The 140,776-nt window shown below is 44.4% G+C and overlaps 11 protein-coding genes and 1 long non-coding RNA gene across 22 annotated transcripts in view; 4 read left to right on the forward strand and 8 right to left on the reverse strand.

The window, feature by feature from the left end:
• The window catches only part of tafa1a (TAFA chemokine like family member 1a), a 27,422-nt gene extending 25,114 nt beyond the window's left edge, over nt 1-2,308 (reverse strand). The window contains exons 1-2 of one of the 2 annotated variants that reach the window (XM_076983733.1): nt 1,943-2,308; nt 367-496 (exon numbers count right to left, since the gene is read on the reverse strand). In XM_076983733.1, coding sequence (XP_076839848.1) covers nt 367-496 — 130 coding nt within the window. In that variant the 5' untranslated portion in view covers nt 1,943-2,308. The remainder of the gene's footprint in view (nt 1-366; nt 497-1,942) is intronic. The other variant, XM_076983732.1, reaches the window with a different exon arrangement.
• Nucleotides 2,309-19,227: 16,919 nt separating this feature from the next.
• Nucleotides 19,228-24,442, forward strand: LOC143485212 (protein kinase C delta type-like). 2 transcript variants are annotated; one of them, XM_076984555.1, is made up of 12 exons: nt 19,228-19,428; nt 20,727-20,822; nt 21,061-21,156; nt 21,479-21,556; nt 22,107-22,237; nt 22,505-22,678; nt 22,918-23,009; nt 23,127-23,189; nt 23,298-23,436; nt 23,554-23,742; nt 23,913-24,041; nt 24,211-24,442. In XM_076984555.1, exons 1-12 carry the CDS (start codon nt 19,266-19,268, stop codon nt 24,367-24,369), a joined length of 1,509 nt encoding a protein of 502 aa, XP_076840670.1. In that variant the 5' UTR covers nt 19,228-19,265; the 3' UTR covers nt 24,370-24,442. The 2 variants fall into 2 exon arrangements, with proteins under 2 accessions (XP_076840670.1, XP_076840671.1); XM_076984556.1 differs by lacking the exon at nt 19,228-19,428 and adding an exon at nt 19,820-20,218 and having other exon boundaries at nt 21,061-21,556; nt 23,127-23,436.
• A 6,411-nt stretch (nt 24,443-30,853) lies between these two features.
• Nucleotides 30,854-33,140, reverse strand: hsd17b10 (hydroxysteroid (17-beta) dehydrogenase 10). The gene is made up of 6 exons (XM_076984182.1): nt 32,982-33,140; nt 32,521-32,685; nt 32,156-32,320; nt 31,814-31,942; nt 31,605-31,713; nt 30,854-31,465 (listed from the first exon to the last, which is right to left on the reverse strand). Exons 1-6 carry the CDS (start codon nt 33,003-33,005, stop codon nt 31,275-31,277), a joined length of 783 nt encoding a protein of 260 aa, XP_076840297.1. The 5' UTR covers nt 33,006-33,140; the 3' UTR covers nt 30,854-31,274.
• Nucleotides 33,141-39,468: 6,328 nt separating this feature from the next.
• fam120c (family with sequence similarity 120 member C) lies at nt 39,469-57,594 on the reverse strand. Its single transcript, XM_076984177.1, has 16 exons — nt 56,232-57,594; nt 55,648-55,894; nt 55,477-55,559; nt 55,225-55,353; nt 55,022-55,124; nt 54,752-54,825; nt 54,342-54,628; nt 53,112-53,358; nt 51,342-51,513; nt 50,402-50,651; nt 48,668-48,782; nt 48,061-48,270; nt 47,735-47,951; nt 46,875-47,007; nt 46,656-46,719; nt 39,469-45,468 (listed from the first exon to the last, which is right to left on the reverse strand). The coding sequence occupies exons 1-16, from the start codon at nt 56,736-56,738 to the stop codon at nt 45,181-45,183; spliced, it is 3,126 nt and encodes a 1,041-aa protein (XP_076840292.1). The 5' UTR covers nt 56,739-57,594; the 3' UTR covers nt 39,469-45,180.
• Nucleotides 57,595-57,748: 154 nt separating this feature from the next.
• On the forward strand, nt 57,749-64,862 carry LOC143485038 (isocitrate dehydrogenase [NAD] subunit gamma, mitochondrial-like). 2 transcript variants are annotated; one of them, XM_076984179.1, is made up of 13 exons: nt 57,749-58,695; nt 59,066-59,113; nt 60,007-60,104; nt 60,185-60,300; nt 60,381-60,441; nt 61,099-61,231; nt 61,828-61,961; nt 62,197-62,299; nt 62,427-62,573; nt 62,668-62,762; nt 63,193-63,253; nt 63,803-63,938; nt 64,614-64,862. In XM_076984179.1, the coding sequence occupies exons 1-12, from the start codon at nt 58,621-58,623 to the stop codon at nt 63,905-63,907; spliced, it is 1,176 nt and encodes a 391-aa protein (XP_076840294.1). In that variant the 5' UTR covers nt 57,749-58,620; the 3' UTR covers nt 63,908-63,938; nt 64,614-64,862. The 2 variants fall into 2 exon arrangements, with proteins under 2 accessions (XP_076840294.1, XP_076840293.1); XM_076984178.1 differs by having other exon boundaries at nt 63,803-64,862.
• Nucleotides 64,863-75,575: 10,713 nt separating this feature from the next.
• LOC143484750 (uncharacterized) lies at nt 75,576-76,739 on the forward strand. The gene is made up of 3 exons (XR_013122704.1): nt 75,576-75,890; nt 75,968-76,154; nt 76,404-76,739. It is a non-coding gene; the product is annotated as an uncharacterized LOC143484750 (long non-coding RNA).
• A 2,578-nt stretch (nt 76,740-79,317) lies between these two features.
• On the forward strand, nt 79,318-92,089 carry avpr2ab (arginine vasopressin receptor 2a, duplicate b). Of its 4 annotated transcripts, none has more exons than XM_076984716.1 (7): nt 79,318-79,743; nt 86,576-86,697; nt 87,220-87,612; nt 87,903-88,148; nt 88,288-88,434; nt 89,129-89,822; nt 90,943-92,089. In XM_076984716.1, the coding sequence occupies exons 2-7, from the start codon at nt 86,644-86,646 to the stop codon at nt 91,146-91,148; spliced, it is 1,740 nt and encodes a 579-aa protein (XP_076840831.1). In that variant the 5' UTR covers nt 79,318-79,743; nt 86,576-86,643; the 3' UTR covers nt 91,149-92,089. The 4 variants fall into 4 exon arrangements, with proteins under 4 accessions (XP_076840831.1, XP_076840834.1, XP_076840832.1 ...); XM_076984717.1 differs by having other exon boundaries at nt 79,328-79,420; XM_076984719.1 differs by lacking the exon at nt 86,576-86,697.
• Nucleotides 92,090-100,028: 7,939 nt separating this feature from the next.
• Nucleotides 100,029-103,044, reverse strand: sephs3 (selenophosphate synthetase 3). The gene is made up of 8 exons (XM_076984720.1): nt 102,593-103,044; nt 102,100-102,203; nt 101,859-101,966; nt 101,373-101,527; nt 101,152-101,242; nt 100,956-101,055; nt 100,525-100,737; nt 100,029-100,340 (listed from the first exon to the last, which is right to left on the reverse strand). Exons 1-8 carry the CDS (start codon nt 102,888-102,890, stop codon nt 100,051-100,053), a joined length of 1,359 nt encoding a protein of 452 aa, XP_076840835.1. The 5' UTR covers nt 102,891-103,044; the 3' UTR covers nt 100,029-100,050.
• A 960-nt stretch (nt 103,045-104,004) lies between these two features.
• ssr4 (signal sequence receptor, delta) lies at nt 104,005-106,546 on the reverse strand. The gene is made up of 6 exons (XM_076984721.1): nt 106,387-106,546; nt 106,022-106,140; nt 104,907-104,981; nt 104,713-104,802; nt 104,555-104,620; nt 104,005-104,366 (listed from the first exon to the last, which is right to left on the reverse strand). The coding sequence occupies exons 1-6, from the start codon at nt 106,436-106,438 to the stop codon at nt 104,262-104,264; spliced, it is 507 nt and encodes a 168-aa protein (XP_076840836.1). The 5' UTR covers nt 106,439-106,546; the 3' UTR covers nt 104,005-104,261.
• Nucleotides 106,547-106,659: 113 nt separating this feature from the next.
• Nucleotides 106,660-117,282, reverse strand: ikbkg (inhibitor of nuclear factor kappa B kinase regulatory subunit gamma). 3 transcript variants are annotated; one of them, XM_076983922.1, is made up of 15 exons: nt 116,962-117,282; nt 114,547-114,733; nt 114,166-114,449; nt 113,973-114,041; nt 113,665-113,754; nt 112,899-113,066; nt 112,692-112,750; nt 112,422-112,469; nt 112,116-112,218; nt 111,149-111,264; nt 110,886-111,038; nt 110,670-110,760; nt 110,349-110,492; nt 107,437-107,617; nt 106,660-107,351 (listed from the first exon to the last, which is right to left on the reverse strand). In XM_076983922.1, exons 2-15 carry the CDS (start codon nt 114,728-114,730, stop codon nt 107,212-107,214), a joined length of 1,830 nt encoding a protein of 609 aa, XP_076840037.1. In that variant the 5' UTR covers nt 114,731-114,733; nt 116,962-117,282; the 3' UTR covers nt 106,660-107,211. The 3 variants fall into 3 exon arrangements, with proteins under 3 accessions (XP_076840037.1, XP_076840039.1, XP_076840038.1); XM_076983924.1 differs by lacking the exon at nt 113,665-113,754 and having other exon boundaries at nt 116,962-117,281; XM_076983923.1 differs by lacking the exon at nt 112,422-112,469 and having other exon boundaries at nt 116,962-117,281.
• Nucleotides 117,283-122,337: 5,055 nt separating this feature from the next.
• On the reverse strand, nt 122,338-123,168 carry cav4b (caveolin 4b). Its single transcript, XM_076983711.1, has 3 exons — nt 122,992-123,168; nt 122,602-122,789; nt 122,338-122,488 (listed from the first exon to the last, which is right to left on the reverse strand). The coding sequence occupies exons 1-3, from the start codon at nt 123,166-123,168 to the stop codon at nt 122,338-122,340; spliced, it is 516 nt and encodes a 171-aa protein (XP_076839826.1).
• A 2,365-nt stretch (nt 123,169-125,533) lies between these two features.
• The window catches only part of arhgap4b (Rho GTPase activating protein 4b), a 22,370-nt gene continuing 7,127 nt past the window's right edge, over nt 125,534-140,776 (reverse strand). The window contains exons 2-24 of one of the 3 annotated variants that reach the window (XM_076983662.1): nt 140,389-140,776; nt 139,852-140,023; nt 139,477-139,639; nt 139,241-139,303; nt 138,639-138,812; nt 138,299-138,427; nt 137,245-137,466; nt 136,467-136,568; nt 136,048-136,230; nt 135,802-135,886; nt 135,571-135,598; nt 132,549-132,576; nt 132,127-132,187; nt 131,928-132,005; nt 131,680-131,808; nt 131,378-131,483; nt 130,575-130,802; nt 130,438-130,493; nt 129,988-130,159; nt 129,751-129,849; nt 127,477-127,725; nt 127,309-127,390; nt 125,534-127,172 (exon numbers count right to left, since the gene is read on the reverse strand). The exon at nt 140,389-140,776 is cut by the window's right edge and continues 232 nt beyond it. In XM_076983662.1, coding sequence (XP_076839777.1) covers nt 126,966-127,172; nt 127,309-127,390; nt 127,477-127,725; nt 129,751-129,849; nt 129,988-130,159; nt 130,438-130,493; nt 130,575-130,802; nt 131,378-131,483; nt 131,680-131,808; nt 131,928-132,005; nt 132,127-132,187; nt 132,549-132,576; nt 135,571-135,598; nt 135,802-135,886; nt 136,048-136,230; nt 136,467-136,568; nt 137,245-137,466; nt 138,299-138,427; nt 138,639-138,812; nt 139,241-139,303; nt 139,477-139,639; nt 139,852-140,023; nt 140,389-140,455 — 2,883 coding nt within the window. In that variant the 5' untranslated portion in view covers nt 140,456-140,776 and the 3' untranslated portion in view covers nt 125,534-126,965. Of the gene's footprint in view, nt 127,173-127,308; nt 127,391-127,476; nt 127,726-129,750; nt 129,850-129,987; nt 130,160-130,437; nt 130,494-130,574; nt 130,803-131,377; nt 131,484-131,679; nt 131,809-131,927; nt 132,006-132,126; nt 132,188-132,548; nt 132,577-135,023; nt 135,121-135,570; nt 135,599-135,801; nt 135,887-136,047; nt 136,231-136,466; nt 136,569-137,244; nt 137,467-138,298; nt 138,428-138,638; nt 138,813-139,240; nt 139,304-139,476; nt 139,640-139,851; nt 140,024-140,388 lie in introns of all 3 variants that reach the window. The other 2 variants (XM_076983661.1, XM_076983660.1) reach the window with 2 other exon arrangements.

Consider the following 140,776-nt stretch of genomic DNA (forward strand, 5'->3'; position numbering starts at 1 on the left):
TGTGTGTGAGAGAGAGAGAGAGAGAGAGAGAGAGAGAGAGAGAGAGAGAGAGAGAGAGAGAGAGAGAGAGAGAGAGAGAGAGAAAGAATCTTTATGTTGAGACAAACACATAATGGAATGAAATGAATAATGAATAAATAGTTCAGTAACACTATGTGTAATTAATGGTAATGTTAATTTGTAAGCGTAGTGTTACTGCATATTCTAATGTCACTCTGATATTCATTGGCCATGGAAAGTGAACGTAGAGGAAATAATTGGACGTTGAGCTGAAGCAGAGGACTGAGAGACTTCAGCAAACTTCAGCTGCTCCATCAACTCCAGTCTGCAGAGCGAGGGGTGGAGAGAAGACAGAAGCAGACTCACCCAGGATCTGAATGCTGGTTCCGGGTGGTGCCAGGTGCTGCTGTATAGTCTCGTAGAACGTGGCTTCACACACCAGCATCACTGTCACACTGATCCACAGCCACAGCAGCCAAGACATCCCCACACTCATCTGCCGAGACACACACACACACACACACACACACACACACACACACACACACACACACACACACACACACACATACACACATGTACACACACACACACACACACACACACACACACACACACACACACACACGTACACACACAAGTACACACACACACACACACACGTACACGTACACACACACACGCACATGTACACACACACAAGTACACACACGTACACACACACACACACACACACACACGTACACACACACACACGCACGCACGTACACACACACGTACACACACACACGTACACACACACACGCACACACACGCACACACACACGCACACACACACACACACACACACACACACACACACACACACATGTACACACACACACACACACACACACACATGTACACACACACACACACACACACACATGTACACACACACACACACACATGTACACACACACACACACACACACACACATGTACACACACACACACACACACACACACACACACACACACACACACACACACACACACACACACACACAATGTACACACACACACACACACACACACATATACATCGTTACAGTGTTCCTTTGGTGCTTCTGTAAGTACCATGTTCAGAAACTCCATCTCTTTATTTTCTCCCCTGTCTACACATCCAGGACTTCACCATTACATACTGTACATCACCGTCTGCCCACCTGCACACGCACACACCATGTGTACTGTACCAAATGTACTGTGGAAAGTACTTCACCTATCAACTTACTTCACCAACTAAATCAGCTACATTTATAAACCTATACAGCTGCAAAAATCTGTTCTGTCCCATTGGTGATGTCATTCTGGGTTGATGAAACGAAAATAGATAGATAGATAGATAGATAGATAGATAGATAGATAGATAGATAGATAGATAGATAGATAGATAGATACGTTCTCTCCCTATTCTATCTTTAAGCCTCTTTCTCTAATAATCTTAGAGTTAATTACATTGAAGTGACAATGAACTGGTCTAATTTCTTCTTCAAAACATCTAGCAACTACGTGCGTCTGACTACGTGCGTCTGATATAAAGTTTATATGATGTGAGAAAAGCTAGATAAATATATACAACCATTTTATATGTCATAATACGATTTTTTGCGAAGGTAGGAGAAGAAATTGTACTTAATGGAACTTATTTGCAAACCGGATATTTGGGACACAAGGGGAATAGCTTGGTCGAGAAACGCATTTATCGCAATCTTCTTTCTCCTGCTATATGTAAACCTCCAAATTCACGCTTCATCTGCGCTCCGACACAACGGTCCTGTAAAAACTACACGATATGCTGAACATCGCTCTCAGGTTTGTACTTCACACACCTTGTACACCTTCAGCGGTACAGTAAGGGAAACCTGGGCACAAATCAATCACCAAATGCATTTCTTACCTGTGTAATCTAGAAGTCGAAGAGACTTAACGCGCTGTTAATCCATTCTTTGTGAAGTTTTAAAATTTCCTCTTTCCTGGTTCTGTTTTCCTACATCAACTCTCGCAGCTGCCTGGTGCGTCGCCTACTCAGCTGTCTGTTCCTTCAAGTACACGATGAGTGAAATCTCTAATGAGAGGGGAAACGCTATTGAACATTTAAACTCGAGTGGTTGAAAGGTGTCGGTGTAATTTAGAGGAGTGCAATCCGGCTCAGTTCACCCTCCAAACGCTCTTTCACTAGCACACCTCGCAAGCGTTATTTTCCACTCCACATTTAAAGCAGAAGTGAAGAAAGAGCAGGTCTGTGGACTCTCTCTCTCTCTCTCTCTCTCTCTCTCTCTCTCTCTCTCTCTCTCTCTCTCTCTCTCTCTCTCTCTCTCTCTCTCTCTCACACACACACACACACACACACAAACTGTCTCTCCCTCTCCCTCGTCTTCAGCGTGAACGAAAGGAATGTCTGATCCAGGGTTTTTTGTAAGAAAGAGAAAACGATTTGTTTTCATTCACTATGACACAACGTGACTTTCAAAACCTGACATTACATTGTCAAGGAAGGCAAAATGATTTAGGATTTGTATGTACCGTACAAACCACTTCATACCTAACCTTGTAACTTATTTCATTCGTTCTTTAAATTGTTGCCCTTAATATACATACATTTGCACTGTATTTGCAAAATATGTATCAAATTTTGCCAGAATTCACTTCATTGCTGCTTCACACTCAGATCGCATGGTATACCTTTATATGTATAGAGAGTTATAATCTAAATGTCAGATCCTAGCCTGAGGGAGAGACATTTTTAAGTGCTTCTGTCCTTATGTGCTTCTTCATGTTTTGCCACATATTAACTTACCTGTCCATCATATGTCCAATCTGGAATACACCAGCATTAGCGCGGGGCTTTATAGGCGAAGCATTACTGAGGTTGCCAGGTATGACCTCTAAAAACAAACATATATTTATATTTTAATAAATATTAAATATTTATACAATTAAATCACATTAGAGCTAATTTCTTCTTCAGAAGGATGGAGGACCAACACATCAACGTGGCGTCGGAGCTCTCTCGCCCGATAGCCCCTGCAGAAGTACACTAAGGACAGGACTGTCATGGATAAATGCCATTAGGTAAATTGCTGCATGGATTACAATGTTAGCCGTCCCCCTCAGCAGCTGCCGAACAGCCCATCCTACATTAATGTTCATCATATCTGACGCTACACGTTTTAATTCACGATTTTTGTGTTTACCACAAGAAACATTTCCGTATAGCTTGACATCCGAGAGGGTAAATATGAAGCGAGGAAGAGGAGAGACGATGACTGCAACACATCATCCTCCAGGCCTTTCTAAGGTGCAGGATAGCAGTGACATGCCCTAACCTGGGCATCAGGAGTCAAGCTACTGTTCCTGGGGTCAGATTGCAGTGGAGACACACTAGACCATGTAAGACAAATCCCCGTCTCGGAGTTCAGTCAATGAGAAGCTCACCGTCCCTCAGGACTAGTGGAGGGGGAAGAAAAGGAGTGTGTTCAGCTCCTGGACTCCCTCTAATGATGTTGTAGAAATTTCCTCCAACACATTATGCCTCAAACTTGCACAGACATACACAAGCGTGCACGCAGGTATGATACTTAAATGGCTTCAGTGCCACAGTGATTTCTTCAATTCCTGAATCATCAGTCAGCAAACTAAGTCAGCACTGGACTTTTTCTTTATTATGACATGAATGTCAGGATCACGATGCAACATTTAAACAGAACGATGCATGACCTTACGTCATTATCAAACTAAGTGAAGCACCTCACCTCCGCTCCATTCTTCCGCCTGAAGATCTGTGCCATATACTCTAACACAGTTATAACTCAGCCTGCCAGCCAGACAGGCTGTTCCTCCCATGAGAACCTCCCTCTGCCTGTCCTAAAGAGATTACTAATGACAGCGAGAATCAGAGAGGACTCTTCCTCCTTCCCCTCTGGATGGCCCTGACATCCTTGCTCTGCACCATAACATAATTAGCATGCATATATTTGGCTTCTGAGGCAAAGCTTTGAGGTGTCTGTACTTTTGTGTTCTGTGGAAACCTTCAAGTCACATTAGACAGGCCTCCATCCCACTTTGCAGCCATTAAAGAAGTTAGCGGACTGAGAGGGAATTTAAATGTGCACATTGCGAGCTTGTGAGAGGAGGCTGAGAGGACGTTCATGGCGAGCTGTCTGGTATGATGAGAACCCTGATTAAACATTTAACTGATATAAGACTCGCTCACACAGAGCACGTGTAGGTCAAGAGGATGTGATTAATGTAAGCCCTTGATTATAGCTTATCTTAGAACTGCATGGCCTGCAGTGTTTTCGATACGATGAGGATTCAGAGTCCTGCTTCAGCAGTGGGGTGGCGTGCAGGATGTGGGGGTGTGTCCGGAATGACTTAGGCAGCAGTGTGTGGGCCGCACAGGGGCCCGAGGTGAGCAAAACCCATGATGTTTCTTCCTCGTGTGTTCCGGGCGTCAAGAACTTGGACTGATATCTCACACACCTGCTGCACACACACGTGCATGCATGCACACACACATATACGCAACCACACACACACACACACACACATACACACACACACACAGAGACGCTCTCACAGATACACACATCATGCTACCCCAGAATTCATCTCACTGTCAACTGACAAGTGCTGTCTGAGGTAGGATGGATAAAGGGAAATTTCAGGGGGTGGAGATAGAGAGAGGGGGAGAGAGAGAGAGAGACAGGGGGAAGAGAGAAAGAAGCTGACAGACAAGATGAAATGATTTAAGGAGGGAAAACATATGAAATATATAATATACGAAGATAGATAGAAAGATTTTGAGACTTTAGGCTTGAGTGTCAGTGATCATTCAATGGTTGGCATTTCTGCCAGCACCAGAAGGCATATCCCAAAGGTCCACAGCAGGGTTCCAGCACCACAGACAACAACAGGCTGTTACTGTTATTTCAGCACCACAACTCAGTGGACAGCGCATATATATATATATATATATATATATATATATATATATATATATATATATATATATATATATATATATATATATATATATATATATATATATATATATATATATATATATACTCACACACACAAACGCGCACACACACACACACACCTGTGAAGAGTCATGGCTATAGCCAATTAACCCTAATTGGTGGTGGCACAAAGGAGGGACATGTAGAGGACAAGGTGAGTGAGAGGACACGCACTCATCTTATAAACAAGTGCTCCCTGCACATCCCCGAGGAAACCAACAGAAAAAATACTTGCAAATAAAGGCTTCCCGGAACCAGCACTAAAGCGAAGACAGAATTACACCAGTTCACATACCTGTGTGACTTTGACCTATCTGTTCAGTCTGCAGTTTGCCGTATATATGACTCCCCACACACACACATAAGCACCTTCCAACCATTCTTAATGATTCTAATCGAGCTCCTTTATATCCATCGGTGTTGATTACCCTTATTCCTGTATTGGGCTTTCACAGCTGGCCAACAACGAGTCTCCTCATTTTGGAACGTTTGCATGCACACAACAGCAATTTGGAAATTAATGAGCGAAGGTGCCGCGATTGGTGGCGAAAATGAAACATGGGCAGATGGAACTGGATGTGAGTGTGGAAGTGCACGCTCTGGAATGCTGATGAAGATCTCCAGAGAGAGCATATGTTCCTGCTCCTGGCTGGGGCCCGCGTTCCTCACTAATGAACCCAATGACAGAACTGCTAAGCAACAATTTCCTTCAGCCCATTCCCTGTTTCTCCGACACCGGAACGGAGCGGCGACCGCGTGCAGGTGGAGGCTGTCCGGGGCTTCACAGGGACGGCGTGTGGCAGTGGCATCTGGATGGCTGTAGAGCGTGGGGTATCTCTCTGAAACGCTCAAGCATGGACGTGTGTTGAGTGTGCGGGTATGGATCTCACCATGCAACGCCCTCTACCATTATGTTAGACATGCCCTTATGACCTTGCACTCATGCCAACACAAGGATATCGTAGACAGCTAAAACTGTGCTGGTGCAAGAAGGAGACATGCCAAGACTAGATGTATTAGTGGCACTGTGAGATTTTGCACATTGGATAAATTAAGCCAAAAACTGTCCACTCCTTTAGAAAGTGTTATTAGCTTGTCTAATCACTCATCACTATAATTCATGCAGTTTTTTTGCAACAGACCAGCCAAATTTGACAACTGAATTGTTCCACTACGTAAGCCTATGCTATTAAAATTCTAGGGTGATCTTGGAAATGGAGTTTGTCTTCTTGACCATGATATCAGGTGGTCTACAATAAAGGTTGGAGCATAATTATTGAGTGTTTAAATTAAATGTCAGAGATTGGATGGTTGGTGATACTGATGTTTGTGGGAAGTTAAACAGGCAGAGTGCTCACTCCTGTGAGAACGGTGTCTGCAGGTCTTTGCTTCAGCTCAGCACATTCCCACATGTCTTCACTAATGAACTTGTCTCCTTATAGAAAACACACCCTAATTAGTAAAATCCTGTGACTAGAACAAATACCTGTAGGCAATAAGCCTCATAGGATCCAGCTAAGAATCACTGCTTTCATTTCACAAACCCAGAAGTCTGGCGAGTCCCTCGTGTGAAGCTTTAACAAAAGAACCCTGATTCACATGTTTTATCACATTTCTACACAATGTCAGCTTGCTCTGATCATGTCTAAAGATTCATCCAGTGGCACCTTGTATAGCATTTTAGACTCGGCTTCGTTCAAAGCAACTCATCAACCTTTTCTGTGCACCGGGGAGATAAGATGGACAAGACAGAGACTCAGACGGTGACTATTGCAGGTGCTTACATCATCCCTCTGATTGGCCAGACAACAAACATCTTTGATGACATCATGGAATGACGATGTTCCGTGCAAATGTGTATTTGAAAATTTATTTTTAAAAAAGGAAAATAATGTAACTTAACCTAAGTCAGTATTAATGAACTACCAACACATCTATAAGATAGGAGTCTGTATGTTATGAGCTTCAAGTTACCTGATTCATTGAAATGGATCCCCTCCAGTGGAAGCAGCACACGTGGAGTTTAGCACAAAATGTCAGGGTCACTTTTCTACGGATTAAAGCTTAGACGGGCTTTCAGGAAAGGCTTGTCGGTGTGGCTCTCTATTGGATTCTTTTGACTGCTGTCTGAAGCTTTTATTCATGTTAGAAAAGACCAGACCAGCACAGACAGCATGCTTATTTCTTACATCTCTGAAATTCCCCCAAATATTAACATCTAAGACCCAAAATGGCGAAGGCATTTGTGCCTGTTTAGGGTCTTGTTTTTTGCGGGAAATGGAAGAATTTCTTCAACATACCCATAAGACAGTCCTGGTCCAATCACTGAGCTCAGCTATCCGTTTTCTTACCCTTTTCTTCTAAACAGATGGATCTGTCTGTCATGTCTATTTGTGTGTGTGTGTGTGTGTGTGTGTGTGTGTGTGTGTGTGTGTGTGTGTGTGTGTGTGTGTGTGTGTGTGTGTGTGTGTGTAAGAGAGAGAGAAGGAGTATGTGAGATATGTGTTTGTGGTGAGCAGCAAAGGACATGTTATATATCAGTGGGCTGGGGAGATTGCCGGGCTGATGGGCAGAGCCCATGCTGGGCCTTCCAGACTAACATGTCTGCCTGAATGCACTGACACAAAAGTGGCCTGCCTCTCCTTACCACTCCAATTTACAAGTCCATTTTTGTGAATGAAATCATTTTCCCAACATGGACAGGGTGAAGAAAACCCAAAGATTAAAAAGAGATGTTCTTGAGACTTTCTTGGGATGCATATTGCATAAATTAAGATCCATGGGCTCATAAATTCCTCAGAAATATACAAAACCAACTGAAATGTTCTGCCTCTTGGATCTGAGAGCATCTGTCAGTCCTGGGCAGTAATGTGAGGCTGAGACTGGTGGATGGATGTCCGTCCTGTTAAGCACTCTGGAACTTGGTGTTCAACTCCCTGGAGAATGAGCAGCAGGAAAAACAACATCTATATCTCAATGTGTTCTTGCCATTGAATATATTAGAAATGTCCAATAGCACAGGGAAGCGTTTTTGCATGTGCGACCTTACTCTCCGCCACAGGCACAGTGATGAAATTCATGGTGCAGGCGGGATGGTGGGTAACGCCTGTTTCCTGCATTCATTCCACAGGCACAGGTGACTTAACAACACCTCCCCTGCCATAATGCGTAATCGTTAGATTAGGACAGTAGCTGGTGTTGTGCCTTTTGTAAAAATAAATGAACCCAAATGATTAGAATTAATAGATTTTGCAGCTCTATAATCTACTACCATGACCCACTAACAGGACTTGTTCTCAAATCACTCATCCTGTCTCTCGTCCCATTAAACACAATCAGATGCCCTTGCTGCAAATTACTTACTTAGATGGCCACATTCACTAAATAAAAACTAAACACCTCTGTCTATGTAAGGGTGGCACTCAGTCAAAATGAGCAAACATAAAAAAAACTGTTTAATTATAGATAAAGGCATAACAGGACAGTCTTTAACTTAAATGTTATTGGGGTCAGTTTATGGGGTTTAGTTCTGTTAACAATCAAATGACATAATTAAATGCATGACATCTAAGAACCATTAAGATAAGTCGCTTTTTCATGTTTTGTAAATTTTAATCTTCTTTCTATCTGTGATGGGGCAGATCAAAGCACTTTCAGTAGAAGGTAATTGGAAAAAGGTTTTTACCACTGAAAAACATGTACCACATTCAAGGACCACTGAGCCTTGTAGATCCGACTGCTCTGCTGTGCGCATTGATTAGCCAGACTGACTCCGTCTTGTCTGTTCACTCCAAACGTGACGATACACCAAAGGACGTTTACAACTGGAGTTGGTTAGGGTTTTTTTTTTTTTTACTTCTTGGCTAAGCATATGTTTCGCAGTCCCCCTTTGCAAGCAGAAGACCAAAATGGTGAGTATGAATCCTGAAATTGCATTCTATCCCTGCCATGAAAAGAGATTGCCTGGCAAGCAAGCACCCACCTTGCACTACAACTGCGGTTGCCAGGGGAACATTTCTCATCCCCAACGAGGAGCTCGTGAGTCAAGTTTATTACTTTTGGGAAACGGGGTCCTGCCTTTATCTTGCTGAAAAGACTCATAATTATTGCCCTGTAAATTTATGGTACGTTTCTGGAAGAGGAAAAGTGCTGTGAGGCTGCCCCCCCACACCCCCCCATGTCCCTGTAATGCATTATTGATAGATATGTGCCCTCATCATTCAATGGGTGTGCTTGCAATATTTCAGAGGAACCATACAGCAGAGGTCTTTTGAGAGACATTTCTCTCCTTTGTACTCTGTGTGTGTATGTGTGTGTGTGTGTGTGTGTGTGTGTGTTTGAGAGAGAGAGAGAGAGAGAGAGTGTATGTGTGTGTGTGTGAGAGAGAGAGAGAGAGAGAGTGTGTGTGTGTGTGTGTGTGTGTGTGTGTGTGTGTGTGTGTGTGTGTTTTGTATGCATCAGGAATGATTTAGAGAAGAGAGATAGAAAGAGTGCTCTCATTCAGCCTTCAAGACCATTATGAAAGTACAGTGGTGTTCTCACAGAGGCCTTTACTACAGCAAAACTCTGACATCCCATTCGAAACTGTGGGGGACCCTCACAGAAGGAGCGCGTCTGGTCTTTTTGAATCTATCAACACCAAGACAACCTAACCATGAAAACCACTGTTCATGATGCAGCATCATCCTTTCTATAAGTTGTGTGTATTATTTAATTCTCTAAAAAATCACCAACAATTGCCATTCTCAGTCATTCTCTACCATTCTCAGTCATTCTCCACCATTCTCCACCATTCTCCACCATTCTCAGTCATTTTCCACCATTCTCCACCATTCTCCACCATTCTCCACCATTCTTCATCATTCTCTAACTATGAAGAAATCCCTTTCATTATTCCCTGGCATTTGCAGCTGTCTGTGCTGGGTGAAGGTCTGGCAGGGAGCCGTTAAACCACAGGGAATGTTTTCAGTGAGCAGTAACTACAGGGGGCAAATGAAGCCCGAGCCAGCCTGTGCTGCGCTTAATCATCACTATTACATGGGCTTTGAACAGAAGGACGTAGGCCCTCTGTTTCTAATTGGCCCATTGGCTAAGTCACCGATTAAATGGCCAGCTTGTTTAGAGCACAGTTTGGTGCATAGCCAAGAGATTAGCGGTCAGAAATGAACCTGGCTCACCCCCCCGACCTTGGTTCATTATCTGATTGCTGTATTCGAGTTCCCTCTGGATAGAGAAGCGATGTGGATCGGGCCAAGGGCGTGTTATTCATTCACGGTGCCGCATATCCACCTCTGCTAAGCTTACACAGAAAGCACCAATCAAGAGCCTTCATTTCATCTCATTCGTCCTCCTCCGTAGTTACTTCTTTCTGTGCTGTTTTTTCCCCCTGACCTTGGCCCACACTCAGACTGCATTATGTATTCTGTGTGGTCTCAGCAGACAGTGTAACGGTCTGCCTGCAGTCAGGAGCACATAATCAGGCTGTCTCATAATCTCACGGCCCTGTCAAAATGCAAATATAACACCTTTTAAACGTCATCTGTCCCTCATCTTTAAGGTTTCATGTGCTGCTTGGCTAAGCGCTAACAGATGCCAACTTCCGGACTGCCTGACTGTCCCGAGCTGAAGATCTTTCTCTGGGAAAGGACTACGCGGGAAGTCAAGACAATTACTGACAAACACTAAGAAAGGCTTTGTCAAACTGCAACCAAACAGCGACATTCACATAAGTGACGAGAAACTCTTGCATACATATTACATATCGCTCTAGTCTGTGATACAAATAAAGAGAAGACAGAAGATAAATATGGCACCACTACATGTGTATAACTTCCTGAAGGAGAGCCAGTTTAAAGATGTAGGCATTCAACTAATTTTCTGCAATAGAGGGAAAAAAATTTGCTGGTTCCCTTCAGAATGATTCAGACTCTGAAGAACACTTGAAATGTGCAACAGTCACCCTGTTCACACAGTTCGACAGCAGCGTTTTGTGTAATTGGGTGAGCAGGGTACTGCTCACAAAAGAACCTGCTCTCTGGTACTAACCATGCAAATCCTGCATGTGAATACACAAATAGCGTCTTGCTGAGAAAATGTCTACATGCCAATGTGTGAATGTTCACATGTGAAAAGTCTGAAAAAGGTGTGTGGCTAATTAGCTGAGAATGCTTTAAATGTGAAAAATATGACTGAAAACCATTGCATTTTAACACATATCTGAAAACCATTGTATTTTAACATTATTCTTTTAACATTTATCTTTCACCTCCTTATTGGCGATAACATTTTTCGTTCATGTTTTATGACAAATGTTTGCTATTTAATTTAATATATTATTGTAACCTGTTATCGTGCAATCATATTGTAATCATGCAAACAACTTGTATGACGTTGCTATCTGGTTTCCATTACAATAGATGCACCAGACTAATAATTTGTGAAGATAATATCTAGTTCACCCTCTTTATTTCCTTCTCTTGTGATCTGCAGTCTGTTTCAAAGCCAGTGGTGCGAGTCATGTTGTGTTATTTTTGCTACTGCAGAGTTCTCTGGGTTACTCTCGACCCAAAGAGGAGAAATGACACCGATCCCACTCACCGTGAGCAGAATCAGAGGTCTCTGCAAACGAAGGTGTCTGAAGGCCAATCGTACAGCCACGATGATCTTTGATCCGTCCCGACGCATCACCTTTGATCTGGGGCACAAAGAAAAGCCCCATTGAGTGATGGCGTAATGTCTGAAAATAGCTTAACCTGCGAGCACCTTTTGAGCAGCCACTCTAACAATGAAAGCTATTGCATAACAACAGTAGTGGTGTACTGTTAAGCACAACATGAAGTCTTTTCCCTGTTGTCTGTCAGCAAAGTCAGAGTGAAGCTTGCTTCTGCTTCTTCTCATGGACAATAATAGCAACATATTTTTGGTCATAACAAAGCATAATGCCTAATATACAGACATGGGTTTGAGGGCTATAGTAGACTACAGAGATCTTTCACTTATGCCTTTGATCACTTTCCAAAGTTCCTTTTCATGAAACGTATGTGAACGTATGCTGACAAAAGCTGCCACAAACAGCACAAACAGGCCTCCAGTCATTTTGATCAGCCGGTTCGCTTTGGTGGAACTTACATTTGCAATCTGCATCATGCCATTGTCACCTGTATCACTCACCATAGCATTACGTTGTCGTGTGTAATGTGTTGTGAATACAGAATGTACCATGTAGAGTTGTGCACAAATAGTCAGTGGTAACAAATGTTAACCATGACATAAAAATATTCTGATTCTAATAGAGTGAGATGACCTGTGTGTTACAGTCGCAGTGAAACTGCCAGTCCCACAGGCACCGTGCTGTGTGTCTTACAATGTCATATTGCACCTGTGATTCTTAGTGGACAGGAAGCTTGTGTGTGTGTGTACCCACGTCAGTAGACCTGTGTGTGTAGTGGCTTGTTTAAGGCTCACTAGTGACCTGTATCAGGTTCACCCTGCCTGGATCATTTGCATAATTGACCTGCTGTTTGAATACATTTCAATATATTAAATCTGATTGGCCATGCTCTGGCATAAACGCCGCAAAAGTGCTTTTTATGCAGCAGCAGGTTTTTGTGCCTGGTCTCCAAGGTGATTATCGATGCCATCCCATATTATCATGAGTTTTGCCTCATTTGACATGAGAGCTGAGAGGAAGCAGAGACGACTGTGGAATGAAAAGCAAATCAAACAATCAGCAGGGCCGTTTCTTTTTTATTCACACCTTTAAAAAAAAAGATGTCAAGTGAAATTATTTTGCATAGGAACATCGTCGTATGTTTTTATAGCTGCAAGGCTTATAGTGCCGTTATCCTGCACTAGTAAAGGCCTGGAGCATGTGTGATAAGTGAGCACTACAGCAGGCAACGGCGTTTGGCCAGACCGGCCCTGAAGCCTTTAATCGCAGCTCTTTCAGCTAAAGCACTGAGCTCTTGTGGGGACGCGTGGACGAGTGTCACGGAGCCGTGTGAGGGGGGAGGCGGGCCAAGACCGAGGCCGTCCTCTGGGCGCGCGCTTCAGAAGACGCTCTCCCACTAATGAACTCTCGCTGACCGAGACTCGCGCCCGCCCCGCGCATTTGCACGAGGGAGAAAAGGAGGCAAATGCTTTTATACAGAGGTTGATGAGCAAAGCCTGGGTACATGGTTGACTGAGGTTAAATACAGCTCATGAATAAAATAGAACGCATAGTCAACTTATTGCTTTGTATGCATATTTATATATAAACTACTTTGTTTCTATCCGTGAGAAAGTTAAATCAAGTGATTGGTGATCAAATTAATAGATAGAATGAAATCACAGAGCTTTTGTAAAAGCACACATGTATCAGTATGTCAGGGACGTCAGCTGCGTGTGAACTCGTACCCATGGGTTGACGCAATGCATTTCTCCGTTCTCCGTTTGGGCTCAAGCAGGCGGACACGCTTCAGTGGGCTTGATAATTATGTCTCGTCTCCTCTCCCGCCCCTCTTTCTCTCTGCGAAAAACTCAGCTTTCATTTGTAGCTGGACTCATCCGCCCTTTCCCCAGTGGACTTGTCAGTAGAATACCGGCCGGGCACTTAACGTGGACTTGGGCCTACCTTAGATTAGATCAAATTCTCCAAACGAGAAAAGAAGGAATTAAATGGAATTTTACTCCCTTATCACTCCGTTTGAATTGCCTGCTTGATTGTGGTCCACTTCAAAACTTGATGGCTTCCTCCTTGGGTCCGTCATGCGGTGATATCTGGAAGCATGTTTGAAAAAGGTCGCCAGCAATCGGAAGCTCCCAGTTTGGCTCTGTCTGTACAGAATGTTTGTTCTTGGAACGGGTGCTCTGAATGTAAAGCGTTATTTGCAGCGCTCACGTTGGTGTGACTCAAAACTGACATCACGCAAAACACGTCCCATTTATTGAATCTGATTAAATCTGTTGCCCTTCATCAGCTCTGTGGCCATGGCACACATCAAGCGGGAAAGGTCACAGGTCAACAGTAGTTTAGTGTGTTTGGACTGATGGACGGACGCGAGGGGGGGGGGGGGTGTAGGTGACGACGACGACGACAATTGCGACATCTCACTCAAGCGAACCGAAACACTCAAACGCCTAACGTTAGTTAGTCTGACTAACTTAATATACTACTAATCAACTGCATCAATTGTGTTAAATATTGAAATTACATCTGGTGACTTGACTAGGACTTGAAGTTTAAGACTTGGGACTTGACTCGAGACTTGATTGTGAAGACTTGAGACTTACTTGTTACTTGCAACTTAGTGACTTGTTCACATGTGTGCAGCATAGGTCTGTGGTTCCCATGCAACCCAAAGAAGTGTTGTAACGGGTATTAACGTTTGGGATGGGACATGGATATTATTACAGACATACTCTTACTTCTATATTTCACTTTGAGGTCAAATATCATGAAAGACAAGCATGTGAGGGATATCACACACCAACACTGGGAATGAGAAGAACGACACCACCACCACTCTGACGGATGTGTGATCAGTGTTACTCCACCAGTCACACTGAGGGATGTTTGATCAGTGTTACTCCACCAGCCACTCTGATGGATGTGTGATCAGTGTTACTCCATCAGCTGCTCTGACGGATGTGTGATCAGTGTTACTCCACCACCACTCTAACGGATGTCGATCAGTATCACGACACCACGACGCATGTTGACCAGTACCATGCAATGATTCCAAATCATTAAAAACCTCGTCTTGTTTGTTGAACTCTTGAACTCATGAATCCTTCTCCGCACCTTTACAACTGATGAAAATGTTATACTGGTCCTGCTGAGATAGAACTGCTTAGGGCTAGAATCGAACTGGTTTGTTAGCTATGGAAGAGAGTAAAGTGTATTAAACATTTGAAACTGGTGCAGTGACCTAGCAGCATAAAATAGGAACATCTGCAGTAAAAATAAAGTGTAAGCCATGTCTGATGCTTCATGAAACTAAAAGGCTAGATAATCATGCACCACCAAATTATTTGGCCAATCATTTGAGGATGCTGTGTAGAAAGATCCATTATGCCACTTGTGCTCAATATCCATTGTCCTGTATGTTGTGGTTGATCAAAAGCCTTATATGTCTATATTCTTTATTCAATGCTATTTCTCATGCATTTGTGCCCAACCTACCTTGATCCGAATGTTACAAGTAGGCGGGGAAGTCCAGGAAGTAAACAGAAGCACATGGAATAAGAAAACAAAGACTTGACAGACCGCAGGAAGGTGGAGCCAGACGTGACTCCTCCAGTGTTGATGAAACTAGCTCCTCCCTGGACCTCACTATTTTTCAAACCATGGCTACGTCCCTTCACCTGTCTTGTTCTAACTTTAGTATTAATTTGTTTAACATATTACATAACTAACATTGTATAAGTAAGGAAATCTTAACATTTGCCTCAGTCAACGTATAACAGCAATTGTTACAAGCAGTTTGACAAATGCAAATGTCATTCTCTCTGCGTTGCACTGGCTTCCTGTTAAATATGGACAGTGTTGGGAACGTTACTTAAAAAAAGTAATTAGTTATAGTTAATCACTACTTGTTCAAAAAAGTAACTGAGTTAGTAACTGAATTACTCTATAATAAAAGTAACTCGTTACCAGGGAAAGTAACTATTTGCATTACAGTTTTTAAAAAAAGTTAATTGCCAATTAATAAGTTTTTTTGAAAAAGCAGTTTTCACAGTCAGTTGAAATGAGTAGATCAGAAAGGTGTTTAACTTTTGATATTTATTGCACGTCCACAGACCAGTGCAGGATAAAATCCTTTAAAATCCCAAATCTTTGTAAAAAAAAAAAGCAAAAGTAAACAGTGACACTATATAAAGTGCCTTTACATCTATCAAATTAAATTAAATTCTCTCAACCTGACACAACTGGTTTGTTCACAACAGAAGTAAACTTAACAATAAAACCTCTATTCTTAATTAAATATACATTCAGGAACTTCAAGTATTTTCTTAAATAATGTTTATATCACCACCTTGAAAATGTTAATTTTTCTTCGGCTTGCTCCTGACTCGCCAATTCTGCCTCTTCTCCGTTTGTGTTGTGTGTCACTGGTGTGCTTCGGCACATGTGTAAAAACACTGGCTCTGATTGGCTACCATTACGCTGCCTTAGCCAATCGCTTACTGACTTGTTAAGTTAAACAGGTGTTACACCGAGAACTGTGACCTATCGAGATCTGTTACTCCTCACTAGCCTGGGCAGGGGTCCGCTTGGATTACTGTTAGCATATCAATATATAGCAACGCACCACTTTTAATGACCAGTAATGTCAACGGTAGTAGTCGCCGCCGGGCGTCACTGCTCATTTGCATAAAGTTGAGCCGAGCTCAACTTGTTCGCGTCGCTGGGTGTCACTCACTCTCATTGAAAATGAATGACTTCCGGTCGCCGTGTCGCTCTCGTCGCTTTCGGTGTGAACGCACAGTTAGAGGGGAACCGGCTCGGTCTTAGAGGGGAACCAGCTCTCGTCATTCACTTAAAAGAGCTGGCTCTTTGAACCGGTTCATTCGCGACCGACACATCACTAGTATTCCGTGTAATAAAACAGCGAATTGACCTTCGCGGTAGAATAGATTCACGGGTTGTATCTTTTGAACCGCTTCTTGAAGCTGTGTGAAAAGTTCTATAAAGATTATTATATGCAATCTTCATGTTTGATATTTATATTGTCATTTTTAAAACATTTACCAATCCTTTCTCACATTTCATAAAGAACTCACTTTTTAGCATCTGTGAAGTTGATGGATAATAAACAGGCAATAGAACCGTATCATAATATTAACAAACTAAAACTTTCAGATGACCCCTGTCACGGTGAGGGGGCCGGGTCGCCACCAGAGGGCGCGCATCCCGGCCAGCAGCCGATCCCAGCACACACCCCCGTGCACGCAACCACTCCCACAGTCGCAATCACCATCATACTGAGCACCTGTTTCTTGTTTACTTTGCTCTTCTTAAGCCCGCAGGTCGCCTGGTCCAGTGCTGCACATTGCTGCTACATGAGCGTCTCTGGGTTTAGCATGTCGTCACTGCGTTCCCTACCTGCGTGCGCGCTACGAGCTTTACCTTGCATCACTTGCAGTGCGTGCTTTAGGAGCCTTACTAGTGTGCACTACGAGCTTTACCTTGCATCACTTGCAGTGTGTGCGCTAAGAGCTTTACTGGTTTGGTTGCCATGGACAATAAACATCCTTCTGTTCAACCCCCGTCTCCGGCTGCCTCTGTCCCGACGCCTCCGGCGTCACACCCCTCGTCCACGAGTGATATCTCTTGTGGTTTTTTTTCCTTCCGTCATTGATGTTTATTATATATATATATATATATATATATATATATATATATATATATATATATATATATATATATATATATATATATATATATATATATACAGTGGGTTGCAAAAGTATTCATACCCCTTGAACTTTTCCACATTTTGTCACATTACAACCACAAACATAAATATATTTCACTGGAATTTAATGTGAAAGACCAACACAAAGTGGTATACAATTGTGAAGTGGAAGGAAAATTATACATGAATCAACATTTTTTTTACAAATAAAAAACTGAAAAGTGCGATGTGCAAAATTATTCAGCCCCCCTGAGTCAATACTTTGTGGAGCCACCTTTTGCTGCAATTACAGCTGCAAGTCTTTTAGGGTATGTCTCCACCAGCTTTGCACATCTAGTGACTGAAATTCTTGCCCATTCCTCCTTGCAAAACAGCTCAAGCTCAGTCAGATTGGATGGAGAGCGTTTGTGAACAGCAGTTTTGAGATCTTGCCACAAATTCTCAATTGGGTTTAGGTCTGGACTTTGACTGGGCCATTCTAACACATGAATATTCTTTTTTTTAAACCACTCTATTGTAGCTCTGGCTTTATGTTTAGGGTCGTTGTCCTGCTGGATAAGGTGAACCTCCGCCCCAGTCTGAAATCTTTTGCTGACTCCAACAGGTTTTCTTCCAAGATTGCACTGTATTTGGCTCCATCCATCTTCCCATCAACTTTGACCAACTTCCCGGTCCCTGCTGAAGAGAAGCACCCCCAGAGCATGATGCTGCCACCACCATATTTGACAGTGGGGATGGTGTTTGCAGAGTGATGTGCAGTGTTATTTCTCCGCCACACATAGCGTTTTGCATTGTGGCCAAAAAGTTCAATTTTGGTCTCGTCTGACCAAAGCACCTTCTTCCACATGTTTGCTGTGTCCTCAACATGGCTTCTGGCAAACTGCAAACGGGACTTCTTATGGTTTTCTTTTAACAATGGCTTTCTCCTTGCCACTCTTCGATAAAGACCACATTTTTGTAGTGCATGACTAATTGTTGTCCTGTGGACAGTTTCCCCCACCTGAGCTGTGGCTCTCTGCATTTCATCCAGAGTCACCATGGGCCTCTTGGCTGCCTCTCTGATCAGTGATCTCCTTGTTCGGCCTGTAAGTTTAGGTGGACGGCCTTGTCTTGGCAGGTTTACTGTGGTGCCATACTCTTTCCATTTCCGGATGATGGATTGAACAGTGCTCCGTGAGATGTTCAAAGCTTGGGAAATCTTTTTATAACCTAAGCCTGCTTTAAACTTCACCAAAACCATATTCCTAACCTGTCTGGTGTGTTCTTTGGACTTCATGATGCTGTTTGCTCCCCAATATTCTCTTAACCAACATCTGAGGCCATCACGGAGCAGCTGTATTTGTACTGTACGTCGCACTTATTAGTTTTTTATTTGTAAAAAATGTTTTGATTCATGTATAATTTTCCTTCCACTTCACAATTGTATACCACTTTGTGTTGGTCTTTCACATTAAATTCCAGTGAAATATATTTATGTTTGTGGTTGTAATGTGACAAAATATGGAAAAGTTCAAGGGGTATGAATACTTTTGCAACCCACTGTATATATATGTTTTATATTCTATATTTTAATATATTGTAATAACCTGTTATGGTCTACGTTCAAACTGGCAAAAAGCACTTTATCTTGATGCCATGTTTGTTGTAATTGTTTTTTTTTTTTTTTACTTCAATAAAAAAAATTATTCACATAATTCCACATGACGTCATAATACCTGCTCTGTCGCCATGACAGCGTCATAACAAATGGGGGTCATTGCATGTACAGTATAATTCCATATCAGTCTGTATATCGATGATGAAGTGGAAGGATATTAAAAGGAGTTGTCTCTGGTGTTGGTGCTGTGGAGGCACCCAAGATGAATCTGACACAGAGGAGGAGCCCAGAAGAGACAAAATTAAAAAGAAAAAAAGAAAAAACAAAGGACAACCAAAACAGGAGACCGACAACACCCCGAGTGAGTAAATGAGTACAACGGCAACGACTTATTTGGGGGCATGCAGGGCTTAATTTGAGCCGGAACAGGATCCGGGAAGTCTTTCATTTTGAAGAAATTTTGTCTGCGTTGAACCAATTAATTGAACAAATAATTATATAAAAGACATTTTTTAAACACAAGATCCACATTCAGGCTTCCTAAATCACATAAGAGCTCTCCCTTTTAGCGATGCCTTTCCGCGTCTCCCCCATAAACCAGTTATACTTTCGCGCGTGATCGTAGCGCGCGACTCCGCCCACCTCGCGCGAACCTCCGCGAACGGCGGACGCGTTTATGAGCGTTTATCCTCTGACCACATGACTTCGCACTATTACAGAGGTATTATGTCTAAATATCTAGTTAGGACAAAACTAGAGTGCTCAATGTACTAAGTTATAATCACTGTAACTCCCGAATATCATCTGTAGCGTCTTTAAACGTGTGCAAACGAGGGGACTCGGATTTGGCACAACACATGATGGTTTGAAAAAAATTCTCCATCGTGCCTGCTGGTTGCATGTGCTAAATGAAAATGAGCACTTTCTTCTTTGATTTACAACTTTAACTACCACCTGATTAACTTTCTGCTCCACTTTCTGCTGAAGAAACATCTACAGAAAAGCCACACCTCAGTATAAGTCGCATGGTTCAAAGCGTGAGGGAATAAGTAACGGCTTATAGTCCGGAAAATACGTGTAGCAATCGCGGGGGCTCCGCTGTGGCGTGTCGAGGTCGTTCCGCTCTTCAGCGCTGTGTTTTGCGCTGTTATGTTTGTAGGGTTCATCAGTTTTCAAATTCAAGCACTTGTACAGCAATTTCAAGGTCCATTTTCAATATTTTCCAGCACCTTCAGCTTAATTAAGTTACATATTTATACAAATACACATATGGTCGAAATGATTAGAAATAATTCGTTTTTTGTCACAATAAAAGAGATTAAAAAATAAAATAAAAGGTTTTACATTTTTACTGCAACTGTCATGCTATATGATTCATTCACTACTTTAGTGCTACCATTTGAAAATCGATCATGTGAGGTCATACAAATCTGTATTACATGTAATACTTCGGTGGAGACATTTTTCCAGGATTTTGCTCAGGCTTCCTGGATTGTGTTGATTCTACTAATTTTACCTGGATTGCTAATTAGAAAATCTAGCAAGCTTGAGCAAAATCCTGGTGAGGACTTTTAATCTCTGAACCTGGAATTGACACCACTAGTTATTATCATATAGTACTTAATTAATGTATGTTGAAAAAAACTTTTGTTTTTCCAGAAGAACTTGTGAGTAAAAGTGCTCTGGATGAGGCCTGTGAGGAACTCCTCCACGTTCTCCTGAACGAGACTGAGGACTCTGACAACCCATCTCTAGGTGACTAAGACACATACATACAGAATCTCAAGCTGCTAACATGTTGGGTTTTAAGACTTGTTTTAAAAATGGGCAGTGAAGGGGCTTGTCTAACATGCAGTGGTAGGTTGTTCCATAATCTAGGAGCAGCGATGGAAAAAGCTCTATCCCCACTGAGCTTAATTAATTAATTAATTAATTCATACATTAATTAATTAACTTAATTAATGTATGTTGAAAAAAACTTTTGTTTTTCCAGAAGAACTTGTGAGTAAAAGTGCTCTGGATGAGGCCTGTGAGGAACTCCTCCACGTTCTCCTGGACGAGACTGAGGACTCTGACAACCCATCTCTAGGTGACTAAGACACATTCATACAGAATCTCAAGCTGCTAACATGTTGGGTTTTAAGACTTGTTTTAAAAATGGGCAGTGAAGGGGCTTGTCTAACATGCAGTGGTAGGTTGTTCCATAATCTAGGAGCAGCGATGGAAAAAGCTCTATCCCCACTGAGCTTACGCTTTGACCTCGGGACCTCCAGCGACAGCTGACCTGAGGCACCGAGCGGTGGTGTGGGGATGGAGCAGCTTGGCGTAATATAAGCTTATATTAACACAATTAAGATGAAAAACTATTTGTATGGTGAACAAATGTATGATGAAAAAATATTTGAAAAAAGGTTCTCAGGGTGATGCCTTCAAGGACCTTGACGACATTCAACTGGACTTCCCTGTGGTGTCTTGCAACCCACCTCTAGGTGAGCAAGAGACATTCTATTGATATCAATGCCTCATAATCCTACATTAACATAGGTTTGATAGAAGTATCTGCCAACAGACTATTGAAAACTCCACCTCCTGCAGCCAAATGTCTTTGGCCGTAAGCATGTCCACCAAGTTCTGCCACTTAACTTCTGGCGTCTCCTGCCACAGGGCATATGGTGTCACATGCATCCCTGTAGGGAAGAGCAGGGCTGGCTTTGTAATTCACTGAATGATGGAAAATATTTATTACAAAAAAAAACTATATGCACTTGAACTTACAACTATTAATATATTTTGATTTAAGCTTCACTTCAAATGTTTCTTCTTGGGGATTGAAGTGTGAGGGTGAGTGAAAGATTACGTGCATGGGTTGGGTTAGAATATGCGTATGTCTTTGTGCTTCTGATTTGTCAAAATGTCCTCAGACTGTGGCATGAATGTTCATCACATGTGCCAAACTAAAGTGGCTAATCTTTGTGGCATCAACCAGAATGTCAGCCAGGTGAGTCTGGATGTGTAAAAATGTACTGTACATCTCTGTAGACGCGTCTCCATGTGGCCATCTGTGTGAGGGTTTGAGTTCTCGCCCCCCGTCCCGGATCAGCCACCAGACACGCATGACTGCCGAGCACTTCACGTTCCACAAAGTACTGGGCCAGGGAGGCTATGGCAAGGTAGAGTCTTCCCCTTCACGCGGCTCCCGCGTCCTCCACACACGCACTGACTCTGTGTCTCTCTTCGCTTCTCCTGACTATTCACTTATCATTTTTACACGTCTGTCCTTTTGCCCTTCTATTGTTAAATACTATCTCCACAGGAATAGACTAAATAAGCACTATTCCATCAAATCTTCATATTTCATGGGTGTGTGTGTGTGTGTGTGTGTGTTTTTCTTTCACTCTGGTCTGTTTGTCTATTTCTCTCCCTTGGTCCCTGCTCAGGTTTTTCTGGCTGAACTCAAGTGCAGTGGGGATTGGTTTGCCGTGAAATCCTTGAAGAAAGACAAGGTGCTGAAGGATGATGATGTAGAGGACACCATGGTGGAGAAGCGGGTGCTAGCACTGGCGTGGGACAACCCCTTCCTTACTCACCTTTACTCCACCTTTCAGACCAAGGTAGCAAAAAACAAATGAAAGATTATATTATACAGTTCCTCCACCTCTCAGTCAACAGTAATGGGATGTCCAGCAGGACTCTTTTGTATAGGCAGTAATAAACCACACCAGGCATTGTCACAACTTTTTTTTACTGTAACTTATACTTCATGGAATCACTGTAGTATTTAAATGATTGTTGAGTCAGTAATTCCGCTTGTACTCATACCAAAGTGTTTATGGCATTGTCTGCGTGTTAGGAACACTTGTTCTTTGTGATGGAATATTTGAATGGAGGTGACCTGAACTTCCACATAGAGGAGAAAGGACGCTTTGACCTCTACAGAGCCACGTGAGGCAACACACACACACACAATGATGTTTTTTTGTATATCTTATATAAATATAAACGTAGGTGTGTGTAATTATAGTCCGGTCTGATGGCTCCTGGTTTGTTTCTTCCTTCCAGATTCTATGCAGCCGAAATCGTGTGTGGACTGCAGTTCCTTCATGGAAAAAGCATCATCCACAGGTTACACACACAAACAAAGCTAAATGGACATTCTGTACTTTCACCTTTACTGTTCTTGTCTACTAAACCACATTTTTGCCACATTTTTGTATTTCTCTTCTGCATTAGGGATCTCAAGTCAGATAATGTTATGCTAGACAGAGATGGTCATATAAAGATAGCTGATTTTGGCTTGTGTAAAGAAAATGTTTTTGGTGACAATCTTGCCACAACCATCTGTGGGACACCACAGTACATGGCCCCTGAGGTATGAGATCATCAAATGAATTTGACATTGAATGTTCTCACCTGTAGCAATGTCAATGTAATTCAGTATGCCCTCTTGGAGACCAAAGAATGTGTGTGTGTGTGTGTGTGTGTGTAGATCATTCTGGGTGAGGAGTATTCATTTTCCGTGGACTGGTGGTCATTTGGTGTGCTCGTATATGAGATGCTGATTGGTGATCTTCCATTCGATGGAGATGATGAATATGAACTTGATGAGTCCATCCTTAACGACACACCTCACTTCCCTCACTGGATCACTGTGGATACCAGAGACATGCTAAAACGAGTAAGTATGCACAAGACCACACCTGATGACACATTAATAATAGTAATAATAATAATACTTCACAACCAAGACGAACAGAGCTTTGCTATTATGCATTTAGAAAGGAGACACACTGAGATATTTCTATTGTGAATAATATTCTTGCTTTTGGTTTTCTTCCATGAACAAAGCTATTTGAGCGAGACCCTTCTCGTAGACTGGGTGTTATGGGTAACATCAGAGGTCAGTCGTTCTTCAAGTCCATTGACTGGTCTGCTCTGGAGAGGAGAAAACTCGAACCCCCTTACAAGCCAAAAGTGGTATGAGCTTTTCATCTCTTACAGTCCTCTCTCACAGTCCTCTCTCATTCCTGTTTTTTAATTTTTTTACTTTTCATACTGTATGCTCATAGAGCAAATTGCAAAAATACAGATACTGAAATGCAGCCTGTTCATCATGTGATTTGCTTCCATTCTCCTCCACCCACAGACATCACCCAATGACTGCAGCAACTTCGACCAGGAGATTTTAAGTGAGGAGCCCCACCTGTCCCAGTGTGAGGAAGGTTCGGTTGACGCAATGGACCAGAGTGCCTTTGCTGGCTTTTCCTTCATGAACCAGAGCATGGAGCATCTCCTGCAGAAGTGATGGTCAACCTGCTCCACGTCCACATTTGTACTGCATCTTTTTCTGCCATGTTATGATTAAATGATACAGCCAGTGTTTTTGTGTGTCACTGACATGTGTCCACTAGCTCCCTCCCTTCTCAAAACAAAACCTGTATTATGGGCATGGATTTTAGAATACACCCAAGATCAGGGGTGATTCACAGAGGTGTCAACTGGCCATAACTGCTCCTCCAGGTTATATATTCCATTTTAGGCAATATTTGATACACCCTTGCCAAATCCATGTAGATTTTTTGTTCCAGTAACCATTCATTATTGTAATTCAAAAACATTAGATAATCTCTCATTGTGTCCATGAACACCACTGATAACACCTTTAGAGTATGGGTAACGGCAGAGTAAGTTTGTAAAAGACGTTACTGAAAGTATAGATAAAAATATACAGATTATGTACAGTTGAAGTCAACATGCATGTTATACTCTCTTGCTTTGTATTGTGAGTTTGCATGGGTATATTTAATTTAAGCATATGTGCATATGGTGTAAACAATTTCATTTTTGTGTGCATAAAGCTTAGAAAGGAAATAAATACAATGCATTTTAAAATCTATTGTAACGAAATGCTGAGGCGAGCAGGGTTTAATAGCTGGAGTGTTAACATAGAGGGTACGAGGGTAATGAGGCATACTAATTAAAATACAACTAACACAAATCAAGAACTAACAACCAGACAGGATAACTCGGATAATAAAAGACAACTTACAAGGCAGGAATACACACACAACCAGGATTACTACCACAATGACTTCCAAAGAGGGACTGAAACACAGGGAGTACAAGTACCAAACACATCAAGACAAACTAGAAACACTTTAAATCTCGACTTAAGACTCACCTATTTAATCAAGACTTCAGTTAATGTACTACATGTGAAGGTGTGGAGCTCAGGGGCCCCCAGTCATTGAGTCTTCTGGTAATCTGAGATGTTGACGCTGTCATCCAGTCATGTCATGCGTTCACTATAGTTGTGATAATGATTTGGGTGTAAAGCAAAGACTCAGTGAGCCCATCACGACTGTGGTCATCTCCAGGCCCTTCCTGCCGGATCACTGGCACATGTGCGATATATATGGTTGTTTAAATTGATGTTCACATATTTAACCTGAATTTGTATCCTGGTTACATGCTTCTACCAAGACAATTCCATACAAGCACCCAGGAGATGGTCTGGTTTGCCAGTGGATGTGCCAACGCAGTAGATGGATGTGCCAATGATACCAGTGGACACGCTGATGCCAACTGAGGCTCCACATACATTGGAGGAACTGTAGAAATAGAACTATAAATATGGACTTCTTGCTGGGCCACTCAATGGAGGATGGGTTCCCTTATGAGTCTTGGTCCTCCCAAGGTTTCTTCCTAATCCCCACCTAGGGAGTTTCTTCTCGCCACTGTCGCCCCTGGCTTGCTCATTAGGGATCTGGACATATGCGCTTGTAAAGCTGCTTTGTGACAACATGTATTGTAAAACGCTCTATATAAATAAATTTGACTTTGACTTTGACAAATGTCCGCAAGAGCAGGGATGTGCCCCAGGCCCCAGTGAGCAAAGCCAGAGGAGACAGTGGTGAGGGGAAGAGCTCCCAGAGGCTCCTTGAGAAGAACCAAGACTCATAAGGGAGGAATCCATCTTCCTCTGGTCGACACCAACAGCATAATGATATGAACACAACAAAAAAAAAACCCAACAAAAGTTAGTAGAATGTCGAGAATGGGAGGAATGGCTTGATCTGAGTTCCAGCTGTGGGGGAGGAACAGCTCAGAGACAAGGGGGTGAGAGAGAAAAAAAGAAGAGAAAGGTGCATTAGAAAATGAAAAAAAAAAAACATGATGCAGTTGTTTTTTTGCAACAATAATAACATTGCAAGCAATATAATTTGTGATTATAAGTCGATGAATGTTAGTCAAAAGGTAATTTCACCTCAGAGCCCAATCCAAAGTTGAGGCCATCAGGGCAGGAACAGCTCAGAACAAGAATAGAGACAGAATAAAACAAGAGAGTGTGGGGAAGAGTAAACATTACAGAGTGAGAGCATTTTTCGAATTTGAGGAAGTGTCGACAGGCCAGAGCCCTGTAAACAGAGAGGGCTACAGAGTTCAAATAGGGTCACCAAGAGGGGGCAAACCATTTAATGATTTCTACATCACATGGTGTTTTATAGTCAATACAGATTTGAACTGGTAGCGAGCGCAGAGAACAGGAATGATATGATCTAATTTTTTGGTTCTAGTGAGAACTCTGCACTGTAAACCAACTGGAGCTTATTTAGTGATTTACTAGAGCAGCCTGCTACAGAGCTCTACAGGGTCCAGCCTAGAGGTCATGAGGGCAGCATGAGCATCTCAGTATCATCTTTCGCATTTTCCCACCTACGCACCTACATCGTGTAGGTGGGAAAAAGCAGTTCTGACTACATTACATATGTGTATGAGGCATCAAATGCCTTCTGCACCGATATGAATTTGTTGCATTACACCGCCGGAATCGTTTCTGAGTTCCCAGAGCCTAGATCAAAATGACAGGAGATTCTCTACACCGCAGTGTGCTTCTGTATGTGTAAAGGAATGTAAATGCAGATGACAGTCGGTAAGAAGCTCTTCTCCATCGTCCCGCCGCCAAACGTTTTTTCAAACAGCCACGGTAAAAAAAGAAAATACATGCACGGGCCTGCCGCTTTTCTGAGGATGTTGGGAGAGCTTGTGTTCTTAAAAATGTAGAATAACTTTACTTGACTGACAGATGATTCATATTGAAATAAGGGCCTCAAATGAACCTAGAGATGGCGTGTTTCATTTGGGCAGAAACAGTGCATGTGTGTGCGGGACGAATGTGTTTATTTTGATCGGCCAGTTTAAATGTAGGACTGGATTCTCCTCTCATTTATTATTACACACTCTCAAATACATGCACACACACTTGTGCGCACACACACACACACAGATACACACACACAGGATTACTCTCTCTCAGCACAAGCTACTGTAGCCTGCACTCCACAGATAAAAACCTCCACAATGCCTCTAATAGGCTCCCGTAAGACGCCGTATCCAATGTTTCAGACAAATGTATTTGTTTCCGTAAATGCTTAGAAGTAGATTAGCAGTGTCGGACTGGGTTACAGTATTGTTGCTTCTGAAAGGCATCATAAATGTGGATTTGGGTGATAATTCGTACATTCATGTGACTCTGTGGGGACGAATCTCTGAGATCACCAACAGTCGCATAATTTGACGGCTGGGGAAGAGTCATTATCATCTCGTCTCATTGTTTAGCATGGTCAGCCATGTTTATTCAGTCAGAGAGTTGCTTCTGAGTTTCAGTTCTTTCAGTCCTCGAGGGAGAGCACTACTGTCCCAGCATGCCCCACTGCTACCCCCAGCTCCCTGCAGCCGTCTAAGTATCAAATGCAAACTGGTGAGCTGCCAAAGCGTAGTGTTTAGGCTAAAATACTGCTGACAACGCAACACGCACAATGTCCAGCTCTTAGCTTTCTAGGCAATGTCTCTACAGTACACCATATCAAGAGCAGTATTATTTGTGAGCTAAAAGACTGGGTTGATTTTTTTTTCTGGCTGATATCTGTGTCCCTGGTGTACAGTATGTGTGTGTGTGTGTGTGTGTGTGTGTGTGTGTGTGTGTGTGTGTGTGTGTGTGTGTGTGTGTGTGTGTGTGTGTGTGTGTGTGTGCGTGCAAGTTTGTGTTTCTGAGCATTTCTGAGATGGATCGTGGCATGTTAGAACAACTATGGCTGACCCAGATAGATGACACTTTCCAGCTTTCTTACATTCTCCTCCTCTCCTCTCCTCTCCTCCCATGGGTCCATACTCTCGCTACTCTCTTCCTCTCTGGACCACTCTGTGGAAGAAACAGTGGCAGAGGCTGAATAATATATTTAAAAAGCAGTAGACAGCACAAGTGTGTACTCTAGCGAGCTTGTTCTTTAGTGCTCGCCATGCTTTTGTTAGGAAATATATTGTCCCTTAATCCCACAAACAGGTGCAGCTAATTACAGTCACTAAAAGAAATAATAGTGTCTGCTAAGTTTGATCTTGTAGCTCACTGGCACAGACTGCCCTCTGGAGTAGGGATTTTGCTTTGCACTCTGTCCAGTTACATGCAAAAGTAACTAAATGCAATGAAATATTTAAATTGCATTAAATTAAACCAAATAAAATGTAATGTTATAAATAAACGCAGCTACTCTTTCATCAGCCAGCCCATGGTTGGTGCTCCAGAGACCTTGGTTGAGGAGCAGGCCTTTTGTGTGTTCTCCCCGCCACCCCCCCTCTCTCTCCCCCACGTCTAACCTTGCTGGGATCTGGCTACTGTGATGTTCAACCTCTCTCCGAGCTGCAGGGCAACTCTCCTACTCAGCGTGCGGTTTGTCTAGCACGGCTCCAATCTCTTAGATGACCGTGAATGCCCATATTACCTCTCCAGACATGCAACCCGTTCAACCTTGGGAAAGCACATTACGAAGACGGTCTCTGTTGCAGTACAGTACTTGGTGTATAACACTTACTTCTCTAGCTAGATGCTTAGCATGCAAGAGGCCACACACGAGTGGTGTGGGATATGAAGCAGCACTACTGGGTATGCACATTTCTCCTTTCTTACATTTACAGCCCACCACCTGGGGCAGCTCCATACAATGCAGCAGTCTATCCAGTAAAAACTGTAGACGTCCCATATCATCATATCATCATTCGCAGCATCACTTCTTGATGCGCATAATGGGATGTTCATTTCTCAAAGGTTACATTTTTCTTCTAACAGCTTCTTTTACAGTTTCTGTTTCACCAGGACCTGCAGTAGCCATGTATGTTTCTAGAAGGCTCTTTTCCCTTGAGCAAGACTGCCCTAGAAACCCATTCATCCTAAAATAAACATGAGACAGAAGCCAGAAGTTAGCACCTTTTGTCTTCTGTGTATTCCAAGTAGTCAATCACAGAAGTAATCAACCAAAAATTACATATCCCGATGATGCATTTAATTAATTCTTCCTAAACCTAGTACCCAAGCATACATACCAAACTGAATGAACAACAAGCAATCTGTTGTTTTTTGTTTGTTTTTGCTCTCTGTTCAGAACCTTGACGTTTCACAAAAACAAATGCTTGTCACCGTCTTTCTTGTAGCGTTTAACTTGTCTCAGGCAAAACGACATGTGCGAATTATGATGAACGAGTGCTGCCCCCTAATGGCGAGACTGTTGTTTGACGCCTCATTCGAGGATTTGTCAGCAAAACGGCTAAATTCGTCTTTTGTGCACTAGAGTAAATAAAGTTAAATAAATAATGCATAAAAATATGACAGATATGCTGGAGTCAGTTGAAGATAAATAGAGTGACAGTGTGTCATCCACCTGCAACCTGCATTGTAAATATCTGCACCTGCATCAGTTCTTAAAAGCTACAGCGGTGAAAAACGTGGCGTGTGTCTAGATGATTTGGATTTTAGTATTAATATCTGATAAAATGTGACCTGATCAAACTGAAAGTAATAATAAATGGAGCCGGTCTTATTTTAACAATCATGTTTTATTGCCATATTCTAACATACTTTAAATAACTGTCACTAATGGAAAATGAAGGTATTCCTCTACAATAAAGATCAGAAAGAATCTTGGCTCGCACTCAGGCCATCTCAGGGGCCTGTGAGTTTGAGCACAGTGTTTTCGTTGTTAACAGGGTCGCACTCTCCTGGACTGAGATTGATGATATCATTCCAGGAATCTGTAATAGTCACTCCTTCAGCATAAGGGTCACAACCCCAAGCACTACGATCACAACTGAGATGACCTCAGGATTAACCTTCAATATTCTCTTAATTTCCTGTTTCAATCCCTGCTATTTCTCCAACTTTTCATACTGCTGCCTTTTTTGTAACTTTTCATTATCGTTGCTGTTTTCTGCATACTGTTGGGTATCTCATCAGAGGCTCATCGTAGTCTCCATCTTTGCTCATCTGGTGAGATATACCCCTGCTTCAAATTACTTAATGCTGCTTTCCTAACAATAGATGGAAAAGGCAGGATGTACCGTTTTTATAGACATTTCAGAAATTCCACCAGAGGAAGAATGACCTGTGGCAGGTGAGGAAAGAAATTTACAAAACTTTGCATAAAAACACATGAGGCATCGCAGGCTGAAGAATGGAAAAGGTGAAATGCGCTTTAATGCCTCAGGACTAGGGTAGCTTGGTATGACTGAGAAAATAAAAATGTATTCCAATTTTCTTCATTCTACAGCATAATGTCAGTCTCAGTCACCCAATAACCCAAAAGTAATAAGGACACTTAAAATGGCTAAGTCTGACTGCTAACCTCAGTCACTTAGCTGAATAAAGGTTTCACTGGTTACTAAATGCATGTTTTATAGCAAAATCCTTTAGTTGATTAAACTATTTGTTTAGTTTTAATTTATAACAGCTGATTATCAGATCATATTTTAAGCCTTTAATGCAAAAACCAAGATAATTCCACAGGTTTCACAAACATTTCTCATAAAAGGAGGTTACGAAAAAGTGGCAGTCAGTCAAATGTTTTACACCCAAGTGTGCCATTTCCACTGCAGAGGTTTTCTGAATAACTCACAGCTTTGCACCCAGGTGTGCAAACAGGAGCACTGTTGAACAGTGACGCTGACTAGGACGAGGATCTCACTTCTGCTCTTCAAGCAGTTCCCGGGACAGGACAGAAGCCGTCACCAACGTCCCACTGCCTTACAGTACAACAATACACTCACTCAGTACTAAAACACTGCATACAAACCATAAAACCCTGGTTCTATTCCATTGGCTCACTTTATTTCAACACAGACACACACAAAAGTCCTTCATCCTCCCGTACAGGCTCCGCCCACTCAGGGCTGCATCCGGATGGCTCCGTCCAAGCGAATGACCTCGCCGTTCAGCATGGGGTTTTCAGCAATGGAGGTCACAAGGTGGGCGAACTCAGCAGGGTCTCCCAGACGCGAGGGGAAGGGAACCTGTCGGGCCAGGAAGCTGCGCACCTTCTCGGGGAGCCCAGCCAATAGCGGCGTGGAGAACAAACCTGCGCCATGGCAACAATAAGTTACAGTGAGTAGGTTTCACCGCTAGTCACAAGAATTATCTTAAGGACTAAATGGCACATGAACACACACACACACACACACACACACACACACACACACTAATAAATAAGGACCAACCTGGGGCAATGGTCATGACACGGATGCCCATGGGTGCAAGGTCTCGGGCAATGGGAAGAGTCATTCCCACAATGCCACCTTTAGATGCAGAATATGCCGCCTGGCCCACCTGACAGACAAGAGGTCACAGTTTAGGTTGAACACCTGCCACTAGGTGATTCATGTGGTGAAGTGCAGGAAGGCGAGAAGATTCCCCTGGTTCGTCTCACCTGCCCATCGAACGCTGCCACGCTGGCCGTGTTGATGATGCAGCCACGGTGTCCGTCGGCATCCGGCTCGTTCTTCCCCATCTCTCCTGCGGCTAGCCTGATCACGTTAAACGTACCAGCAATGTTCACCTGGAGCACACGTGAAAAAGTCACAAAAGACTACAATACAACAAAGGGGAACACATTCTGATACCTCAGGTCTGTACCTGTACTAATCTAAAGACAACTTCCTACATTTTTCCCCCCCATTGTCACCTGGTAGTGAGACAGAAGTCATTACAGCAGTTATGATGCACCCAGACATTCAGCACTACCGTGGTGGTAAAGTAGGTCATGACTCACGGTGATGACCCGGCTGAAGTCCTCCAGGCTGTGAGGGAGGTCCTTTTTAAAGTTGTACGTTTTCACCGCCACAGCAATGCCAGCGCAATTCACTGCCAAGTCCAGTCTGCCAAATTTCTCTCTGGCCAAAGCAACAGCTGACTTCACCTCTGACTCTGACGATACCTGCACAAAGACATGTCCATCTGAAGCAGTTATTAATTCTTGCCCTAAATGTACGAGAAGTTACCACATAATCGATTGCCTCAGCACCTACAAGAATGGTTTGTGTGGAGATGCCCAGATGTTGAAAAAAAGAGAAAATGGATCAATCAAAGACTTCAACGTAATGTACTTAGTTACACACAGACTATGTTTCTACTTACATCTGCTGGAGCAAACGCACAGCGGTCCCCGAGGTCTGCAGCGACACTAAGCCCGTCCGAGCTGGGCAGGTCCAGAATCACAGCGCTCGCTCCGTGCTTGATCAGCCGCTCCACGGTGGCCCTCCCCAGGCCCGAGGCGCCCCCCGTCACCAGGCCCACCATGCCCTGCCAGTAAACGCAGGACGTGCAGGACTCACTCCCTCCAGGTTCAGGAGGCATTTAACATAGACATGCGGATGCACCATCGCTATTTTACATTTAGTGCCCTGCATGCGTGGCGGCTTCTACTGCGTATGCTCAAGTGGCACAACTAAACAACAAAAGTCAGATAAACTCTAACCATTAAGATCGCTAATAGCTAATATAACGTGAGGTATCCTAAAAACATAGAATAGAATAGAATAGAACATAGAATAGATTAACTAATGAGCTATTCATATTTCATTGAATTATCTCCTCACCTTGACACTTCTAATGTTCGCCATGTTCGCACGCTGCTTCGCGGAGACGTAATTACGTCACAGCATACGGCTGCAGATAACGCCGCGGGACCGTCCTTACAGCCAATCGAAAACGTCGACGTAATCACGCCCCTTATCCTATTGGCCAACAACATTTGATTGACAAGATCGTTAAACCTCTTAAAACGATCTATCCTTTATTTATGGTGGGAATAATGGCTCGTGCCACCATATTTCTTATGTTGAGTGTGCAAGTATTTAATGGAAAAGGACAACAAGGGGTAAGAAAGGACAAGAACAATATGCAGTGTCATTACATAAACTGTACTCTGTTTATTGAGATAAAGAGCAAGGTAATATACAGATAATCAACATTTTTAATCAGGTACTAGCAGAACTCCACTTGTGGTTACCATTAAATGAATTACAGAATTAATTAATATTCATAGTAGGTATAAAATGTCGCCCAAATACAAAGCTAGAGGTAGGGAGACTCTTGTGTGGAAGGCAGTAAGATGTATAGTTACCTCCAACAAGGGACAAATCACACCAAGTCCCCACAACAACACAACTTACTACCTCAGCACAACAAAGCCACACTCCAACACACTCCACAAACACATACAAACACACAGTACATTAATTGCAGCTTGCTGCTTCTCAGTCCACGAATGAAGCATGAGGTAATGGAGTAGCTGTGAGAAAGACAGTAGACTGTATAGTTATCTCCCAGATCTGGTGTGATCCCAAACTATACAAACTACTACCTCAGCCCACAAACCCCCAGCTCTGGAAGTCCAGGGCTCACAGTCCTGAGGGCAGAGAAATGGGACACATAAAGTGATTGTGTGCAACCTGCATAACACCTAATTTATTCAAGACCAAAGTAATAGTTGTGGTAACTCAGCATGATTGGATAGTTGATATTGCACATAAAAACTTAGCAAGGTGAGCATTAGAAATTAGAACTATTATTTCTTTGTTAACTAGCAGCATAAGCAATCCAACTGTGGTTCCTCATCAGATTCGCATAACATGCTTTAAAGGTGAAATTAATAATTGCAAGATTACAATTAATAGTTCAACCTGATAATGCAGCGAGTTACGTTGTGACAATTTGAAGTGAGGAGTGATGAAGTGAGGACAGTCGTTTCATCTTTGACATGTTCTCATTTCCTTCACCTAGATCCAATTCAGAGTCTACAGTTAAATGCAAAGAGCCACAAACTACTTGCCCAATATGATGAGAATATAATCAGCATGACTGTAATGATGTGCAAATACAGCCCATGAGCACCAGGCATTTCAGGTCAGGAGATACAGTTCTGTTACCAAAGCTCAGCCATTATGGTTATTGGTGTCCACAGATCTTCTTCATTGTCTTCATAAGCCTATATGATGAAAGAAAAATACTACTTTAAAAACTGGAATTTCTTAACAAGTTTTCTAATTCCAATCAGCCATTTCAAGTTTTTAAGGATAACCTTAAAAAAAAAAAGTTTTTGATTTTGGATACGGGTGCTAAACGTATGGCCCATGATTATCACAGACATGCATAACACAAAGTACAGAACAGATTAACAAAATAACAATTATTAATACTACACTGTACAATATTTCAATTTAATAAATGGAAATCAGTAAAATCGAGTCTTAATAGTGCTCAGGATTCCCAGAGCTCATGGTCATCACATATGACTGCCTTACATGAGTGATCTCTATAATAAGACAATATTTATTTATTTACACACCATTAGCATTCTGAACAACCTGAAATGTTTGATTAGTGTGCAGTGAATGCTTTTTGATGAGGAGTCATTCTCATGTAGCAACATTTGAGCAAAATAATACAGCCTTGTGTTTAACTGTCACATTATTTTTAATACATTTGTTAGACATACTGCAATTACAATATGTACCAGTGCAACTGTAAACTAATGCTGCATCAGTAACATCTCCAGCCTAGTGGGTGACCCCTCCCAACCCACTAACCCCAATCACCCACTCCACTTCAACAGGGTTTACTTTCTTCCCCCAAGCACCAGCCACTTCATGAGACCCAACAACCTCCTTCTCTGGACTGTGCATGTTTACCACTCAAGCAGTTTATCATTTTATAAGTACTCCCTATTATTATGTTGCTACATGGGATGATCTATACATCACACGCATTATGCTACACTGCTGAAATTGCTTACATGTATTTACTGTGTACAGTTCCACACAATTGTGTACTACTCACATTCTTAAACAGCTTTGTCACAAGCAGTCCTGCTCTGTGTATTTATTAGACTATAATTTAGTGTATTGCGCAGTGCTTCAATTAGCCTATTGCATCATGTGAGTCCTTGGGAATAATTCCTTTCTTCTGTACTATGACTGCATATCTAAAGAGGGCAGCATCTTAACTGTGACCCCCAACAACCACCCACACTAGATCACTGGCCTAATGAATAAACAAACAAACACAGACCCTCTATGGGACCTGGAGGCTTTAATGTCTATGCCTCAAACATTTTTACCTATTAGGCCCCAGGATTTAATGCATGTTCAAACTACACAGAAATAGTGTGTCTTCCTAGGTGATAGCACCCCCTCCTAGGTGAAAACCATTCTATACCTTTCAAAGGTGTCAACCATTCACAGGAAGAATGAAAGCCAGGGAAGAAGCCATTCTATACTTTGCTAGTCTAGGAAAAGGTACCATGCGTGAAACACAAATGCTGTTTCTTCTCAGGAGCTCCTCTACAACCATGCACATTTAAATCACTAAAAGGAAATAATTAAAAATCACTGGGTTGTAACAATTTCAGACATACACCATCTGTAGACTGCTTATTAGGAAACACTACCTGCATAATTTCTAGCCTGCCCACTTACTATTTTCCCTGAGGAAAACCCTCGCATAGGAGGAGTTTTAGTTCAGGTTTATGTCAAATCAAAGCAATGTCAAATGCCCACACCCTTGATTTCTTGTCCTGCAATAGAGCCGCAGACTCCAGCCATCTTCCCAGGGGTTTGTGCACACTTCTGGGCCAGCTTAAGGTGAGGTTACCTTTACTAATGCCCCACACATCACGGCCACTTATTTTGCTGAACTTCCTATTAAACACAAATATTTGATAATAATAGAGGTGAGACTGCCAGTCAGTCCACTAACCACCCATTCATTTTCCTTTTAGTTATTAATTTTTACTGGATAGCTTTCCAAGTCTGAGGTAAACCATTTCGTATAGCTCCAGAGTATTGGAAACGTTACTACTCAGAAAAAAATAGTCGAGTTTAACTGGCCCATCCTAATTATCCTCAAGTAGTTTGCAAGGTACCTTTATTTATTCTTAGGCCAGATGCTGACAGACATCCTGCTAGCATAACTAGCAAAGTTCCTTATATAAATGAATAAGCTAGGTGGCTAAGTTTAATATATCTTATCTAACATTAGACCGCCCTCTAAAAGAACAATAAGCTAAACATATTTCATATCTGGTCCGTAGTTGCCTAGATAACGTTACTAGCTAGCTAACTAGCTATAACAGCTAAGCTAGCTCCATGAGTAACGTTACATGCGCGTTACAGCTAGCTCGCCCTCGACTGAAACGGTGAGAGCAGTTTTGACCATGTATAAGCAACATTAAGTATTTGTTCACAACGCAGACACGCCGCAGCTAACGTTTGTGCTATTATATTATAGCTAACGGTTTCATTCTGGCTGGGCACATATTGGGGTATCCGTGGCCCCTAAACCGGGTAGCAGCACTACTGTTAAATGAGTTATGCTAATTCTAAATATGAAAAATGGCGGTTCATGATTCGTTCAATGCTTGGTATGGTCTTCGGAAAACTGCATGTTTTTAAATTATTTGCCCTTCAGATATCCCCCATTATTGTTTCCCCCCCTCAAATAATTACACCAGAAATGTAGAAACATATGTGCAGCTGAAGGTCTCCCTCGGGATATTAAAAGAAATTGTATAATTTTGCTCACCTGAGACAGCGACTGTACATGCCTTCGCCATCTTACAGCAGCAGCAAGGCAGGCTGAAGTGTCGCGAGACTCGACACGTCTGACGAGACTGTCCTGGGCTTCAGCTACAAACTCAAACTCAAGGTCTTTATTCCAGTCCTGGGTTCCCATCCGTGCAGTCCTTACACACTCTTACCACCACCACCACCACCACCTCCGTGCATTCGTAAATGCCCTTTAAATGCAGAGTTGCAGTTGCATGTCTTGAGACACAGCAACGCTGATATGAACTGCACAATGTGGTTTTAAGGACTCCTCTCCTTACCATATTTTTCAAAACTGTAACATGGTAACATTACAAAGAGGCATTTTAAGATACGCGTTCCACATGATATACATCTATATTTTGCCAAAATATAGTAAGATATTAGACTTATCAGAAGATGATTTACAAACTTATTTTTGAACCATATACCCCCAAAGGGATTCTGGACACAAGACTGAAAAGTATTACCTCAAAGAATTCGTATCATGTTCACGTTTAGACAACGGCAGGAATGGAAAGATAGAGATAAACCAAGTTGCAACCCCTGGCAAAAAGTATGGAATCACCAGTCTGTGATGAGCACACTCATTTTATTCTGTAGAACAAACTCGGATCAAAAACATGATACAATAATAAGGTCTTTCCAAAGTGCAACATGCTGGCTTTCAGAAACACTAAAATAAAAATTGTGGAAACAAAGTAAATGTTACTTTTATTGAGCAAGCGCAGGGGGAAAATATAGAATCATGAAACCGATAAACAAAACATTCAAAATACATCACTGGTATTTAGTTGCACCACCTTTGGTTTTTATAACAGCTTGCAGAGTCTCTGAGGCATGGACTTGAGTGACAAACAGTATTCATCAATTTGGTGCCAACTCCGATAGCAGTTGCCAGATCAGCTTTGCAGGTCGGAGCCTTCTTGTGGACACCCCCCCCCCCATTTCCACCACAGGTATTCAATTGGGTTGAGATCTGGACTATTTGCAGGCCATGACATCGACTGAATGTGTCTTTCTCCAAGGAATGCCTTCACCGTTTTTGCCCCATGATGCATTGTCATCTTGGAAAATTATTTTGTTATCTCCAAACATCTGTTCAATTGAAGGGATGAGAAAACAAATTGATAGAAGAATTAACCAGTCATCTCCCCAGTGCCTTTGCCTGACATGCAGCCCCATATCAAGGACTGTAGAAATTTGGTTGTTTTCTTCAGGCAGTCTACTTTATAAATCTCACTGGAACGGCACCAAAGTTCCAACATCACCTTGTCCAATACAGATTCTCGACTCATCACTGAAGATAACTTTCATCCAGCCATCCACAGTCCATGATTGCCTCTCCTTAGCCCATTGCAGTCTTGTTCTTTTCTGTTTAGGGGTCAATGATGGTTTTCTTTTAGCTTTCCCATTTCCCATTTATGCTTGATCTGTTTAGTTGTACTTTTTAGGTTTTCAAGACAAATGGCTTTAAGTTCTTTGTCCTGACACTTTGAGGTCTTTCTTGGTCTACCAGTATGCTTGGCTTTAACAACCATTCAATGCTGTTTGTATTTAGTCTATATCTTGGATACAGCTGACTGTGAACAGCCCACATCTTTAGCAACCATGCATCAAGAGTTACCTTCAAGAAGTTTCATAATCCTCTCTTGTTTCAAGAGAAATGGTTCTTGCCACTCCACTGCAGCAGCCCTCCAAGGTGTCATGACTGCAGGTGTCTTTAACTGCAGACTAACGCCAGATCTAATCTGAGGCAGGTGTCCATTTAGGGAAAGGAAATTGACTGGGCGTGTCCTTATTTTCTACCTCCAATTTGAGTGATTCCATACTTTTTTCCTCAGAATTGAGTGATTCCATACTTTTTTCCCTGTGCTTGCTCAATAAAACTATAATTTACTTTGTTTCCACGTTTTTAAAAATGTCTTTTCGTGTTTCTCAAAGCCAACAAGTTGCACTTTGGAATGACCTTATTATTGCATCATGTTTTTGATCCGAGTTTGTTCTACAGAGTAAAATGTCTGAATGAGTGCTCATCACAGACTGGTGATTCCATACTGTTTGCCAGGGGTTGTAGTAAGATGAATGGTCCTGCAGTGAACATTGAAACATTTACTTTTTTTTCTACAACTCTGTTCAGCTTACAATTTTAAACTGGGATTATTATTATTAATCCCATTATCTGGTAATGGTAGTAACAAATCACATCTTAAGGAAATTTTGGTGCCTAACATAGTTAGAATGATTATATTGATAAAACAACGCAGCAGGCAACTCAATGCACTCAGATTCGAGTGGACCTTTGCCCTTCTTACAACTCAACTCATTTATATTTATATATATATATATATATATATATATATATATATATATATATATATATATATGTATGTTCTGGTGGACCCAGAAGAAACAGGAACAAGTACATAGACTGATTGACATTTACTTAGGTAGTACGACAATGACCAGAGACAAAAAATACTAAAAGAATAAATTTTATTTCAGCACTGTAAGTCATTTCCCAACCATACAAACATGACTGCCAACTTCATCACTCTCTCTCTCAGCCTTTTGGCCTTCTTCTCAATGCATTGTGAAATCAGACCACAACTGCAAGACAAATAAAAAAAAGGTTTCTTTCCAAAACGATCTGGTGCTTTCTTTATACTAAAAATGAGAAACTGTTAATAACGATCATAACCATAACAGCGATAATAATAATAATGAAGTTTTACCCTTCACTACACAAGTTGTTTTGGAGACCGTGATGCATGCATCAACGTGTTTGTCCTGATGAATGGATCAGTTTTCCAAGAACAGATGACAGAATGTGTTGCCTACCAACAAGGCTTGGAGTTTACTTGAAAATTTTGGAAACCTGGCAGGTAACATGCTGTTAAAGCAATAGGGATCTAATGTAGAGGCCACTTATCCAGGAAAAGTAGGATGGATGTCAGTTGGACATTGTACACAACACATTGCTGTTATCATAATGGGATTGAACCCTTACAGCACCTGTCCAAAGAGCACAGGTGGGCCTGTGAAGTGAAGGGCTATAGAGCTAGGATACTGGGGGAACAGTTTTAAAGCAAGAGTCAAATCTAAGCTCCTGACACAAATCTACAGGAATGCACAGGCAATAACTCAGCACATCTGTTTGTGTGTGTGTGTGTGAGCGCCTGTTTACAGTTGTTTACATTTAGCCTATCCTTGACTACTGATGAGGATACATTTTCAGAAGGACGATACAAGGGCACAAGAAACTGTAAAAGGTGGTAAGATAACTGTTTTAAAACCATCTTTCAAGGCTCAACGTCAATAAAAGATTAAAAAAAATTATTAGCAGTGAAACCAGATGACACAACTCAGACACTTTTCACCAGAAAGATGTAAGGACCACATTTTCTTCATATGCTAATGAACCAACAATATGTTCCTATAATCTGAAATGCCACTGAAATGTAAAAGTATGGGTTCCAGAAACTAAACAAAGAACCATAATTTTGGGCTAACAAATAATAAGGTAATATGCACTTTGGTTTTTAGTAGCAGAGACAATGTTCTCCATTTTGTGCAAGAATGCAATGATCAGGATTGAATTTTCCAGCTTTTCAATTATCTCGACATATTTAAAATGCATTTGTAAATGTCTGACAAAGCTGCAGTTTAGTCTGATGACAATTACATCATCATGGTGAAGTGGTCTGAAACAATACCATAAAGGTAAGGAAATCTCCAATTATTACAGTTGAAAAAATATCTAGAACTGCTAGGCGTATTTTAATACTAACTGTAGCGACGGTCAAAGGAGTAGCAATTGTAATAACATTTAAAAATAGTTAGAAAAACACAATTTTCACAATTTCAAACCAAAGATAGGTTAGATTTTTTTGTGGGTTTTTTTGTGTGTTTTTTGTTCATTGCTGAAAACATTTGTTTCCAAGTTCTGGCTACGATTACATACACTGATTATAAGACTGGTTATTATTGTTAATATTACCTTTACTGTTAGTATGATGGGGTAACAAGATAGCACTGGAGTAGGATTAGATGTCCACAACAGAGCCATGATAGGAGAAATGACGAAAGAGGCCAGAAATGGTGCAACAAGACAGAGGTGGCAAATGGTTTTCAAAAAGTGGAGAAGAAAGAAGGGCTTGTTATCATCAAACTACAGGAAGCAAGCATCTAAACTGGGAGTGCATGTCTGTAGCTTATTCAATAGCAAAGTAGGGGTTTTTTAAATCAACATTACATCTTCAATACAGTATCTATTGCCATGTGAGTAAATCAGTGTTTTCTATATTACCATTATCAACTGGATGAAATTAGGAAAAGGGGGGGAGAAAGGCATACAATCATGAAAATGATCATTCTAATTAAAAAACCAAGACATACATCCCTTAAACAAGACTTAATACTGTAAAATATTGAACATTTGGATCTCTACATTTTGTGTATATTCAAATCTCCACAAATGTCAGATTAACTAGCAAATAGGAAAGAGGTTAGAACAGTCAAAAATAGAATACATAAAAGCCAGAAAAGAAGCTTTGCAGAGGGTAACTTGGGAACCGCATCTGAAATCACTAATTAAGCATTACAAGTAATCAACTATAACAAAAACAAAAAAAATATTCTGAGTAATGCACCACACATATGTGAATTTGCATTACATTTTCTCTTGTACTAAATGGTGTCTGTCTAAAAGAAAACATTTATATGTGTGTGTCCATTTCTGGGTCTTTTTTACTGTATATATTTTTTAAACTAAAATGAAACTAATAACTCCAATAATTCAAATCCTATGACAAACAGCACTTATAACCTACTGAAAATGTTGTCTAAGTTATATGGAAAGAAACTGAAAATTGTAGAGTAAGTGTAAAGGAAGTATTGGTGTATGTGTGTGTATGTATGTGTGTGCGTGTGTAGGTGATAGCATGCGCTTGGGATGATGGAAGATCCGTCTGTTGCAAGCACTGCTAAACATTTTTTTCATTATCAAATGCAACAACATAGGTTTGAACTTCAAAATAAGGCATACTGCACTAATTGAAGTACACAGCTGGTAACATGATGGTCTAGATTAGTTCTGACTTATAGTTCTGTGAAGTCCAGTACGACCGCATAGTTTTTCTTCTTCTAAGAAACAAAAGTGAATAGCTGCTAATCAAAAACCCTTGATTAAATGGTTGCTACTTCTCATTTTGAAATTTCTGATGGGGTGTTGAAATTCACAATTTAAAGTTGTATTTAACTTGTATAGGGGTTTCCACAACTGGAACATTTTAGAACATACAAACATAAATATGGGTGTCATTCTTTGATTTATAGAGCTTTTGATATACATTTCGCAGCACAAGACTAGACTATAATTTTTCTATATTGTAACAAAATAAGGTGCATCATACTGACATGCCTACTCAGACACCGATACGAAATTTAGACGCTCAATCCTAAAGATTTGATTAAACCAACTGAAGCATTAGAAAAGCCTCTCTCTAGTGTATTATGTCCTTCAATACAAATTTACGTTTATTCACATCCTCCATGATCACTGCAGTGAAAATGTGTTCTCAAAGGAGAAGCATTTCCCTGTTCTGTCAAATCGTGGTGGCAAGTAGGAGGATATGAGATTTTCATTATATTGAAATTTGTCAAAGCTCATTTGCCTCAACAAAAGTGCTCTCTAAAAAGTGTACAAGTTCCACGAGCATTCACAAAAACGAGACAATACACAAGCCGTAATGTCATAAAAACAAGTCTACGTACAGTGGTGGTGAAAGGTCTAAAGAGGCTTATCCCCTTTCATTTGTCACTTTTTTTTTACGTGACCATCTCATAATAAAAAGGTTCTCTAGTTTAGAAATTAATTTTGACCATCTCTATTTTAGAAAATAAAATAATTTTAGCTATGGTGGGTGAATGCATTTGCACAAAGGTAATTCCATCTACATGGTAGGCACACAGGGAAGCAGTAAGGGAATAAGGAGGGACTGGATCGTGTAGCTACAATTCGGACCTGAAGAATCTGTAGCCCAAACAAATCTTCAGAAAAAGTGACAAAAGTAGCAGTGGAATAATGTTTAGGGCTGGGAAAGGGGAGAAGTGCATTCCCAACCATCGATAAAATCACTGCATCATGGCTGACTCGGGTCACGCGTGTTTTACAGGTCACAAACGCCCAAGACAGCCAACGGTGTTAAGGTTCTCTCTCAACACAGCATTTTCTTTTCTTTCTAGTTCTAGCAGAGGCCTCGTCTTTCGCTCCGTCCCGTTTCCAGGACGATCCAGTGCGTTTTTTGTGGTTTTAAAACAAAGTGCGGTTTCCTGTGCACTCTGTTCTCACATTCACGCCATGACAACTATCTGTGTCATACTGGTTTGCAAGACACAAGATAAATGCATGTAAAGAGTTATAGTTTGGCAAGAAGTGAAACTACTAAATGCTGGAGATATTTTGACATGAGTTACAGAGTACTAGTCTATAATCATAGACTAAAGTAAGTGCTTTACGTTGGAATACAATCAATGTATAAGGGTACTTCTTTTAATGTTTGTTTGGTTTGGGGGCTTGCATATCTATAATTTGGGGCATAAGGTGCTTAAGAATTTTAATATATACATTAACTTAGAACAATATTAGCAGCTACATCAACAATGGGATTCACAATCACAATATCTGAACTCAGGAGAGAAAAGGAAACTTACAGGGAAAAAAATTAATAGAGATAAAGATTGTCACAAGACTTCATGAGAGGGAAAAGAGCAAATAAGTGTGGAGCTAGCAAAGCAGTACCTTCCCTGACTGACCGTCATCATTCCTGACAGACACCATCCCCAATTCACCTTCATTTATAATCACTCCTCACTGTAATTCAGGCTATACCCGTCAGTACTGTCCTCTCTGTCCCTCCCTCACTCACAGCTTGGACTTCATTAGACACTAGGAGAACTGATATGAACCTGTGCTTTAATCATTGGCAGGATGGTCACATGGCCAAAACTAATTTATAGGACTGAAATTAGTGAACTACCATGTGTTAGCAGTTCACATCTTGACATAACATGAAACAATTAAATGTTTTTTTTAATTGACACATTTTGGTATGGATTCAATACTAATTTTGAGATTCTTAGATTCAATGTCAAAAACTGTTGAACAAGACAGTGCTGTATAATTTAAAGGCATATTTCCAACAAGCTTCGCCAATAAGGTTCAGTGCGTAAAAGCTGATGATGTGGTCAATAGGAACAGCAGTTTTCAATCACCCAAATCCCTCCTGTTTATACATCTCTCCTCTATTTTGTCAAGGGCGATTAGAAATTTTACTAGCACCTGGGCTTGTTCTTTGTGAGGAAAAAGGACATTTCGATTAATTTTGAAATCTTTAACTACATCACTGGACTTGAAAAGGCGTATGAAAAAGACATGAAACATAGATCTAAACTGCTACTACTGTAAAATAAAAAATGAGAAACACAGATACCTTGTCAACAATTCATCATTACAGCCCTGATTACATGCCAGGCGTGCAGGACGGAGCACCACACGTACATGCGGCCTTGTGGATTCATCGATGGCTGTGTGATGTACAACCGACAGTCAGTGTTCACAGGGTGGGTTGTCTAAGCATTTCTTTTTGGGACAGATTTACAAATGAAACTTAAAAAAATTAGGAGTAGAGTATGGTAAGCGTACTGCTTTTAAAATGTCTCAGCTGAGTGCGACTGTGGGTTAAATTCAAATAAATTTTTGGGCAGTATGGGCCTATGGTAGCCATTTCAGGCAATCATACAAATATAAACATGGATGTTCTAAGGTGTTTCAAAATAAAGCAAATGTTAGAAAGGTGAAAAGACTGAGAGCTTGTCACAACGCTTCAACCCTGATGGGGCAGTGGAAAGGCTGACATCCAGAATCAAACGGTTCAGTGCAATGTGCAATCAGAGGTTATGACTTTAACTGTGCTCAGTTTCAAATCACAACCTGCTGTTAAGTTGACATAGGCTGCACTCCTCACCCTGTCCATCTATAGTTTTCAGCATCTGCAACACCATTAAATTATTCTTATGACAACACAAAGTGGCTACTGTGCCCTAATTATCGGATTTTGCAAGGAAAAGGCAGTCGAACTTGAATCATTCCCTCTTAACACAATCATTCTTATTACACTATGGGATGTAATTACTCTTCTTTTTGTAGTGCACCATCCGATGGGCAGTCGTCAAGGCAACAAGAGGCCTCTACCTCCACCCCATCTCCTGATTGGTTGTCTTTGCTGGCTAAGGCACACTGGATTGGCTGGGCCAGTGGTGGCAGGTCAATAGGTTGACCAGTGGCGCTTCCTGAAGAGCTGCCGTTCAGTTGCTGGGACACACCCCCAGGTCTCTCACCAGTTCCAGAGGGCCGCCCCACTGTCTTGGGTTCCTCCGTCAATTTTGGGGGGCTGCTTGAAGGGGGTGATGAGGGATTCTAAAAAAGAAGAAATATTTCTTAAATGGAAGATACAAGTTGTTGTCAACATTTTCAGCATCCGAACCCCCAAGAACATCATTAACTTAAAATATACTATGATCAGATTAAGCGACGAATACATGCAATATATTTTCAAGCACATAACACATTTCTAAAATGGTCTGATAAGCACAAAACTGAATAAATTAATTATATTTTGCTAAAAATAAAAAAGTAAACTGAAAGCTTATTAATTGGTGCATTCTTGAAAATTATTGTGAAATATGATTAGCAGTAATAACGTTTTTCATTGTGAATTAAATTAGCTTTATGTCCACCTCCAACCTCCCAAATGTTGTAATACTATATCAATATTACATTTCCCAATAATCTGATGCATATTACAGGTGCCTGTCACAGACCGAGAATATGAAAGCATCACTAGCTACAGCCAAACAGTGTTTATTGTTAAATGTGTGAAGGCTGTGAGGGAATGCCTGATGCAGACATCACCCTTATTTCTCCAAGCAAACGAACTAGCAACATACGATACAAGAGTATGTCATGACAGTTGAATGCAGTTTTTATGAGGCACTACTGTTCATAATACATGAACCTCTCTTCTCAAAACACGTGAATCGTGTTTTTTTATGGTTGCCTCCATTAAAAATAATTTATCTCCAGGTAATACTACAATAGGTAAATCTAAACACAACAACATCTGGTTCAAGCAATTTGTGGCTTCATAAAGGATTTTTATTATTATTTTTCCCTGAACATATTATTCATTTAGAAATTAGTTACTCTGTTAGGCAACACAAACTACAGATTTCACACAAACGAGAACATCATTCAGTTGTGTACTGGGGTAGACTGGGGTACTGGGGTAGTTGTGTACAACATCATTCAGTTGTGTCCTGGGGTATACTGGGGTAGTTGTGTACAACATCATTCAGTTGTGTACTGGGGTAGACTGGGGTAGTTGTGTACAACATCATTCAGTTGTGTACTGGGGTAGACTGGGGTGGTTGTGTACAACATCTTTCTGTTGTGTACTGGGGTAGACTGGGGTAGTTGTGTACAACATCATTCAGTTGTGTACTGGGGTAGACTGGGGTAGTTGTGTACAACATCATTCAGTTGTGTACTGGGGTAGACTGGGGTAGTTGTGTACAACATCTTTCTGTTGTGTACTGGGTTGTTACCTGTGTTCTGTTGGTGGTGATCTTTTTCCCTCCCCTTCCTCTTGCCATCACTTCTTTACCCCTTCTGTGACAGAGGAACAAGTGAGGGAGGCTTCAGGAACAAACGTCACACATCCGCACTCTCCCAATATGGCAACTTCAATTCAACGCCCAGGGTGATAATGAAGCCTTGAGACGTGTGCTCGCTTTAGTGGCAGACGACAGCAGGCCAACACTCACCCTTTGCCTCCCACTGATACCACCTGCATGTTGAAGCCTCCTCTGCCACGCACGGGCTTGTTCCCTGCCCACTGGCCCACCACCATACCAGCAATCTCCAGCTTCCCACCTTGTGGAGGTATAGACTGGATACCTAAAAGACGACCAAAACCGCACGTTAGAAATTTGTGTGAAGGTACGAAGTACTTTATAATGCTAAAAATATAAACAGTCCATTTACATCATCAAAGCTGTAAAGGCAGATAAAGGCCGTAGTTTTTTACAAGAAAAGAAAACCTCCGTGTTCAGCAAATATTATGAATCATCAGAATAATGAATATGATCTAGCACAAATAATGATCTTGTGCTTTAGTGTAATAATGAAACAAACACACACACACACACACACACACACACAAGGCACTCCAAGCACTGCTAGGTCCATCAAAGCAGGGATACCATAGAAGGTAATACAGACTATTCAAGTTCCAGCAAGATGCAATATTCTAGCAGGAAAAGCACTAACACAACCAAGGGGCAGAAGAAACACACAAGACTTATGAGCCCGACACCCTCATATGGGAGGAACTGTAGAGTGGTAGAGAACAACAAGGTAAGACCCTGTAGGACAATCTGCAGAAACACAGAGCCATACCCTCAATCTCCCAGGCCTCTGATAGAAGACCCATTCTAGACTTGTTTTAAGTCTATTAAATAAACATATGATACTCAAAATGTTCCAATGTCTTTACACGGATCTTGAAAACTTTGGGGGGGAAAAAAGTCCACAATACCAAAGTCATGGTCTCCACTGACATAATACCTCCTAACTCCACCAAGCAGTAAAGCGACAGCAATAGGGACGGTGGGTGGTGTCTGACCTGGGAAGGCTCTTGGCCGGTGCTGGTGGTGCGGTGGGGGCATGGAGCCCAGGGGCCGCGGGGGGTAAAGAGGGTGCATAGGGTAGAATGGTGGCACCATGGCAGGAGGGAGGAACGCAGGAGGGGGGAGAGGCGGGGGCGGTGGAGGGGGACGCGATAGATTAATGCCTTCAAGAATGGCCTGCCGCATCTTCTCCACACGAGACACCAACTCTTCCTGTGGAGAGGAGCAGGGAAGCGTTTCTGAATCACGTCACCGCACTCAAAAGCACAAATGGGCGAGTGCACAGAATAAGCGAGCGGAGGGGCGTCTACGAGCGGCGTACCTGCCCTTCACACATATCCAGCAGGGCGGCCCTGTCTCTGGTGGCCTTGGCTAGTTTGCTCTGAAACAGCTTCCCATCAAAGAAGCCCCACGGGCAGCAGTGGTCCCACGGCAGCGGCTGCCCGCACACGTCGTTCACGAAAAGGGCAGTGTCCACACCGCTCATGAAGAGAGAGGCCAGCTGCACCCCACGGTTGTCCACCTTCTCCACCTAAAGTCCCCATCCCAGGGGGTGTGAAAGGAGAGAATCTGAACTATAGGTACTATAGAAGGGCAAAATGGATTTTACTCTGTGTTGTTAACATTTTTAATCTGAAATGTGATCACGAATCGATTTTAAAACACCTTAATGATTAAAGCTCTGCTCCAGTATCATTTTGTACACATTTTATAACAATAACAAAGAAATACATTTTTATACCCATGTTCTGAATCCAACTATTTTCACATCGATTAAAAAAAATTGTATACTGAGTCAGTACATTCAATATATGGACCAGCCCTAACTGGCACTATTCTCATCCCTTCACAGATCATCAGTGCAAGTAATACTACACACTGGATACAAGGAAAGGACGTGTAGTGTAAACCAGTTTCTGGTCACTGACCTTCAGTTCTTGGAGTTGATCGGGCTCATAGAGCTGGTTGGACACAGCTTGGGCCAGAAAGGCGTCAAGCTCGTGGCGTTGAAGAATGCGGCCCCCGGGCCACTGCATCAAATACCTGCGTGCCAACACACAAAAGGTCAGTACCGCTAGTGCCACGCGCACCGCACGAAGAACACCTTCAATTATTGATGTAGTTATTAATGTACACGACATCACTGTCCACTTTATTAGGAATATCCTCCCAGTTCTGGGTAAGACTAATGTTTGCTCTCTGAGTAGACTCAGATGTGTGCATCATGCGGTCTACTGGGCACAGGGCTGGTGGAGTGCTGTGTTCAGAGGCCTTTGAGGTACAGCTAAGTTCACTCTCACCGTCAGGGAATGAGTTAGGGATGGAGTGGCAGACATTAGCAGACAGCTAAATTGTGTCCACGATAAGATGCACGTGGTCAGCAACAAAAAGACGGGCTATTCAAATGATGCTTGATTGAGGACCGGACTGCAATGGGGGCCACACCATTACTCAACAAACACCGAACTGAACCTGAACTGTGGACACAGGCTGCGTGTGTGGATTAATGTTGTTTATGCCATAATCTGAACCTAGATCTGTAGGTTGCAGCACTAAAGAGATTCCTTTAGCAAGCAACCTTTTAAAACTGCTGCTGGTTTGCGTGTCCATGTCCACTGTAGCCTCAGTTTCCTGTGCTTGGCTAGGAGTGAACTTGGTGTGGACGTGTGCGTGAAGTTCATCTGCCTCATCTGAAGTTTGTTGTGCTATGTTGAGGTGCTTTCCCGCTCACCACAGTTGTAAACAGTGGTTATTCAGACATTGTAGTCTTCCACTCAGTCTGGACCAGTATATCCATTCTTCTCTGAACACAAGCGTGACACCACCTGCAGGCCTGCTGCACCTGCACCCCCACCTTCTGTTATTCGGTGTGAACATTAACTGAAGCTCCTGACCCACGTTTGCATGATTTTATGCATTCTATTGCTGCCACATGATTGGCTGATTGCAAAGTTACACCAATGAGCATATGTACATTTCTTATAAACTGGCAGCACATTATTCTTCAGTGATATCATATCCAATTTCTTATGCTGAGTGCAACTCATTTAATTATTATATGATTCTAATGGGGGAAGGGGTGTGCCTGATCTGAATATGTGGTAGTACACATGCAGCAGATGAATTTGAGTTGTGCCAGGTCTTTAGCAGCACAGCTGTCCTGTGCAGATATATTTGAGTTGTGCCAGGCTTTTAGCAGCACTGCTGTCCTGTGCAGATATATTTGAGTTGCGCCAGGCCTTTAGCAGCACAGCTGTCCTGTGCAGATATATTTGAGTTGTGCCAGGTCTTTAGCAGCACTGCTGTCCTGTGCAGATATATTTGAGTTGTGCCAGGTCTATAGCAGCACTGCTGTCCTGTGCAGATATATTTGAGTTGTGCCAGGCCTTTAGCAGCACTGCTGTCCTGTGCAGATATATTTGAGTTGTGCCAGGCCTATAGCAGCACTGCTGTCCTGTGCAGATATATTTGAGTTGTGCCAGGCCTTTAGCAGCACAGCTGTCCTGTGCAGATATATTTGAGTTGTGCCAGGCCTTTAGCAGCACAGCTGTCCTGTGCAGATATATTTGAGTTGTGCCAGGCCTTTAGCAGCACAGCCGTCCTGTGCAGATATATTTGAGTTGTGCCAGGCCTTTAGCAGCACTGCTGTCCTGTGCCTCTACCTGAGGACGCAGCACATAAGCAGTAGGTGCGATGGCACGCAGGCAGGGTTGAGCAGGGCGGGGCAGTCGGATCGCATGCAGGCCAGGAATGCTCGGGTGCGCCGGCTGCGGTCCTCTGAGGCGCGGCCCAGCCACAGACGCCTCAGGTTGGGACAGGTCCACTCCCGGAAACACAGCGCCGGGACCAGCTCCGGGGTCAAGGCCGATTTGGCTTTGCTGGCGCACCACTCCTTGACGATCACCGGGGGCACTGTGGAGTGACGAGAAGACAACAGCCAGGACTAACTTGACTTCATTTTATAACTAACAGTCAAGTTAACATACACATTGCACACAAGGAGTGTAAAATACACACTCAGGTTCAATATAGCTTTTAAATCCGAGGTCAGGAACTGGTTCACCTTCCAATATTTTTATGTGGGGGAAAGAAAAAAAAAAGCTAAGCACTACTTCTCTCTCATTTCAGTGTGCAGACTGGTTTGGCCAGAAACTAACTTCAAAACCAAAGTCTACAAAGACCTTTATATAAACAATGCAGCTATAAAAAAAAAACGAAGTTTGGATCTGCATCATAAAACCTTACACAGAATACACAAGACTAAGGGCAGCACATATATATATATATATATATATATATAAAAATACAATCATTTTAATATTTGATATTTCATATTTGGGTTTTCCCTCCATGTGCACTAAGAGATTGTCACAAATAAAACATAATGAGAGTAGTGGTAGCTCAGTAATTCTAATCCTCAGCAAATATTATGAAGGTTGCCAGTTCAAGATTGGTTGGGTCCCTGAGCAAGGCCCTTAACTCTCAATTACTCAAGTCGTTTTCAGTCATAACTAAGTCACTTTGGCTAAGTGTTGGCTTAATGGCATACAAAAACGAAAAGTGATGAATGGCAACATAAAGCACTTGGGCCCACCCACTCACCCTCCAGCGGAGTACGCTTGCGCATGGCAACCCTCTCCAGCCTGCGCTGGGTCTCGGCCAGGCTGAACAGCACGCCGTAGGCATACTGGCGGGCCGAGCGGAACAGCAGCGAGGCGGGGGGCAGGTCAGGGTTACACTCGTCCTCGATGCACACCGGCATCTTCATCTCACCCTGAGAAGCAGCAGAGAGGGGAGGGGAGCAACCAGAGGGGGGGAGAAGAACGTGAGAGCGTGCAACCTTCAAAACTACCACACGCATATTGGTGAGAGATCTCGTTCCTGGGGCTGAGAGTCTGCGTCGTTCAGCGTTCTGAGTTTTCAGATTTTAAAGTTGTTCTGACATTGGATTCTGTTGGATCCTGATAACATTATTGGGATCATGAAATGACCCTAGAATATTTCATAGCTTTATACTTTTTTTTAAAGAATGTGGCCATATTGACTGCAACCAAAGACTTCCTGCTACTTCTGATCAATCTCCAACACCCAATATTAGACTGTAACTGTGACAGATGCCATCTCTGAATATGAACCAGCTACTGGAAGAAGTGTTTTTGATCACTGGCACCTTCCACGCTGTACCACACACACAATGCTCAATACTCCATCCAAAAAGTCATTGATATACTAAATAGAATTCAAGATTTCTCCATGATGAACATTTTCACGACTTTTCAACCACCTGACGAGACTTTTTATATGAGGATCTTGCTCTTGAAACTCTTCCTCTTCTTTATTCCCCCCAAATCCACCCCAAACGTGACTTTACCCGTATTAGCACAAGCTCCACTTTCAAGTACCTACAATGCTCATGTACAGCTGTGTTTGACAGCTCTCAGCCATTTCCCCCATGGAGCATGCAAAGGAAGACTTGCATGTCATACAATTTCCACCAATTTCTCCCATTCAATATCACAATACGACACCACCGTGAAATCCCAGTGTCCAGGAAAGGCCTTTCAATTGGGTCAAGATGACTAAATGAGGCAATTACAGCTTTTTTGTGTTTAAGGTAATGACCATGTTTATACTGTAATCAAATGCCAGCATCCAACACCGAGAGCCCTTCAACACTAAGGCTGTTCAAAGGGACCAATCAAATTCAGCGCTAAAAAGATGAATAATACACAATAACAGGAAAAACTTTGGCATCGCGTGCAATGAAAATACATCTGAAAGACGTTATTGCATTATTGAGACTTGAGTAAAGTGTGGACGTCTCAATTACAAACTAACACTTTGTTCCCCAACCTGATAAATGTCTGTGATCTCTGAATAATGGAGATGACTCAACATAACAGAGTTGCAATCATTGACTCCTTTATTCACAAACCATTCACTACACCGCTTACTGGAACCAGTATGAAAAACAGCTTCAGTCAAAAATGTAATTTGAACTCTGAAACCCAAAAGCCTTGTATTTTTTTTTTTAAGAATGTAAAGACCCCTCAAGAATGTGGACATGCCCAAAATGACAAATAGCGTTTTCAGGCAGGGGGTCGTCCTTTGCTGGACGACACAACTGGCCACTCTGGCCAAACTCTTCTGCTATAAAGCTCTTTCTAAACACTCCATTTCTACCAACGTTCTTCGTAGAGAACAGAACGGTGAGGCGAAATTCCAGTCTGACCACACCTTTATATTTCCATTCATCGTGTAAAGCTTTAAGAGAAGGAGGGGAAGTGGCGACGACCGATTCCTACGACTGGAGGAGGAGTGTTAGCAATGCGGCTCATGATGGGAACACGGAGCGGAGGTGAAGGCCAGTACCTTGGTGAGGATGTGGTAGATCTGTGGGTACATCAGTCCTCTTCTGTGTCTGTGCTCTGCGACTCGCAGCACCTCTGCGCTGACCTGAGGCAGGGGCGGGGTCGTGATGTCCATGTGACTCCGTGTTGCCATGGACAGCAGCGATGGAATAGACGGCCCACTCCCGTTGCCTTGGTGACCGTCCCCGGAGGCACCGCCTCCACGGCCACTGGGATCTTCCCATCTAGAGGGCTTATCAGCCAAATGACTGGAGAGGGGAAAAAGTATTTAAGCAAACTCATGAACGTGTGTCTAAATAAAAACTTATAATAGGGCAGCAGTTATTATATATTAATGGTACAATATTGATGACATTACACTATACACTAATTTTTATAGCTAAGCAAGAAATAACATTACAAGGAAGCGCTGACGCTACAGAACATGAGTGTTACAATAAAACAATCCAATAGATCCTGATGTTACTATGGTCTATTACAAAGATGAAAAGCTGAGGAAAAAGAATCAAACCAATCTGCAGGGGGCCACATACTGGCCTACTGTGCCTTGGCCAATACCAGCCTGCTAGTTTTATCATTCTCGTAATGGTCTCTGGAAGCCTCTTTCAAAGTGAAAGCACCAACAGACCAATTTGTTCCATTACACTAATGTTCAAACCATTCTTAACCTCCTTTTTAAAGCAGGACCTAATGAGTTTACAGGGTCAGTTTAGCTGGTGATGGTCTTTTAGAGGAAGCCAAAATCAAAGGAGAATCCACCACAACGGATTTGACGCCCCAATATCACAGCAAATGTGAAGGAAGGAATATATAAATAAACAAATCATCCATATCTACCCTGAAGGGTCTCCTCAATAGAGAAGGTGTTTTTGGCTCTTCTCCAACCATTTTTGGCAAGAGTTTAATTTTCCAACTTCCTCACTGATGCCCCATATGCACGAGTGTTGAACATTAGCAAAGTGCCAGACTGAATACATGGGATGGTATTAAAGCGAAAGTGGACATTTTCTTTTAAATGGACATCATTTCCACATAACCTTGCAATTTTAAAGACAGCACAAAGATGATGCCTTCTGTAAATATGCAAAATAAGAAAATATTAAGCCAATATTTTTTAAATTCTCTCAAATTGCTGTTACCCTTTAAGACATTTTTAGAACGCCTCTGCCAAGAATAGCGTAGAAGAGAGAGACGCCATGAGAGCAACAGAAAATTACAGGAGCCAACTCACTTGGTGCTGGTGTCATTTTGTTCCTCTCCATCAGAGGAAGATGAAGGAGAGGGGGAAGGGCCTGAGGGAGGTGCTGTGTGGTGATTGGGCAGTCGGTTGCCACCTTGAGTAGAATCGTAAGGAGCAGACCAATCAGCAAAGCCCATTTTCCCAACAAGAGAATCACCGCAGTCTTGCAGTGGTGGAGGAGGGTTCTGGAATATAAGGGCGGGACCAGAGGCTGGGCCGGGTCCATAGGGCCCACCGGGATAAGGCACCTTAACACCTGATACCTGGGGTGGACCAAACTAATGGAAAGCAGAGCAGAAACCACAAAAGGAAACCAGTTTTACTTGGGGGGAAAAAAATATCAAAAATATTTGTGCAACTAACAATACTACAGAAATAATGAAGAGTATGCTAAAATTTACCTGGGCTTTACCAGACTGTACTGCCCCCATGTGGCCTGCAGGTCCGCCAAACTGACCAGGCCCAAAACCTGGAACTGTGAACAAAGCCAAGAGATTATGTGATCCTGAAAGCAATGAAGTATTTGCAGCAAGTCATTCATTTTAATGAATAAATGAACATTGTGTCAGAACATTAATTATCACTTTTAGGAAGCACAACTGACCACAAACTAAACATTCAGTTTTAAAACCAATTAATCCAAAAACCGAGCCATACATATAATAACTTACAGAGGTAAGGAGAAGGTCCCATTGAAAGAGGTCTTGGTTTACTGGCCGCTGAAAAATACTCCACTGCCTTCTTAAACCTCTCAATTTTATCTTCAGTCCGAGACTGAGCAAAAGAAAGATATCAGAGCATTTAAATTTGAGCATGCTTATGTTAATTAGATGCCTTATTCACTTTAGGTAAAATAATAATAAAGGTAATTTACCTGAGATTGTTTAAATACATCCTTGGCCACAGCATCCAGGTTTCCGAGGTCTTTGATGGATGCAACATACTCTGATACAGCCTTAATCACAACCTCACAAGGAGGGAGGACTAACTGATGAGCCCTTACCTGAAATTAGCCAATAAGGAGGTCAGAAAGAAGAACCGATTACTCAGCACTTATCAGAAAGTGTCTGAAGGTACAGCTAGTTTTATCAGCAAAAGTACTGGCACACACCACACAGACATGTACCTTGAGGGAGGCAAGAGGGTGTTCTGGACCCAAGAGACTCCAATGAAAGGCGGCCAGGTCTTCATCTGGCAGAATGTGATTCCCTTTGAGAAACAACAAAAAGGAAAATTTACTATGAGCCATGCATCCACGAGGAGCTAACCGTGTACAGCCATGCTGATTTACTAGTACCGAGCAGGGCAGCAAAGATGGGCAGGTGCTGGGTTTTGAGGCCCAGTTGGCGTGCAGCCTCGGACAGCAGGTACTGATGGGTAGTGAGATTCTTGCCGTTCCAGGAGAGCTTGAGAGCGTGGGAGCTGAAATAGGCCGGGACATTGCATAGAGCGAACTCCGAGTCCTGTGCAATCAGGCCCTGAAAACCGTAATCTCTGTACAGGGATAGCACCTCCTGGTGGTGGTCCTCAAGCGTTTGTACCACCTACACCGAGAGAGGGAGGTGGACTTCACCCAGGGCTTTCAGAACATGCTCCCTGCAACCTTACAGTCCTGATTCAACAGTATTGTACCTCATCTAAAATATAGAAATGTAAAAATCTTAAGTACATCTACTTTTTTTCTGCACCATTAAAACATCCATCAATAATCTGAGTTGTTTAAATTGTTCAAAACGTTAATCAGCGGGAAAAAAAAGTAAACAAAAACGTTAGTTTACATAACACCACCAAATTTATTGTAACCAAACTACTGTTCCGTTACAACAACACTAACAAAACAGGATAAATATATACACGAACGTTTATTTGAACTCCACTCACCCGCACACGGAAGCGGAACATGGCGAGGCGAACACAGTGGCTAAGGCAAGCCGGAGGCAGGAACCAGGCCCGCGGGGGCGGCGTGGCCTTGCTGCCGACGTGGTTGACGATGAGCTGCGCGGTCTGCCTCTGCCCCTGAGCCCGCCGCGCCCACTCGGGCCAGCGGTCCTTCCCGAGCGTGCCGTTAAAAACCACCACGAGCTCCAGGCCGCCCTGGTACAAGCAGGCCTGAGACAGGGCCGCCAGGTAGCCCAGCATCGCGTTCCACTCGCCCCCGCACACCCAGTCGGTCTGGTAGCCGCCGTACAGCCGCTGGAGCCCGGAGTCCGCGTCCACGAGGATCCGCGCGGGCGGCGGGGGCGGCGGCAGCGAGCTCGGGTGATGGGGGTGGTGGTGGTGGTGTGGAGGCTGTCGGCCTGCTGTTCGGGCCAGTTTGAGGAGGTCCACCGGGACCGCCGCGCCGGGGCAACGTTTCTCCACGTACTCCTGAAAACCCTGCACTCCCATTTCGCACTTCTGCTCCGTCTAAGTCTCACACTAAGTCCAACAGCTGTATATGAACCACTTATAGTTATTAACGTGTCCGGTCCGTGAGTATGGACCACAGTAGGGTAAAGTTAACTAATAAACAGATTTTCTCCTTAATATGTAGCTAAAATTTGAAATTGTACTTGTGGGTGAGGCTATATTTTATATTTGGTGACGTACGTGCGATGTGTATCCATTCCTCACTCTGCGTGTTGGTGTGACGCCAACAATACTACCCCGAACTACGGACCGTCCGTGATAATGTCAGTGTTGTATGACGGTACGAACATGACGGAGCGACACAGCGCGAGACGGCGGCGTGCACGAGGCACCGACGATGTCGACGACGCTGGAAAAAAACGTCTAAAATGTAATCCTACATGCTAGCACACTAGCTTCACGCTAAAACTGCGAATAAATTGCTAGTTAAATTAGCATAGTGCACGGATGGGGTTTTTTTCTCCTCGGTTATAATTTGATTTCGATCGTTTGATTTATTAAAAGTCTAAAGAAAAAATTTAGTTTGGAATCAACAAGCTAGGCAACTTGATTTAACCTAAACCTGCAGTTTGCGGCTAACGAACCAGCTAGCTAGCTAACTTAGCTTGTTAGCCAAGATCCCGGTGTGACTGTCGACTCAACTACGCTAGAGCGATCCGAGACAGGTGCGATTCGGAATGAAATGGACGATTAAACGTAAAAATAAAGTAAAATAACTTAAAATAAAACAAAAACAAACCCCCAACGTAGGCTCCCTCGCTCTCTATCTCGCTCACGACTTCATATTGAGGAGAGGAACATACTTTCAAGCGACGTCGGCCATCTTGCGACTTCCCCGCGGACCAGCAAATAGTGGGAGGGGATGCAAGAAGAGGAAAGTGGGAGGAGTCGTTGGTTCGGTTGTGGGTAACGTAGTTTTAGTTTGGTTCGCAGCTACACGGAGGCTCAATATAAAACTACAACTACCAGCATCTAGGCCAGTGACCCTGACGACAAGGCAAATCCAAATGGAACACTTCATTCAAAAAAATTATTGGGAAATAGTTTTATGCTTAGATTGTTAAATTACGTAATTAGCTCAACAGTATGTGTAGTTTTGTCTCAATTTTTGTGAAGCCGCCCTGCAAATGTACCAAAATAAGGCGTTTTAGCGATATAACGTACGTTCCTCGTTTTGTTTATGCTCTTGGATCACGGCAACAAGTGCACCGTTTACACACAAGACTTATGAGCAACAGAATGAATTGACCATGTCGATGATACGCTTCTGCGTCTTATACAGAAAATATACACAAAAAAATACACAAAATTCAATAGTTGACATTCCTTAATCTACTTTGTTACAGCAAACATTTTTTATCATTTCACTGCGACTGAGTTTTAAACACAATATGTAGTCTTTGGGAAATGCTAGGCACAATAATTAATCTCTAGTAGTACGAGTGAAGCTACTGCAGCTCCAGGCAGGGCTGAATGTCTCAGTTCTAAAAGTAGTGAAATTTCATCTGGATATTCCAACTAGTGCTTAAGCTACAGAGTGTAACCGTATATTAAACAACGGCTATCTACGTTTAACGATTAACGACCACGTCTTCCTTCTCCGTTCCGTTGTGAAGAGGAAGACTAAAATCATCTGAGATTATGAACATGTAATCAATATCAAAACGGAACAGCAGGTGGCACTAATGTATAGCAAAAGACAAAAAAATAAAACCAAAATCCATAAGGATTTTTGCCCAACGGACTGTGACAATAGCGCTTCCAATGTCCTTTTCATTTTTGATGTTCACTAGGCCTGGTGAAGAAAGCAAGTCTCTCAGTCGTCCCCACTCGCACTTATTTCGATATATTTGGACGCATAATGTCCACTAAGTCTGTGCTCGGGTTCTCCAGGGTGTTACTGCCATGGGCCGGACTAAAGGGCAACACGGTCAACGTAAGGCTCTTCTCATGATTCATTCGCAAGCGCAAAGAGACATTTTACACAGTATTAATGTTATTAATAGTATATTTAGTAGTAGACATAGTCGAAATGGGTATTGTTGCTGGGCCTTATCTGAACGACATCGGGTATTCCTTATGAGAGCTTTGAACAAGGTCAATGGGATTTAGCTAGCTAGCCGTTTACTCTTGAAGAGATTCTCTTACATTACTGGTAAACTATTGCTTTGTGTTTTAGTATTTACTACTGTACATAGAGCCGAGAAGAACAGTACACGAAATGCACTGGTGGCAATTATTCATAGGATATTCCTTTCTGACTGGAGTCAGCATGACGCGGTTACTTTGTTATATCCTACTGACAGGTGACACGACCGGTCCTGTGCAGTCAAAGGGAGAAGTCCTCTTACACTGTAAGTGTGCCACATTGCCCCAGATACAATTGTTCATCTTTTTCATCTCTTTTAATCTGTATCGTCGAGCCTCCATTCTGTAAACCTGGTACTTCAATGAAGAAAAAACATTGCACGATTCTACGTGAACATCTGTCTTGAAAACTAGTCCATTACTCCAGTGAGATTTTACTTCGCTGTTGGCACCTTGATGGCATTATTGTAGGCTACACCTCACTATCAACCCTATAACATCATTCCACTTATGAGGAATAACTATATAATGACATCTCCACCATTAAACCACCCAACCACCATTAAAACCTCTCTCAGTATGAGAACTAAACTCTTCTTTTGATTACTGACTGGCCTTGTCCTTTATGCATGTAAGAATAAAGTCTTAAGTGCAAATCATCAACTTTTATAGAGGAAAGCAGCTTTGATTTGATCATTATCCCTGACTAACCAAGCATGGTGTCTCCTATTTTACAACTTACCAAAATCACACAATCATCAATGCCTGACCTGATTATTGTGAGTACTATGTTTTGACGCAATGCATTAAGTAATTTAAAAGTCCACATAGTGGTCCTTCATATAATGGCTTTTTTCTTCAAGAGCCCACAACAGTGTGGATTAAACAAGGTAATATTTTTACCTGTGTTTTTTTTGAGTGGGTTTGTTGTTCGTTGCCATGTGGTAAGTGCATCCATGAAAATAAAGTCATAAAACTTGTAAATGATGCACCTTTAAGGAATGCATCAGCGGACAGGAGACATACACCACAGAGACTCGGGAATGTAGGTCACAAAGACACATCACAGATGTAGTGCATGCAGCACTGGGTCTGCAGTGTCTCATACCGGGTTGCATTATGTCAGTGTGCAAATGATCCTCATGTTTCCACCCACCAGCCCCCACCTGCCAAATATGGAGGCCGGCACACCGTGACCCTGATTCCTGGGGATGGCATCGGCCCCGAACTCCTGAACCACGCCCGAGAGCTCTTCAGGTCTTCAAATAGGCTGTGTAAAAGGGGTCGGTGTGGGCCAGGGTCAGTCTGAGCTTTTTAATAGATTGGGATCTTCACAGGTTCTGCTGTGTCCCTGTGGACTTTGAGGTCGTGAACGTGGACTCGTCTGTTACTTCAGAGGATGACATTAATAATGCGGTGACAGCTATCAAACGAAATGGAGTTGCACTGAAGGGTAGGTGTGAGGTTTTATGGGTTTGTGCAAAGCCTAACAAATGTCTTTTTATTACTTATTCTACTCTTATATTTTTACAGGTAACATTGAAACCAATCACAACCTTCCTGCTTCTCACAAGTCAAGGAACAAACTGCTACGGTAATACTGCGTGTTTACTTGATTCCCTTTCTACTCAGTTACTTCACTGACATGGTAGTGTGACGCTGGGTGCAGGGAGAAGAACAAGGCGCAGAGTCCAATCTTCCAAACACTGACGTTATGTTTATTATAACAAAAGCGCAGACAGCTCACAAAGAACATTCACACTTACAGACGTAAATGACTCACACAAAGACGAGCACGGGACACTGCGCGAACGCACATTCAGTAGACAAACCACATATCAAATCAAATCAAATCAAAGTTTATTTGTATAGCGCTTTTCACAACACATGTTGTCACATAAGCCTGGAGTGATCACGAGACGAGCCACAGGTGAGACTAATGAATATGCTCACACACAACCACACCCACGGAGATACATAGACGGGCGTAACTCGACGTAGACAACATGAACACACGCCCAAAAGGGAGGGGTCGGGGGGCTGTAGCGTGACAGGTAGTGGCATGGAAACATACAAAAAAGTGGGTAGTGAGTGTAGACAAGTTTACTTTTTCCTTCAAGGTCATCTTAAACCATATAGTTTTTCATAACAATATTTTTTAAAAGGTTAAATGACATTTTAAATAATTAATTTCAGTTTGTATGACAAATGAGATGCCATGATTGCTCCTGGAAACACTCTCTTACTTCAGCACTTCCCTGGACCTGTATGCCAACGTGATGCACTGCCAGACTCTCCCTGGTGTGCAGACCCGCCACAAAGACATAGACATCATCATCATCAGGGAGAACACCGAGGGAGAATACAGCAGCCTGGAGCACGAGGTGTGTAGGTACACGTCCTCTTTCCTCTCTCTCTTTCTTTCTCTCTCTCAACACACATTCCCTTTTACATTACCCAGGTCAGTTCAGTTAGGTTCATAGTTGATTCGCTGACATACAATTAGCGAACCATTTCAAAGTAAATAGTTAATGAAAATAATAGAAGTAAATGGCTAATGTATGTGTTTATATATATTTTATATATGTCCCATTTGTCTACTGTACTACAATTTTCTACAGTGTACTGTACAACAATCTCTATGTAATATAATATATCTGTAATATCTTTTTAGTATCTTACATAAATACACTGCAGTTACTTACCTGGAATCTTCTTCATATTTATATGAATACTTTGAATTGTCTGAACTAGATCAAATGCATGATTTTTTAAAATGAACTCGATGTGCTTGTTAGTGAATCAACTCTAAATCTAACTGAACTAACTACACACACACACACACACACACACACACACACACACACACACAAACATATATATTTTTTATTACATAATAGCTATATAATAATATATTATTATCTAGTTATAATATAATACAAGTTTGTGTGCTATGCTCACTCTGTCTGGCCTTGCTCAGAATGTCCCCGGGGTGGTGGAGTGTCTGAAGATCATCACCCGGATGAACTCGATGCGGATTGCTGAGTTTGCATTCAGACTGGCCAGGGAGAAAGGCCGGCACAGGGTCACGGCTGTCCACAAGGCCAACATCATGTCAGTATCCGTCTGTGGTAATTACTGTTACCTTGTCAACTCCATTCCTGTTACCCCAGATCGCCATACATGAACAAAAGAGCTGACTTATGGCAGCGCTTGTATGCCGTGCAGCTGTCACATAAGAACAAACGACAGTAGTCAGTGTACTGGGGATCGGGGCCGACCTTGCGATAGCAGCTTGTTATGTAGACTGGAGTCTGGAGTGAGTAAGTCTTGGCTGTGATCCACACAGGAAGTTGGGTGATGGTCTCTTCCTGAAATGTTGCAAGGAGGTGGCGGCGGGATATCCTGATATCGCATTTGACGACATGATTGTAGATAACACCACCATGCAGGTATCACCTGTTACATTATATTGGCTTGAAAATAACCTCCACACTCACTGGGTACTCCAAGAGGTTCATCACATTTAGAACCACTGCAGTTGAAGAATACACGTGGTGTTTTTCTTCTGTGGCACAGCTGGTGTCTAAGCCCCAACAGTTTGACGTGATGGTAATGCCCAACCTCTATGGAAATGTGGTGAGCAACGTGTGCGCGGGGCTCGTCGGGGGGCCAGGGCTGGTGCCAGGAGCCAACTACGGCAAGGACTACGCTGTCTTCGAAACCGTAAGCGACATTAATCGCACCACAAGCAGCCGGTTACGACGTCTTCTGCAGAGTTGACAGATAAGCGCCCAGTCTCTGTGCTTCATGCTCCCAGGCCACAAGGAACACTGGGAAAAGCATCGCCAACAAGAACATCGCAAACCCCACTGCCACCCTGTTGGCTAGCTGCCTGATGCTGGATCACTTAAGGTGTGTCACTGGATCACTTAAGGTGTGTCACTGGATCACTTAAGGTGTGTCACTGGATCATTTAAGGTGTGTCACTGGATCACTTAAGGTGTGTCACTGGATCATTTAAGGTGTGTCACTGGATCACTTAAGGTGTGTCACTGGATCATTTAAGGTGTGTCACTGGATCACTTAAGGTGTGTCACTGGATCACTTAAGGTGTGTCACTGGATCACTTAAGGTGTGTCACTGGATCATTTAACGTGTGTGGGGAATAAAAGAGATCATCGTTCCTAAACTGCACATTGAACACGTTTTTTTCACACTTTTCGTTGGTTCTAACCCTCCAGCTCTGCTAGATGGGCCTACGGCAGATTAATTTTCTGAAGCGCATATCAACACAGTTTGGTGTGACCTAAAGAGCACGTGTCTGTCTTCTTGTCTTTCTTAGGCTTCATGACTACGCCAGTGTCATTCGAAAAGCAGTGTTGAAAACTCTGTCTGAGACTCAGGTATGGAGCAGTCACATTACTCTGATTAACCTCTTAAGAGTTCTGGGGTGATTTTTACATTTGAGGGGTTTTTTTGTGTGTTCTCTATTACTGTCATGCATTGTTGACAAACTAATCCTTGAGACATGGGTGTAGTCTTGTCTTTATCCAAGCATGCATTCACAAAGAAAAACAAATTAACTGTCACTGAGCATTTTTTATAAATCATATCATTAGGCTTATGCCCTGAATGGGTCCAGCTCTCAGTCTCAAGCCACCCAAATCAGTCAAATATCAACTTCTCGAGGTATTAGTATTTCTAATAAAACACATATAATAACTAAATGTATGCAGATCAGATTTTTTATCGTTTCTATGCTCATAGTGATTATTACACCCAGATTACACCCACAACCCCACAGTCCCACTATTTATAGTAATACCATTGAAGCTTCGTCCCTCAAATGGCTCTGAAACTCTGAATGCTGTGCTGAGATGACCCTCAACCCATCAGTTTCCGGGTCACTTTTATATTCCGTAACATCCCGTCCCTGCTTCCTGTCCCTGCAGTTGCACACTGCTGATCTGGGAGGTCAGGGCACGACATCAGAGGTGGTGCAGACCATCATGCAGGAGGTTCAAAGGAACGGACTGCTTAACTCCAAACACATCTGAACAGCCAAATCATCTCACCGCCAGACAGGAAGTATCCACCCATAGTCTGACTCTGAACAAGCTTTATATATAGACACATAGGATGGAATCACATTAGCTGTAGTTAACTAAGCTGCTAATGACAACCTGCCTGGCCCAAGTATCTAATCTAATAGAAGTAACGGTACATTTTATGTTACATCAGAATCATTTGTTGTTTTTATGCTTTCTAGGTGGAAGTCTTCAGTCAATAGACTGTTTGAAGTATAAAACACAAACACAAGTGTGTGTGTGTGTGTGTGTGTGAGAGAGAGAGAGAGAGAGAGAGAGAGATTTGCATGTGGTCTGGGAACAATTTTACAACTTGGAAAAAAGTACTGTGAAAAACAATTGTCAAAAAAAATGATCAAATATGCTGTACATGTGTATTTGAAAACATTTACTGGTCACTGTAGTAACTATTTGGACTATACTGGTCACTGGAGTAACTATTTCGACTGTACTGGTCAATAGAGTAACTATGTTGAAATGTTTTATTACTGTTTAATTACTTTAAAAACCTCCAAAGATATCAATGTTACTGACATGCTCATCTGTCTAGTTTCTTTAAAGCATCTCAATGTTGTCTGAAAGTGGTTGTTTGTTAGTCCTGTTTTTGTTTTTTGTTTTGTTTTTTTAATAACTTTTTATTACTATAGCTAAAATGGTTCTTTAAACGTTGCACCAGATATCCCTGGCAGGGCAGGACCGTCCAGATGGTCAATGGTACAAACCACCTCCTTGTACTTGGTCATTGGGTGCTGCAGTTATGGGTACTGATCCTGCTTACTGTACCAGATGAAGCCTAAACTTAGTTTAGTTCAGTCCCTGTTGTAAAAACCAGCCCTGTACTTTGTTGTCAGTATCCATCATGATTCGCAGTCTTCAAAGTGTACAGGATAAAATTTTAAGCAATAAATTATTTCACTTCACAGAATTGCCTTTTCTTCTTTAAAGTGATTTTTAAGCATGATTGGATGTAGGCCATTCCTGTTTCCCACTGTTATTTTGTTGCCAATAGATGGCGCCGAAATCCTGAGATCAAAACTGAAGGCAACCTGGAGTCCTTGGTGAGATAATGTGTCAAAACCTGTAAAAACAGTTCACGTCCTTATGAATATATACGCGAATATCTTCAGACTAAGAGCTGTACACACCGGATTATATTCTCACGTTTGTCTATGGAAAAATGCATTTTACTAAACCTCAAAAAACAAACTGAGACTCCATAAAACTACAATAAAAGGGGCAATTCCAGCTGTTTAACTGGAATTTAAAGTCTAAAGGTCGAACATGATCTCACATTAACGGCACGCTTGTAAGTATTTAAAATATACATCAGACTCACAGTACTGCTATTAATTTTACAGCACCAGTGTTTAATTGTCCTCCTGGCTATCACGAAGATGCTTATAAAACTGACTGTGGGTAATAGTTACGTGCTTGCCACAGCTGAAAAAAGACAAACAAGCCTTAAAATTTTGACCTTAAAAATCGCTTTGTATAAACCGTCAAGCTTTTAACCTGATAACTAAATATTTTACGTAACTTTGTTATTATTATTACTAATCTCTTCAAAAGCTGCACCTTGACTGCATGCCGTCCGAGTGTTTCCATGTGAGCTTATGCCCCACAGTGAGAAATTACTATATCACTATGCCATGTGATGTGGGAGACATGGAGGAGACAAAGTTAACCATCTACTTGCGAATCACTTTCTAGAGGCCCCGTTTGACCTCGACAGAAGTTCTCTGACAGCCAGTGCCAGGAAGGGTGGGTCTCTGGGAAGACCTTAAAGCACCTATCAGCTTGTCTGACCCACTTGTACAGCACATACGTACATAGACATATAATCCATTGCACAAACACAAATGCCCGAGGAAGGTTTTAGGAGCGTATATAGTGAGTCACAGACAATATCTGTGCAGCCAGGTAGGTTTTCCTGTCTCTAGTATTGCACCATTTCATGCCATGAAAGAACAGGAGTCACACATGGAGTTTGAGATTGTGAGGTATAACGGTACAGTTATTATGGACTGAGGCTTAAACTCCATTGCAGAAGACGCACAGTAAAACCTGGAGTGATACAGGCGTTGGGGTGGCCACAAAGGAGGGACACGGAGATGTCCAAACAAATAAGCGTCAAGCTGTTTAGTTCATCAAACTAATTTAGGCGCGTTCCCCTAATGAGGAAGCAATTGAGTGGAAAAGGGAAGACACATTGTGTTTGCCGCGGGGGGACAGGTGAAGAACAAATGACGGAATGTCAGAGAAAAGGGTGGAGAGGAAGGGAAAGAGGGGCAGGATGAGGGCCACCGTGCGTGAAGAGAACGGACCTGTGGCGTCCGCTCTTTTTGTAAGCATTCTTCGGTCTGCCTCTCGCATGCACTCCGTGGGCCGACGAGCTCTTTTGGCATCGGTTTAGACGTCTTTTCCCCAGCTAGTTGCACTCTGTGGACTTTTGCTGAGGTGGAGAGAGGGGGGGGGAGGGCGGACCGGTCCGACTGCTCAGGCAACGCCGCGCACCGCGGTGCCAAAAACATCCACTTTGAAGTGATGAGAAAAACGAGAATGGGAAAAACAGCAACAAGCAACAGAAAAGCCACGAGGGACCAGAGAGGGAAAGTGAGGGCCCTGGAATGCTGCGTTCATGCCTAATAGATGCCAAAAGCCGTTCTGCAGTCTCCAGCCTATCCTATTGCAGCACACCGGGTATTTGCATCAGGAACGGACCCTCCAGAGCCGCGGGGCATCCGACGGTGCCGCGCATGCGCCGGGCGGCCGGTGAAACACGATGATGGTGGAGGCTCGGTTACATTCCATGGGCCAAATGTCATCGGAGTCCTTGGCTCCTAGGCAACCCCTACTGTCCACTGGCAACGAGCCGCATTCCTTCTCTTCGACTGCGGCCCACGGCGGGTCCTTGTCTTCAGCGCCAGCCGGCCCCGGCTGTTCTAGGGTTTACTCCCCTCATGCCATGCTCCCTTTGAAAATTTAAACAAGAGAACGTTTTTGGAGGGAGGCATGTAGACCTCTCAGTCTCTCTCATTTGGTGCTTTCTTTCAGCGTAAGGTTCGTGCAACCTATCTCCTTCTTTCTCTCTCTCTCTCTCTCTCTCTGTTTTAATATCACACTTTTAGAAGACAAAGGAATGAAGCGTACATGCAAAGGAATGAAGCTGTCAAAGGCACCGATGTTTATCTCAGACCTCCCAGTCCAGTTTGAGTTGTCGACTATTATCTGTGTCCTGATGCCCTCCATTGATTTGGTCAACCTGTTTACAGACATTTCAAAATGTTCACGTCAAATGTTAAAATGTCAACTCTACATTTCTGCAAAATTTAGAAGCAGGGCAAATTATTTATAATTGTATAATAATCTCATGAAATTAGATACGCTGCCAGTTTGAAATATCATTTTTATAGTTTGATATCCTTCCCCTTCCTCTGGTTTACACAGCTGCTGTATCTAATAAAAAATGTCCTCTCATAAAATAAAAAAATCATCCCATAAAAAACTCATGTCCTACATGCTGTCAGAAGCAGGACAGCTTCAAATCATGAAGGCATAACGTTTGATGTGCTCCACGCCGGTGTTACAGATCTATTCCAGATCTATATGTCACACAACCGCTCCTCCCAGCATAACCTAACACATCACACCACCTCACAATATACTGTATTTAAATTTAAATAAAGGGGAATTCACTGTCTTTCTTCAGCCTTTTTCCATTCCCAGTTCTCTGCCTCTGCCTCTCTTGCTCTTTCCCTCCTCCCCACTCGCTGTCTGTCATGTTGCCTGGCTCAGGAACTTACCGCTGATTAGACTCGACTCCCGCTGCCCTCCTTAACACCTGGTGCCAGGTCTCATCAGCCTCAACGGCAGCCTGAAGGCCCGGCGGGGGCCCCGGGGGAGTCCTGTCTGGGGCAGGAGCCAGCAGGAGCCCTGCTCACTCCTCCAGCACCACGCAGGTTCCATGTACCCACCGGGGGCTCAGGAGCCAGGCCAAGAAACACGGAGGAGGGCCCCGTACCTCCTGCTCCCCTCTCCTCCTTCATCTCCTCCTCACTCCCCATCCGAAAGCCCGCTGCCATCTGCATGGACTTACAGAGCTATCTATAATCCAGAACATTAATTGCAATTCTAGCGAAACACAATCTATCACGGTAATAACCTTACGTTTTTCGCTTCGTCAGTAGTTTTGTGTTTGTGGTGTTTTGAGTGATTTGTTGAGTCTGTGTGTTATGTAGTGCTGTAGAATGCTGTAGCTATGTGTTGTCAGTAGAAATCAGACACCTGTCTCTTTGTGAAACCACAACTGAAAGAGAGGCTCAGCTCCAACTGTAGTTCCAGTTAAACACTTAAGTGTTACTTTTGTTCTGCGCTGCAGCGAATGTTTTTCTAAATTGCGTGCAAGTGTCTGTGAATGCACGCATATGTCAGCTGTTTGCACTCAGTCCTAATACACAGTACAAGCAGGAAAACGTGTGGACATGGTGTTCCTGCTTCTGCGGGATCCAGGCAGTGCATCCACTCAAACACTCAATTCTCGTGTTTCTAGACTATTAGCTACCGTTCGTTCTTCGTTCTTCGCCATCCGTTTGTCTTCCCAGGTCCAAGGCCTCACTCACCTTTGATGCTCCATCTGTTTTCCGTATTATTATGGTAGAATATTCCCTTCCTCCGTCACCACTGTTGCCAACCAGTTGCTGCAGACTGAAAAGCCCACAGATATCATCATGGCACTCCACTGTGCATTTTATTATTCACCCTCTTTTCCGGTTACTCATGCACTGTCCATCCCTTGTTTGATTGCCCCTTCCTGCCCCTTGACCTCAGTTTCATGCAAACACAGCTCATCCCTGCATGGGTCATTCCTCACTAGTCTCTGGATGGTCGCTAGGAAGCACTGATTCCTCTTTCACAGCAGGTGGGCAGAGAAACAACCGCCTGATTGGAACTGTTTACTACTGGCAGCTGACCAGACGCAGATGGACGGACAAGTTTCTAGGTTTTTGGTATGTAATGTTCTGCCACACACAGGAATAAACAATCTATTCATAATCTTTGTAGATGATGAAAGTCAGATTTCAGGAAAAGAACATTTGGAAATGATTGTAACTGATTTAACAGCGCCTGCTCATAATGGGCCAGATGAAGTGGTGATGGTGCCAAAGTACAGGATGAACATAGCATGCAGACATGCCATTCTACACTTCCTCTGCAGACATGTCAGTCTACACTTCCTCTGCAGATTTGCTAGTCTACACTTCCTCTACAGACATGCCAGTCTAAATTTCCTCTGCAGACATGCCAGTCTACACTTCCTCTGCAGACATGCCAGTCCACACTTCCTCTGCAGACATGTCAGTCTACACTTCCTCTGCAGATTTGCTAGTCTACACTTCCTCTACAGACATGCCAGTCTACATTTCCTCTGCAGACATGCCAGTCTACACTTCCTCTGCAGATTTACCAGTCTACACTTCCTCTGCAGACATGCCAGTCTACACTTCCTCTGCAAGCTTGAGAAGCTCTCCTAGGGGAGATGTTATCCACTGAGTAAGCCTGGTGTCTTCATTTGAGCAAACACTCAAATTCAGACTGTACACATACACAGGTGTAAGCATGTTTGGACACATGCATTTGTAAAGCTGCTTTGTGACAACATAGGTTGTTAAAACACGCTATATACATAAAATTAACATTGTCTCTGTTCTATGCCAGTAGAGCTCCGTCAGAGCTGAACATAAGGACTTGTTTATTCCAACCAGCAGAACGCCGCGAGCTCCTCTCAGGGGTCAATCGTTTGTTTGTTTTCTGGACCTTCATTTAAAGCACTCAGTATTTTAAAGAACAAGTTTGAATTTTTATATAAGAGTATTATCCTATGGGTCCAACCAGTAAAAGCTTAGTTGGGTAAAGATGAGCACTACAACCGGAATTCAGGTTCAATCTGTATTCCAGTACTACAGTTAGTACCATTTTGGTTGGGTTTTGTTGGTATGCATAAAAGAATCTGGGAGTATGGTTGGTTTACATTTTAGTGCTGTTTCAAAAACATGGATTCTCCTGTGAATCACCACACATATCCCAGCATGCACTCTGGGACTTCCGCTACCAGTGGATGAATGGAGAAAGGTTTCTAAGAGCACACCACAAGACCAGACCACTTGACCTAAAGCTGGGTTTTGTTTGTTGATCAGTGCTGATGTTATATGGTGGGATGTCACTTTAAGAAACCATATTGAAGAAAATCAATAAAGAGAAACTATTTTTGTTGTTTCTTTCATTTGTTTGTTAACTTTTTTTCATTACTGATTTCTTTGTCTTTTGGCACCTCCAAAGTTGTCACAGGTACCAAACTATGAAATATGATTTATGACATCACCATGACACCACTTTCCTCTGGCTTTGAAGCTCAGCAGTTAAATGAAAATGCCACAAATGCCTGACAGACATTCAGAAGAGTGTAATGAGTCAATTCCATATACTCCATACAGTTCCTGACAAAGCACTTGCTATGGTTGTGACAATTGTTAATTATATATATTGCTCGCCTTTGCATGACAAGCATGCAATATGCAAATAAGCCCCCTAACAAACCACTATTTTTTTTTATTGGAAGCTTCCTGTGTGTAACAAGCCTAGGCCCAGATGTGTGCTGGTGTTTTTGTAAATCACGGCACTGGCACGATGCAACAAACATAAACAATTCTGGACAAAACAGAGCAGGCCGATCTCGACCATGTGACTTCAAGAGTTCACCGGCGTGTGTGAAAATGTTGCAAACGCATGTCGCAATCACCGCAAACCTGCATGTGTCTGCTGCAGCCACCCGCATTGACAGCTGACCAGCGTTAGAGCCTCCAGGCCCCAAGCTGTGAATTTGTGAATATAAAATGTGAACAAATCGTGTTCATACACTGTTCCATAAAATGTCTGGATGAAATTGTATAATTAAAGCGATTGTTAAAGGGCACTGCAACAACCCTTGTTATTCTCCACCCATCACATGGTGCTTGATGCAGTTGTTTGATGTTTGATGCAGTTGTTTGATGTTTAGTGTTTGATGCAGTTGTTTGATGTTTGATGCAGTTGTATGGTGTTTGGTGTTTGATGCAGTTGTTTGATGTTTAGTGTTTGATGCAATTGTTTGATGTTTGATGCAGTTGTATGGTGTTTGGTGTTTGATGCAGTTGTATGGTGTTTGGTGTTTGATGCAGTTGTTTGATGTTTAGTGTTTGATGCAGTTGTTTGATGTTTAGTGTTTGATGCAATTGTTTGATGTTTGATGCAGTTGTATGGTGTTTGGTGTTTGATGCAGTTGTATGTTTGGTGTTTGATTCAGTCCTCCTGCATGGGTCTGAAGCGTGAACGTGCTTGAAGTGATCACGAATAGCAGAAATTACCCACAACAATACAATGCCTGCAGAATTATCTAATCATAAGCCAGACCACTTACACTGGCACTGCATTCATTCAACAATAGATTCAATGACTAGTTTAATGGCAGTCTATAAATACCCCATGAAGTGTGGTTGTCAGGCAATCCTCAACTGCGAAGCACACCATAATGTTCTTTCTGAAATTGGAGAAATTGTGTTACTTGATAATACAGTGGCTCAACATCAGCGAACAACAACAGCAACAATTTCTAGTCCCATAAGGAAAACCATGATGGGATTCCTAATAGCTGGTATTTAGCCGAGGGACATTCCAGAAGTTAATACACTTAAGCTTGTGCTGCCTACCATAGTCATCCCTGTTTTGATAATCTTATAACAATAGAGGCCAGACAGTGAATTGAAACACACACTTAACAAAGCTACTCTAAAATGAAACAAGTCTGCAAAAATATCTAGTGGTTAAAGGCGGTAACTCCCTGCCTTCTTAGCAGTGTTTATACTTCAGTCCAATTATTTGCTACACTAAAACCCTTTCTCTCAAACATTTAACATGCTAACAACACAGACATTAAAGCCCTTTAAAGCCTCTAATCAGTTCAGCTGTACTTTCCTTCTAGCAGAAAGAAAGATGATGTGGTGATGTTATGCAGGCTTCTAATGACATACAGCATTATCTGATCTGAACTTCAGAAGACCAGGAAACCACTCTTTGATCCAGACAGAGACGCAAATCCCCTCAGCAGCAAAACTAATGCCTGCTCACCAGGTTCCCACTTCACATGTATTCGCTTCTATCCCAGCTTGCATTTCACGTTGCCAAGACAACAGGACGGAACATAGCGTGTGACTGATTAATTGACGGAGCCTTTGCGGCCCGGTTGGACAAAAGGTTATACCAGAGCGTGTCCCTTGTTCTGATGTAAATGTCCACATCGGTCCGTGAACTACCAAGACCAGAGCAGGGATGCCGCAGACAGTAATCGGGACGTGGGCAGATAGAGACGAAGCAAATGTAATGAACGAAATCATCATCCACACTTCTCAATGAATGTCACAGATGCGAACAGCCGACTTTCCTAATGAAGCGTTTCCGATGCCTCGGCCAGCTCAATCACAGAGAACAGCCAGCCTTGTGTGGAAACAACAGTGCACACAGGGCGAGTCATTTGGTGAAATCTCTAAAGACCAGCAGAGAACTGTATGATTAGAATGTATCTCCAGCCATGTGGATGCTAATGATGCTAACTGCAAGCTCATTAATTACCACTATCAGCTGATATTAGCGTCGCACTGAACTCGGAGGGCTCGAGGGATAAGTGTCTTTATCGCCCCCCTCTACAAAAGTGGCTTTTCAGCAGCCCAAAATGCAGCTCTGCAGATGTTATCCCTCAAGAGATGATGGTCTCGAGGCACGAAGCTTATCTGTCTCTCCTGGGTCAGAGGTCCCTCCCGTGGAGGTTATTCGTTATTCTGCCATGGCTCCATGGTGGTCTCCATTCATCTCTGCTGTTCTCCACACTGCAGTCTTTATGTGCCTCTAGACCCACACACCTGCAGAGTGAGCCATCTGTCTCCTTTAGCACACTACCAATTAACAGCTTCTTTAGAGCAGAATCATATGCAAGCTGACCACTGACCTAGTTAAAGGTGCTGTAAATAATATTCCAACATGGAGCCTATAAGTGACGCAGTACTGAACCTACGCCTGCCATCACACAGTTATGAGAGGAGCTACAGCAACATCCTGCCTCATCACACTGTCTCACCATGACTAATCTAATCCCTTTGTCACTATTTCTCTGTCCTTGAAAACAATGCTGGTTTCACACTCATCATTCACTTATCCTGTGTGGTTGTGTTTCCTGTTGCATGAGGCATTAAAGGAGTGTTATTACATTCCACTACATACTTCACAGTAAAAGTCACCTTGACGTCTACTTACTGTAACTTTAAGCTTTATGTACACTAAAGTGTGTACAAATCAAATATTGCTCTACCGTGACATTTGATACATATTTCTTCAGTAAGTGGATATGTAATATGAAAACATCAAGACCACATTTACTTGCGCATCCTGTAATAAGAAACAAAGTCAGCATTGCTGATTGCATTTCAGCTCAGCACTGCTGTTACTGCACTTTGCTTAGGATTATTCTTGCCTTTCTGTTACTGCATAGCCTACAGCTGTAGAAGAAAGCAGATGTCAGGCTTTCAAAGACCATATGCGTCCGCCTGGATCATAGCAGTTCTTTCTCCAGCTGGACCCATTGATCCAGGCCTGTGTAGATGGAGTACCTGCTACTATTCCCAGCCGAGCAATTATGCAGCTACGTTACTGTGCATCCCACTTAGCTCACATGCATTAGAGCAACCGCTCTCCACCTTTATCTCGGATACGCTTACTGGGTCATGCACTCCCACACCCACCTCCCCACTTTTAACCCCTGTGCCATTTGTTCAGTTACAGGACCTGTGGCCTGCAGAGACACGGTGAGGGTCTCTGGGCAAGTGCTCCATGCCAGGACCTGCTGAGCCCTGTCGGGGCCCCAGGAAAAGCGAGTTGAGCCTGGGTTTATCAAAGACACAGCCAGTCCTGTATTGCCTAATTAGAGTGAACATTGAACAAACAGACATCAGCATCACAGGGCTCCAGTGAGCACGGAGGGGGACACTGAGAGCAGAGTGCTTTTGGTTATAGCTCACTCTCTCACAGTTTACCCAATCAAAGTGTCGAGCGCACCAAGAATCTTTCACCGCAGCTCTTTTGATCATGAATTACACAGCGTGTAGAGCTGGTGTGTGTGTATAGTAGCAGATAATGAGAAAAGGGATATGGAGTTTAAATTAAAGCTATCCTATTGTGTCACAGTCGTTTTGACAAGGGATTAATGTGTGTAAAGCCCTATCCGGACGGGATTAGTTTTTCAGGGGGACGTCTGTGAAAAATATTTCACCCTTGTACTCAGTGATAAAACTCTTGCATCCGGACAGCAATTGAAAAAACAGGAGGACCCGTGAGTTTTTGGCTTTCTCGGTCACATGACATCGCCTTGTCACGTGATAGCATGTTTAATAATGTCACACTGCCAACTCTGATGATTCATTTTTAACTTTTAACTTTACTACTGTTCAGTTCAGCATTTAAGATCTCCGTTTAAGTTAAGCTATTTTGTTAAACCAATACAGAAAACACATTATAAAAAATCGCTAATGAATGTAAATAGCTAAATAAATCCGTTAAATAAAATAAAATAAATCCATTTAAAAATCCAGTAAATCCATTTTCGCTCGCCGCTGTCTTTACGTGGATCTCCGTGAAAACGCGCGCCCAACGTGTAACTACGGTGCGTGGCAGTGGACATGTAGCTGTTTTATTAAACGCGAGGTGATGTCTGCATGTATAAACTCAGACATGTGGATCCGGACGGGACTAAAATTACCAGACGACCACGGAGTACAGCGAAAAACAGTAGGTAATTCCGCCTGTAATTTTCTCTGAGGACGTCTGAGAAAAACACGGACATGCTCGTTCCGGACGGGATTAAAATCACAGAGGACCCCCCGTAAAAGTGAAAATTACCCCAGGACCCCCTGAGAAACTAATCCCGTCCGGATGATTGAAGGAGTCATGGAGAAGTCAGGTTTTGTGTTCGTGTGGGTCTTTGAGTTTATACATTAGGCAAGACACCATTCTGGCCAAACAATGGTAAATTTACAAACATTTCTACAATAAACTACAGCTGTCCTTTTATATTTCAAGGCTTGTGCTTTGACTTTCTTCTTATAGCCTCCGTTTAACTCTCTTAATACCTCAATGACATTATGTTCATGATCTATTATTTGCTTAAATGAGATTTCGAATAACATGTCGGTATAAGAGTGACCTAAGGGAGGATTTGAGAGGGCCGTTTCATTTGTCCCACAAGCTAGCAGCCTTGTTTCCAGAACATCTTATTCTATAATGGCCATTAAGGCTCTGTTCCTTAAGACTGTCCAGTCCCTGTGCTTACGCCTTCTCTTCAAATGCTCAAACAAACCTATTCATTATAGAAATGTTTGTTATAGAAACTATATGTTTATTTTAACGATTGTGGAGGGTATAGTTATTAGGTTAATTTTTGTCATCGTAATTCGTAAGATAAACATATATTGATCATCCTTACCATTTAATCACTAGTTTTAGGATCACTGAAACTGGTGGTTTTATCTCAGCAGAAAGGCAAAAGGAAGCGCTGAAAACATTGTTTTTAGTTTACCCAGAGCCATGTCCAGACCTGTTAGTGCACTCGTCCACAGCTGCACGAGCTCAAGTTAATAAAAAAAAAAAGAATGACAAAATATGGCCACTGAGAGGAATTCTTTGGTGGCAGCGTGAAGATGGAGAAGTGAGAAAGAGAGAGAGAATGAGACAGGAATAATTCCCAGTGTCCTGCGTCTGTTCTCCCCATGTCCGCCCGCCTGCATGTGAGGGTCTCACGCAGAGGACCCGGTGGAGTGCAGGGCTAATGACTCAATCTCGCTATCCCGCTTCTGAGATCTGCTCAAGACAAAGGAAGGTATTATCTCATAATTTGCCATGGTGGTTTCTTATGTATTGCTAGTATAAATCCTCATATTGAGTGTCCTTGTGTAGCTGTAAACAGAAACATTAGCAGGCAGCCAAAGCACGAGTCCGGAGCACACTCCCACAGGACGCTGGGATGGTCAGGGAAAAGCACTGGAAGCGGCCCACGGTGAGAGCAGCTTTTTGGGAGCAGCCCATTCTGAAGACGTACATGGCCCCCTTCTAGAACATTCTCACTGCCAACACCATGAGCAAGGTCAGGAAAAACACTTATTTGTCAACTGCTTTACATAATTTCTTACCATGTGTGCACTAAACGTATGTGCGAGGTGAATGAAGAATACAGCCCTTTTGTACAATACAGAATATCACGTTTTTGGGAGACAGGACAACGGGGTAACTGATTAGAACAATAGCGATAGTAATTGCCAAGCAGGAGATATTAAAAATGCGCAAAATGTTCTGTCTTATTCTCTCATTTTCTCACTCTCTTTCTTTGTGCCAGTCAGCAGAGCAGGTCGCTGAAGTTGTGGACAGTAGTTCTGGTGTGTCTGCCGGTGTGTGAACAGATGTCTCACTGGCAGCATTCTCCAACCTAACTCTGCCACAGAGGGTCTTCACGAGCCACAAGTGTTGAGGCTGAACTCTCCCTCTTTTGTCCGAACAAATTAATCGAATATAATTTAAACATCCAAAACAATAACACTCCCTCTCCACAGGTTTAATTTAGCCGTTGAGCTCTTCTTTGGCCAGCTACATTATGAGGAACTGGTAGGGGCGGAGAGGAGGCTGGAACTGAGTGGAAATGGCCGTGTTTTTGTTGGCTGACCAGACGTCAGGAGGGCCCAAAGAGTACGTTTCATGTTCATTTAAGCATAGGGAACAAATACAAGAAATATGAGAATGAGTAGAGAGTGGAGGGCGGGTTTGTTTTTACTCTTCTGTGTCACTCCCATCCATCAGAAAAACAGGTGTTTAAACATGTACACAAAAAGAACATGGCTTGTGTTTGTATTGTTTCACATTTAAGTACTGACATACTTTCACCATTATAGGATGAGTGCTATTGCCTTATGAAGCTGTCAAAACCAATTTATTTATCTTTCAGTTTAAAAAATGTTTCCAGATGCTATTCTCAAACTATCATAAAGGCAGAGCTGGCTGTAACACACTTTGGCTCTATTTGGCAGTCTAATCTCTGCAGACATGCAGAGGTAATGAGGTAGGCTAATCTTTCTCAGGCCTTAAGTCTTTCCTCAGAGACTAATTGTACTACAGAGGGTAGCAGCTGCCAACCTAGAAAATGCCTTGCCACCCTAGTTTTAACCATTATTCAAGATCTAGAATTAATGTAAATAAATATAATTAAACAATTACATGCATCAAACATTTGCAGTTACATTTTAATTTAGACGTTTCAACTAAACAGAATGAAAGATTCTGCGCTTTAAACTAGTGTAATCGGGACTTCACAGTGTTATTGGCTGTCAAACCTTCGATGACAGCCGCTGACCGCATTTTTTAAGTGTCGTAGCATACTCCACCTCCCCATCCTGCACGACCTCTAGCTTTTTATTAGTGTAAATCTAGGTTTACACTAGATGCGCTCTCACTGGCGCGAGGATGTGCGCGCCAAAAAAATGACGCATTTATGGCGCTTCCGGTGGTGCGCGTGGGCCCAGGGGTGTCGCGTTGCGTGGCCGTGCACCGCTCTAATTTTGTAAGTCGGTGATAACCGGGCGTCGCGCTTCATGAACATGGATGAACTTGAAAGAAGTCGTCGTCGTCGTCCCCCCCACACACACACATAGGGTCATGCGTAACAGTGTGCAAGCAGGGAGTCCAAACGCTCGAATAACTGAGTGTTAATGAAGTAAGCGCCTAAGTAGACGCTGGACAGTGTATCGCATAGATAATAAACACAATTTCTTGCAGGACATCTTCATGTTCTGCTTAACGCGCCCGTGTTGTAAAGCTATATCACCATGTTTCACCATGTTGTATTTGTTACGAAAAAAAAACAAAAATTTTGGAAAATGAGTAATGCGTAGGGAATGTTGCGACAGTTAAATATTATTTACGGTACAGCTTCGGCATACCTGAGATGGCTTGTTCAAGTTTAACCCGGCGCCTTGTGGGAGTGGGAGTGGGAGTGGCTTCAATTCCAGAATTGGATTTCAGGGCGGTTTGCGTCACGATGACGTTATAATCTCGTGAGAGCGAGACAGCTGCAGGTTTCAAGAGCCTGCGCGAGCATCCTGAAGATTCTAACCACGTGCATTTACACTGGGTAGTCAAAGGCGTTTCCAGTTTATAGTCACTTTTAATTTTTAGTCGGTTTGTTGTGTGGTACATACTATGCGAATCAACTCAAAAACAACAAGTAACTGGCCTAATGCATTTCTTAAAAGAATGCACCAGCACCATTGTCGATGTTAACACGAAATTGACTGGTTATGCAAATGAATACAGCAAGTAACCAGTCATCTAGATCAATGTTGGTGCTAGAATGGCTAATAAGCATTTGGTTTCGACCTGGAAACATAAGTGTGGGTCCTCCGTAATAAGACTCCATTGTGGCGTAATGTGTTGGACAGGTTTTGGTAGTTCAATGTGGCTTGGACTCAGACCCCATTTACAACTGTTCGTTTGTATATGGACTACATATTGAGAAGAGCTTCGCCACATGCATTTACACGTGGTAGCCAAAGGCGTCGCCTGTTAATCACATTGTTACGTGGCGCGTAATATGCAAATCAGATCATATTCTACAGCCAACGTCATTTTTCTTTTACTGTAAACAATTATGGCGCGAGACCGGCCCTCTAATAAACATTTAATTCAGTCCTGGACGTCCTTGCAGTCATGGATCAAGTGCATTGTGATGTACTGTACTGGGCGGGGTTATGGTTGTTTACATTACCATAACATCTGGCTAAAATGTGTCTCAGACCACCTCCTTGGTTTGAGTGAATCTGACTCAAATGCATTCTTTGATGCATTTAAACCTGTACTTTTACGTGAATAATCTCTATTCTGATACAATGCTGATATTCAGGACGCATGAAACGACCATGTGTACATGGTTTCTAATAAATGCGCATTTGTCGTTCTCGCGGCCAAATTGATCTGTGGACCAGAGTGGCATTTGTTTCAGCTGTGGTCAAGGTCACTGCTGTATTAATGAGCCTAACCAGTAATGTTCTCCGTGACAGTGACAGCCGGAGCAGATGCATTGCATTTAATTGTACAGAAATACACAACGACACGCGAAACCTGGATTTCCAGCGGTAACAGCCACCTTAAGCACAGCAGGTCTTGAACTCAGCTTGGTGACGGAGCCTGCAGAGAGAAAGGGAAAGAGCGCGCGTGCGGTGGGGGAGGAGAGATAGAGGGAGGGAGCACGCGGAGAGGGGAGACCTTAGCCAAGCACATTTATTGTGCTCCTTTGACTTAAATGCGCTTAGGTACAGTACACATAAAGATGGGATGGGTGATGATCAACAGCTTTTGGCAGATATGGTATTGCTTTTCTTTCCCTTAAATTCAAATTATACACAATAATTAAGTTTAGAAATTTGAAACTATAAATCTATTAATAATTGTAGGGCAGTCATGCGAACTGGGACAGTAAGGTTCAACTAGTATAATGAAACTGGCAACCTGCACTTTTAAAACACCTAGCCAAGATTCTCGGTGAAATCTCATCAGTTAAACAATTGATCTAAACTACAGAAGCAGGACAGAAGAGCGAGACATAGTATGGACGGAACGCCATTTGTGTTGGTTGAGAAAATAAACGGGATTAGCCTAAATCACTGAGTGCTTGGAGAGACCTCTGTCCGGTAAGTAGGCTAGAGCGTTTAACGTTACAATGCCAATTCGTAACTTTTACATCGCAATATCACATAAAGGGCACAAAGGAGAACTACTTTGCGGAACAATGAAATCTGTTTTTTACACTTAAGGCTGCTATTTCAATCTCAACAGTTGTGTAATGTGGTCCTGACTCGTCCACGGCGTTCAGAGCGCACTCGCTAGAATGAATAAATATTCCCACGCTCTCAGTTTTCAGTCTTGAGGTGTAGAAACTAGCGTACTAACTGAACAACAACACTGTCTTATTGATAACAAACGGCTATTATTATTTTAGACTGTCACGTTGTGTTAATATTACTTATTACAATAATGAATGGATGAGTAGCAGTAGTTATTGTAGTATTACTAGTACAAAATTAAATAAAATGAAATAAATAAATAAAATAAATTGGTCTTTGTAGTACTAGTAGTAGAATAAATAATAATAATTATTGATGTTGTCGTTGTTACTACATACTGTACATCTTCTAATTCGGGCTCTAAACTGGCTGGTAATACTCTATAATAAACTTTTGGATTACTGGACAGTGCATTGAAGTCTCAATGAAGTCATGGTTTAATGATTTATATAATACTTGTTTGGGGTTTATTTTCAATGGTCTTAGTTTCCACTATGTCTGGTAAAACCTTTTTATAGAACTGATAGACAATACAATTTACAGTAGGCTCCACAAGTCTCAGTCCAGTGGAACTGCGCTGCAGTTAGATGAAAGAATAGCTTTTCAGTACTCAGGAGAACAGTTAGGTGAAGGAATAGCTTTTCAGTACTCAAGAGAACAGTTTGGCTTCAAATTGCTTCACTAAGCTCCTTCAGCCACATCGCAAACAGCTGGAAAATATTTTTCAACAGCAGTTCTTTATTAGAACAAAGACACTAGTAGCGTCAGTAACCCACTGAGAACCACACTACTTGAGTCAATGTCAGGTGTTAGTCATTAAGAGAACCAACTACTAAAAAGGACATGTCAGTAGCACACACTGTGTTATCATTTTTTATTAAATATATTGTGTCACATCAGCTTTCAGAAAATAGTGCAATGATGCTTTTAAAAATAAGTAATAAGTAAATAACAGTAATCCTGAACAACACGTAGCCAGTCAAATGCACAAAAAATGCTGTAGGTTTTTAATAAGCAATGAAATAAAAATAGTTCTTGGGGGTGTTTTCACACTTTTGGCCCAAGCTGTGGAAATACATAGAGAAGCAGCTGGAGAGCATTTTAAAGACCGTCGGTGTGACATAATGCTGCTGGACGTCGGTGTGGTGTGACATAGTGCTGCTGGACGTCAGTGTGGTGTGACGTAGTGCTGCTGGACGTCAGTGTGGTGTGATGTTGTGCTGCTGGATGTCAGTGTGGTGTGACGTAGTGCTGCTGGACGTCAGTGTGGTGTGATGTTGTGCTGCTGGACGTCAGTGTGGTGTGACGTAGTGCTGCTGGACGTCTGTGTGGTGTGATGTATTGCTGCTGGACATCAGTGTGGTGTGATGTAGTGCTGCTGGACGTCGGTGTGGTGTGACTTATTGCGTCTGGACGTCGGTGTGGTGTGACGTATTGTTGCTGGACATCATTGTGGTGTGACGTAGTGCTGGACGTCGGTGTGGTCAGGTGTGACGTGGTGCTGCTGGACGTCAGTGTGGTGTGACTTATTGCTGCTGGACGTCGGTGTGATGTGACGTAGTGCTGCTGGACATCAGTGTGGTATGATGTAGTGCTGCTGGACGTCAATGTGGTGTGACGTAGTGCTGCTGGACGTCAGTGTGGTGTGATGTAGTGCTGCTGGAGGTTGGAGTGGTGTGATGTATTGCTGCTGGACGTCAGTGTGGTGTGACGTACTGCTGCTGAATATCAGTGTGGTGTGACGTAATGCTGCTGGACGTCAGTGTGGTGTGATGTAGTGCTGCTGGACGTCAGTGTGGTGTGACGTAGTGCTGCTGGACGTCAGTTTGGTGTGACGTAGTGCTGCTGAACGTTGGTGGTGTGACATAGTGCTGCTGGATGTTGGTGTGGTGTGACATATTGCTGCTGGATGTTGCTGTGGTGTGACGTATTGCTGCTGGACGTCGGTGTGGTGTGACGTATTGCTACTGGACGTTGGAGTGATGTGACTTATTGCTGCTGGACTTCGGTGTGGTGTGACGCAGTGCTGCTGGATGTAGCCTGGTCCCCAGCACAAACTGCCCCTCTGGTGAACCTCCAAAAAGTCACGAGGGGCGGCTTGCTTTCGTAAGCCAGTCCAGCATGGCCATCTGTGAGGGCAGGTGTGATAAGAAGCAGAGGACGGTATGGCCTGTGGCACACGCCTTGTGTCCAGCAAACCGACATGGCGGCCATGAAAAAGGAAACGCTGGATGAGGCCTGAGCTTGGTTTACTCCGATTGCAAAGCAGAAGTGTTGAAAGCGCCGTGGGGGAAAGGCCGTGTTGGCGGCAGACATGTTGGCCTGCTTGGAGACAATTATGAGATTACATGAACATTAGCACAGATAAGTGTTTAAATAAAGAAGTGAAAAAAAAACGAATAAAGATAAGTAGCATTTCTGTTTACTTCTTTCAAGCTTTCCATTAAACTAGACCAATTGGTAGTGCATAGATACAAGCCAAAGACTCAAAGCGATCTACGTGGTTCACATGCTCAGTGACAGCTCTTCTTAACTTATTACCAGGAACATTTGCACCACTGCTGGCACAATATTAACAAACTGAATATCCAAACACCTAACACAAGAGCAAGTCAATGTTTAATGCGTCTGAGAGCAGTTCGTTCTAAACAAAGAACCCTTCAGTTGGGAGTGGTTTCAAAGTCCCTTTGGGTCTCATGGGTCTGGCCGTGAAGGCAGGAACGCTGTGCTGGTTTGTGGAGCACACCACCAACAGCCCTGGGAGTACGATGATTCGGCTTGTTGACACCTGCAGAAAAAGAGTCAATTATGTTCGCACCCATAGGAATGGGAATTAAGAAGGCAGTGAAATAAGTTTTGAGGGATTTTTTTTTCCTGCAGGACAAAAGCATCACGCTGCAGTCTTGTTTGAACAAGGCAGTTTATATGGAGTTAATGAGTGTGTGTGCCTGAGTCATTAGGGTGTGCAAACCCATTTCCAAGATGTAAGCAACTGTACGTTATGCGCTACGGTCTCCCATCTTTCTCTCTCATAGACATACATACAGAATTCTCCCCTCCTCAAAAGATTTATGTGTGATTTATGGATGTGACAACATGACAAAATGTGACTTGTAAATGTGATGTTGGTGCAGATTTTAAAGTGCTCAGCAGCAAAGAGCACTTGCTTTCCTCAGAAAGACTCTTCAGACATGAGGAAAATATACCAGAAGGACTGATCTAGAGATGGAGATGGAGGACAGAGAGAGGCTCTGAGAAGGTCATGGGCGTGTGAGGTGTATAGGAGCGGCGCAGAGGGGCAGGGGCTGCCGGCATGAGTGCGGCTGAGAGACGGAGCACTAAAGCGGGGAAGTGGGTTAGCCAAACAGAGAAGCCAAACAGTGGCTGAGTGGAGCAGGGATTTTTCTTCTCCCACTGAGTACTTTTCCATGACAAGACGCACAAAACAGGAGAGGCAGGGTTAGCGATGATGGAAGAGAGTGTCTGAATGGCGTATAACCTCAGGTGAAATTCTCGATTTCCTCGTCTGACTTGTGGAAGCCGAGAAGCTTCCCCTGGTCGGGCGAGGAAGCCGAGAGGCGTGAGACGGCAGCTCCGCTCAGCCCCGCCGCGGCGTGTGGACGCGCTCGCCCTTCCTTCCTCTCGCCGTTCCCCGGAACACGTCTTATTTGCTCTCTTCACCTCCTCCACTCCCCCCGCCAGTCCCCCTCTTCCTTTCTGGGCGCTGAGCAGCGCCCCAGCTGGCCCGGCAACACCCCCCCCCCCCCCGCTGCGTCCAGGCCTGAAAAGCTGTGCTGAGACTTGCACATACTGGGTTTGCTGAGCCTGGTTCCCCTCCTCCAAAACTCCCCTACAGGTACAGATTCAGAGAGACATGCACTGTTGTTTAATCTCAATAGGAAATTGATTCTAGCATTAAACCACAACACTGGGACCGGTGTCAATGTAATATATGTTATGCAATCCATGTATGTTTGCCCTATAGCCAGTTTTAGCTGCGTTTAGGATGAATTGGGGCAGGATTCCCAGTGAGTGGCCCAGGGCTACTGTGCGGCGCTCTCTCCCGTGGGCCGAGCCCATGTACCTCAGCCCCAGGGGCGGGTTTAGGACGAGCTGTGTCCGACAGCCGGCTGTGGGGCTGTGCCTTCCTCTGCAGTTGTTACTTTTACCTCCTGGGAAGAAAGCACCAGTCCTGAAGGTGACCGCATTTACCCGATACGGCCATCCAGCAGGTGAAAAATGAGAGATGCTGCCTCGTGCATGACATTCGATACACACACGCACACACACACACTCTCACACACACTCGCAGCTGCAGACCGAAAGGGAGGCTGAGATTTGAATTACAGTAGCTCTTCAATTAATAAATAAGAGAGAGAGGACAAAAGAAAGTAATTAAATGTGCCTGGTTTATTAAAATGGAGATACAGATTACTGCAGTGCAGACCTTTTGAGAAAACCCAACAGAAGAATGTGTTCCAAGAAGGATTGAGAGAGAGAGAGAGAGAGAGAGAGAGAGAGAGAGAGATGAACAGCAGATGAGAGAGCTGCTGCTCTCTACAGTGGTCTCACACCTCCTTCATCTCTGTCAGCCACCGTTTTTTCCCATCTGCCCCTTTGACCTCCAGAAGGAGCACAGCCAGGATCTGAGAGTATATTTAGAATCTTATCATCAGCTGATGGGGGTCACAGAGAACGGAGTGGTATCGAAAAAGGTGGAGGGAGAGAGAGAGAGACGGAGAGAGAGCAAGATAAAGATTTCTTAATGCTTTATTAATCTGACAACTGACACAAACACCACATTTGCTCCACACCAGCCTTTAAGTGTTTAGTGTGTTTTTTCTGTAAGTGTTATACAGCATGGCCCAGACTCTCAGAGGAGTTCCTATCTCAATAATCACGCACGTTGTCACAAGAGCGTCAGCCTCCCTCACAAACATGGCAACCACAGACCCCTCTCAGTGGACTCAGCAGCCTGGGGCAGGCCCTCGTGAAGCTCATCATAAAAACTTAATACAAAAATAAGATAACATTTAAAAGAGGGGATCTTACAGAGGGACCTCTCTGATCTCTGGCGTGGTGGGGGGGGGGGGGGGGGGGGTGGGGGGGGGGGGGGGTGGGGGGGGACTGAGAGGCCATGGCCTGTTTGGCGGATCTGTCTGCCGAGGACACAGCTGGGTTTTGTCTGCCAGCTTGGCGGACCTTCATTAGTGATTTTCTATAGCGGGTCGCGTGGCCCGTGAGCCCATGATACTGGTTGGCTGTGAGGTGGGCAGCTCTTCCACACCGGACAAGAAGATGCCGGGTCATGTCGCGAGTCAGTCCGGGATCACATACAAATGGGAATTGTTCTGAGTGCGGCTTTTCTCACGTACAATACACACACACACACACACACACACACACACACACATACACACACACCACAGAAGAACACATTTGCTCATACACACAGTGTATATTCAGGGGGGAGTAAACACAAAAACATATGTACTCATAAACAGGAATAAATACAGACAAAAAATACAAACACTGATGGCCACAGAGGGATGAAGAGTACAAATGCAGGCCTCCTCCTCATAAACACCTCTGCACTTCATAATCACCCCTGCTCGTCACTAACACCCCTGCTCCTCATAAACACCCCTGCTCCTCACTAACACCCCTGCTCCTCATAAACACCCCTGCTCCTCACAAACACCCCTGCTCCTCATAAACACCCCTGCTCCTCACAAACACCCCTGCACCTCATAAACATCCCTGTTCCTCACTAACACCCCTCCTCCTCATAAACACCCCTGCACCTCATAAACACCCCTGCTCCTCACAAACACCCCTGCACCTCACAAACACCCCTGCTCCTCATAAACACCCCTGCACCTCACAAATACCCCTGCACCTCACAAATACCCCTGCACCTCACTAACACCCCTGCTTCTCACAAACACCCCTGCTCCTCATAAACACCCCTGCACCTCACTAACACCCCTGCTCCTCACAAACACCTCTTACATGTGCAGCAAAAGAAATTGTATTTCATAAATTTGATTCCATAATTACATGTTTGATATAGGGATATTTGTATTGATATAGGGATATTTGTATTGATATAGGGATATTTTTGTTGATATAGGGATATTTGTATTGATATAGGGATATTTGCAATATCTGTATTACGGTCCACGCCATAAATGCATCTCAACAGCTTCACCGGCTGTAACTATCAGGCAAAATTCTGGAAATGCGAAAAGGAATTAAACAAGAATCAGTACAAAAGTAAAAAGCTCTGCCACACGACCACTCACTTGTTCAACAGATGCGGCTGTTAAGTGTTCCTCTTACAGACCTAGAAGGAGAGCTGGAGTCTGCATGTCCTCAGTGTTGCTTCAAAAGTTCCACTTGACTCTTTATTTTTTTTTTATACTTCAGCCGAACATAGCGTATGGCTCATTTTCTGACGCTTGTCATCGCCTGTGTGTCCAGACCTCTCCAAAGCTAATCTTAGCCACCATCATATTTCTATTTCTTTACCAATGTCTTTGTCGCATGCAAGGCAGCCGTTAAATTTTCTCTGAATCGTTTTCTCATACTCCCCAGATTTGCTCATTCCCAAGGGTCAGAGTCATAAATATGCAGCATTAGCACAGGTTTGTGGTTTGAGTGAGTTTTTTTTTTGCAGTTTGGTAGCATTTACCAAAGAAAAAAAACCAAGAAAGACAGTCGAAGAAAACAAAGACAATTACCCAAATGCAGAGTCACGGGAAAGAAAATAGAAAACACACAGACATGCAGAATCTGGAGGTCAGTTTAGCAACAAAATCCATTTCGAATTCTCTTTTTGGATTATGTAATCTCTTTCTCATTTGGCATGTAAGTTTGCAAGGCAAAACCCTTTAAAAGTGGACCATGTGACTAGATTTAAATGCGATATGTTATGATTGAAAACACAGATTGGATTTAATGAGAGTTTAATCATCTTCTGGCTAATGTCCCCAACACTGTAGTTGTGTCTGCACAGTTAATCTGGTGAGCACACTGGAGACTATAAATGAGCTTTTTCCAATTATGCAATGTTTTTCTCAGTTGTTCTCTCTGTCACTCCCTTAAAATAAGGGATGCGAAAATAGCAACCCAAAAACTGAAAAGCCATTTAATCTGATGTTTAAAAAAAACATTTAATCTGATCTGTTTTAAAAAAAACCATTTAATCTGATCTGTCTTAAAAAAGGGTTTCGCAATACGTGTTTGTGCTTTAGTGCCCCACCCCGTTGCCCTTTGCGTCCACCTTCCTTATTTATACCCTTTTTTGTCTCTGTTTTCCAGGCCACAGGAATGACAGCAGTCTCTTGGGAAGTGGATCTGGCTCGGTCCAATCACTCTGCCCTGGGGGCGGAGCCAGGGGCGGACCTTGCCGGCTCCTTGTTCAACCTGAGCAGCAGCTACAGCGGCACGGAGGCCTTCTTGTGGCTGCTTCCGCCGGAGAACGGCTCGTGGACTACGGCGGGCCCGGCGGTGTCCCCCGGCAGCTCGGGGCGCGTGCGAGACCAGGCGTTGGCCCGGGTGGAGATCAGCATCCTTGGGCTGGTTCTGGCCATCACCACGCTGGGCAACAGCTTCGTGCTGTGGGTGCTGCTGAGGAGGAGGAAGCACCACGCGCCCATGCACATCTTCATGGTCAACCTGTGTGTGGCAGACCTGGTGGTGGCCTTCTTCCAGGTGACTGGACCTTCAACTGGAGAAGAGAGCCGTGTGGCAAGGGCACGCGGCTGCTCCGAGCAGCAAGCGTTTGCACCGAGTCGAGTGTGCTTGTCCGTCACGTGCGCTAAATCTGATTGCAATGCTTTTTGGTTTTTTTTTTGTTTTTTGCAATGTCCTCCCCGTCAAAATGCAATTAGCCTCGTCCTAAACGTCCCCGGTCACCCCAGATTCACAGAACATGGGGAGGAGAAGCCTTTCACACCCTTCAGCTTGTCAACCTCTCCTCCCTCCCCGTGTTTCTTGCACAGGTGCTCCCACAGCTGCTGTGGGACATCACAGAACGCTTCCAGGGCCCCGACGCGCTCTGCCGAGCCGTCAAGTACCTGCAGATCGTGGGCATGTTCGCCTCCTCCTACATGATCGTGGCCATGACGGTGGACCGCCACTACGCCATCTGCTGCCCCCTGCAGGCGTACCGCGGCGGAGAGCCATCGCGCTGGAACGTGCCCATCGTGGTGGCCTGGGGTCTGGCCCTGGTGCTCAGCTTACCGCAGGTGAGAATCTCACGCGGCCAGCACGTTTAAAAAGGGCCAGGCCAAACACATGTGGAGGTGGTGGCAGGGTTTAGATGGGCTGTAGGCTTCGAACTCGCGTGATGGAACACGCATGCGTCGTTCATCTTCCGCCCCACAGGTGTTCATCTTCTCGAAGTCGGAGGTCACCCCGGGAGAGTTCGAGTGCTGGGGGCACTTTGCCGAGTCATGGGGCCTCAAAGCCTACGTCACCTGGATGACCGTTTCCGTCTTCATCCTACCAGCGCTCATCATCACCATCTGTCAGGTAGCTCCTCCCCTTCCTCTCCCTGCTCACTCTGAAAGTCAGTGGTTAACGACTCTTATTGTTAGCGCTAGACTAGCGTGTCGATCTGTCTTCATCATTGGCTAATTTTTCTTCTGACCGGGCCTGAGATCCTGACCTTAACCCACCATGTCAATGGGATTAGCGCAGATCCTTCCTCCCACAGTCCCTGTGCTTATACAGGGACCCAAAATCCCTGGTGGCGACATGGGGTCAAAACAGACCACAAATCCCATGCGGCAACGCACACAGGACCAGAGTAATCTACCTAGACGGAAGGAGATTATCACATGATCTGAGCTGTCAGTGTCAACGGTTAAGCGTGGCAGTTGGAGCGGTTCCCAAAGGGACAAGCTTTAATCTCCCGAGGCACGCCGGGGAGGGGCGGGGATGCCTCTGGGCCACGTGAGAGGCGGAGAGTTGGGCTTCTGCAGAGGTTCTCTCGCTTTGGGTCACTTGCCAGGATCAGATAAGCACAGAAGCTTTTGCCCTGTGTAAGCCTATGACGTACCATGGAGTAAGCAGTGGCAACATCGATTTATTTTCGTGTCGTTGGTGACAAGTGCCACTTGAATCAGATGGAGTGGGGGGCTGTTGAGGGCGTGGTGAGGGCAGGGGGACTCGTCTCCGTTAGTTTGCTCTTGTGTAAGAACTTGATTCCTTCCCTCTGTCTCAGGTGCGCATCTTCAGAGAGATCCACGACAACATCTACCTGAAGTCGGAGAGGGTGGTGACAGCTGAGTTTAAGAGGAACTCCGTGCTCTTTCATTTCCCTCCGAGAGCAGGGCCCCATGGGAGGGCCTGCGGTGGCAGAGACAGAGACAGGCAGGGCGGTCACCATCATCAGGCCGACAGCAGTTACCACGGGCGACCCGCTGGAAGCCCTGCCCACCCTGTACCCTCTCCCGCGGACCCTCATGACACATGCAACAGCCTTTCCACTACCCCTCCCTATGGAAACTCCACCCGTGACCCCTGCCCCGTGCCTCTTCCCCCCTCAGAAATATCTGCCCCAATCGTGCCTCACCTACAGAACTTCACTTCTGACCTCTCCCCTCCTGCTCCGTCTGACCCCTCCCACCCACACCTCCTGCCAGCCAATAACACGTGTGCTCAAACAAAACCCTCTTCCTCATTGGCTGGGCAGCTCTCGGGAGCTCCAGAACTGTGGCCGGAGATGCTCCCGGACACAGCGGCGCTTGGTCTTCCCGCTCAGTACCCCCCCCTGCTGCCCCCCCCGGGCGTGTCCAAGGCCATGTCCAAGACGGTGAGGATGACTCTGGTCATAGTGCTGGTCTACACCATCTGCTGGTCCCCCTTCTTCATCGTCCAGCTGTGGGCGGCCTGGGACCCGAACCCGCCAGACCAAGGTCAGAACACAGATGCCCGCGCACGACCGGTTTCCCTGCCCCGTCACTCGACACCCCCCCCACCCCACCTTCCCCTTGCTTTAATGAAACCAGTGCAGGTGTATGTGTTCCTGGCACAGACCTGCTCTTTGTAGCACCAGGCTCATATTGCAAGCACCGGCGCGCAATAAATAGCTCACTTACGTTCCCCCTGCTTGCTTTTATCTTGGCCAAGTGTGCTATAAACAGCCAGCGAATTTCACACATTTCAGACACTCAGACACGTCCGACTGCAAAGAGACGAACCCAATAAGCACCGAAGCTTCCAGCCGTGTTTGTGAGGCTCACTCCGAGGGCTTTTCACTGAAATATGCATATATTTACTGTATATGTGTATTATTTACTGAATATGTATATGTGTGCTGGATGTCCGTGCCTGCAGCAAACCTAGTCTTAACCTCACAAAATGAAGAGATCTTGGCTCTTCTTGGTTTTCATTAAAAGCTGCATGGGGTCCTGCCAAATATTCCTGTAACATTAGAATTTTTCCTATTATTGTTGGGACATTCAGTCCTCCCAAAGAGACCGACATGGGCACGGACATGCGTACGCACACACTGGTAGCGGTAACCCCATCCCGAGTGTATAGTAATCTCATTGGCTCTGTGCACTATTTCCACCTCTAAATTAAAGTGGGCTTTTGCACAGTTTGATCTACTGGTCGCCAGGTAACCAGAACATCACCAAACAGATGGCCTCCACGCTGCCAGAACCAATGGCACCTTATGTTACTGCTCTCATATTGCACTAATGACCTGTTATTCCGAATACATCAGGGACTGAACGTGAAGAACCTTCAGGTCGTCTGCTGTCCTGGGTTTAATGCCTACAGATGCAAGACATTTCCCACTTTGCATTATAATGTGTGTGAATGACACAAGGCTCTGTGGGGTGGTCCAGCAGGTCTAGTTGGGAAGGGTGCGGTCAGACTGCACGCCTCGGCTCTCCCTGGTACATCCAGCGGCATGTTCCTTTGAAAGTGTTTTATTTGGTAGCAGAGCGGTGGTGAAGTAAGGGTGGGGTCGCCCCCACCCGCACCACGAGCGCTCTGATGGCGTGTGCTCCCTTCTCTGTCTCTCAGGGGTGGCCTTCACCATCCTGATGCTCCTGGCCAGCCTCAACTCGTGCACCAACCCCTGGATCTACACCGCCTTCTCCAGCAGCGTGTCTCGGGAACTGCTGGCCCTGCTGCGCTGTCGGGTCCCGCCACCGTCACGCCGCACCTCCCTGCCCGACGACTCCACGGCCACCCACACGTCTACCACAACCAAGGACAGCATCTACTGACCCGCACCGTCGGGGCACGTGGGCGTGGGCGCGCTGGGCAGGGCAGCTCCACCGCTATCCACTCCACTATCACCGCTGTTACACGGCTGTTACACGGCTGCTACACAGCTGCTACACCGCTGTTACACGGCTGCTACACGGCTGTTACACGGCTGCTACACGGCTACTACACGGCTGTTACACGGCTGTAACACGGCTGTTACACGGCTGTTACACGACTGCTGTGACGGCATACGTGGACAAAACACAACACAACGCACTGACCATGGCCAAGAAGCAAATCTGATGACCCAAAGATGTGCATTGGCACACACACACACATTCATACACACACATTCTTGTATTGGTATTTTGTGGTGTTTTTCCACAGATATATGTATTATAGTAGTTAATATAATGCAATACCCATATTTTAAATCCAATGCTAACCGTAACCTCAGCAACCAAAAAGAAATCTTTTGTTTTTTTTATTTCCAAAAAACTGCAATTTTTTTTAAGCATTTTTTTTTCTTCTTTTTTCTCATCCTTGAACGGGTGACTTTCAGAAAGAACCACACACATACACATATTCACACTTATATACTCCACTGTTATCAAAATAAGGTACATAAGCAAGCAGACACATAATCAAACAGACACACGTACGTGTACTAAAAGAAGACTTGTCAAAGCCACACCCCATGAGCAAAGGTCCACTGCCTCTACCTAAAGCACAACGTCCTAACAACTAGGAGCAAAAGGAAAGCGGGAGACTTAAACACACATCGGACTGCAGCGCTCAGAAGGGCTCCACCATTCTCCGTTCTCTCATATCTTTACGTGTTGTCGTCACTTAGCTGGGGTGGATTATACTGACACGTCGCCATACGGAGCCGCCCAGAGGAGTGAGGAAGAAAAGTGTGTGAAGCGTACGCATGAAGATACACGGCTGGCCCGGTGCACTGATGTAAGACCTGCTGTCCACTGGCAACAAGGTCCATAAAGCAGGAATGTCATGAGCTCAGTAATGTGAATGTAAACAGTGGGACAGGCATGTGTATATCTGTGTGTGTGTGTGTGAGTGTACATGCGTGTATGCGTAATTAGGGTTGGTGTTCAGAAATAAGCTGTGATAATGTGACATGTTGGCAGATGGTGGGTTGCGAGAGAAGATCTGCACCAGTGGAGAACCAGGTGTAAGAACAGACATCACTGTTTGCCATCAAACAGAGACAGAGAAGCTTCTAGAATGAGACCACAGGCACTGCCAAATGGATTCCTATGTATGAATGTGATTAATTGGGGGTGTTATTGGAGTATTATTTTGATAGCAGCCTTGGGAATCTCAAATGGAAAGTACTGGGAGGAAAATGAGCTGAAATGTTCCCCAGTTGTATACAAGGTCCCATCCATTGTTGGAGTGAGGGACACACCTTATAACTGTAACCATTGCAAAACAATATAACCATTGCAAAGCTGATAGCAATACTCAGTTTGGAAATGTGGTTTGGAATTCAACAGTGTAGTTCCCTCTCCCTCTTAAGGCACTGCTTTGCAGTGTAAATGTAAGCCATACCACCGAGATCAGATTATGTCGTGTCATGTGCCGTCCACTGGGAGAAAAGCATATCACTTGTTCCACCGTATAACCCCACCCACAAAACCCCCAGCCAATCAGACACCTTCATGACAGAGACGAGGACGTACTGTTGTGGAGAGCACTGAAATGCATCGTGCTGTAAAAGAGGCCAGTTCTTTATCACACACAGAAAATTACCATAACTAAAGTGAAAAAAAAAAACATTTATATTTGTTTAGGCAGTGTTAACTGCGCATATAACTACATTCCATGTCAAATCATATTTGAGAAATCTAAATTCCACAGCATTATGTAGAATTTTAAAAATGCAATACGTTTAAAAATGTCTACTAGTGATAAAACCAGTGTAATCCCAGCTTTACGGGCTGCAATGATGAATTCCCTACAATGGCTATGTCCGAAATTGGACGGACTTATTTGTAATGGCATTACATGCTATCTCAAGACCTACTGAGTACTACTTCAAAATACATTTGCTAAATACAGCTGAATGCCCCATGACCTTTGAACTTCATGTCAAAAATGTTGGAATTGATGCACTGAGATGAAGCACAGCATGCTTTTAAAAGTTCATGTAGTAGAAAACAAACAATTACAGAAAGACCACAATGTTTTGCCGTTTTGACAATGCTAAAATAATTAAGAGAAACCACAAAAGCCAGGTTGACAGTAGTCGATATAGGTCATAGCAATTAGCCACAAGCAGTTATTCAGGTAACATTAGCTCATGCTAATCATATAACTAATATCAATAATTAGTAGGCACAGTCTCCTCTCTGATAAAAAATGAACATTTTTCAAAATGCATACTAGTCAATAACTATAATAATAACATTAGTCACTTATGTTTATTAAGCATAATACTTACACTTGAAAAATGACCATGGAATCAAGGAATTGAAGAGTTCAGTGTCTGCACCAGATTTTCACCTCACATAGTGTATAATCTTGGCACGTTTTGATATTGTGAATAGAAAGGTTTAAGATTCACTAACCAGAACTATGTAGTACAGAAGTATATGATTTCGGACATAGCCAGTGTGACTTAGTGAAAGATTAATCTGTGAAAGATAATATTCCCTTCATCTATTCACTGAATGTACCATACCAGTTCTATTAGGAACCTTAAAAACAGGAATCTCAGATTATGCTCCCAGTTTCAGCTCTACCTCCAGTGGGATTATGACAAGGCTCAATAGTTGGAGCCATGGGACCATTTTTATGATCCTAAGAAGATCTAGAATAATTTATTTGTACAAAGGATATATAATAAATGTTGTAATTTAATAATGTGTTGAAAGATTAAACACATACATATGTAAATATATCTTACAAATATTACCTCTGAAGTGCCTGTAAGTATTGTTTGTTTTTTTTCCTCAAAACACAGCTTTATATCATGTAATGTGACTATTAAATGTTACAGCATCGACATCAAAGTATCCAAAGGAAATAACAGTAGTAGCTGTGATGTCATCGAGCATCTGTATGTTTCTCATAGACGCAGTGTCTTATTGAGCAATAGGTCCTTTGTCCAAATTATCAATGTGGTATTGTGCAATCTAACATCTACTTAACAGATGTAGTTATTTTATTGCTGTACTTTTTAAAATCTACAGAGCATATTTTAGGATAATCACAAACACTCATTTTCTTTCCGCATTCTGCAAATTGCATTAATACACAACATACAGTCTGTGCGTTATATTAGATATTGTAATAAATGATTATTTTTTAAATACCTAGAGCAGTTCTTTCACACCTTTGTCCGTGTTTCACAGATGGAAGCGCATCTGATTGTTGTTTCAGGAATGTGCCCAAATCACGGCCGCCCTTAACGATCTAGACAGCGTTTTCAGTCTCCCACTTACATTTTGGTGTGTTTGTGTGTGAGGGGCCAGTGCTGATGGACAGGCTGCATATGAATGTATGAATTTACAGTACACAGAGGGCTACCTAATGTCTACTGCTCTACTGATGGATTTGGCTCCAGACTGCCTGGGTTTCATTGATTGGGATGTCAGCAGGAGAGAAGATGAGACTGTATATACCCGTTTTATTCAACATTCACTCAAAAAAATCTTCGTTCAGCTCCCGTTCTCTGTCCCCCAGCTAAATAATAACCAAAAGATCATTTGCTCCTTTGCATCCAAGGCCAAGAGCCCAGGGCTCTGGATGACTGTATAAGGAGCTGAAATACGCCTGCGTTTTTGGGGGAAATGTCTCCGACATTCCTGCTGTGATGGTATTAGGAGACGCCATAGCTAAGCTTTCTTGGAGTGATCCCATCTCTCATCCGGAGAGCACACAGAGACAGTGAGACAGCAAACGTTAGCATATGTGTTTGGACAGACCACCAGCTGCGGCGGACACCAGGACAACACCATCTAAAGAGAGACCAAGTGAACCAGTGTCTCTTAAGAAATATCAGTGGGTTATACAAGTGCAAGATCATCTGGGTCTAATGTGTCAGAGTCATTCTGATGGATGGCACAAGGCACTGTGGAGTAATTAGTATCTTCTCCACTTTGAAAGTTTGTGAAATATAGGCCTTTTGCATCCTGGGTAAGAGGAGAAATCTTTATGGCCACTAAACTGCTCCTCGTATTCAAAAGCTGGCACACAGCACAGCGAACAGCTGCAGTTGGTATTTTTGGAGACTGACTTGGAATAAAAGTGGGGTGGTGAAGCCCTTGCCCTTAAACCAGGGGCAGTCGTTGTGTTTCATAAACACACAACACCAGCCCTCCTGTGGTCCCGTCTGACGTGAGCCAATGTTTTTATCCATCCTATATCTCTTACTCTCTCAAACATAATTACATCACCTCACAGACATACCTGGCAGATCACTGACATGATCAAAAGCAGCTATTAAAGACAACAGGGGGGTACGATAACCTTGAAATCATCAGAACAAAGTGGAGATGTTTGCTGCCAAGAAGTAAAAGCGGAGAGAATGGAAGAAGAAGGGTGTGTGTCGGAGGAGTCAGTAGAGGAACACGTCTGGAACGTAAAGATCACCAGAGGAGGGAAGAGTTGGCCAGGATCAAACAGAATGTGTTTCAAGTTAAAGAGGACAGGGAGGAAGATTCATCACCGTAATGCTGAATGGCTCTTGTTTGCAGAGATGAGTGACTTGTGCAGATGGGATTTAATGAAACGAACCAGAGTACATGAACACTAAACTGGAGAAATCAGTAATATAATAGCACACAGAAGAACAGTGGAACAAATACAATCTCGTAACATGATACTGGGATGTTAATATCAACAAGAAATAAAAGTACAACACAGCAGTTTACAACAACAAATTAACAATGCCCCACCATGGACAGGACAAAGCCTAGGGATACGTGTAGACAAGGAACCAACATCAGACACCTGAGGGCTGGTACTGGAGGTGCTGTAGACAATGTGGATGGGGAAGGTGAGAAGGAAGTGGAGCACAAAAACCAAAACAACAAAAACACATGGCACAAGAAACACAAGGAACAATGTACAGACACAAGAAAACAAGACGGACAACCATGATAGAGAACCACCTGACCACCTAACAGCTCTTTCAGCTGGGACCGCAGGCAGCGGGACAGAGGTGGTCAGGACCTCAGGGGTCTGTAAGCCAGGCAGATATCTCAGGCAGGACATCCGGATGAACAGCAGATCTGGAAAACCAAGTCCGCGTTAGCCTGTCGTTTGACCTTGCCACTGAGAAAAGACCTTAAGTCCAAAACTTTGAACACGTCAGGATCCCTGGGGCAGGTTAAGTACTGAAAATAAAACTTGCCCTGCAAAATAAAGCTCTCACAGGTGCCTTCCTCAGTGTACATGGTGAGTCCATTAACAAGGGTAAAACGAGACCTGGTAGGTTGAAATGAGGTCCTTAAGCCAAGAAGGATCAACCTCATGAGGAATAATTCTGTCTGCTGTGTCCTTGTTGGGTATTCTATAGCATGGGATCTGGAAAAAAAACATGGAAGCAGGATGCAAGTGTAAGGGATATTTAATGAAGCCCACAGTGAGCATGAAGATAACCAGAGGAAAAAGGTAACAGGAGATAAAAACCAGGAACTAAAGACACATGAATAACTAAACGCCACAATGATATGGCAACAGTGATACGGGAAAAGAATGTGACAAAGAAAAAGCACAGGTGAATGCCATAAATATCAAGTACCTTACTAGGAACAAGACTAGAGATAAATAAATAAACAATTTAGACAGAAATCAGAAAAGGAACAAGGGAAAGAAAGGAAAAAAGGAAATCAGGTGGACGTTTTCCGTAGAATAACAGGTCCCCACAGACCTGTTTTCCATATTGAGGGCCACTCACTAGGCATACGGGACTGTAACTAGAGAAAGAGAATCTGAATGAGAAGACTGCAGGAAAAATTCTAATCAGGTCTCCAGTTGTTTTTTCCTTGGGTCACAGACACAGTGGATCTTATTTGGTAAAAAAAAAAAAAACAAATTCAGGTGTGTGGGCAGATAAGACAGCATTCAACAACCTTCTCAAACTGACAACAATTTGCTTCCTGTCTAAATCAGACCACACCCACAGAGAGCCAATTATGGAGATTTATCAGTTCTGCTGCGGACTCCCCTCGTGTGATAAATGCAATACTCTATTCAAGGGCACAATGGATGCTTTGATTTCTCTGCTGGCTAGATATCACGTGGACAGTATTCATTTATGAAAACTATTTTCTTTACTGCTTGGTCCCAATGTCCCTTCATTTTCTCTCACTGTACTGACTTTGCACAACAGCAGTAAGATATAAATGGGAGAGATTAAAAGGAATGACATGGTTAGACTAGGCCGTGTTCATAAATAGGACATTTCTTTAATGATATATGTGATGTGAGGGCTTTTAGCTCCTTTGCAAAACACCTCACAGCAGTTCTTGGTTTCCTGCCATAAGGAAATGTACTTAGACACGTGCTCAGAGATTGGAAGATATACAACAGCTCGTATTACGTGGTCTGCTGACATGCAGACATTACTGACCTGACCTGTTAATATGAAGCTCGGCCTGAAAAAATTCTTCTACGACTGGCCGTTGGACACACAACTACTAGTAGACAAATACTGGAAGAGACAAGGTCCACTTCGAACTGAGGGGCCCGCTCCACTTTTAGTTCAAAGTGGGGACAAATTCTTTGCTGAGTTCTGGGATTATAGAGGGGATTTGGACGAAAAAAATTATCCTTGAACCAAAGCCTAGTATTACTGCTAAGTGTCTTAACTTTTGAAAGGTGTAATCAACACGTGACACACATCCACAGAGGAGCTGACATTTTGTTCTGGCATTGTATCTGAGAAACCAGTTTCTCAAGAGTCCTGTAATTGGAATAGCAGTGATTTTAGGCCCGGCTCCATCCCACACAGGTCAGCTCACAGCTCGCCAACAAAGAGTGACCTGTTCTTGCTATGATCAACTTAACATTTTACTTTGTTTATATTAGAATGGATATCGGGGCTTCCATAAGGGCAAAATAACATTTATCACCATGCAGACAACTGGATGCCTCAAAATCGTTCGGTTTTATTTGAGGGTATAAAGTCAAGAGCTTTACATGGATATCACCCAGATCTGGTGTCCCGTGTGCACAGGGTGCCAGAGAGCAGGAAACACTCCAGGGAGAGGGAGGGGAACGAATCAAGACTCTGCGATGCAAGATCTTATCGACTGCAGTGCACTCTGCTGCCACCATGTGGCGGTACACATAATTGACATGACCGCAACGGTTCTTAAGGAATAAATACACTAAGTACCAAATGAAGACAGGAGACAGTCTAGAGAAACTATGCCGATTGTTTTATTGTCTTGAGATGGCATATCGCTCAGTGACTAAGCCTGAGCCAGCTGATTTAACTCAGTAGACCAGGCCCCACCCATCCTTTCCAGTTACATCAACTTTTCCAATCCCCACAGTATGGGGTTTCAAGGGAAACGCATCATAATCAGGAGGGGCGGGTGCTTCCGGTCCACTCCAGCCATTCAGCAGGCTCCACAGGTGCTGCGGCTTCACCCATTGGATCAAAGAGAGCTGCTCAACCCTCTCGCTGACAAAGGGAGAGGAGACAGACACCGTAGAGACATGAGTAATGATGCACACCTCAGAATTACCAGGACATCCAGGCTCACCAAGATCCCGAACATGACACAAAACACACACCACACACCTCCCAAAAGCTACTAAGGATCACATACACAGGAAACTAAAGCATTACTGCTAGATGTGACTTTAAACTTGAAAGGTTGGTATCTCCAGCAAAGAGGATATGATAGCATGGCCTTAGCTTGAATGCAAACAAAGGCATCCATCACAAATCCACTGAGACCGAGACACATGCTAGTGAGCTGGTCAGGTGTAAACACCTTTCACCCATTCCTGACACTTAGGGTACTACATTCCAAATTGAACAAAACACACAAAAAGGAATCAGAAAAACAAAACGATAAACAACAAAACGTCCCTAATTTGGATAACAGCATTCAATTCTTTGACACCAATTGTAAAATTAAATATTAAATAAATTAAATATGCCCAAGTCAGTGATTAGATTTGTTTTGGCTTGATTTAACCATAATGCTGTTCATCTAAGGTATGTTGATTGAATGCTTCAGGTTATTTTACTAACAAACTAGAGACAATTGGCTCTGATTGTCACAAAAAGGTGCACGTAAGCTAGAGGTGTTTACTCACAAACAGGATGGAATGTTCTTTTGTAAGGAAAAAGTCAAAATGTCTTTAAAAGCCATAAAGTCTGATGGTTCTAATGACATGAGACTTTTCAGAAAAAGAAAACAGCAGAAAAAATGCCAAAGAGAGCCAAGTGGTCAGAGCTGAAGTAAAAGCCCTGGCAGACATTGAGGACAGGTGGGGGACAGGTGGAGGACAGGTGGGGGACAGAGATGGGAGTGGGAACTGAAAGGACGAGGGCTGAAAAGACTGCAACAAAAAGAAGGAAAGTGAGCGAGAGACAGAGCACAGGACATGACTGTGCAGTTCATTTCATCTCCCACCAGGTAAAAAGAAAGAATTTTTGGTCTGTTGCTCTCAACCCGTCGGCTGAACAGGGAGAGGAAATGAACAGCAGGGGGACCCACAAATGCCCTCTCCCCTGTACACACACACACACACACACACAGATACGTGCACTCCAAACCCACAGGGAGGGAGGGAGGGTTGTGAGAGACAGAGTGGACAGGAGAAAAAATACCAAACACAGAGATGAACTAAGACGTTCCCGTCGAGCCCACGGCTGGCCGCTCAGGGTGGCACACGGGGGGGGGGGGGGGGGGGGGGGGGGGGGGGCGGCTAAGCCAGGGCTGCGTGTGCCTCGGGGGGGCTGGCGCCGTGGTTGTTGCCCTCCTGGGCAGAGGCGGCTGCCCCGCGGTATGGCACCTCGATGATGCGCGGCTTGTCGATGATGCGGGCGCATCGTGCACCCTTTTCCACGATGCCGATGATCCAGGCCTGCTGGCCGTCCCCGCCAGCGCCCTCCTGGGCCCTCGGCCCAGACGCACCCGTCGCGCCGGCCCGGCTCGCCTTCATCTCCGCGCAGAAGCGGGCCGCCTGCTCCCGCGGCAGACAGATCAGCAGGCCACCTGGGGGGGGGGGGGGGGGGGGGGGGGGGGGGGGGAGACAATCCTCGCTGAATGAGGGAGCATCTCACAACAGCCTAATCCCAGCCTGGCTTATGCCATTTTCAACACGTCTAACCAAAAGGTACGAAAAGCCAACGCGATTGGCCGGACAAAAACGAGCCCCGCCGAGGTGTGGAGCACTGACCCGACGTCTCCGAGGACGTGCCCTGCAGCAGGCCGAACAGGTTCCCGCCGGCTTTGCTGACGGCGGCCATCTTGGAGATGATGGGCAGGTTGTGGATGACGAAGGCCACGTCGTTGCGCTGCTGCTTGGCGAGGTTCCTCGCGTGCCCGATGATGCCGAAGCCCGTGATGTCAGTGGCAGCATGCGCGTTGAACTTGTGCATTAGTGCGGCGGCTGCAAAAGGCAAGAAGCAGTCAAGAGACGGTTACGGAGAAACCTCACATTATTTACCAAGTCAATTATGCATCCCATCATATTCTTCAAGCGCAGCACCGTCATGGTAACAGTGCTTCAACCTAAATCAACCAGAACCTTTAGTCCAAATACGACTGCATTGCACCTCCTACAGTTTGCCTTGCAGTGGTGTGTAGGCTGACTGTGTTTGGCATTACCAGTGCGGTTGAGAGTAGCCATGTTCAGCATGGCCTCTTGATAAGCGTGTTCCACCTCCTCCTTGGAGATCACCAGCTTGATCTTATTCCACTTCTCTGGCTGCGAGAGGGAAAGAGAAGATCCAGACAGGGGTAAGGCAGGGATAACACACTCCATTCCCCGGACACAGCAAGACGTACCACAGTGAAGACTTACATTGTCCAACCACTGATGGGCGTTGACAGCTACTTGGGTTCCAAGTGGTTTAGTGAGAACCAGCACGTCACCTGGTATGGCACCATCTGGCCTGTACATGTCACAGTGCATGATGGGGAGTAAAAACATGTCTTTTTTTTTTTTTTTACAGACAAGCAAGAACGGTCCGTATTGTATACCTGCAATTTAACCTCGACGGAACCATGTTCTGATATACTCACATAATGAAGTCGCTGGGCTGACACACCACGGTGGCCACGCCCCCTATGATGATCCAGGGGTTGATGACAGTCTGTCCCCCTGTCACTGAAGTCCCGCCCTCTTCTGCCGCATCACGGAATCCCTTCATCATTAACGGCATCACCTGCTCCCTCTCCTGAGGAGACAGGCTCACAGTCAGAAATGCTGCGGGATTATCAGACAGACGTGCACCTCCCAGATCACAACCTGCTCAATCTGAATACCAGAGCTCGCTCGATTTATAAATGCCGTCTTTGTCTGAAATGACGGCTGAAGATGACATTTACGCCGTACGGCAAAGACCTCTTTTGCACACTTCGCTTGCATAATGTGGAATGACTCCGCACACACAAAGGAAATGAGGCATGAGGCACATCCGAGCAGACCCATTCACGCCTTCCCCATAATGAACATTACCGAAAGCCAAGAGGCACTACGGCAAGGCAGGAGAAGGGATCGTCACTCACCTTATCGTTCATCTTCTGACTGACACTCAGTAACATCAGCATGTTGTCACACTCCGTGATACCCATGGCATACAGATCGCTCAACACATTCGCACAGGCTATACGACCCTGCAGACAAGGGACACACACACACACAGTTTTAGTAACACTGGGAGGTACATAGAGAAGACAGCAGCCACGGTACATGACACAAAAAGAACAGACGGGCAAAAAATTATGTAGTTGAGCAGACAGTGTTTACCATCATATATGGATCTTCAACTAAAGGATAGAAGAAATCTGTGGTTTGGATCAGGGATAAACCTCCGTGCCTCAAAGGGATAACACAGGAGTCCATTCCAATGCCTGCAACATAGACATGGTTATTTGGTTTATTGCATCTTACATTACAAATCACATTATGAGTTTTTGCATTATTATTATTTGCAGTATTGCATTATTACAGGACTACTAACAGAAGGAAACAATAACGTTTTTCTTACATGGAGTCAGATACACCTACACGTTACCTACAAGCTTTTCTTATTGTGTACTCCTTGTCTTATGAAAGGTTAATAAATAATCCCAGAGACAGGTCAACAGTACACTAACCAGTCGCTCCTGATCGCATAACCCCACAAAACCTTCATTCTCCCGGCGCAAACCTTCATTCTCCCGGCCCAAACCTTCTCTTTTCCTCCCTACCGTGTTAACTGAGCCGGAGCAGGCCACACTTTAGGGCGCATGGTGCCTACCTAACCGGGGGCCATGAGGAACAGGGGCCAGCTGTCCGAATTCAGAAGCCTCGTCTCCGGTAGCGGTCCCCGCGCCCCCGTCCTCCCCCGTGTGGCGCTCGGGCTCCAGTCCCTGCAGGAGTTTGAGCAGCGTCTCCTGCGGGACTTTACAGCCTCAGCCCTTCATGTCGGAGAAGGCCGTGAGGCGGAAGCCGCGCTCCGGCTCTCCGGGGTGAGCCTGGTAGCCGCGCGGGTAAAAGGCGGCATATCCTCCCGCTCCGCACGACTCCACCGGCGCTGGCGGACAGGAGCCGGACATAGCTGTCGAAAGTTATTCGTTCTTCATTCGGACGAAAATGAACAAGTAAAATATTGAGCGCTTTTAAAACCGAAACGAGAGGGTGGTGAACGTGGACGGCGGGATTAGGGAGCGAGATGGCTGCACGTTACTGCCGTGGCGACTCATTGGCCGACTATGAACACTATCGGTCGATACCATTTCACCGAGAGACGGGGATATTTGTGTCTTGGAGAACGCTTTCTACGAATTTAGATTCGCCTTCGGTGTCTTTGTCTTAATTTCGGTAACAATATTGCACAGCCTCGCTTGATAAAGTGGCCGAAGAATATGCACGTAAAATTTCATGTCGTTCAACCAGATTTTAAAAAAATGGTACAGCCCACCTATTGTCAAGCTTCGGGGTTTTTTTTGCCACATGTGCGTTTGTGTCTGTTGATAAAGTACGGCGAAATGTAAGACGACTGCTCCAACAATAAACACAATAAAGATGAGATGAGATTGAAATATGGAGCTGCTGAGTGTTTTTGCATGCAGAATGTATAAGCAGGCATAGGGAGGAAGCTCTTTAACCTTTCAATCCTGGCCCTGATAGAGCAATGACATTCCCAGAGGGTAACCCCTGGAATAGACTGTGGTTTGGGTGGTGAAAGCCTTTCATGGTCCAATTTGTAATGACCTCCAACTCCTGGAGTAGACTTTTTTTTCTTTTCTTGTGAAGTGCCATCCTGGAGATTGCCTCCAAGACCAAGGCTGAACACTTCACATCATGAAAACAACTCCAACTTTTACAAATAGCTCATCGCATTGGAGATCAGGCCTACCACCACCGTGCCGTCTGCAAAATTCTCAATGGTATTCTAGCTATAAGTGGCCATGCATCATTGATACAGCGTTCAGCAGCGGTCTTATGATGCATCTTTCCTGCTCTTTGCATGCCTGTTTTCCTTATGCACTTTCATACTTCCTGCAGAGTATTAAGGAACACAAACGGTATGCATTAGCTAATGGATAGAACGGATAGAAGTTTCAGTACAATAATATAAAATGTGTGTACGGATATTTGCATTCCACAATAGCTTTGTAGCAAAGGACTTGAACAAAAAACAATTCAACTCTGCAGAAAACAAGGGTATACATAAAAAAAAAGTTTTATTCAATGATTTTCATTGACATGCCGACATTCCATAAGTTAGAATGTGACCTCATAGAAAATTATTAGAAGCCTTAACATTGGCCCTCATTATTCAGGCAATTTAAACTGCATCATACAATCTGTGAAGGAATTACTCACAGACCTAGATGTGAACACACAGTGGTTCAATTAGAAATATGACATTTGCACCTGGTAGATGACAGAGTTGCTTATTTGCTATTTACCCATTGAAATATTTATGCCTGTATTGAATTCTTTGTGCTGTAGGCCAGATAGTACAAAATAATGCCAATGACAGCAGCCAAGACCTCAGTGGAAACCCAAGGACCACTCCAAGCACCCTAAAATATACATAGAAACAGAGATTAAATTACAAGCACAACCCTGTAGGCCGAACCACTACAAAAATGCCAAAACATCAAGGTTATACAGTATCATCAATAGGGAGCATGAAAAGTAAAGCACGTTTTTAATGTTCGTTTGCACCTCAAACCTTATTTTTAATCTTTATTTTATTACATGTACTCACTCTGTGATCTACATTGACAGTAAACAGGGGCTTAATTGCATCAACATCTTCATTATTTCTTTGTGCCTGAAATGGTAATAATGTTCAGCGTCAGAACCATGCATAAACAAATACAGCAGACTGGAATCTATCTAACTGAGTTCATAAACAGACCACACCTTCCGCAAGACACTGAAGGACTCCTCATCAAAGAACTTGACTTGGTATGAGCCCGACCTGGCCTGTTTGTGAGGAACACTCCAGGAGACCTTCGAACAACATCCACTGGGGTTAATTAGGTTTACCTAGTGTCTAAGGTACTGGCTACAGACTGTGAACGGCTTTGACAAAAGCACAAATATGGATTAATAACCTGATACTTCCCAACATCCTGGCCTCGGGTCACAGGAAACTGTTTGCCGTTGACATCTGCATAAAGAGCAACACTCTAGTTGTGAGAGAGAGAGAGAGAGAGAGAGAGAGAGAGAGAGAGAGAGAGAGAGAGAGAGAGAGAGAGAGAGAGAGAGAGATGTGTTTATTCAAGCAAAGGTTGCAATCACTGTTGAAGTAACAAATCCTGATAACCATAGGACCATAATGCGTTTAGTACCCGGGAACCCTAGACAGATTATAAACTGTCCACATAATCCATGCATGGTAAGTTGAATCTCATACACCACACATCTCATACACCACATACTGCGTGAGCAGGGAGGGGCTACAAGTCTCTTTACTCTCTATATACCTATGGACAGAATTATCTTAAATTAGCCAAATTTCCCAGTCTCCCTTAAAACTCAGCAGATTAACATTGATTATAAAGGCCACAGAGTCATCAACTTTATTCATTTAGAGAAGGAAAGGGCGTAACATGTTTGGTTATTCTTTCGGATACAGAGCTACATCAGTCAACAGTGCTAAGGTGTAATTCTCTAATTTCAAAGCTGTAAATATAAGTCAGGAAATCGATTCTCTCACACTGGGCTAACAAAACTATGTGATATCTATGCAAGTCATCATATGCTTCAGTGAATATATATTTGCATTGTTTTAATTGTTAATGTGAATTAAATTATAAACTTAAACTATTCAGCTGTGTGTAAACTGCTCAAACTAGCCTGACTGTTATGTGTCCTGCAGTGTGCTGTATGGATTTGTGATAATATCAGATCAATTTCCTTAAAAATAATTTGCCTGGTATCACATTCAGCATTGTTTCCAGCACATCTATAGATCTTGAGGATATCCTTGATTTTTGTTAACCATTGAAAGTTTAACTGAAAACAAAACACTAAAACCTTCTGAACTTCTCAGAAAACAGAATGAAAAGTATTACAATCTCTTGCACAAATACTATAAGAACAAACACAGTAATTGCATGTAAATCTTCCCATTTCAGAAATATAAACCACCCCCTTAAAACGTTACCCACATCTACGCAAAGACAAAGTGTACAGACATGATTTAAACTAGAGTAATACTGCATACCTGTGCTCCATTCCCACAGGCCAGGCTGAGCTCAACTATGAACACGGTCTCGGAGGAGATGAGCGCGTCGGCTGTGGTGTATGAGGAGGTGGAGATGACGGGCTCGGTGCAGGTCTCAGCTGAGGAGACACGTCCACATATGGGGAGAACACATCTTAGAAAACACACCTGAATCTACAATAAAACACCGTTAGCTACACGTTAAACAACCTAACGGAGCGGTATTCTGATATACGTGGTTATCTGGTTAACCTCCTTACTGTCAGACTACCTAGCCGGTTTAAACCTGCTTTGCTAAACAAGTTAACCATCTTGTTCACTAAAATAATAGTGACTACCATAAAAGAAAAAGACACTTAACATACCTGCACATAGACTTAGGCAAAGAGTTAGAAAAACCGCAATTATTCGCATCATTTTTGCTAGGAAGGTGAAACACACAGCAGGCTAAACTTTGAGAGACCGACCACACACTTCTTCCCCGTGAAACACACAGACACGTCATGTTTTAGCGGAGGTAGCCGGCGGTTTGGAGGGCGACCTCTGGCGACATCCTCCCATACTGCAGCTGTGTAACTCGTTCATGCTTGTTGTTATAAAGGGGAGATCTTGTACATTAGACACATACACAGAGGATGTCGGTGTGTGTGTTTTTTTTATTCTTTAAATCTCTCCATAACAATAGTCTGTACAAAGTATTTTTGTTAATGTGTTTTCAGGCAATAGCAATATTAACACAGACAGGCATGAATCCCCAAATGACCCATAAGCTGAGGGGAACAAATAACACATTTATAAAGGGAACATTCACTGAGAGACGTATGCTGTACAGCAAAAACACATTCACTTGTGCAGTACATTACATTATGCTGTCAACAAGATGGGGGTACAGATCCTTTTCCTAACAGATAACTACTACAATCTAAATTGAGCACTTGACAGTTTTGTTTCCTTCAAATGAAAATTTCCGTCTGAACTTCTGAGTATCTTTTGCCGCTGCTTGGTTGCGTGGACCAACGTTTACATGCCACGGATCGATAACTTCACCCATTTTTGTTCGAGTGTTTCTCAAATGTTTTTTTTTTTGTTGTCATTTTGTCCCGACCGCTTCCATGAAGTTAGCTGTTTTGACAGCACCGTGCCTCTGAACAACACTGATGACCCGACGGCAGGACAAGCCGCCCCTCCTCTCACTGGATACAGTCCATCACGTGAATCTGCAGGGTGTCCATGTCCGGCGCCAGGTACTGACACTTGGGGCACCGGTAATCCGGCTGTACCTCGGGGGGGTGCCGGTTCGGCTGTGGCATCACCGGCCCCTGGAACGGCGCTGTTATAGAGCAGACAGACAGTCAGGGACCAGATAGAGGCACAAACATTTCTATTGCACGTGTGGACAGAGGTGACGGAGGTACCTGGTGGAGGCAGGACGACCCCTCTGTAGTTGTCCGTGTGCCTCTGCTGCATCTTCTCCTGCTTGAGGAGGTTGATGTCAGTCATCGCTTGGTTCAGCTTCTCCTGAAGCTCCTCCTTCTTCTGGTGGAGCTTCTCTCTGGCCTCCCTCTCTGCCTGGAAGTCCATCTTGTAGATTTCCGCCTGAGAAAGAGAACAAGTGCACGTGGGGAAGCGCACGTGGGGAAGCGCACGTGTTGGCCTGAGTTTTCAAATGGGTCTCTAGTTAACCATTAAATAATGCAAGCTGGCTTGTGCACACAAAGTGAATTAAATGAACTAGAAAAATCAGTGTCCAGGTGTATTTGGGGGAGGGGGGCACACAACTAACGAAGAGACCAGTCAGTCAACCAACCTATAAACCAAGTTTAGACAGTTTAGCTGTATTCGTAGTGTCTTAACACAACAGCACAGTGTCATGGATGTTAAGCACCACCGTGACACCTTGTGGAGAATTGCCTGTTTGCTAAACGTTAGTCCAATAATCTATAAATTAAAACTTGGAATAGATGGAAATAGACATGGCTGCCACCAGAGGTGGGTAGAGTATTCAACAATTTTACTCAAGTAAAAGTACTGTTACTTGAACCAAATGTTACTCAAGTAAAAGTACGCATCCAAAAATTTACTTGAGTAAAAGTAAAAAAGTACTTTGATTAAAAGCTACTCAAGTAGTGAGTAAATGCATGAATACTGTCTCGCGTCAATAAATTACATAATGGGAAATTGAATTACGGGAAACAATGACTTTTAATGATAACAAAAATAATTGATTATAAATAAATATAATATATAAAAAATATATATTATAAATAATATGTATTTTTGTTTGTTCCTAATTATTAGGCCTGTGTAACTTTAATGTGTTCCACAAAGGCACTAACTGATGAGACTGTCAGCCAATATGTGTAGCTACAAATCGACGCCAACTGAATCAATTTGTAGCAGACTTAATCATATTATGCCAGTGTGTACAATCAGAGTGTGTACTGGTTTTTAGTATTGCACTGCGTTACATTTAATAATTACATCATACAAACGTTATGCCTCAGAGATAGCATTTCACAAAATTATACATACAGCAAACTTATTGCATCATGTTTCCTCATATTTGATGTTGAGTTCTTGTAGGCTGAAGTGTCCACACGTTTGGCAGACACAACTGACAGCACATTATATAACTGTACTTTTTACACGTTTGTAATGTAAACATTGGCTGTATGTGAGGTCTGGGATGCTTGGTAGGTTTTTCTGTCACTTTCTTGCTATGGTGGAGAAAGTTTGCGTATGTGATCACGTGACTGACCGGCTTCATTTGATTGGTCACTCATACTCAGGTGACGAGACATTGGTCAGTCTTCTCAGTGAAAAGACTAATTATTTACAAAACTAAAGTAACGGTAGCGCACGGCGCAAATCCGATTGTAACGGAGTAAAAGTCGCGTTTTTCTCACCACATATTTACTCAAGTAAAAGTAGAAGTCTTTCATATTAAAACTACTCTTACAAGTACATTTTTGTCCAAAATCTACTTGAGTAAATGTAACGGAGTATGTGTAACGCGTTCGTACCCACCTCTGGCTGCCACATATGACAATAAACTGCCATAAAGTGGCTGCTATTCTCGTATGGGAATATGCGGGGAAGCACTATAAAACGCATCTATCGGAAAACTTCTACAGTGCTGCAAACCACAACACTATTTCTGGACCACATGAGACATTTAATACATTTACATGTATAATTTCCATATTAATCAGTATGGTGGTGTGTGTACTCACTGGAACTCATAACCAAGACCGTGAAATTACTAGCATCTTGCTTTACCAGCCTCAACAGTAAACATGTTCTACTTTTGTTTTAAATACAGTAAAATAAAAAAATTATTTTGCATAATAATTTTGGATTTTAGCCCATTTTATAATTCGTGTGTGATAAAGTATTGTAGAACAATATATACTGGTGGAAAGAAGAAGAGAAAAATGACTACATGAAAGGCTGTAAAACAGAGGAAATACACCTGAACGTCACAACCCCTAACCTGACCTGTTTACTGGTAACCAGACCACACAGCCTGTAGGCTCACTGTAAATACACTAGTTCAAGAAGCTCTTCAACCACAATGCTCGACCACACATACATCCAAGAGTCTATGCTAAACTTGTCATCATTCCAGTAACACACGTAGTCAATCACAGTCTCCCTCTTAATCTGCATGACATTTTTAAACAGGATGCAAGTCACAAAAGGGACATTTGTTCGTGCCGTCAGTACGAGCACCTGTCCAAGGGCATTTGCTGGATGGATTTTCCCCTACTGCACAATATTCAAACCTGAACTCAACTTTGCTGGCTCTTATTTAAGCTTCACTGCTAACTAGTAAAATATACAGCCTCTTTCCTCTGAACAGTCTGCACCCTTCACATCAAGCGAATCGTATGTATAATACTCCTCGTCCTTGTGAGTTTCCTGTTGCAGCCCTCATCAAACATGCAACTGCAGTAATCCAGCGCTCTTTCTTGAAGACCTTCATTAGCTGGTCTACAGAAAACCCGCATGCATGCTTAAGACACAGCACTTTTAATTAACTTTGGCCAGGACCTAGTGACACCATGCGCTACCCTTAGCTTAATCTATTCTAAGGTTCTGACATCTTTAGCTCTTTGTACCGGCAGATAAAGCGATACGTGAACTTTTAAATTTAAACAGCTGCATCCGTGTTTTCTTTCCCAGTTCTCCAGTAATCCGTACAAACACCAAGCTAACTCCAAAAGATCAACCGCCACGGACGATTCCCTGCTGGAGGCGTGAGCTGAGGGGAAGGGTCCGTGTGGGTGGGCGAGCGGGCCACGCTGGAGATGTGGGTGGTGCTCACCTGTGCCGTGAGCACCTGGATGGTCTCCTGCAGCACCCTCTGCTGCTCCACCTCCTCCTTCAGTTTGTCAATGTGAGCCTGTTTCAACGCCAGAGCCTTCTCAGCCTCCTCCAGCCTGGTGGTGAGAGTCTCCGTTTCCCCACCCTGCCAAACACAGGCGCACGTGCACGTGTAGACGAAGGGATTAGACACCTCTCCACCGCCTCCTGACGCACATGTCAAAACACCTATTTTCTCCCAACGCGTTTCCTTTAGAGCATGTCAAAATATGAGGCGAAAGAAATGGGGACACCCCCAGGGCCAAAAGCAGGCGTCATGCACCCTTGAACCGGCTTGCTTTTCATTCTTCAGCTTGTTGTCGTAGTCCTGAAACAGACAGGTGTATGCGTGCTGCAGCTGGGCCAGCTTCCGCCTGTAAGCAAGGAAGAGGGAGTGGTTAAGGTTCTTCACTTCAAGGCGGTTGGAAGCGAGAAGGAGCCCTGCTGGGTCCGGCCGTGCCGGGGGGCGGGCTCGGGCTCTCTGGGCCGGGGGCCTTACTTCTCCTCCACGATGAGGAGCCGCTCGTTCTTGAGTGCCGCCTCCAGGTTCTGCGTCTGCAGCAGGAACTTGTCCACGGTCACACAGTGCTGCTTCTTCTGCTGCTCCATCTCCCGCTCCAGGGTCTGCAGGTCCTCCGTCTTGGTGCCCAGCCTGAGGGGGAAGGCAGGAACACGCTCAGATGCCCTCAAATCCAGGCTGCTTTGCCTGCCCCCCCCACGACGGCCCAGGCGAAAAACAACATGCAAACAAGTGCAGCTCACTTGGCCTCCAGGCGAGTTTTCTCCTCTTCACATTTGATAAGGGAGGTCTGTCGCTCCTGCAGCTCGCCCACAAGAGACGTCACCTGCGCCCGCATGGCCTCGATGTCCTTAGTCAGCTGCACAGATATATAAAAAAAAAAAAAAAAAAAAAAAATATTTTTTTTAAAAGGAGGGTGTGGGGGTCACAGACCTGAATAGTAACAACTGCTTATCCAGTCCAGGGAATGAATTCATATATAACACCTTTCCCAAATAATATTTGTCTTACAAAAAATGGAAGCATAATCCATTAGATTAAAATGCCCATTACTATTAAGAACATACATTTAGTCAGGTGTGTCCACACTTCTGACTGGTAGTGTATATATTTATAATTTGCTCTTCCCCAGTACTGTAACTCCTTGCAGACATAACCCCTCTTGACAGTTTAGCAGAATAATGTCTGCAAACGGCTGTCCTTAGGTCTTTCTCCAACACTTAAATACTACCACAGCCTTCGTGTTTGCTGCAGTCACAAAGAGTGTCTCACTTCACGGTTGGGTTTTTATAAAATCGGAGCAAGAAAGATACAGCACATGACGCAAGAGAGATACAGCGTGTGTGACAGGAGACAGAGTATGTGTTTGTGTGTGTCAAGGGGGGCACTGATAAGATGTAACGACTGCTAACACAGCAGCTCTGTTCTGTTTTCTTTACTCAAATATTCAGTGCAAGCCTACGGGACAGCAGAGAGATTTAATCTCTCCAGCGTGTCATGGGTCTTCCCCGGGGTCTCCTCCCAGTCAGACATGCTGGAGATTCCTCACCAGGGAGGCACAAAGGGGGCATCCGGACCAGATGCCCCAACCACCTCAACTGTCTGACCTCTGCCCTCCGTTCCATCCTCCCCTCACTCATGATCAAGAGCCCGAGATACTTGAACTCCTCCACTTGAGGTATGGACTCCCAACCTGGAGAGTGTGAGTACCTGAACATAGTCCTTGTCTTTCTGCTTGAGTAGAGCCTCGGTCCTGTCCCTCTGAATCGAGTTTTGCTGGAGAACGTTCAGCTTTTCCTGGAGCTCTTTGTACCTACACCACAGATCACACGGAGAACATGTGATTTGGAAGACACAGTCCACTTCTCTTTCCAGGAATGAATCTTCCTCATTTGAAAAGTGTTTCAAACCAACGATGACTCTACACAACATGCTCTCGGGACACCACGGGTGACTGAACGAGGGGTCAGGAAGTAGCGTACATGCACACACACAGTGAAACACCACTCCCCTCACCTGCTTTGTGTGGCTTGAAGCTGCTCGGTTAGTTTACCCAGGTGTGAGCTAAGCGGACACGTGAGGCATAGGGTCAAGAGGATTTTCAAATCAGTGAAAGGTCAACAGCAAAGTGCCCAGATCAGTAAACATGAGCAAAGCAAAGAGATGCCATTCTATGGCATGGTGAACACATGCTGTCTAGAGCTTGTGTAATGAAGTCCTCACTGCTTTGCAGTCTCTGAAGGAGCACGCAGAGTAAGAGGTGGGAGAATAGAAGAAGGACATTACCTTTCTATGGGAACCATAAACGCATTTTTCTGAACGGTCTCCTCTGTTACAACAGCACTCTAAAAAAAGAAAAACCAGACAAAGCGTTTTTTCCAGCACACTTCCAATATCTTTTAAGACAAGTGCGTTCCAAATTTAGAGGCACAGCTTGACTGACTCGTTGTGAAAGCGACCTGATAACTGTGTTTGCCGTTGAGGAAGACTTACCTGATTGAGCTGCGTCACTTGATGACGAAGCTCCTCCCTCTCCTTCTGCATCTCCGCCTTCTCCCTCTCCAGGTCGCCGTTCTTCCTCCTCAGCTCCCTCATGCCCTCCTCCAGCTTTTCTTTATGACTCTTCAGCAGCCTCAAGAACTCGTTAGATCCTTCGCTAGGCTGAGGAACGAAGGACAGCATCGATTCAGCAACACCAGACGTGCCTCCTTCTCTCAAGCCAACGTGTACACAGAGCAGCTCCTCCTTTTACGAGCGCGTGTGCTTTGGTCCGTCGGTGTGTGTGAGGGAACCGCTACACCGGCAGGAACGTGGAGGACACATGCACTGCACCGAACCATCTACCAAGCCTCCGCATGCAGTGTGGGTGGCTGTAAATGTAGCAATGAAGCCAAAGAACCTCCAGACTCTGATTACCAGAAATCCTCTCAGTCGCCGAAGTAATAAAGAAAAGTAAAAACAAAACCCAGCATGATGACTTGGCATTTGGGGTACAGGGAGTGGGATTCTATCCTGCAAAGTTCTGTTGTCAAATACTGTTGAGCCAACTAATCAGAATGGATCAGAACTGGAACTAAACTCTGCAGGGAAATAGATCTCCAAGAGTGGTAAGGAAACAGTACAGGCAGTCAGCAAAACCTTCTATAAAATGCAAAAGAAAGAGGAACAGGCAGCAGCCTAAAGCAAAACCGAGCTTCACTGTGACATTGTGGCTGCAGCCGTCCCAGTTTAGAGGTGGGCAGGTTGGTGAGGGGCTCACCTGACCGCCCCTGCACTCTGCCTCAGCACAGGGCAGGCTGTCATATATACTGGCAGGGTAACTACTGACGGAGTTATTCCTACTAGATGCCTAAACACACACACACACACACACACACACACACACACACACATTTGTTTTTATATCTTTTTCAGGACATGTGCCTCTCTCACACACACTCACACACACACACACACACACACACACACACACACACACACACACTCACACACACACTCACACACACACTCACACACACTCACAAAATTTTTAAAAGACTTTATAGCATTTAGAAGAGTGTGTTTTACCAAACTTCGAGGCATTGGCTGTGTGTCAGTGTCTCCTGCTGTGTCTTTGTCAGTAGGTTCATCTAAAGCCTGGAGAATTAAATACATAAAAATGAATTTAACAAATCTAAAGTTTATATGAAAAGGTAATGCTCTTAAATTACTGGATGAATCCATTCAAGGCAGACTTCTGAAAATGTCTTTATAGACCTACTTGGGCAGAATCAGTCAGTTCATTTCTCTCTGTACTGGTAGCCATTTGGTTCTGATCTTGAGTTCTGGTCTCTGTGGTGCCAACAGTTTGAGCTGTTGATTGGCTGGTGGTGTGCTTGACTTTGCCCAACAGGGTCTGGTTCTCCTGAGCCAGTCGTTCTACTAAAGCCCGTGCCTCACGAAACCTACAGGCCAGAAACTCCCGCTCATCCCTTGACCTCCGCTGCCATCCCTCCATCTCCTCACAGCGTTCTTTCAGGGCGTCGTTACTGCGCTTTAGTGCCTCTGTAAAATAAAGAGATTATTTCTCATAATCACAAGTAAAATGGCCGGAAGCTGAAAAAAAATCTATGTACTATGAGCTGTGTACAGTTTACTTTACCTCGTAACTGGTTGTTGTCTGCCAGAAGTCTATGGACCACCTCGTTTCCAGCCAATTCGGGTGGTACCCTTAGTGATTCTTGGGAACTAGCCATAAGTGAGCCTTGATTGGCAGCACCTATAGTCTCTTCTCCAGTCATCTCCCACTGTAAGGCACTGTCCCCGTGAGGCTGGGGCTGAACCATGACCTATGACACAAACCATTCACCAAACACCAACTATTACCCGACACTGCCACAGTGCTAGATTTCCCCCTACTGTTAAGTGCAATGACAACAGCAGTAATTAATAAATAAAATAATTTTTGTTGTGACAGTTATTTATTATCTATTAATTAATTATCTAGCAAGCTACCAGAAACCTTTCCAGTGACTGCAACATATCAAAGTATAATTAAGGATAATTTATGTACACACGTTTTTAAAATACTTTTGTTTTTCTTCCTACGTATTCACAACTACCATCATTATATTTCTCACACTCCTTCCTAAACTTCAGATATGTTAGATTTTCAACTAAATAGAGAGCTAAATATCCTAATTAATTGACTAACTACCTAGTTATTGTGTCAACAGTACATGTATCTAGCTGTTCTCTAATTAGTGTCAACAGTACAGGTATGTAGCTGTTCTCTAGCTAGTCAACAGTACATGTATCTAGCTGTTCTCTAGCTAGTGTGTCAACAGTACATGTATCTGTATCTAGCTAATGTGTCAACAGTACATGTATCAGTATCTAGCTGTTCTCTAGCTAGTGTATCAACAGTACATGTATCTAGCTGTTCTCTAGCTAGTGTGTCAACAGTACATGTATCTAGCTGTTCTCTAGCTAGTGTGTCAACAGTACATGTATCTAGCTGTTCTCTAGCTAGTGTGTCAACAGTATATGTATCTGTATCTAGCTGTTCTCTAGCTAGTGTGTCAACAGTATATGTATCTGTATCTAGCTGTTCTCTAGCTAGTCAACAGTACATGTATCTAGCTGTTCTCTAGCTAGTGTGTCAACAGTACATGTATCTGTATCTAGCTAATGTGTCAACAGTACATGTATCTAGCTGTTCTCTAGCTAGTGTGTCAACAGTACATGTATCTAGCTGTTCTCTAGCTAGTGTGTCAACAGTACATGTATCTGTATCTAGCTGTTCTCTAGCTAGTGTCAACAGTACATGTATCTGTATCTAGCTGTTCTCTAGCTAGTGTCAACAGTACAGGTATCAGTATCTAGCTGTTCTCTAGCTAGTATGTCAACAGTACATGTATTAGTATCTAGCTGTTGTCTAGCTAGTGTCAACAGTACATGTATCAGTATCTAGCTGTTGTCTAGCTAGTGTCAACAGTACATGTATCAGTATCTAGCTGTTGTCTAGCTAGTGTCAACAGTACATGTATCAGTATCTAGCTGTTGTCTAGCTAGTGTCAACAGTACATGTATCAGTATCTAGCTGTTCTCTAGCTAGTATGTCAACAGTACATGTATCTGTATCTAGCAAGTGTCAACAGTACATGTATTAGTATCTAGCTGTTCTCTAGCTAGTGTGTCAACAGTACATGTATCTGTATCTAGCTGTTCTCTAGCTAGTGTGTCAACAGTACATGTATCAGTATCTAGCTGTTCTCTAGCTAGTGTGTCAACAGTACATGTATCTGTATCTAGCTGTTCTCTAGCTAGTGTGTCAACAGTACATGTATCTGTATCTAGCTGTTCTCTAGCTAGTGTGTCAACAGTACATGTATCAGTATCTAGCTGTTCTCTAGCTAGTGTGTCAACAGTACATGTATCAGTATCTAGCTGTTCTCTAGCTAGTGTGTCAACAGTACATGTATCTGTATCTAGCTGTTCTCTAGCTAGTGTGTCAACAGTACATGTATCTGTATCTAGCTGTTCTCTAGCTAGTGTGTCAACAGTACATGTATCAGTATCTAGCTGTTCTCTAGCTAGTGTGTCAACAGTACATGTATCTGTATCTAGCTGTTCTCTAGCTAGTGTGTCAACAGTACATGTATCTGTATCTAGCTGTTCTCTAGCTAGTGTGTCAACAGTACATGTATCTGTATCTAGCTGTTATCTAGCTAGTGTGTCAACAGTACATGTATCTAGCTGTTCTCTAGCTAGTGTGTCAACAGTACATGTATCTGTATCTAGCTGTTCTCTAGCTAGTATGTCAACAGTACATGTCTGTATCTAGCTGTTCTCTAACTAGTATGTCAACAGTACAGGTATCAGTATCTAGCTGTTCTCTAGCTAGTTAACGTTAATGAAGAATAATAATGGCAGACACTGGAAATTTTTTTTGCAATGGGGCAAAACAGAGCTAGCATCTGAAAACAAAGATAGACAGAAGCATACATAAACAGACAGATAGATAGATCGATACATACATACATAACACAGCACCAAAAGAGAAGTGTACCCTCACCTTAATGTCCTCACGCGTGATTCAAGTCACTTTCTCACTAACCAGCTAAGCTAGCTAGCCAAACAGAAAGCTAGCTTAACGTTTTCCTCCCGAGTCCGGAAGACTTGTTGAGGTGTACGAAAAACAACGCCGTTACGCTTCAAGCCGTGGTTAACAACCAGTCGCCAGTTGGCCTATCGTCACCATCTTCGGTCTAATTACCCCAGCTAACGGAATCTTCTACCTACATTTAGGGAGAATCTGAGCAAGTAAGTGTATTTCTCAGGAATTCCCCCTTGATTCTTCCGCACTTCATCACTCAGCCAGCCAGCTCGGCGCAGCCAATCACAGCGGACGCGGCGTGACGTCAACGGATGGCAGCGCGTCCGCTCTGATTCACGGACGTCGCTGATTGGCTGGATGAAGGTTGGCGACCCGGGTGGACGCAGCCTGGCTGAATTTAGCTAGGCCCTGGCTACATTACGTCAGTACTAGAATCTTCTTTCAACTATTATTTTAATAAAAAAACAAATAGTTTCAGCTTCTTTTTTCTGAGTGAAAATCCGAGTCAAATATGATTGTTTCAATATAGGTTATCTCTAATATGTCGATAGGCGTAAAGGGTTTTTGTGTGCGCGCGCGTGTGTGTGCGTTATCTAAAGTTTTAGGCATGTGCCGGAAAATGCTGTAAAGTAATAATGCCTTCAAAAATAGAATTAATAGTATATTATTTTAAATTAACAAAACGCAAAGAAAAAGAGAATAAAGAGAAATCTAAACCAACAGGGTTGCCAACTCTCACGCATTGAGCGTGAGACGTGAGACACATGCATTTGACTGTCTTTACACGCTCTCACGCCACACTTCCGATATCTCACGCTGAAAATAAAATCTAGTTTATTTACCTCTGATCCATATCTATGATTCAATGAGTTACTAATTCGCTCTGGCGCCAACCACCGGCGATATAATACTTAATTTGTGTCCATTTTACGCCCCCCCCACCCCCCCCAACAATTTACACTCGCCACCTCCACGTAAAATGTTACCGGGGGAGGGTGTAAAATGGACACAGCGAGAAAAAAGACGGATTTTAAGTGTGTATAAACAGTCTAAATAGTCGTTTGAACTAACCTAGTGAAAACCGGGACATTAAATGATTTTTTTGCCGGGATCGAATATTAAAAAGAAGGAAAACCGGGACAGCGACGTAAAAACCGGGACAACCGTGGCAACCCTAATATGATGTGATCACCCTTCAAAACAGCATCAATTCTCATAGGTTCACTTGTACAGAGTAAGGGGTTTTGTAGAATGCTCAGTGTCCAGTGTATGATTAACCAAATATACCTATACATGCTAATGATACTCATTTCATCTGTAGGTTGAAACACCTGAGTAGCCATCTTAAATCTGTGTGAAGCATCCAAACTCTTCTACAAAGATGAGGTTGTGACATATTGTCACAGGCCATATGCTGTAGGAAGAGACAACAAGACACAAGGTAGTTCTACTGAATCAGCAAGGTGTCTCCGAAGCAAAGATGCCAAAGCAAACTGGGGTTTGAAGATGTACAAGCTCTTTTGAAAAAGCACAAAGAAACAGGCAACATTGAGGACCATATACGCAATGGTTGGCCAAGGAAATTTAATGCAGCAGATGAAAGACACATAATGCATATTTGCATTTGAAATATGTCCAGCCACGGACGTAGTTTTGGGGGGGGACGGGGGGGACATGTCCCCCCCACTTTTTCAAAAGCCGGTTTTGGTCCCCCCCAGTTTTTACAGTTAAAACCAAATATTTAAGTAGCGACGAAGTCATGTCCCCCCCACTTTTTAACGGTTAAAAAAACAATATCCAAATAGCGACAAATCTAGCACTAGGATCATGCAGCTCCGAGCCCCCCCCCCCCCCCCCCCGCTCAACAATTTTTGTTCACAGCGCTCAACAATTTTCATTCAACCCCCCCCCCCCCCCCCCCCCCGCTCAACAGTTCGCCACCCCAGGTTGTGTCCCCCCCACTTATGAAATCAAAACTACGTCCATGTGTCCAGCAGTGCGATCAGCTCAGTACTGACAGAAACCAGTGGGATCCAGTACACCCATCTACTGTTTGAGACGTCTGGCCAGAAGTCTGGACATAACAGAAGGAGGTTTGTTGGCCGTAGGGCTGGAGAGCACTACAATAATGAGTGATGGTTCAACCTTGGCGAATAGTGGAGATTCCTTGCATGTTTTGGACTGGATTTTAGCAAATGAAGTTGGGATTTGGTCAGGATTAATGGTCGCCAATGCTGAGATCTACAGGTTCATATACCATTATACCATCATAGAGGCATCTGATTGGCTCCAAATTTATTCTGCAGCCTGAGAATGACCCAAAATGCCCAAAAGAAAAATATATCTTTTTATATATAAAAATAATCTTTAGCATAAAAAATAACAAGGAGTCCTAGAAGTGATGATATGCCCCCCACAGAGCCCTGATCTCAACATCATCCAAATCTTGTCTATGATAACACGAAGAGATAAGATTTGAGCAATCCTACATCCACTGAAGATATGTGTTCAGTTCTCCAAGATATTTGAAACAACCTCCCTGCCAAGTTCCTTCAAATGTTCTCAGAAAGTGTACCTAAAAGAAATAATGCGGTTTTGAAGGCAAATGAGCATAGACAAGACTGAGGAAGGCACAGCTGCTCTGTGGCAGTACAGTACAACGTGGTTAATCAAGGTCATGACGAGTGATGACCTTGTGTTGTGATTTTGTCTCAGAGGCACAGGTTGGCATTGTTACTTATGACACCTTGGTTTGGTATAAAAGTTTAAATGCATATTTTGCTGGTGTTTGATTTGTTTGCATCTGTTTGCAACTTGTACTACTGATGATAAGGCAAGATTACCTGTTTGGTTTACCCATTACTCTCAAAACGTACACTCTGAATTTCACCAGTTTGACATATGAGATATTGATATGGGTTGTATAGAGCAAGCAGACCACAAGAGGGCAGCATTGTTCAGTTATCAACCTCACTCTGGACCGGCGACCTAATCCATCTTACAGGCAGACGTGCTGTGCATTCCACTAGAGAAAATGTGCTGCCACTGCTTCTACTATCAGCTACATTATGGGGGATGTGCCACAATGATTATTTCTTCTGTCTACACTATAAGCTAATGTATGATAAAAAGACAGATATGCTAATCTTTGTATTTTTTAAAAGTGGAAAAAAAAAATCTGACCTTTTAAAAGTCAGCTTTCTTGGTAATGCATGAGACCCTTATCTGTTAACAGTCCAGTAAGAAACTTGTTGGGTTTTTGTTGTTTGATCCTATCATTATTCTGGTGTCACGCCACTGCTTTGCCCTCTCCTACCCTCACTTCTCTCTACACTTCAACAGCAGTGGCTGCTAAAACAGGAGCAGCTATGCCCTTTGCCCTTTGCCCTTTTCATTTTCATACCACAATCCTCAGCACCTGAGCACCTGTCACCAGATAATCTCTGGCATGAACATTTGTACTGCTATTTCATTAACTTAGTTTTTCATTCACATTGTTTCATAAATTGTTGGTTCATACTACTACTACTAATAATAATAATAATTCTAGTGGAAGAAACGTTTTGCTTGTTAATTATCCTGACTAACAGAGACATGTATAGATTAAATATTTATTACCTTGTCCTGAGAGACTCCACAAGACAACAGTTTGTTCCAATTCACATCAGGAACATTAAGAAGTTCTCTTTCTGCACTAAACGGACCCCCCTGACTGGATGAAAGGTACTGTAACTAAGATAATCATATAATTGAAATGAATGAATAGAAAACACATTTCAATTATTGTGCCTAGGATGGAAATATTTGAAAGTGGTCTACGATGGTTTTAAAAGCTTTGTGGATAATTGTTTTGTGATGCTCAGACATTAAAAAGTATGTCAAATGTTTGTAAATTAATTTTCCACAGTGTGCACACATTTGATTTGTGCCCATGATACACAGGCATATCCTAGAATGAAGGAATTTGTAAATATTCTGATACCAGTCCTTTTAGGGCAAAGGTCTGTTTACACTGATGACATATACGTATCCCTCTGTAACAGGTCAGCAGCAGCAGGGGGCGAAGGTGGTGGTGGTGACACATCTTTAATGTCCATAATGAAAGACAAACACAAGCGTCTCGTTGAGGCTCTTGTGGTGTGGTGCTGAGGAATGCACAGCACTGGATGGCAGGATCTGTGGATATATATAGAGGGAGAGAAATAGGGAACAGGTGTGTGTGCAGATGAGAGGCTGTGTCAGTAGGTGGGGCACTGTGAGCGAGGGAGTGTCTTAGTGCGGGTGTGTCTGGGTGTGGGCATCTCCCCTGAGGACTGGGACCGGCCCACCGTGACACCCATGTAAACATACAAACATCATTGTATATCAAAAGCATCACTTCTGAGCAAAAAGCCTGGAACTGAGTATTAGTTACTTTTTATGGGATCTTCTGCTTATAGGTATGTATAGAGCTTAAGTAAAATCTGTTTACTCTGTATCTATAGATCTGTTTTACTAGACACAATTGAGTTTTGTTAGTTTGTGTCTTGCATAGTTTATTGGCAATGTTCAACAGATAAGACAAATGGCAAAAGTCAAGAAATAATGATCAGACTGCAGGTGTAAACCTTACTTTAGAAACGTATTTTGTGAATGTAAGCTTTAGCTACACTTGAATGGATCAGCATCTGTGTGCCATGACATTACCTCAATAATATGCTAAATATGCTAAAACTAAAAAATGAAATATCCATCAATAATAAATAAATAATATGATTAAAAAACATACAACACTAGTATTTAATATTACACTGTCCACATGCACATGCTTCAAGAATCAATTTAAATTTTAAAGTTTTTTATAGCTTGTCTAAATGTTTATGATTATATACCTTTATATATTTCAGATTAAATCCCATATATCAACAGTGCTGAACTAGCATTGACAGTACAGTAGCAATAATGAAACATTTATTTAATACATATAAAATACAAACATAAAACTTAAACATACAGATGAGAGCAATTTAAAACCGTGTGGGTTATGCTTGCATACAACAGTTCGAGTATCCATATGTGTGGTTTTAAGTCAAGTCAAGACCATTTCATTTATATAGCGCTTTGTACAACACATGAACTCACGAAGCAACTTTACAAGCGCATGGGTCCAGATCCCTAATGAGCCAGCCATGGCCGACAGTGGCAAGGAAAATCTAGGCAGGTTATATAAGTTTACATACATTACATTCAAGTGACACAGATGTGTTTATGGATTACTCTAAATAACTCTAAACAAAAAGATTCTGTATTGTTAATAATTGGGGCTGCGGATGTTTTTGAGTGTGTAGGTTTGTGTCAGTCTTGCGAGTGTAATACGTAAACACCACCACAGCATCGGGACACTGATGTGCAGAGTGGCACTATGAAGATGTTCACAACACTCATCCACAGAGACCTCACACAGGGCAAACACGTGTGACACACCTGAACACAAGGCCTCATGAACCTGAGGAGAAGAGACCAGTAACTTACACAACACATGTGAGAAACTACTATGTTAGGCAAATGAAATAGTTTAGATTTAGTTGAAACTGCTGGTTATTACTTCTGCTAACTCACCAGACGTGCAGGCAGGCCAGGAAGGCGAACACACAGCCTGAAAGGCAAGAGAGTGGAAGAGCACACAGCGTGGTGAGGCAGCGGTAGCTCCAGAGCCGTGCTGCCTCGAACCCAACGCCACTGTACACCCACACACGCTCAGAGCTGTGTGTGGAGGCAGGTTCGGCCAAAACATCACTGAACTCCACCTAAACGACCAAGGAAGGACAAAACAAGGACAAACCAAAAGGTAATGAGAGAAATGGGTCGCAAGCAAATCTTCAAATATATTCAGCTGGCATTGCTTCCTGGGTAATGCAAAAAAAAAGACTAAAAGGACCTCTTAATGAATGCTAATGAAGCCATTTCCTTTTGTATGTGTGATTACATCCCCCTGTCCTGTGGTCTTACTTTCAAATGACTGTTGACTCCAAAGGGGTCCCTATTTCCAGCTTGAATGAGGGAGAACTGCGGCTGTCCGGTTGTACAAGCATACATATCCTTCATCTCTTCATCATCCTCATCACCATCATAATTATCTTCATAGTCATCTATTTTGCATTCTACCAAATACTCATCAGGCATCATGGTCTGAAGGGCATCAGAACACACACATGTATACACATTTACAACACATTATGAAATTCTGTGAAATACAGAATGTATGGAAAGAAGTACTGTACATTTACAGCCTGTTCTAAAGTTAAATTATCAATACCTTGTTTAAGTAGGGAAGTTTAATGTTATTATCTTAAGTTCCCATTATCACTGAGAGAGAAATTGCCCAGTACATTAGAAACTATCAAAGCAAGCTGAATATATATTTTTTGCCTAAATTCAAAGATACTACAGCATGATATGGTGTGTAACGCCTGTACATTATGTCAGAATGGCTTTCCAACACTTCACAACCACAAAGCACAAACGAGACCCCTGCAAAAGAAACCCATGCTGACTTACCCTAGTCAGATGAATTTAGTAACAACCTCTAAACTCCTACAAAGGACCAGCTGGATTAGAATGTATTTCAGGGTGATGAAACGCATGGATCTACACTTTAGTAGTCCAGAGTGGTAGCTGTGTGTAACCAGCCTTGGTCTTCCGAGTACATTATAAACTAGAATGTAAAGACGTGAAGGGGGATCTTAGTTACGACCTCACGTTTTCTCACCACTCGCTTGGATCATATTTCAGAGGCATTAGTCTGTGTCTGTGCCTTGGGAAGAAATGAGAATGGGGGTCACAGTTATTCTGGGAAGAGGAGTGGAAGAGCCTATAAGGGAGTGGAAGAGCCTGTAGGGGAGTGGAAGAGCCTGTAGGCGAGTGGAAGAGCTTATAGAGGAGTGAAAGAGCCTGTAGGGCAGTGGAAGAGCCTATAGAGGAGTAGAAGAGCCTATAGGGGAGTGGAAGAGCCTATAGTGGAGTAGAAGAGCCTATAGGGGAGTGGAAGAGTCTGTAGGGGAGTGGAAGAGCCTATAGAGGAGTAGAAGAGCCTATAGGGGAGTGGAAGAGTCTGTAGGGGAGTGGAAGAGCCTATAGAGGAGTAGAAGAGCTTATAGGGGAATGGAAGAGCCTATAGAGGAGTAGAAGAGCCTATAGAGGAGTAGAAGAGCCTATAGGGGAGTGGAAGAGCCTATAGGGGAGTGGAAGAGCCTATAGGGGAGTGGAAGAGCCTGTAGGGGAGTGGAAGAGTCTGTAGGGGAGTGGAAGAGCCTGTAGGGGAGTGGAAGAGCCTGTAGAAGAGTGGAAGAGCTTATAGAGGAGTGAAAGAGCCTGTAGGGGAATGGAAGAGCCTATAGAGGAGTAGAAGAGCCTATAGGGGAGTGGAAGAGTCTGTAGGGGAGTGGAAGAGCCTATAGGGGAGTGGAAGAGCCTGTAGGGGAGTGGAAGAGCCTATAGAGGAGTAGAAGAGCCTATAGGGGAGTGGAAGAGTCTGTAGGGGAGTGGAAGAGCCTATAGAGGAGTAGAAGAGCCTATAGGGGAGTGGAAGAGTCTGTAGGGGAGTGGAAGAGCCTATAGAGGAGTAGAAGAGCTTATAGGGGAATGGAAGAGCCTATAGAGGAGTAGAAGAGCCTATAGAGGAGTAGAAGAGCCTATAGGGGAGTGGAAGAGCCTATAGGGGAGTGGAAGAGCCTATAGGGGAGTGGAAGAGCCTGTAGGGGAGTGGAAGAGTCTGTAGGGGAGTGGAAGAGCCTGTAGGGGAGTGGAAGAGCCTGTAGAAGAGTGGAAGAGCTTATAGAGGAGTGAAAGAGCCTGTAGGGGAATGGAAGAGCCTATAGAGGAGTAGAAGAGCCTATAGGGGAGTGGAAGAGTCTGTAGGGGAGTGGAAGAGCCTATAGGGGAGTGGAAGAGCCTGTAGGGGAGTGGAAGAGCCTATAGAGGAGTAGAAGAGCCTATAGGGGAGTGGAAGAGTCTGTAGGGGAGTGGAAGAGTCTATAGAGGAGTAGAAGAGCCTGTAGGAGAGTGGAAGAGCCTATAGGGGAGTGGTAGAGCCTATAGAGGAGTAGAAGAGCCTATAGGGGAGTGGAAGAGTCTATAGAGGAGTAGAAAAGCCTATAGAGGAGTGGAACAGCCTGTAGGGGAGTGGAAGAGCCTATAGAGGAGTAGAAAAGCCTATAGGGGAGTGGAACAGCCTGTAGGGGAGTGGAAGAGCCTATAGAGTAGTGGAGGTCAGGTTACTGTTTGATATGATATTCTACATTTTCACAAACCTTTGAAAACTTTACAAACATTTAAAGATTTGATATAAAGATCAAGAGCAAAATCTTGATTTATTTGCATTTACTATGGAGATCAAGTGGTGAAGCCTCAGCTGAAAACGTAGTGTGATTCATAGATGACATGTTAACTATGTTATACAATTATAACAAAAGCTAATAAAATATTACTCTACATAATAGAACTGGTAAAAAGGTTAATGCTCAACCAAATGAAAACTCAGCATTTTTCAGAATCTACATAATTTATTATTTATTGTGGTAATACTCCAATTCATACAACAACAATTAAAAAGACATCATGTTAACAGAGAATCACATTTTTAGGAAGAATGCATCAGTGAGTAGCAGAGGAGGGGAAGTGTCAAGAAGTGTGCGTTTGAGCTTAACAGGAAGTGACATATTGTGCACTTCCTGGAGCCATGCTATTCATTCACAGTTTCAAAACTTCTATTAGTCTGTTCCTATAACTCATCCTCTCCCACCTTCCATCTCTCTGTTTAACTACTCCTGAGCTGGATGGCATGTCTAGAGACACTTATCTTCACAGTTGTCTGTCTGGCTTTTCTCGTGTGACAGGAAGCACTGTTAGGCAGGCAAGAGGTGGACAGGGCTATGTTTAATTTGGACATTACACCTGTTCCCAAGCAAGATGCCTTTCCATTTTTATGTGCGAGTATGCGTGTGTGTCCATCTTTGTTTATTTGTTTTACTGAGGCACAATGATCAGACCGGAAAATACTATGTCACACGTTCACATATGATCACAAGATGAGTGAAGCATAAGACCATTATGGTACCATATGGAGTTCACACTGGAAGGATGAGGGAGATTCTCGTGCTGGCTGTCCAGTCTGGGACTGTTTTCCACAGCACATTTCCATGTTAAAATGCACATTATTCCACCAGATTTTCGGTGGATAATGCAAAGAGTCAGTGTCAGGCTCTTCTTTTTTCATTCCAGTGGACTTAATGTCTTAGTGCTTGGAGACATAAAGCTCTGGATAATGAACGTATTTGAGCAGTAAAGGATTCATGGAGTTTTAGTACCTCCTCCACGCTAATCACAAACTATGTCTTCCTAAAATTCAAATAATAATATGCAGAGGACCTTTATGGAGAAAAGGAATGATTTAAACAACTTGGTAACTCAACAATAATAATATGCAAAAACAACATTTAAAAATAGTAATTTTTACACCTGGAATGGAATTCGTTTTTGCTGTTGTCATACGGCACGGCTGTCAATGACTGTAAATGATGGCTGTAAATGACCTAGCAACAGTAAAACAGTGAAAGACTTTAGCTACTCCACTGGACATCACTGTATTGAAGAAACACTGTAATGGGGGAATAAATAAGCAGAAGAGAGCCAGTGTTGGCATACCCTTTAGTTTATGTTAGTTAGGTAAGCACAGTTGTTATGTAAGCACAAACAAAACCAGCAACACGGCCGGTAATTGGTTATCTGGTTGTGTTACGTGCATAAAAGTAACCAAAAACACTTCATAAACTAAAGGGTTTGAGAGCTTGAGAACATCATATTGTCCATTTGGAAAAATATATTCATATTCATGTCTGCAGTATGTTGGTTGCTTAACAAGCCTTCCACTTGGGCACATCCTGCTCTCTCTCTCCCTCTCTCTCCCTCTCTTCCACATCCATCGATCAGTCCTGCTGGTCAGAGGGTCTGAAGAGGCCTCTGTTCCTCAGGCTGAAGCTTGTTCCCTTCTTCACTGACTGGCGTGAAGGTGCACCAGAGACCAGGGGAGAGGCAGCAGGAGGGGATGAAGGTGCTTGTGGGTCTGTGCTGTCCGGTGGAGTCTGCCGAGACAGGAGCTCCTTGAAGACCGAGTTCATCTGCCGAGTGAATTCCTGAAGAGGGGTGTCAGAGATAGAGAAGTAGAAACATAGAAGAAACATAGAGAGAGAAATATGTTCAGTACAGACATCGTCTTGTGTCAACATTTTAAAAACATTTTTAAAGTCTACCAGAGACAGTGAGCTAGACCTTGTCGAGATGAACTGTCTGTCTGTCGGCGGGTACACCAATAGGCCTGAGAGTGTCCAGAGTGTGTCTGCGCTCCTGCGGACTAAAGAAGATGCACATTCATCGCAACAACGGCTTCACTCAGGGAGGTGTCGTTTTGTCATCTGTAATTGCGTCCTGTTCTCCTACCCGGATGGGGGCCGGGCGATGCCGGGCGAGATGCCGGGCGAGATGCCGGGCGAGATGCCGGGCGATTGGGGTGGTATGATGACTCGCCCCTCGGGCACCGGCAGAGTGAACTTGCGTGCCATACTGCCGCATCCACTGGCCCCGCCTCCTGTGACTCCGCCTCCCATGACCCCGCCTCCCATGACCCCGCCTCCGCTGCCCACCCGCTGCCGGCCTGGCAGAGACGCACTGTCGCTGTTTACTCTCATGCTGTTGAGGGTGAACATCAGCACAGCCGTGATTATCTGTCAGCACTTCAGGGAGGTGTGTTGTAGAGGGGAGGTGGGGAGGGGTTGTAGAGGGGAAGTGTGGAGGGGTTGTAGAGGGGAGGAGGGGAGGGGTTGTAGAGGGGAGGTGGGGAGGGGTTGTAGAGGGGAGGAGGGGAGGGGTTGTAGAGGGGAGGTGAGGAGGGGTTGTAGAGGGGAGGAGGGGAGGGGTTGTAGAGGGGAGGAGGGGAGGGGTTGTAGAGGGGAAGTGTGGAGGGGTTGTAGAGGGGAGGGGGGGAGGGGTTGTAGAGGGGAGGGGGGGAGGGGTTGTAGAGGGGAGGTGAGGAGGGGTTGTAGAGGGGAGGTGAGGAGGGGTTGTAGAGGGGAGGTGTGGAGGGGTTGTAGAGGGGAGGGGGGGAGGGGTTGTAGAGGGGAGGGGGGGAGGGGTTGTAGAGGGGAGGGGGGGAGGGGTTGTAGAGGGGAGGTGAGGAGGGGTTGTAGAGGGGAGGTGAGGAGGGGTTGTAGAGGGGAGGTGAGGAGGGGTTGTAGAGGGGAGGAGGAGAGGGGTTGTAGAGGGGAGGTGTGGAGGGGTTGTAGAGGGGAGGAGGAGAGGGGTTGTAGAGGGGAGGTGTGGAGGGGTTGTAGAGGGGAGGTGGGGAGGGGTTGTAGAGGGGAGGAGGAGAGGGGTTGTAGAGGGGAGGTGAGGAGGGGTTGTAGAGGGGAGGTGTGGAGGGGTTGTAGAGGGGAGGTGGGGAGGGGTTGTAGAGGGGAGGAGGAGAGGGGTTGTAGAGGGGAGGTGTGGAGGGGATGTAGAGGGGAGGAGGAGAGGGGTTGTAGAGGGGAGGAGGGGAGGGGTTGTAGAGGGGAGGTGTGGAGGGGATGTAGAGGGGAGGAGGAGAGGGGTTGTAGAGGGGAGGAGGGGAGGGGTTGTAGAGGGGAGGTGAGGAGGGGTTGTAGAGGGGAGGTGGGGAGGGGTTGTAGAGGGGAGGAGGAGAGGGGTTGTAGAGGGGAGGTGGGGAGGGGTTGTAGAGGGGAGGTGAGGAGGGGTTGTAGAGGGGAGGTGAGGAGGGGTTGTAGAGGGGAGGAGGAGAGGGGTTGTAGAGGGGAAGTGTGGAGGGGTTGTAGAGGGAGGTGGGGAGGGGTTGTAGAGGGGAGGTGTGGAGGGGTTGTAGAGGGGAGGAGGAGAGGGGTTGTAGAGGGGAGGAGGGGAGGGGTTGTAGAGGGGAGGTGTGGAGGGGATGTAGAGGGGAGGAGGAGAGGGGTTGTAGAGGGGAGGGGGGGAGGGGTTGTAGAGGGGAAGTGTGGAGGGGTTGTAGAGGGGAGGTGTGGAGGGGTTGTAGAGGGGAGGAGGGGAGGGGTTGTAGAGGGGAGGTGTGGAGGGGTTGTAGAGGGGAAGTGTGGAGGGGTTGTAGAGGGGAGGTGTGGAGGGGTTGTAGAGGGGAGGAGGGGAGGGGTTGTAGAGGGGAGGTGAGGAGGGGTTGTAGAGGGGAGGTGGGGAGGGGTTGTAGAGGGGAGGTGAGGAGGGGTTGTAGAGGGGAGGTGAGGAGGGGTTGTAGAGGGAGGTGGGGAGGGGTTGTAGAGGGGAGGTGAGGAGGGGTTGTAGAGGGGAGGTGTGGAGGGGTTGTAGAGGGGAGGAGGGGAGGGGTTGTAGAGGGGAGGTGAGGAGGGGTTGTAGAGGGGAGGTGAGGAGGGGTTGTAGAGGGGAGGTGAGGAGGGGTTGTAGAGGGGAGGTGAGGAGGGGTTGTAGAGGGGAGGTGAGGAGGGGTTGTAGAGGGGAGGTGAGGAGGGGTTGTAGAGGGGAGGTGAGGAGGGGTTGTAGAGGGGAGGTGAGGAGGGGTTGTAGAGGGGAGGTGAGGAGGGGTTGTAGAGGGGAGGTGTGGAGGGGTTGTAGAGGGGAGGTGTGGAGGGGTTGTAGAGGGGAGGTGTGGAGGGGTTGTAGAGGGGAGGAGGGGAGGGGTTGTAGAGGGGAGGTGGGGAGGGGTTGTAGAGGGGAGGTGGGGAGGGGTTGTAGAGGGGAGGTGGCTCCTACCGCATGGCATGTTCAGCCAGCTGCTGCTCCTCGGCCAGGTTGCCCGTGCTGCCACCTCGACTCTCCTCACGTTTCACTCGCTCCTGCTTCCGCTCCGCTCTGGATCAGGGGACACCAGTTACAGTCAACACTTCAGAAGTCAAATTACTGTAGATTATAAGATTAGGATTACTTCAACATTACTTCATGTTAAGGGAAAGATGAATGTCTAAAGATGAATAGTTAGGGAATTCTCACCCCTCAGGCACACTGATGTACTTATGAGGGATGAGGCCTTTCACTCCTCCCACTTCTCCTCTCCACCAATCAGACGAGGCCTTGCTGTGAATTAGGACGTGGTCCCCCTGCTTGAATGACAGCTCGGCTGGAGACCGTGCAACATAATCAAACATAGCTAACGCTTCCCACTCTGCACAGTCTCACACACACACACACACACACACACACACACACACACACACACACACCAGCAGAAACAACACCCAGCACATGGCACACAGCAGTAACACGTGATGGCGAACACGGCACACACAACAATGAGACAGCACAATACATAAAGCAGCACAAAATACACACAGAGGTGAGCATACAATACACAGGTGAGAAAAACATGAGCATGAATGACAAAATACTATAACAAAATGCCTTTATTGTTTGACATATTTAGTGTACATGTAACTGTCTCACCATCCTCACTGGGAACATGGTCGATGTCTCCCTCGCCCTCCTCTGTAATGGGTTCACTGGAGAGAGAGACACCAACATTATTAGCCACGGTTACATTATTAGACAAAACACCTCGAGCTAAGGGTTGAGAGGCTGACCAGTACTCCTGCTCCAGGGTCATGCATTTCTCATAGATGGGCCCGGGCAGCTCCGAGGGTCCGGGGAAGATGCTCTCGTGCTGCAGGATCAAGGTCTTGACAAGAGCATTGATCTGGGGCTGCAGGGTGACGGCATCACCGGACTCAGCACCTCGCAACAGACTGGGCCCGAAACACACGGCCAGGTTATAGGGCTGCATCATGTTCTCGTCACTGTACTGGGAGACACTGTAACACACACACACACACACACACACACACACACACACACACACACACACACACACACACACACACACACACACACACACACACACACACACACACACACGGCCAGGTTATAGGGCTGCATCATGTTTGCATCACTGTCGCACCTATCAGACCTGCTGACAAACTAAAGAGATATCAGTGTAAAGTTAGATGTAAGAGATGTCAGTATATTGTCAGATGCAAGAGATATCAGTGTATTGTTAGTTGTAAGAGATGTCAGTGTATTATTAGATGTAAGGGATATTAGTGTTCAGTTAGATGTAAGAGATATTAGTGCAGAGTTAGATGTAAGAGAGGTCAGTGTACAGTTAGATGTAAGAGATATCAGTGTAATGTTAGATATAAGAGATGTCAGTGTATTGTTTGATGTAAGAGATGTCAGTGTACAGTTAGATGTAAGAGATATTGGTGTATTGTTAGATGTAAGAGAAGTCAGTGTATTGTTAGATGTTCGTGTGCACGAGATCGCCCCCTGCTGGAGGCCACAGTAAAGGGATTACTCAGCATGATGGCAGAAGGCCCACACTACTTACTGGTGGAGGAAGGCAAAGAGATAGCGCATCACTATGACAACGGGCCTTGGGAAGGAGGAAACCACTGTCTTTATCTGAGCCGCTCTCTCCGCCATATTCTCAATCTCTGTGGAGAGCACAAACAGCAATTAGCCTAGCAACTCCCGTCATCCTATATCACATTGTAAATATCGTCAGGGAGGGTGTAAGTGGGTGGGGGAGATCATCGTTATATTGTTGTATTCAATCACACACACACACACATACACATACACACACACACACACAGACACACACACACACGCGTGCGACAGGGTGCTTACGGACACACTCCATGAGCCGAGTAAAGCTCTCTTCAGGGAAGAGAGGCTTGGTGAGACCCCGAAAGTAAAGTTTCAGCACTCCTGCTACCGAATCAATGTCACACTCGCTGTCTGTCAGAGGGTCCTCCCCTGTGGACACACACACACCCCCGATCATGTTCTTCTGGTAGCCGTGATCTGTGATATCCATGAAGATGTTTTGGTGTGTGCACAGTGGCCGAGAACGGCAGCAATACCAACATCCTCACCTCTTTCAAAAGCATCTCTGATGTTATTGACTTCGCTCTGGGAGCCAGGTACTCTGAATATACCCTCATGATGCAGACCTGAGAATAAACACATGTGAAGTACAAACACACACAGCCCCCCCCCCCACACACACACACACATCAAAGGCACTGCACCACTCTCAGGCATAAGCTGAACATAACCCATTTCCTGACTCACCGTGGAGGTTGATGAAGCGAATACAGCTTTCCACCACCAGGGGGATCTGCTGTCCAGAGCTCTGACACACAGGACGAGAATAAGAGAGATCACGGGATTTTTCCACGGCTGTGTACAACAGCTTTGAGAAGACACAGTTACAGAGCGTAGGCATTCTAACAGACAAAAAAAAAACAGGCATTATAACAGACGAACACAGGAAGATGCACAAGGAATTCACACAAGATAGACAATGCATGCAAAGCAGTGGTTTTACGAGCAGGCTGAGAGCCGTTTGGGGTTTTATGGTGGTTATCATGGTTACAGTTATGACTTGGGTGGGGGATGTCGGCTACGTAAGGACACAAAGAGCACATGCAGTGTGCGGGCGTGACGCACTCGTGTGACCAGGCGTCTGGTCGGGGCGGGTGGGGTGGCGGTACCTGAGTCCTAGACATTCGCCTCCGTCTCCTGCAGGCCCAGGCGGGGTAGGGGATGGAGGGGGAGGGAGGGGGGGGGGGGGCAGAGAGTGCAACATGGCCGGGAGCAGGTGTGAGTCAGGCAGACAGCGACACCCCCCCCCACACCCCCCGCCAAAAGCAAGCGTGCAAAAAAGCAAGTGAAGAGAGAGAGGGGTGGATGGAAGAGAAAGAGAAAAAACAGAGGCCGAAGGTCAGATGGACAGCAGTAGAGCAGGACTATATTTGAGCAGGACTACATTTGAGCAGGACTACATTTGAGCAGGACTAATCTGGGTGAGGCGCTGTGAGATTAATGCAGCTACACAAGGGGGCAGGACAGCAGGGCACGGAAATTGGCAGTAAAACCCTGTTGGCACGGATGAGCGCAATCGTGTTCCCTGCTTTGGTCTAATGTCCACCCGCTCTGCAACAGAAGTGTGGATTTTAGAGTCAAAAGGACGGCCGTGTCAATAACTCAATTAGGAAACGGTTGGAAAGTGGCTCTGCGGTTACAGCCGCTTTATACAATATATATATGTACGTGGTGAAACCAATGAGAACATCCCATAGATCACAGCCATTTTAAGATCAAACAAGACCGTCCGCTGTTAATCCAGGGCGTGGTGAACATGCAGTGTGACATTCTGCTACTGCCGACACTGTGTAATTAAGAGAGGGCGAGAGAGGCAGAGAGAGGGCAGGGGGAGGGCGTGGAGGGGATGAGGAGAGGGCGTGGAGAGGGCGTGGAGAGGGCGTGGAGAGGGCGTGGAGAGGGCAGGGGCAGGGCGGGGAGAGGGCGCGGAGAGGGCGTGGAGAGGGCGCAGAGAGGGCGTGGAGAGGGCGTGGAGAGGGCGCAGAGAGGGCGTGGAGAGGGCGTGGAGAGGGCGTGGAGAGGGCAGGGGCAGGGCGGGGAGAGGGCGGGGAGAGGGCGGGGAGAGGGTAGGGGCAGGGCGGGGAGAGGGCGTGGAGAGGGCGGGGAGAGGGCGGGGAGAGGGTAGGGGCAGGGCGGGGAGAGGGCGCGGAGAGGGCGTGGAGAGGGCAGGGGGAGGGCGTGGAGAGGGCGGGGAGAGGGCGGGGAGCAATGCAGCCAGCTGGCAGCCCCGTGGGGGCCAAGCAGCCCTCTGTCCCCTCAGAGCATTGGGATAGCTAGGCTGCAGCCCACCAAGGTCTAAGGGTACGTGGGACAGCAAGGAACAGAGGACTGAGCACAGGGGCCACGTGCTCTTTGTCCTGCATCATATCATGTCACAAAGATGCTTGGAAAATGGCAGCTGTTCAAATTAGCGACCCTGGCCTGTTGTGCATTAGCAGGCCAAAACTGAACCCAAGCACTCTGTAATGACACAGCCACAAAGAAGGGCTGGACACAGCACGAATAAGGACTCACAGCTACAATAAATACATGAATAAGGAGTTGCACAACTACAGTACGACTGCAATATGGTGCAACATTTCCCCGCAGAGCAGCAGAGAGGACATGAGCCGATTAGTCACAAGATGGTATCTTACGCTTAACTGAGGTCACACACAGTCACCAAAAGACGTGAAAATACACACGGACCTATGTATATTAACAAAATCACACCTACAAATGGGATCTCTCACACAAGTACTTTTCTTCACACTCTCTCTCTCTCTCTCACACACACACACACACACACACACACACACACACACACACACACACACACACACACACACACACACACACACACGGTACATTCTCCTGCAGCAGACACAGCACGACACATCACCTGCAATATTTAATACAGTAACACAATCATGCACGCACAGAGTTACTGTTCCAGCAGAAATTACTGTCGCAGTTGGTAATGTGACAAACTAATGAGTGAACAAACTAATAAAATGGCAAGAAAATCTCTCAACATACCCACGACACACTTATTAAGGACAGTAAACATTTCATGTCACATTTAATTACATTTTCTGTCTCAACAGTCAGTCACCAATTTCCATTTCCAGAGCAGCAAGCAGCAGCCAAGGACGGAGCGACATTGAGAATGATGAAGCAAAGCCAGATGCAGGAACATCACACGTGCAAACTCAGCCGAGCCAAGTCCACGGGCACCACAGAGCAGAAGGACACGCGTACGGGCACCACAGAGCAGAAAGACACGCGTACGGGCACCACAGAGCAGAAAGACATGCGTACGGGCACCACAGAGCAGAGGGACACGCGTACGGGCACCACAGAGCAGAAAGACACGCGTACGGGCACCACAGAGCAGAAAGACACGCGTACGGGCACCACAGAGCAGAAGGACACGCGTACGGGCACCACAGAGCAGAAAGACACGCGTACGGGCACCACAGAGCAGAGGAAGACGCGTACGAAAGCCGAAGGGAGTGTGCTGCGTCACGAAAGTACAGCAGAGGCATCTCGTCAGCGTTATGGCAACACGGCCGTGGAGGCTAGGTGAGGGCACAGGGTTGTACCTCAATGAAGGAGAGCATGTCTCCGGTGAAGAGTTTGTGGTGGTACTGGGAGCAAGGCCTGGCTTTCCGCACGCGCACTGCCCTGCCAAGCTGCATTCTGGGAAACACATACACCGGCAATCCACTGTGACACTGTGGCATCAGTACAACACATGCAACATGCACGCCAACTCCACGCGCGCTCCTCGTCCCTGCCAACGCTCTGCGGCATGCACCCGGAGCTCAGCGCCCGCCTCCCTTCAGCTCACGCTCACCACCCTGCACTGTGCTTTGCAAGGACACTTATATAACATTTGGGGTTCCTGTCGTCAGCTCTTTTTGGCATTATGGAGCCTGAGAGTCCATATGTAGCTGGACAGCTTTCGCTCCAGATCTGCTGAATGTACAGGGAGCCCCCGACAGGGGAACGTGACCAGATGTTGCCAGATGTTTCCAGATGGTGCTGACGTGTGAACAGCCCTCAAGTGAACAGGCCCCAGACAGAGAGACAGTCCCCAGACGGAGAGACAGGTGACAGACAGAGAGACAGACGAGAAGGGAGTCATACCTTGAGGGATCACTGTCAATGGCCTCAGCTGGGGGAGAGAAACAGAGAAGGAGGAGGAGGAGTTTAAGAGAGTAAGACAACTGATCAGGGCCACAACACTTCAGCCTAAACATAACGTGGGTCCTCGGTACTGAGTGATCACCCAGTCCTACGGCATTACGGGCTGTGTGTGCAGTATCGATATGAGGACACATTATCTATTAGGTGTTTCTTTGAATTTGTTTTCTATACCTTTTTGTATGGCCTCCTTCAACAAATCATGTTTGGCCTGAAGTTTGGAGATGAGAGAGCTGCCACTGAGGTACTCCTTCACTTTCTGGAAAAACAAAATTTGAGTAAAACCAGAATCCTCCCAACATTATTACACTGCTGAAACCAGCCTGGCCGAGCTTCCTCAAAGACTTCGATTGCTCATTTGGGCACTCGTTTGCATACTTATAATGAGCGAGCTTGGCATCCACCAATCAGAGTGCTCACAGTAAAATAATAGGTCTCAGTCTCCTGCTGATTGGCTCGGCGCTTGGCCAGACTGGGCTTGCTGATGGGGCCATCGCCCATGGTCTCCAGGGCGAGAGAAGGAGCATCAGGGAGAGGATTGCAGTCGTCATCACTGATATTGTCCAGGAGGGCTGCGAGGGTTGCCTTGAGTGTTTTACTGACCTAGGACAGACAGATGGTGTGAGCTAGAGTATACAATAAATTATAAGGTAAGTAGAAAAATGGAAAATGTACATATATTTAACTTAACTGTTATGAACATACACTAATATTGCCAGGGACATAATGAACGTTGATAGACAAACTTGAGCATCACATGCTTTAATTTAAAAAGAATATGATGGCTAATTAGTGTACAGTACATGAGGTGTGATTGTGTTAGTGTTATATATATGTACCTCCTCTGTTTCCAGGGTAACAGCGGCCAACCTGGACCGCAGTTGTTGGAATCTGGTCTCCATCTCATACCTCACCTGACAATCTGCACTCACCTCACAGACCTACCACACACACACACACACACACACACACACACACACACACACACACACACACACACACACACACACACACATATACACACACACACACATACACACACACACACACACACACACACACACACACACACACACACACACACACACACACAAGCACACACACACATATACACACACACACATATACACACACACACACACACACACACACACACACACACACACACACACACACACACACACACACACACACACACACGTACACACACACACACACACACACACACACATACACACACACACACACACACACACACACACATATACACACACACACACACATGTACACACACACACACACACACACACAGACACACACATACACATACACACATATACACACACACACACACACACACACACATACACACATATACACACACACACACACACACACACACACACACACACACACACACACATACACACACACATATACACACACACACACACACACACACACACACACACACACATACACACACACACACACACACACACACACACACACACACACACACACACACACACACACGAATCATGTACCTCACTTTAGGTCAGTATCAGAACACTCATCTTTGTAACCCTTCCCCCGGTGCAGGTGTGCCCGCGTTACCTGGTCGCCCTCGTGTGGCTGGTGCTGGAAGCGGAAGGGCAGGCAGAAGGTCGTGTTGTGGGCCTGCAGCAGGGCGTCGCGGTCCTGACCCTGGTCCAGGTCGTTCACAGCGCCCTCTAGCTGCTGCAGGCCGTTAGTCAGGTTGTGTAGGGCGCGGCCCCTGTTGGACAGGTAGCCACGCATCACCCGTGTGACGGACAGATGGTAGCCGAGGTCCGTGCACTGCACACAGCATCACAGAGACACAACTGAACCGAAGAACATGACAAGACACTAAACCTGCGCTACACCTGCAGAACTAGACTATCATCTATATAATCTGTTACTATCTCTCATGTTAATGGGTCGATTTTGACCTGTGACTCAAATCAGCCATTAGATCCCCTAAAAACAAATCACTTATCATCCATTTTGTTTCGTACCTCTTGGTTATGTTGCCTCATCCATGACAGTATTGGTTTTAATATGTTTTGACAGCATACACAACAGTACACACAAGATAGAAGACCCTAACTGAAGATCACATGGTTGGAGGTAGAGCTGGCTGTGGGCTGTTGGTATATAGTGTGTTTATGATTTCAGTTTTGGCATTATACCTGCTTTACTAATTATACCTGGGTTGAAACTGAGTAAGGTCACAATTTTAACAAGAGGATTTTATAATTTTGTAAAATTGTCAAAGTCAAAGTTATGTAGTACTTATGTATTTCAAACCTACAAACGAGTAGGTCATAACCCTAACACTAGAGGAAGGTTTCATTTAAAAATCCCCCTTTCGAGAATTGTCATTCATTGTTCTTAATAACCCTGCCATCTATTTATGTGACACGGTCTGTCTCAAAAATGGATTAAGCCGGAATATGCAAAATATATATAAATAACCATTTTAAAAAGCTTAACAAGCAACTGAATTCTCCTAGACATTTTCCACCCTGTGGGAACCACACCACATGACCACAGAACTGTTCTAACAGGAACCAAGTTACTGTTGGTCAGCCGTGGAATGGGGAAGCAAAACAGGGAGGACACGGGGGTGGATGGTGGGGGCACTTACGTCGATCAGAGTGCAAATGTCCTCCAGATAGTACTTATTCATGGCAGAATTGGCAGCTGCGAGATTGAGCAGGTAGTCGTTGCGAGCTTTTGTACACTTTAGTTGAGTCTCTTGTACTTTCCCTTGTCTCTGTGTTGCGCGTGCGCACACACACACGCACACGCACGCACACACACACACACACACACACACACACACACACACACACACACACACACACACACACACACACACACACACACACACAGGAAACAGTGAGTTAGTTAAATGCTATTTCCTGTGCCATCTTCCAATGAAGTAAATAGCTACACATTAGCATCTGACAGACAGCGCGCTCTACCTTCTCCATTAGCCTCTCCATCTTCTTCACCGAACTACGCCTCTGTCCTGCCGCCTGAATCAACCCGAGCTCCACCGACTTGCCTGTCTGTCTCTCCTCCAATCGCGCGGCTTCTTTGAGCTTGCCCTCAGCGGCAAGACACTCCGTGTGATATTGGTTATACGTTTTTAGAGCCTGTTGTGAACATTAGAAATGAGACAAATGACTTGCCCTGCGTTGCTTCATGGCTGCATCACAGATCCGTTTATTCAGCTCTCCATTTACAACGACTCCCTACATAAGGAAGACAGATTCTTTCCCATGATGCACTCCTGCACTGGCATCATACCACCACAGACTGAACCCACCCAAGCGTAAGGGCCAAGCCCAAGCCCGAGCCACCTCTGCTAGGGCCACTTGAGAGTTAAGGCCTGCCACAACTGGCAGACAAGGTCAACAGGCCTGACCCAGGAGCAGTGACCTATACCACAGAGTATTCTGGGGCTGAGGGGTTTCGTCAAGGTCGTGGACTGTGCCAGAAAGCAGGGGAACACTGGAGATGAAAAAGACCCATGGACATCTTAGCGCTGTAGCTACGCTTAGTGCTGTGGAAGCCAACTCACCGTCTGGAGTTCGGTCGTCACCTTTAGGAGCTCATCCTGCATCTGCAGACCTACTTCTTTACTCTGTAACAGAACCAGTGAAGAGGCCTTAGTGCCAGCCTCCACGCCCATGGCCAAAAAGAGATGATTGGTGTGTGCTTGTGTGTGTGTGTGTGTGTGTGTGTGTGTGTGTGTGTGTGTGTGTGTGTGTGTGTGTGTGTGTGTGTGTGTGTGTGTGTGTGTGTAAGTATGTGCACCTTCTTGGCCAGGCGGTTTGTGTCCTCCATGCAGTGGGAGAGGCGCTGTGTGAGCGTGGAGCTGCAGATCTCACTGAGGGCACCGTGGTCCCGGCTCTCCTGCCTGGTCTGGCCCAGCAGCACCGTCCAGCACTGCAGCACCGACACGTCCGTCTGCTCCTTCCTGAGGGGACCGGCAGGACGGACATTCAGAAGCATGCGCACGTCACGTGCGGCTTACGGTCTCCTGGAACGTGAGCGAGGGGGTGCGGGTGTGTGTGAGGGGGTGCGGGTGTGTGTGAGGGGGTGCGGGTGTGTGTGAGGGGGTGCGGGTGTGTGTGAGGGGGTGCGGGTGTGTGTGAGGGGGTGCGGGTGTGTGTGAGGGGGACGACGCACTTCTTGGTTTTGAGCGTGAACCTCTCGCTGAGCCTCTCCAGGGAGCGGGCGTACTCGGCCTCGATCTCACCCCGTCGCCGCAGGTAGTCGCTCAGGTCCTGCAGCTGCTGGGTCTTCTGCTCCAGCTGCGAGTCCAACACCTTCAGCTGCTCCGAGAGTTGACTGCGCACCTCTGAGACGGGAGGGACAGAGAGAGCGAGAGAGAGAGAGAGAGAGAGAGAGAGAGAGAGAGAGAGAGAGAGAGGGAAAGGAGTAATGCATAAAAAGAAAGAACTCCCCGTGACCTCTCCATCTCTCTGCGTGTCTGCCTTGTCCTCCCAGACTACACATAGCCCCGAGTTTTTGGTCTAGAGGGGACATCATCTCTGACGCAGTCTATAAATACATCCGCATAGCCCAGCCATTCACCCTGGATGCCCTGACAAACACAGAGAGACCTTACACAGGCTGATGAAGACAGAGTGGGGACGATGATGAAGAGCGGGATAATGAGAGCGAGCGGGACCCTGCTGAAGCCCCGCCCACTCTCGCCTTTACCTTTGATCTGCGTCTCGTACTCCGCCAGACTCCCCTTCTCCTTCTTCAGCTTCCCGTGTGACGTCATGGCGATGCAGGAGTGACAGCGTGTGTCCTGCACGAGTCCCGCCGGGTCCTGCCGGGCTCACGTCTGCACCTGCTGTCCGTCAGACGTTGGAATGAGATTGCGTGGATCCGTCCCCTCTCCACTATGAGCAGGCCCTCACGGTGGAGGTCCACAGTGCTGCTGATGGATGTGACTTCTCTCCTTCTCTGCCTCACACCCTCTGTGAGCGGAGCTACGGGTGCCTCTGTACAGGCACTGACAGCTGCTCAACAACCTCTGCCTGTATTTCTTCTGTGCCCTCTACAGAAATGGAAAAGAGAAGTGTGTGTGTGTGTGTGTGTG

Source organism: Brachyhypopomus gauderio, chromosome 21 (genome assembly GCF_052324685.1).
Source record: "Brachyhypopomus gauderio isolate BG-103 chromosome 21, BGAUD_0.2, whole genome shotgun sequence".
Taxonomy (NCBI): domain Eukaryota; kingdom Metazoa; phylum Chordata; class Actinopteri; order Gymnotiformes; family Hypopomidae; genus Brachyhypopomus; species Brachyhypopomus gauderio.

Excerpts from the sequence above, each read along its gene's own strand:
- LOC143485212 (XM_076984555.1), top strand. The coding sequence starts at position 19,266 with ATGATGAAGTGGAAGGATATTAAAAGGAGTTGTCTCTGGTGTTGGTGC. Across the intron at positions 21,157-21,478 it reads CTCTGACAACCCATCTCTAG|GTTCTCAGGGTGATGCCTTC; the intron begins GTGACTAAGACA and ends ATTTGAAAAAAG. Across the intron at positions 23,743-23,912 it reads CCAGAGACATGCTAAAACGA|CTATTTGAGCGAGACCCTTC; the intron begins GTAAGTATGCAC and ends CCATGAACAAAG.
- avpr2ab (XM_076984716.1), top strand. The coding sequence starts at position 86,644 with ATGCAGAGTCACGGGAAAGAAAATAGAAAACACACAGACATGCAGAAT. Across the intron at positions 86,698-87,219 it reads CAGACATGCAGAATCTGGAG|GCCACAGGAATGACAGCAGT; the intron begins GTCAGTTTAGCA and ends TCTGTTTTCCAG. Across the intron at positions 88,149-88,287 it reads TGGTGCTCAGCTTACCGCAG|GTGTTCATCTTCTCGAAGTC; the intron begins GTGAGAATCTCA and ends TCCGCCCCACAG.
- cav4b (XM_076983711.1), bottom strand. The coding sequence starts at position 123,168 with ATGATGCCTGATGAGTATTTGGTAGAATGCAAAATAGATGACTATGAA. Across the intron at positions 122,790-122,991 it reads GAGTCAACAGTCATTTGAAA|GTGGAGTTCAGTGATGTTTT; the intron begins GTAAGACCACAG and ends TTGGTCGTTTAG. Across the intron at positions 122,489-122,601 it reads CTGGCCTGCCTGCACGTCTG|GTTCATGAGGCCTTGTGTTC; the intron begins GTGAGTTAGCAG and ends TCTTCTCCTCAG.
- hsd17b10 (XM_076984182.1), bottom strand. The coding sequence starts at position 33,005 with ATGGCGAACATTAGAAGTGTCAAG. Across the intron at positions 32,321-32,520 it reads GTGCGTTTGCTCCAGCAGAT|GTATCGTCAGAGTCAGAGGT; the intron begins GTAAGTAGAAAC and ends GTCTTTGTGCAG. Across the intron at positions 31,714-31,813 it reads TGGCAGCGTTCGATGGGCAG|GTGGGCCAGGCGGCATATTC; the intron begins GTGAGACGAACC and ends CTTGTCTGTCAG.
- LOC143485038 (XM_076984178.1), top strand. The coding sequence starts at position 58,621 with ATGTCCACTAAGTCTGTGCTCGGGTTCTCCAGGGTGTTACTGCCATGG. Across the intron at positions 59,114-60,006 it reads GGGAGAAGTCCTCTTACACT|CCCCCACCTGCCAAATATGG; the intron begins GTAAGTGTGCCA and ends TCCACCCACCAG. Across the intron at positions 61,232-61,827 it reads ACAGCAGCCTGGAGCACGAG|AATGTCCCCGGGGTGGTGGA; the intron begins GTGTGTAGGTAC and ends GGCCTTGCTCAG.
- fam120c (XM_076984177.1), bottom strand. The coding sequence starts at position 56,738 with ATGGGAGTGCAGGGTTTTCAGGAGTACGTGGAGAAACGTTGCCCCGGC. Across the intron at positions 55,895-56,231 it reads TGTTCCGCTTCCGTGTGCGG|GTGGTACAAACGCTTGAGGA; the intron begins GTGAGTGGAGTT and ends CTCTCGGTGTAG. Across the intron at positions 50,652-51,341 it reads CAAGCGTACTCCGCTGGAGG|TGCCCCCGGTGATCGTCAAG; the intron begins GTGAGTGGGTGG and ends GTCACTCCACAG.
- ssr4 (XM_076984721.1), bottom strand. The coding sequence starts at position 106,438 with ATGATGCGAATAATTGCGGTTTTTCTAACTCTTTGCCTAAGTCTATGT. Across the intron at positions 104,803-104,906 it reads AGGATGTTGGGAAGTATCAG|GTCTCCTGGAGTGTTCCTCA; the intron begins GTTATTAATCCA and ends TGTTGTTCGAAG. Across the intron at positions 104,367-104,554 it reads CTGTCAATGTAGATCACAGA|GGTGCTTGGAGTGGTCCTTG; the intron begins GTGAGTACATGT and ends TGTATATTTTAG.
- ikbkg (XM_076983922.1), bottom strand. The coding sequence starts at position 114,730 with ATGGTTCAGCCCCAGCCTCACGGGGACAGTGCCTTACAGTGGGAGATG. Across the intron at positions 114,450-114,546 it reads AGACAACAACCAGTTACGAG|AGGCACTAAAGCGCAGTAAC; the intron begins GTAAAGTAAACT and ends TTTATTTTACAG. Across the intron at positions 110,493-110,669 it reads AAAAGCAAGCCGGTTCAAGG|GGTGGGGAAACGGAGACTCT; the intron begins GTGCATGACGCC and ends TGTGTTTGGCAG.